Source organism: Musca vetustissima, unplaced genomic scaffold (assembly GCF_032173495.1).
Source record: "Musca vetustissima isolate MV318-11 ecotype Yass unplaced genomic scaffold, APGP_CSIRO_Mvet_v1 utg12995, whole genome shotgun sequence".
NCBI classification, from domain to species: domain Eukaryota; kingdom Metazoa; phylum Arthropoda; class Insecta; order Diptera; family Muscidae; genus Musca; species Musca vetustissima.
The window spans coordinates 245,012-389,190 of NW_026883674.1; the positions used below are offsets into that span (position 1 = coordinate 245,012).

The following is a 144,179-nucleotide window of genomic DNA, read 5'->3' on the forward strand; positions in this document are numbered from 1 at the left end:
AGAGGGGGGAAGTAGAGAAGAAAAATATTCTACATCAAATTCTACTATAAGTCACTGAACAATCGAAATCGATAGATCCGCTATATATATTGAAAAATACCCTTGCAATTTGGCTATAATGACAATAAGTAATAAATTAGTCATTTTAAGAGATATCTACCAAAATGTGTTAAAATCTCTCCTAAGAAGTCACTTTAGGAGCTTGATGTCAATGAGAAATATATTCCTCTTCAAATTTTACTAAAAGTTGCTGAATATATAAAATCAGTAGCTATAGTGTATATTACTAAAATATCGGAAACAATTCGGATATATACAAATAAAATGGTTTTAATATTAGAGATTTCAAAATTGCTCGAAATCTTGCAAAATAATTGCACCTAGAAGAAATTTTTCAAAGAAAAAATTATTCCTCACCAAATTTCACTATGGGTAACCGAACACAAAAAATCTCTATATATAATACTAACCTATAAAATTTAGCTGTGAAATTCGGATATATAAAATATTATTATTTGGTGAGAATTTTTATTAAGTCCATCCAAATACATGCAATTTTGTCCCCGAAAACTTCATTTTAGGAATCCGATGTCAATGAAAAAAACATTCTTCATAAAATTTCACTATGGGTCTCTGAACAATAGAAAGCAGTACCTCTGCTCCGTAACAAAATAAATTCGAATAGAAACGCTTTATAACGACATATCCCTATTTTACTCTTCGCCGTGCGACTATGGTGCGTATAATTAATATTAATTTTTTTTTTTCGGAATCAATATTAATCATACGCCTAAGGTAGTATTTAAGAGATCTAATAATCTTGGAAATTATAATTCATCACGCATTTATCACGAGAAAGTAGAACTTTTCGGAAGCAATCCGAAAAGAACTATTAACTTTTCATGTCCACATAAAGAGGTTTCAAAATTGACCAAAATTTTTCAAAACAGCTGCACCAAGAAGAAAAATTTCAAAGCAAAATATATTCCTCATCGAATTTCACTATGGGTCTCCGAATACAAAAAATCTCTATATATAATACTAACCGATAAAATATCGCTGTGAAATTGGGATAAATAAAAAATTTTTATTTTTTGTAAAATTGGTAGTTCATTCAAATAATTGTCGATTTGTCGTCAAAAATTTCGTTTTAGCGATTCGATGTCAATGAAAAATTTGTTCCTCATAAAATTCTATAATAGGTCTCCGAACAATAAAAATCTCTATATATAATATTAACCGATAAAATATCGCTTTGAAATTGAGATATATAAAAAAGTAATATTATTTGAGAATTTGTATAAATCCATTCAAATAAATGCTATTTTGTCACCCTAAACGCCATTTTAGGGACTAGATATCAATGAAAAAAATATTCTGCATCAAATTTCACTATAGGTCTCTGAACAAAAGAAATCTCTATATATAACACTATTCATTAAAAAAACGCTGGGAAATTGGAATATAAGCTAAATTATAATTTCTCTGAGAATTTTTAAGTTTATCCCAATAAATATTATTTTGTCCCCGAAAATGTAATTTTAGCAAATAGATGTCAATGAAAAAAATATTCCCCATAAAATTTCACTATGGGTCCCTGAACAAAAGAAATCGCTATCTGTAATATTACCCTATAAAATATCGCTTTGAAATTGAGATATATACAAAATGATTACTTTTTGATAAATGTTTTTTAGTTCATCCAAATAAATTCAATTTTGTCCCCGAAAACATCATTTTATCTATTTGATGTCAATGAAAAATATATTCCTCATCGAATTTCACTATGGGTCACCGATCACAAGAAATTTCTATCTATAATACTAACCGATAAAATAACGCTGTGAAATTTGGATATATACGAAATTATTATTCTTTTGACAATTTTTAATGTTTAACCAAATAAATCGAATTTTGTCCCTGAAAACATAATTTTATCGATTCGATGTCAATGAAAGATATATTCCTCATCGAATTTCACTATAGGTCTCCGAACTCAAAAAATCTCTATATATAATACAACCCGATAAAATATAAGTTTGAAATTGGCATATATAAAAAATTATTAATTTTTGAAAAAAATATTTAGTTCATCCAAATAAATGCAATTTTTCCCCACTAAACTTCATTTCAGCGACTCGATGTCAATGGAAAAAATATTCCTTATCAAATTTCACTATAGGTCTCCTCACAAACGAAATCGGTAGCTACTATGTATCCTACTATTTTTTCCGATCCATTTCCGATATATACAAATAAAATTGCTTTAACATTAGTACTTTCAAAATTGCTCGAAATCTACCAAAATAATTGCAGCAAGAAGAACACTTCTAAAGAAAAATATATTCCTCATCGAATTTCACTATGGGTCACCGAACACAAGATGTCTCTATCTATAATTCTACCCGATAAAAAATCGCTCTGATAAAGTAAATGATTATTTTTTGAGAATTTCTAAGTCTATCAAAATAAAGGGAATTTTCTCCCCCTAAACTTCATTTTAGGGACTTGATGTCAATGAAAAAAATATTCCTCATCGAATTTTACTATGGGTCTTCGAACAAAAGAAATTGGTAGTTCTGCTCTGTAACAAAATAATTGCCATTTAATTCGTACACTTTATTTTATTTTTCAACAGTGGCCTATGGTGCGTATAATTAATATTAATTATCATTAATATTAATCATACGCCTTGGGTATTTTTGAATTATTATTAATCATACGCCCATGTGTTCTCTTATTAATTTTGAATTAATATTAATCATACGCCTCTGTTATATTTTAAAGAAAATCGATTTACGAACAAACTCTGCATTTTTCCCTGCCTATTATAAAACCTAAGCCCCATTTGCTTACCTCCGATATTATTTAACAATATTAGCAGATTTTGTAATTATCTTTCCTTTTGAAAACAAAATATTTCCGCAATATTTTTTTGTAATTTTTTTTGTTTTGTCCCACCAGAATAAGTCTTTCCGCCCGCCAAATAATCAACAACTAACCAGCCATGCAATTAGTGACACCCCTTAAAACCCAGGGAAATCAAATAAAAAGGCAGACACCAACAACAAAATCACAAAACTATTATTTTCTAAGAGGATTTAGGTTACAGACGTCACACAAAAATTTGCTGAGGCCTCCTCCTATTTTTTTTACTACAAAAATATTTTTTTCCATTATGCCATGCCACTTAACCTCGAAATTTGCCATTTCCCACACCACCCATAAAAAAAAAACGACAAGAAAAAATTCCAACAAATTTACGCACTCACCTTTCCACACTGAGCGTACGAAAACCCATCGATGCTGATGTAACTTTCAACGTTTGCTTTAACAGCGAACCAATGCCGCGACGTCCCGAACCACTACTGGGCACATCACTATGTGCCTCATAATCATCTTTCCTCTCATAATCATTATCATCATCATGCATCATGGCCTCATCATCGGTGGGTACTTTCAAAATGGGTACGGGATATTTTAGAGGTTTTTTACTATGCTTCAACTCGGAATCGGTATAACAGCGACCCCGCTGTATTTCATTAACTTTTATTTTACGATGTAGCTTTTTGCGATTACGCATGCCAAAGCATAGATTTTCAATTGAGCGAGGGCGTTTTTTCGATAACGAGGGACTGGAGTCTGTGGAACTGCTTTGCTCGGCATGATCAAGGGCTGGAAAATCAAAGAAAAACAAAGAAATTAAAAGTGGCGTTTTTTCCTCATTAAAATGAAGAGTTGGCATCACTGTTATTGTTGTTTATCTTATTTACATAGCATGCCCATCCTCTCTTCTCTTTTTTGACAATACTTACACATCTCACTAACGGAACTCAAATCAGGTGTTGATGCCATTGATGATGTTTCGTATGATGTCGACAGCATGCCGGCCATCGGTGACACCGAACGATCTTTGTGTTTGTGACGATTTGCTGAGAGTTTGCTGGAGGAGGCCTTGTAATAGAAATCCTCATCGTTTACCGTTAAGTAATGCATGTTTTGTTGGGCACTCATTATGTCAAACACACAAAAAAGCGAGAGTGAGGGAGACGGAGATTGTAAGAGAGAGTTATTTACTAAAGCACGTGGAGTTTTGTTTGTTTTTGAATCTCTTCGACACAGAAGGCAAATATATTTAAATTTTTATTAATTTTTTTTAATTTATTTTGGAATGTATTTTTTATTATTATTGTTTACACCGAAATCAAAGGTAGTTGATTCGAATTATTTTTATTTTTTTTTTTTTGTATTTTTTGGAATGTAATTTTTGAGGAAATTTTTTATATATTTTTTTCACTTTTTTTTAGAAATTAATTTTTCATCACTTGGTTGTATATATTTCTGTATAAAAAATTAAAATAATTTTTTGAAAGCAAAAATAAAATTAAAAAAAAAATAGATATTATTTATTGTATTATTTTTAGTTCATTCAAATAACTGCTATTTTGTCCCCATAAACTTCGTTTTAGCGACTTGATGCCAATGAAAAAAATATTCCTCATCGAATTTCACTATAGGTCTCCGAATGCCAAAAATCTCTATATATAATGCTACCAGATAAAATATCGCTTTGAACTTCGGATATTTAAAAAATGATTAATTTTTGAACATTTTTTTAGTTCATCCAAATAAATTCAATTTTGTCCACATAAACATCGTTTTAACGATTCGATGTCAATGGAAAAAATATTCCCCATCAAATTTCACTATAGGTCTTCTCACAAAAGAAATCGGTAGGTACTATATATACTGCTAAATTATCCCACCCATTTCCGATATATACAAATAAAATTGCTTTAACATTAGTACTTTCAAAATTGCTCGAAATCTACCAAAATAAATGCACCAAGAAGAACACTTTCAAAGGAAAATATATTCCTCATCCGATTCCACTATAGGTCTTCGAACGCCAAGAAATTTCTATCTGTGATACCACCCTATAAAATATCGCTTAGAAATTGGAATCTATACAAAATGTTTAGTTCTTAACAATTTTTTTAGTTCACCCAAACAAATGCAATTTTGTACCCCTAAACTTCATTCCAGAGGCTCGATGTCAGTGGAAAAAATATTCCTCATCAAATTTCACTATAGATCTCCTCACAAAAGAAATCGGTAGGTACTATATATACTGCTAAATTATCCCATCCATTTCCTATATATACAAATAAAATTGCTTTAACATTAGTACTTTCAAAATTGCCCGAAATCTACCAAAATAATTGCACCAAGACGAACACTTTCAAAGGAAAATATATTCCTCATCGAATTTCACTATAGGTCACCGAACACAAGAAATCTCTTTCTGTAATACTAACCGATAAATTATAGCTGTGAAATTGGAATATACAAAAAATGATTATTTTTTGTAAAAATTTTAGTTCGTCTAAATAAATGTTATTTTGTCCTCGAAACCCCCATTTTATCAATTTGCTATCAATGAAAAAAATATTCCTCATCGAATTTCACTATTGGTCTCCGAACTCAAGAAATCTCTATCTGTAATACTAACCTATAAAATATCCCATTTGATATATACAAATAAAAATTAACATTATACTTTCAAAATTTTCGAAATCTACCAAAATAATTGCAGCAAGAAGATCACTTCCAAAGGAAAATATATTCCTCATCGGATTCCACTATAGGTCTTCGAACGCCAAAAATCTCTATATATAATACTAACCTATAAAATATCGCTTAGAAATTGGAATCTATACAAAATAATTAGTTCTTAACAATTTTTTTAGTTCACCCAAACAAATGCAATTTTGTACCCCTAAACTTCATTCCAGAGGCTCGATGTCAATGGAAAAAATATTCCTCATCAAATTTCACTGTAGATCTCCTCACAAAAGAAATCGGTAGCTACTATATATACCGCTAAATTAACCCATCCATTTCCGATATATACAAATAAAATTGCTTTAACATAAGTGCTTTCGAAATTGCCCGAAAGCTACCAAAATAATTGCACCAAGACGAACACTTTCAAAGGAAAATATATTCCTCATCCGATTCCACTATAGGTCACCGAACACAAGAAATCTCTATCTGTAATACCAACCGATAAATTGTAGCTGTAAAATTGGGATATATATAAAAACTAATACTTTTTTTGTATTTTTTGAGTTCTTCTCAATAAATTCAATTTTGTCCCCGAAAACATCGTTTTATCGATTTGATGTGAATGAAAAATATATTCCTCATCGAATTTCACTATAGGTCTCCGAACACAAGAAATCTCTATATGCAATACTATCCTATAAAAAATCGCCGTAAAATTGGGATATATACAAAATGATTACTTTTTGATAAATGTTTTTAGTTCATCCAAATAAATTCAATTTTGCCCCCGAAAACATCGTTTTATCGATTCGATGTCATTAGGAAAAATATTCCTCATAAAATTTCACTATAGGCCTCCGAACAAAATAACTCGATAGCTCTATTGCATAACAAACTAAATTCCATTTAAAACACTTTATAATTACATTCCCAAATTTTACTCTTCTCTATAGTGTCTATGGTGCGTATAATTAATATTTATTTATTTTTCGGAATTAATATTAATTATACGCCTAAGGTAGTATTTAAGAGACCTAATTAAATTACAATTTATAATTTATCCACCCCTCATGAGGAAGGAGAATTTTTGTAGTTCATCCAAATAAAAGACAATTTTGCCCCAGAAAACTTCATTTCATCGACTTGATGTCAATGAAAAAAATATTCCTCATCGAATTTCACTATAGGTCTTCAACGACAAGAAATCTCTATCTGTAATACTACCCGATCAAAAATTGCTATGAACATGGGATATACACAATTCGTTAATAAATATTAATTATACGCACCATAGACCCATAGAGAAGAGTAAAACTGGGGAATATTATTATGATGTGTTTATATTCGAATTTATTTTGTTATATAACCGAGCTAACGATTTCTCTTGTTCGGAGACCCATAGTGAAATTTGGTGAGGAATAATTTTTCCAGCGGCATCAAGTCCCTAAAATGAAGTTTAGGGGGACAAAATGACATTTATTTGGATGAACTAACAAATTCTCAAATAATAATAATTTTGTATATATTCCAATTTTCAAAGCCAAATTTTATAGGGTATTATTAGAGATAGTCATTTCCTATGTTCGGAGATCCATAGTGAAATTTTGTGAGGAATAATTTTTCCATTGACATCAAGGTGCAAGAATTAAGTTTTTAAGGACAAAATGACAATTATTTGAATGAACTAAAAAATTGCTGTAATATAAGAGTTTTCAAAATTGCTTGAAATCTCCCAAAAGTATTGCACTTAGAAAAATTATTTCGAAGGAAAATATATTCTACACTAAATTTCACTATAGGCCTCCGAACACAAAAAATCTCTATCTATAGTACTACTCTATAAAATATCGCTGTGAAATTGAGATATATAAAAAATTATTATTTTTTGTAAATTTTTGGAGTTCATCCAAATAAATGTCATTTTGTCCTTGAAAACTTCATTTTATCGATTTGATGTCAATGAAAAAAATATTCCTCATCAAATTTCACTATGGGTCTCCAAACTAAAGAATTCGATAGTACCCCACACACGTATACTTAATATTAGTTCCAAAAAAAATAAATATATATCAATTATACGCACCCTATACCAGTGAAGCAGACATTTGAGAAATATTACAATGCCGTTTTAATGTAATTTATTTTGTTATAGAGCAGAGCTATCGAATTCTGTTGTTCGGAGACCCATAGTGAAATTTGATGAGGAGTAATTTTTCCATTGACATCAAAAATGAAATGAAGTTTAGGGGTACAAAATTAAAATTTTTCTGATAACACTAAAAAATTTTTCAAAAAAAATATTTTTTTTTATATCCCACTTTTGCAGCGATTTTTTATGGGTCAGTATTAAAGATAGAGATTTCTTGTGTTCGGTGACTTATAGTGAAATTTTGTGTAGAATATATTTTCCTTAGAGAGTGATCTTCTAGCTGCAACGTTTTTGGGAGTTTTCGAACAATTTTGAAACCTCTAATATTGGCGTAAATATGTATTTTCAAATATTTTTTTTTTTTTTTTTTAATTTTTAGTATTTTTAATATTTGTTAATTTTTTGTTTATTTCGAAATTATTTATTTTTTTATTATTTATTTATTTTTTTAGTTATTTTTTATTTTCACTTAAAGAACCAGCTGTTATTTACCACTTTCACTATTTTTCCCACTTCCTCTAATGTTAGCGCCTTAGAGTATGCTATAGTTTTGCATACATAACTTGTTTATAAAGGCAACACAACACAGCAGGGTTTCTTTTTTTCGTTGTAAATAAATAATTTATATTATTTCTTTTTTAAAAAAAATGTTTATTTAATTTCTTAATTTTTTTTGTTGTAATTTTTTTAAAACAATTATTTAGCCCGAAAATCACGAAAAAAATTCAACCGTTTCTTTAAATTATAACGCCACCGTACTCAGTTCAGACCACATAAACAAACAAAGCGAAACAAGAAACGACAAAACGAAAACCGAAAACCTTAGCAAGAGAGTCACTCTTGGCGTTGACAGGCACCGTAGACAGCAGAGTCTTTTTGTTGGTCCGATCTCTTGCGGGTTTCTTGGTCTAATGTCAAATAGCAATGGGTGCGAATGAGTGTTGCTCTGCTTTGTTTTGCTGAAACTAAAATTTTGTTGCAACAAAATACGCTGGCCGAGAAGCATTGGATAACCGCAAAAAACATTGTAAAAATGTGAAAATACTTAAAAAAGACGGCGGTCATGGTTTTGTGTTGTTGTTATTTTTAATTTTGTTTGTTTATGTCAGAATCTCTGGTAAACACACCCACCGTGTGTGTAAACGACAAAATGTTATAAAATCGTGTAACAAAAAAAATCAAATAAAATAACAACAACAAAACAACCTTGGCAATTTTTTTATGTAAAAACCCGTAGACACAAAGACCACTAAATAACAAAACACGAGGAAAAAACGGACCAAGCCCAACAAAGGCCTAATAAATAACTAAACGAACAAATTTATTTCCTGCAAAAGGCTATGAAAATTCCAAATATTAATTCCATGGAGTAGTTGGGCGGAGTAGAAGTATTCAAAATAACCAATCATTAAGTTAATGGTTAATACTAAACTAATAAACCATTAATTGATGAGTGGTGGTTTATTTTCACTACATACAACCAATAATAAAAACAACAACAATAACAAAAAAATAACAATTATTCCATACAAATCAATTAATCAAGCAATGGGGCTCAATTACAAAAATTGAATTACCACCTTTGGCAATACAATAGAATTTATTTTTATTTTTCTGTAATTTATTTACTTTTTATACAAAAATAAACAAACCAACAACAACAAATACACATTTATCAATTTATTGCCAAATTTTACTATTTTTTCGTAATAATGCAGTCAATTTCCAATTTTGTTCTTTGCAAATCGATGATTTCAAGGCATTATTCCTTTGTAGCGCCTAAGAGTATGCTTTACTTTTTGGTTGATCTATCATCAATGTGTTTTGCTTGCTTAGGCAATAGGGCATGCTAGCGTTTGTTTACTGTTTATTGAATGACATGTTTTGATGAGAGTTGTTCGTAACGGAGCGAGAGAATGATGGAGATAAGCAATCAGTGTTGTTAATGTTGCGATTTTTCAACAATATTACGATTTTTGAACTATCAACGAAAATTAACTATTTTTAATAGAAAATGATAATTTGGGAATGAAGAAAAATTTTTAAAAATAAATAAAAAATTTGTGTTACCATTTTAGCGATTTTTAACAACTTTGAAGATTTCTAAAAATAAGTAGAAAATTAAAAAGGAATTAATTAAATAGTTTTTATTAAACAATTACAATTTTAAATGGAATGGAGAATAAAAATTTGTGATAAAAATCACCAAAATGACGACATTGACATTTTGGTGATTTTTTTCACAAATTGTCGATTTTTGGAAATTAATGTTTTGCTTGCTGAGGCAATGGGGCATGCTAGCATTTGTTTATTGTTTATACATGACATATTATTTGAGAGTTGTTCATAACGGAGCGAGAGCGAGACTGATGGAGATAAGCAATCAGTGTTGTTATAGATGCGTTTTTTCAACTATTTGACGATTTATGGAAATTCATAGTTCTTGGAAGAAAACAATAACTTGCGTATGGAGAAAAATAGTAAAATAAAAAATTAGTGTTACCATTTTAGCGATTTTTGCAGTAAAAAATATTTCAGAAAAATATATTTGTTAAAAAGTCAACATTAATTAAAAAATAAAAACCAATAATGGGGGGGAGGGGATAAAAAAGCAGTGTTGTCATTGTGGCGTTTTTTGCAAATTAGAGATTTTTGAAAATGAATAATTTTTCTTAGAAAATCATAATTTTGATATGCGGTAGCAATGAAAAATTAATAAGCAACATTGCTTATCATTGTGGCGATTTTTAAAAACCAAAAAATAATATTGGGTATAGGGAAAATTTGTAAAAAAAATAGTGATGTCATTTTAGCGATTTTTAATAACATTGAATATTTTTAAAAATTAATAGTTCTTCTTATATATAATCAAAATGTTAATGGAAAGAGTAAAAATCAATGTTGTCATTGTGGTGATTTTTTTTTTAAATTGGCGATTTTTGGAAATTAAATGTAATTGAAAGGCTATTATAATTTAAATACGTTGAAAAATTATAATGAAGAAATAAACAATCAGTGTTGCCATATTAGCGTTTAACGATTTTTGAAATAAAAAAATGTTTTTTCTACTTTTTTTATGTATAAGAAATCAGTGTTGCCAATGTGGCGATTTTTTTTGACAAATGAACGGTTGTCAAAAATTAATTATTTTAAATAGGAAAAGAGGAAGAGAGGAAATGTGGAAAAAATGTAATGGAGTTGTAATTTATCAATGTTGCCATTTTAGCGATTTTTATCTACTTTACTCTACTACTTTTTTTAAAGTGAAAAAATGTTGGGAAAATGGTTTGTTAAAAAATCAATATTAATTAAATAAATAAAAAATAATCAAGGAGTGGGATAAATAATCAGTGTTGTCATTGTGGTGATTTTTTGTACATTAGCGATTTTTGAAACTGAATAATTTTTATTAGAAACACATAATTTTGATTAGCGGAAGCAATGAAAAATAAATAAGCAATGTTGTCATTGTGGCGATTTTTAAAAACTATACGATTTTTGGAAAGTATCCAACTTTCTATCGATATTTTCTTATTATATACTATATCTGCAGATTTCTTTTGTTCGGTGACTTATAGTGAAATTGTATGTAGAATATTTCATCCATTGATTCCAATTTCGTATAATGAAGTTTAGTGGGTAAAATTTGTGAAAACTTGAAAAAGGTGAAATTTAACCTCACCAAATGTACTTTTTCAAATGTATATCCATATTTTATTGTTATGCATTATAGGTACCGATTTATTTAATTCAGTGACTTATAGTGAAATTTTATGGATAATTTTTCTTTCCTTGACTTTTATCCGATATAATGAAGTTTAGTGGGTGAATTTAATAAAAACTCAAAAAATAAAAATTTTTTACCTCAACAAATTATAAATCCACTTTTGCACCGATATTTCACTATTATATATTATAGCTATCGATTTCATTTGTTCGGCGACTTATAGTGAAATTTTATGGAGAATATTTCTTACCTTGTCTTCCAACCCTTACAATGAAGTTTAGTGGCTGAATTTTGTGAAAACTTGAAAAAGGTGCAACTTAACCTCAAAAAATTATATATCCACTTTTGCGTCGATATTTCTCTGCTATATATTATTGCTACCGATTTCTTTTATTCGTTGACTTATAGTGAAATTTTATGGAGAATATTTGTTACCTTGACATAAATCCGCTACAATGAAATTCAGTGGGAGAATTTGTGAAAACTTGAATAAAGTACAACTTAACCTCAAAAGAAAATATATCCCCTTTTGCATCGATATTTCTCTGCTATATATTATTGCTACCGTTTTCATTAGTTCAGGGACATATAGTGAAATTTTATGGAGAATATTTCTTCCATTGATTGCAATCCCCTACAATGAAGTTTAGTGGTAGAATTATTTAAAAACTCCAAAAGGTTGAGATTTAACCTCAAAAAATTATATATCCACTTTTGCATCGATATTTCTCTGTTATATATTATAGCTACCGATTTCTTTTGTTCGGTGACTTATAGTGAAATTTTTTGGAGAATATTTCTCCCCTTGACTTCAATCACCTCCAATGAGGTTTGGTGGGAGTTTCGGGCATCATAATGGTCTAACTTGTACTTTGTATTATTGATATCATTAGGCTGTCTGAATAGTTTTTTTCTACATTGCAACCATTCAATTGACATATTAATGATATCCCTAATCGCATATTAACCCATCTCCCACCACCACATTTTTTTCATTGTAATACAGATAAAGTGTCATATAATAAATATTTATTTAATTAAATTATCTATGACAATGAAGCCATTTGACCCTGAACTAGTGTCGCAGTTATGGTCTTCTGTCATAAAATGTCATGTCAGCCGCCATGACATTGACATTGTTGGCGTAAAAAACACTACAACCATTTGGCGCCAAAAACAAATAAGTATTTTTCATGTCAGTGACCCCCATTTTACTGGTTGGCTAGTCGATGGCTGGTTGGCTAGGAGGTTCGTGTAAATATATCATTTGTTTTGGACGGCAAATGTGTGACCTAAGTTATTAAATTTAGAAACATTCCGTTGAACAACAAAAAATTAGGTTAGGTTATAATATTTGAGGTTAGGATTTGGAGTTATTTTTGGATTTTTAGTAATTTGTAATAGTAAAATTTTGTAATGAAATGAAAAAAAGATTTCAAAAGATTTCAAACTCCCTTTTCTCTAAATTATTTTATATGAAAAATAAAAAAAAGTTAGGTTAGGTTGAATTTGAGGTTAGGTTATAAAAATGAAGTTTTGTGAGAGATTTTTGCTGAAATTTGAAAAATTAGGAATTTAACCTCAAAAAATTATATATCCAACTTTTTCCCAATATTTACTTATTTCATATTATAGCTATCAATTTATTTTGTTCGGCGACTTAAATGAAATTTTATGGAGAATATTTCTTCCCTTGACTTCAATACCCTACAATAAAGTTTAGTAGTAGAATTTTGTAAAAATCTTGAAAAACTTCAATTTAACCTCAAAAATCATATATTCAATTTTGTACCTATATTTTATCATTATATATCAATGCTACGAATTTCTTTTGTTCGGAGACTCATAGTGAAATTTTATGGAGAATATTTCATCTCTTAATATCAAACACCTAAAACGATGTTTAGTTGGAAAATTTTGTAATAACTAGAAAAAGTTAAAAAAATAACCTCAAAAATAATATATTCAATTTTCTACAGATATTTTCTCGTAATATATTATAGCTAGCGATTTCTTGTGTTCGTTGACCCATAGTGAAATTTCATGGGGAATATTTCTCCCCTTGACTTCAGTACCCTACAATTAATTTTAATGGGTGAATTTTGCCAAAACTTGAAAAAGTTAAGGAATAACCTCAAAAAATAACATATACAATTTTCTTTCAATATTTTCTTATTTCATATTATACTATCGATTTCTTTCGGTCGATGACCTACAGTGAAATTTTATGATGAATATTTTCTACCTTCACTTCAATCCGCTACAATGAAGTTTAAGGGGAGAATTTAGCAAAAACTTTAAAAGATTAAAAACATAACCTCAAAAAATAATATATTCAACTTAGTACTCATGTTTTATCGATAACTATCAATGCTATCGATTTCTTATGTTCGGTGACTTTTATTGAATTTTTTTGGAGAATATTTCTTACCTTCACTCCAATCCTACAATAATTTTTGGGGTGAAAATTTTACAAAAACTTTAAAGAATTTAACCTCACAAAAAATGTTGCATTTTAAAATGGGGTCATTAAGTCCATTCGCAGATGTGTTAGAGGTTTACAATGTTTTATAAAAATCTTCTTCATAGTGACCTTGACAATATTGCTGAACATATCACATACCTAAATTACAAGGATCAAACACAAATTCATACCAAACCATCAAGCAAAATCAGCAAAATAGGGATTTTTGGCAAATTTGACATATTTTAAATGGGACCGTTAAGACCATAATCGGCTGTGTTAGAGGATTACAATGTTCTACAAAAATATTCCTCATAGTGTCCTTGACTATATTGCTGAACATACCCCCTTCCTAAATTACAAGGATCACATGAAAATCCATACTAAACAATTAGACAAAATCAGGATATTTTGCAAATTTGTTATATTTTAAAATGGGGCCATTAAGTCCATACGCGGATGTGTTAGAGGCTTACAATGTTCTACAAACATATTCCTCATAGTGTCCTTGACAATATTGCTGAACACATTCCATGCGTAAAATGTAAGGATCATTTGAAAATTCATACCAAACAATTAGACAAAATCAGCAAAATAGGTATTTTTTGCAAACTCTTTATATTTTAAAATGGGGCCATTAAGTCCATACTCGCAGGTGTTAGAGGTTTTCAATGTTCTACAAAAAAATTCCTCATAGTGTCCTTGACAATATTTCTGAACATACCCCACACCTAAAATATAAGGATCACAAAAAATCAATACTGAACCATTTGACAAATCAACAAAATATTAAGGAAAATTCAAAAAATGGTTATATTTTAAAATCAAGCCATTAATTCCTTACTCGGATGTGCTAGAGGATAACAATGTTCTACAAAAAGTTTCCTCATAGAGTCCGTGACAATGTTGCTGAATACCACAAGCCTAAAATGTAAGGATTACAAGAAAATCCATAAGGATCCTAAGAATTAGTAGGCAAATTTATAAAGAAAAAAATTCAATTTTTTTTTATATTTTAAAATGGGGCCATTAAGTCCATACGCAGATGTGTTAGAGGCCTACAATGTTCTACAAAAAATTTCCTCATAGTGTGCTTGACAATATTGCTGAACACATCACACACCTAAAATATAAGGATCACAAAAATCAATACTGATCCATTTAACAAAGCAACAAAATATTAAGGAAAATCCAGAAATTGGTTATATTTTAAAATGGGGCCATTAAGTCCATATGCGGATGTGTTAGAGGATAATAATGTTCTACAAAAATCTTCCCCATAGTGTTCTTGACAATATTGCTGAACACATTACATACCTAAAATGCTAGTATCACAAGAAAATCTATACCAAACCATTTAACAAATCAACAAAATATGGAATTTTTTTCTAAAGGTAGGTAACCCCGCTGACAAATTTTACAATTTTCGTACTTAAAGGGGTAATTTGTTTTACAAAAATATATTTCTTACATGTTTTCTTTTAATTTACACAATATATTTTATTTTTTATATATAACATCTGTTTATTATTATCTTAACATTTTTTTAAATTTCATTTACTAGAAATATATTGTATTTTAAAAATAAACAATAATTTTTTATTTTATGATTAATAATAATATTTCATTTCATTATTGAATGAAAACATACATACACACACATATTTTAATATTCAGATTCTGTTTATAACAAAAAATTACATATAGAGTGAAATGGCAAAAGTTAAATGAGAAAAAAAAACGAACGAATATAAAATTAATCTAAAAATTTTTAAGAAAGAAAGGGTGAAAGTGATATTTGTTTTGAATTAAGAATAAAATCTCTTTTGTTTTGAAAATGGAAAGCAGAGGGGGAGTCGTTTGAGGTCGCCGATTTCCCCCAACAAAGACAAAAAATTTTAAAAAGGTAGTCTTCATGGGAAGAAAGAAATTAAAAAAATTGTTGAGGAAATGGAAACCTAAACGATGTCCTCTGGCCGGGTTGTACATTTGTTGTAGACAGTGACATTGATCTAGACAATAAAGTTGAACACTGGTATTTTTGTTACTGTGCTAGGAAGACATTAAGCTTTCTAAGAAGAAGCAAGAAAAAAAGATTGGTATTTTTATAAGGCAACTGTCTTAAAAATATTATATTTATATTTAATATTTTCATTATATTCTCAATAAAAAAATATTGAGCCTAAGGACCTGACCAATATAGATTTCTTTTATTATAACTACATAAGGAACAAATGGAGTTCCCAATTCTATTTTATTTATTTTTTTATAATGAAATCAAGGCCAAAGGGCCAGGAAAGAAAACTGAAAAAGGAAATATTTTTTTTCTATGGGACAAAAGACCAAAATAAGTCACCTCATAATTGCAATATCCCTGCACAATATATTCATTATGCTGTGTAGTAAAAGAAAACTTTACAAATCTTAAAGGGGTTTTATGTTTCATGTAAATTTCATGTCACATAACCTCACATTTGTAAACATAACCTCACTTTTGTCAACACCTTCCTCAAAAATCATTACATGCTTCCAGCACTTCAACTGTATTATCTTGGTTTATTCTTTTGTTTTTCTATTACATAAAATTCCCAAAGACATTCAAACTAAGCAGCACCCGATTCATAATCAAAACCCAAAAACAATGAACACCATTTTCGATGCTTCGAACCCAACAGGCTTTCCGACTTCTTCAGGGCCCTCAAAAATTCATATGAATTATAATCGAATTTTCTTAAATGCGTATTGAATTGTTGCTGCTGCACAGGAGTGGTAGGTGGTGAATATATACCCATTAAATCTCCACTCAACAGACGGACACATTGTTCAACAATAAATTTTAATGAAGCACGACGATGCAGCTCAAATGATTCTCGCTCACCGTACATATTCTTTTGTTCATCACACAAACGCATATCATGCGCCGCCAAATTACAACAATAAAGAAATGATTTGAGACGAGCCTCTCCTATGGCCGCCTGATCAACATCTGGCAGCATTATGCTTAATATTTGTGCCGGACACTGGACATCAGCAATTAAATAGTAATTAATTAGTTCTTTTAGATCACGTAATTGTTGTAGTGCCTCGGTGTCATAGTAGGACATTTGATAGGCAAAGGTTATCAATATTTGGCGATAATGATAGCTGCTGTAGTCACTAATGTGTTTGCGCATGAATTTTTCGGAGCGCATTATTTCGGCTCTTATCAGCATGGGTGCATTGTGCAGCACCCATTGGCGGTGAGACCAGGCGTGGTAATTGCTGGAACTGCGATCGGCACAGCGTTCACAGATGCCAATTTCATGGTGCCAGTCAATGGCATCGTTACCTAGAAAAATCAAAACTTCATTTAGAATCTTTTTTCTATCTAGGGAAATTCCCATCCCTTTACTCACTCTGAAATGAATACAGCCACCTCCGGTAGGCAAAGGCCTCATTCGATTTGGGTTTTTTGCTCAGCACCAATGTTGAGAATTTCAATTCCCGATTCATTTTTAGGCGATTCTTTTGCACCAGCTGCCGTCGGATGTGCCAAAATGCCGTGACATCAGGGTTAATGAGCAGCGCCACATTCAGGTACTTCAAGAGATTATCACTTTGTTGGACATAACGCTGTACAGTTTGTTTTTTATAACCCATCAGCATACGATGAGCATGATCATAGACATGTTTGGCACACCACGACTCCAGGCCCAGATTGTGTTCCACATGTATTACAGGGGATTTGTTGCGATTCAACACTGTGGGAATTATTTCAAAGGAGGATCTGGAAGGAAGATAAAAGAAACATAAAAATTAGTCAGATTTATATTGATGATGACTTTCATGTACATTCCACTAATTACGGGATGGTCCAAGGAGTCTTCCTCTATTTAAAATGAGTTAGGAAACTATTAAATTAATAAACCATACCTTATTAACAACAAAATATTAAAATAAATAAATTAACTCCATTACCAAACGCGACCTAGTTAAACCTAACCTCCAAGCCAAAAACGTTACTAGTGAACCCTATCACATGCCAGGGAAATGAATTGCGACAGAAAATCGAGGATTTCTTAGGATCCTTACACTCTAGACATGGAATGTATTCAGCAATATTGCTCCTAACACTACAATGGATATTTTTCTAAAATATATTAACCCTATAAGTAACCAACTTTGGAATCTTGTTTGCTCCTTTATCAGAATCGCCTAATTTTTCGACATTTTATTAATTAAATTACATGATATCCTCGCGATCTTTACATTTTTGGTAAGGAGTATGTTCAGCAATATTACTCCTAACACTACGAGGAGTATTTTTGTAGAACACATTAACCCTCTAAATACTCAATTTAGGGTCATTATGCCACCATTTTCAAAAATAACTCATTCTTATCATTTTATTAATAAAATTTCATGATTTCCTCCCGATCCTTACATTTTTGGTATAGGATATGTTCAGTAATATTACTCCTAGCATTACAAGGATTATTTTTGTATAACATTTTAACCCTTTAACTACTAATTTTAAAGCACTTTTGTGTACATTTCTCAAAAAGAATTATTTTTCAACCACTTTATAAAAGAAGATGCAAGAAATCTACTAGATCCTTTAATTTTTTGTGCAGGATATGTATAGCAAAATTACTGCTAGCACTAAGAAGCGTATTTTTGTAATACATCTTAACCCTCTAAATACTTATTTTTAGGCCTTATGGCATAAGTTTCAAAAATAACCCATTTTCATTTTTAAAAATAAATCATTTTCATCATTTAATTTATGAAATTTAAGGATATCCTCCGGATCCTTGCATTTTTGGCAAAGGATGTGTTCAGCAGCATTACTCCTAACACTGCAAGGAGTATTTTTGTAAAACATCTTAACCCTCTAAATACTCAATTTTAAGCCTTTATGGCACCATTTCCAAAAAATACTTATTTTTCATCACATTATCGAAGAAATTACATGAAATCCTTGTGATCCTTACGTTTTTAGTAAAGGATATGTTCAGCAATATTATTCCTAGTAATACAAGGAACATTTTTGTAAAATATTGTAAATCTGTAGCTTCCGTCTTTAGGGTCCTATTCGGGTCATTTTCCGAAAAATCACTCTTTTGATCAATTTAAAAAGAAAAACGTGATATATCCTTGCTATCCTCACATTTTTTGGATAGGATATGTCTAGCAATATGACTCATAATCCTACATACAACATTTTTGTAGAACATATTAACCCTCTACTCAATTTGGGGACTTTTATACAGCGTTCCCAAAGGAATTCAAATTTTAACATTTTATTAATGAAATCTTATGAAACCCTTGCGATCCTTCCATATTTTGTGCAGGATAAGTTCAGTGGAATTACTTCTAACAGTACAGGGAACCTTTTTGTAGAACATCTTAAACCTCTAACTACCCAATTTAAGGTCTTAAGGCTAGGAAATGGTGCCTTAAGACCTTAAATGACCCATTTTCATTATTTTCATGCTTTTTCATCATAAGGATTCTTTGGTCGATTCATAATAAAATGGTAAAAAATAACATTTAGGAGCTAGAGGTTTAACATGTCCTACAATGATGTTGCACTAAATGTTCTGAATGATATTGCCATGGACATGATATCCCTAAAATGTAAGGATTATAAGGTTTCCTTGCTCGATATATAATAAAATGTTAAAAAATTACGAAATATTGGAAAATGGTACACAAAAGACCTCTTGGTTGAGGAGCTAGAGGGTTAAAATGTCCTACAAAAATGTTGCCATAAATGTTCTGAATAATATTGCCGAGGATATGTTATACCTAAAATGTATGGATCTCAAACATTTCCTGGTCGATTCACAATCAAATGGTTAAAAATAAGAAAATATCGGAAAAAGGCACACAAAAGACCCTTTGGTTGTGGAGCTAGAGGTTTGCAATATTCTACAAAAAGTTTCCTCACAGTGTCCACGACATTATTGTCAAACATGTCTCATACCTAAAATGTAAGGATCACAAGGAAAACTTCCTCGATTTAAAAAATATCCAAAATAAAAAAGTGGTTTCCCCAAAAATCTCCCATTTTTTTTTTTAAATCCAGAGCTTTCAAATATTCTACATATGGCATATTTTTAGCTCCCTCCCAATCCCCTGATTAAATCTCCTTACTTATTTCTATTCCCATTCTTCTATTTATTAGATTTTTTAGTACTTAAGCCTAATGCAAAATGACATTGAAAATTGACGATGATTGTCAACGACGACGCACTTGGTGTGGAATAATAAAATTGAAAATAAAAAAACACAACAACAACAACCCAGCAGCAGATAAAAATATCATAAAAAATTTAAAAAAAAAAACACACAAAAAATATTTAAGTGTGTGTGTGAGTCTGGAGACTTTGTGGGAGGGGTCCTACAGTAATGCTGATTGGTGTTGAGATGCCATGGAAATGTGGAAAAAGGTATGAATTTAAAATAATCAATATTCTATTAAAGTAATGTACTAAGGATGATGGATTAATGGGAGGAGGTGCCGCAATCCCTTGAGAATCAGGTTATGGGTTTAGCAAATGTTATAAAGTTTTAGAAAAAATTGAAAATTAGTTTAAGGTTTTTCGGGAATCTGCATGAATTTGAAATGCATTGTCTTTTGGTGCGGTTTAAAAAACAATGGAAAATTATATTTACTTTATTTTGAGGTTAAGGGCAGATAGTTTCCTTTTTATTTATGAATTTCCAATATTTTTAAAAGTGTATTTAATTTAAGGTTGATTTTATAAACCTCACCTTTCGGTTTTTTTAATTTTATTTTAAAAAAAAATAATAAATTCCAAAACCACAAGATATATGTACTCGCATATGTAGATACATACAAATCTTTGACGATATAAAATGTTGATTGGCTAAAGAAAAAAATATATATGTGTGCCAATAAATTATGATGTGACACGACAGTAACGACGCAGTACAATTGTGTTTTGATTGTGGCGGAGGGTCTTCTGTCTTCTACCTCCCGCTTTCTGCCCCTCCTCCTCCAACAACATTGTTGTGAAACCTATTAAATGACGCGGGGTACACATTTTCAATCTTGATTTGTTCAATTTCAAATGTTTGTTGCAACAAGAAATCCTAATAAATTGTAATAAAACCCCGTCCGAAGTGAGCTTAATTTATTAAATTGTTTGAAACAATTGGTTGAATGTGTGTGTGGACACACTAGGGTGTAACGAAGAAATTATAACTGAAGGAAATGGATCACAGAGATTTCTTGGTCGACTCAAATTGGTAAATGAAGAGATATCTGGCAAAATATACACCCAAGGACCCATTGCAAAAGGATTTAGAGGGTGGATATGTCTCTAAAAATAAATAAAAAATTATGATTTAGATGCTTAATTTTCTTTGGAAAAATATACACAAAAAAAACTATATTAATATGCCAGATCCTAAATAAATAAATAAAAATTAATGATTTAGATGCTTTTCTTTGGAAAAAGTATGCACAAAAAACCTCTATGCCTAATCCTAAATAGAATGTTGGGACACCATATAACAAAAATTCCTCCTTAACATCTTTGAAAATCTGTGTTCAAAAGTTCCTCTTTAACATGTCTCTAAAATATATAAATAACAATATAATTAAATAAATATACCTATAAATAAATTAAAAACCTATTTCCTACAGCTCCCAAATCCTCTTTACATTGATGGGTGGTTCTATTTCCCTTTTCTCCTCTGTAAAAATGCTAATTAACATTAATAATCATCTAATAATTCATCTAAGACATGCCATGTGTTGCTTAGTTCGATGTTTACGCCTCATTTCCTTATTAAAATTCCTAAAAATTATAAATTTATTAATTTAATTCCTCAAAAATCATTTTTTTTCCTTACACCCCATTCTATAATGCCTGTTATTTTGGCGCACTATTACAATAACAACAGCAACTCTGACAACTGTCATTGTCAACAAGCGTCATTGTTGCGCGCCTTAATTTAAATTTATTTACGCTGCTATGCATGTTCAATTTACATTCTACAATTCAATGAAGACGACCCAAAGTTAACCTTGACCTCCCTCTCTGTCATTCCACAGGGAGGGGAGCCATTTCTTTGCAAGATTTTTCCAATTAAAAAATAAATAAAAAAGTGATTATATTACAGGTGATTTATTGGCTTCAAGGAAGAAGAAGAAGAACACGAGAGAGAGAGAGAGAGTGAAAGGTTATGTGACAGTGGGAGCAAATGTGTGAGAGAGAGAGTGTGTGTGTGCAAAATGCAACGAGATTAGGCACCTGTTTTGAAGGGTAGTGTTAATAAAATAACGGTCAAAATAAAACGCGTTTGATAACACAGATGGTGAGGAGGCCTTTCTTTGCGAGATTTTTTCCATTAAAAAATGAATAAAGAATAAAAACATTACTGGTGATTTATTGGCTTCATGAAACAAGAAGAAGAACAAGAGGGAGAGAGAGCGAAAGGTTATGTGACAGTGTGAGCAAATGTGTGAGAGAGAGTGTGTGTGCAAAATACAGCAAGATTGGGCACCTGTTTTGAAGGGTAGTGTTAACAAAATAACGGTGAAAATAAAACGCGTTTGATAACACAGAGTTAATGTCAAAAGTGTGATGGGTAGAAAAAGAGTGAGAGAGAGAGAGAGCGGCTCAGGCAGAGAGTGAAAACAACTTCATAAAGGTTATCATCAATAATATAAATGAAATACAAAATTTATGCAGTAAAAAAACACAACAAAAGCCACCGCAATGTTTTGAAAGTACTATAAACAACAAGAAAAACAAAAACGATAAAATAAAGTACGGAAAAGGGGTTTTTAGAGGGTAGGTGGGTTAAAAGAGAATAAAAACAGGTTACAATTCGATTTACTTACAATTCAGTGTCCTTGAGGAAAACCGTATGCATGTCATTGATGATTTTTTCGCATAGCACCGTATGCTCATTGTCTGAATCGGAATCCATGTTGGACGGTGATTTTTTGTTGTTGTTGTTTTTTTTTTATTTTATTACTTGTTGTTGTTTTCTTTAATTTATGGAATTGTCAACAAAATTTTATGATTGCATTCAAATTATTTGGTTGTTTTTTTTTATATTTTATTTCTGCAAAATTAACATAAAATTTAATACACGTTTTAAAAAACAGCAACAACACACAACAGCAACAAGACACTTGTTTTTCGTTGTTCTTTTTCCCCCGAAAAATAAAAATGAAAACAAAACAACAAAATTGAAAATTCCGCCAGCACCACCAAAAAAAATAAAAAACAAAAAATTGACCACTTCAGCTAAAATTTTTTTCGACGTTTTCGATTTATGCTTGATTTGTTGTTTTTTGTCTTGTATTTTTTCTATACCGAAAAAAATAAATTTATTTTTAACAAACAATAAACTTATCCCATGAAAACAACCCAAAAAATAACTTATCACATCTCACAGAGCAACAATAACAAAAACAAGAACACTACTAACAGCAGCACAACACACAAAACACTGACAACCGACTACGACAGCAATGCGACGACGACCGCTTCAATCGGCATCATCATCGTTCTCGACGAGATGACAACAAAATATTAATTCAATAAAATTTAATTTAAATTTTATTCTTGATATGCCCCAACAACAACAAAATAAACATAACAACACTTCAAATGACTGCGAGACAAGTACCAAAAAATACACTTAAATGGAGAGAGAGAGAGCGCGAGCGAGCAAGCAACTGTCCCAGAGAGACAGAGTTAAGCATGGATTTTTTTCTTCAACAACAGATTGTTTTAAATATTTTCCATTTAATTTATTTATTTTGTTTTTGGAAACTATAAGAAATTATTTAAATTTCACAAACTCTGCTGGTTCTTTTAGAAAAATCGTTCACTTTTTAGTTTTTTTTTTCTTTTAATGAAATGAAAACAATACCCAAAGACACACAGCAATGACAACAATTACATATGGTATGGAGAGTGTTGTCAAGGGATGACAGTTTGGGGGGAAAAAGCGCCAAATTGCCACTTGCGTGGATATTAAAGGAACGAACAGGAAAAAAACGGCTGGTTTAACCCTTTCAAACAGAGTAATGTAATTAAATAAAAAATAAAGTAATTAAAATATAAAATAAATTAAATTATTAAAATAATAAAAATCAAAAGTAATTAATAATTAAAAAGAATGAATTTAATAAATAAATAAAAATTTATTAGTAAAAAATATAGTTTTTTAAAAAATTTTGTCAGTGTATAACAGTTATTTAAAACTGTTATACTGCAGTAATGCATCTCCAAATGTCCCCATATTTATTATCTTTCAAAAATATCATTTTTTCCGAACAAAAAGTTGAGTATAACAGTTTTCTTCAAACTGTTATATTACTGAAATCATGCTCAAAATAACGTCGGTATTCATAAATAACTCACATTTATGTTAATATGTAATTTTCACAACTGATTAACAATTATTTTTAGAATATTACAGTTATTTTGAAGTGTTATAATAACGAAAATTTGTTTAAAATCTATATTTTATTTATTATTATTTTATTATCGATATCTAGCAAAAATATATTTTCGCAATGTATAACACGTTCGTTCAGTGTATAACAGTTTACAAAAATCTATTAAATGTGTATAATTTTTACAACGTTTGTCAATTCCGATGTACAACACTTCACGAAAACTGTTATACTGTGTTTAAAATTGTCTATAAGTGCATTAGAATTAAATATAATTGTATTTTCTGTAATTCCCAATAATTATCACTCATTTCTAATAATTTGTGTTCGTATAACAGTTTTATTTTTAACTGTTATACGCATGAAAATAAGTCATAATTATTTCAAAAAATTGAAAATAACATTTATATTTCCATTAAATCTTATTATTTCAAAAAATTCAAAATAACATTTATATTTCCATTAAATCTGAATCATTTTTACAATTTTTGCAAATTTCAATGTATAACTCTTTTCGAAAACTGTTATACTGCGTTGCTATGCTAAACTGTTATACTACAAAAATTTCCAGAAATGAGCTGTAATTTAATAAAAAATTTAATTTTTATCATTTTTAGGGAAAATTTTTAAATTCAAGCCATTTTATCGTGCATAACAGTTAATTTTCTACAATATTCTACGCTGTTATACAGCAAAAATTTGCAGAAATGAGCTATAATTCAATAAATAAATTAATTTATATTATTTTTAAGTTAAGTTTTCTAATTGGAATATAAAGTATCCAAAATCCCGCCAATCACCCCAACTGTTCGACAACAAAGCTATCAATTTTCATACAAGAGAAGAAGAAGAATTTCATTAATTTAATAAATCAAATAAATTTCTAACGCCCTACGGATAAAACCGCAATAACATAATTAATTAATATATAATATTTATATATTAATCGTCAAGTCAAAAATCGACTTACAAATCCCTATTATGCAGAGAAAAGCCATCAGCTGATTGACATTCTGTTATGTCTCTCTCTCTACACAGTGCTTTGGCAATCACATCATCTGTTCAACAAGCAGGGCTATCAATTCATAGATCTTTCACACGAAAAGAAGAAGAAGCATGTCATTATTATCATAAATTGTTTAATTAGATCCCTAACACCAGACAGATAAAAACAAAAACAGACAATTTTCTCGAAAGGAAAACATCCTTGCTTTGTAAGGAAAACCCAGCTAAATTTAAGTGAATATTTCATTGAATAGAAAAATGGCTACAAAAGTTGTTGCCACAGCCACAGTGAGAGCTTTAAAGGGACGTAAACTTTTGCCCACCAGAGCCGCATTGACATTGGTAAGACGACGACGAAAAATAGAATTGTAAACATTCTGTTGCATTGAGATTTCATAACAAGTCAAATCGGCAGCAGTAGAAGAGGGAATTGAATTGACAAATTGAATATGTAAATAATAAAATTGTTGTTGTTTATTTCTTTTAAAGACTCCCTCGGCTGTACAGCGTATTAAGGATTTGTTAAAGGGACAACCGGAATATGTAAGTTTTGATTTTGTTTTATTCCCCATAAAAACTGATGAAATTAATTGTGTATGAATTCCTTAGACTGGCCTAAAGGTGGGTGTACGGCAACGTGGTTGCAATGGGCTTTCCTATACCTTAAATTATGCCAAAGAAAAGGGTAAGTACAACCATGGAAAATAATCAAGAGAAGTTGTATTTTAATTGTTTTATTTCGTTTTAGATAAGTTAGATGAGGAAGTGGTCCAAGATGGTGTTCGAGTTTATATTGACAAAAAGGCCCAGTTATCATTATTAGGTGAGTTTTTTTTTGGCATCCCACTTGACAATATTTATTTGTCATCTACGCCTCTGTGTGGACAACAATGTCCATTACTTGTGAAATGTTTTTGGGTAAACAAATGACGTAGAAAGCTATGTATAGTCTTTATTATTTTATTACGTTGCATTTATCACGTGGTACAACGCAAGGGATGGGGGCGACGAGGAAGATCTTCGTGGTGATAAGCAGCATTGCGGCAACGTAAAACCGAATTAGCAGATTTTGAACTATATTTTGGAGTCTAATTGGCTGTAAAACCAAAAATTATCTATGTCGGGCAATTTTTGGGAATAGAGCCCATCTAATGGAGCACCCAATTTTCGGTATTTTAAGGGTTTTTTAAAAACATTTTCCAACCAATTTAGCTGCAATTTGACTTTTCGTTGTCTGATTGGATGGCAATTCTCTTCTTACTAAAATTAACCAATGTTGGTCAATCTTTTGGAATAACCCCCAGGTATTGGTACCCCAAATTTGGGATATTTTAAAGATTTCGGTCAAGTTTTCTGATCGAATTTGCTGTAATTTCATATATTGGCACCCCGTTTAAATACAAATCTGTCAATCAAAAATTATAGATATTGGTTCACATTTAGATGTAGCTCCCATATAACGGTGCCCCCAATTTTCGAGGTTTTAAAGTCATTTTCCAACCGAATTGGCTGTAATTTTATATTTTGAAGTATGATTGGTTGGTAAATCTTCCTGCCGAAAATTGTGCATGTCAATCCATCTTTAGGTATAGCCTTCTTTAATCTTAACCTCAAAATTTTCAATAATTTAAGGATTGTGAACATATTTTCCAACCAATTTGGTTGTAATTTAATATCTCAGAGTCTGATGGAGTTGCAAAACCTCTCAACCACAAATTGTCAATATCGATCCACATTTGGGTATAGGCCCCATATAACCATATTCCTATTTTCGGGATTTTGAACACATTTTCCAATCGAATTGGCTGAAATTTGATATCCGGCTTTCTGATTGGCTGACATATCTCCCTACAAAAAATTGTCTATATCGATCCATCTTTAGGTATAGCCCCCATATAATCCAACCTCAAAATTCCGATATTTATAAGAATTTTGAAGGCATTTTTTAAATAAATTGGCTATAATTTAATATGTTGGAGTCTGATGAAGAAGCTAACCTCTCTACCAAAAATTATCCATATCGGTTCATATTTAGGTCGAGCCCCCATATAACCAAACTCCAATTTTCGGGATTTTGAACACATTTTCTACCCAAATTGGCTGTAATTTAATATCTGGCTTTCTTATTGGCTGACAATTCTCTCTACGGATAATTATCTATTTCGGTCCATCTTTAGATATAGTCTCCATGTAACCTAACCTCAAAATTACGATATTTTTAAGGATTTTGAAGGCATTTTCCGACCAAATTGGCTGAAATTTAATATTTTTGGGTTTGATGGACTACCGAATCCACTTACCAAAATTTTTCAATACCGGTCCACATTTAGTTATAGTCCCTATATAAGGGATTCTCAGTTTTCGGCATTTTGAACACATTTTCCAACCGAATTGTTTGAACTTTTATATTTGGCTTAATACTTGGCTGATAAATCTCCGTACTGAAAATTATACATATCGGCCCACCTTTAGGTTTAACCCCCATATAACCTAACCTCAAATTTTTGAATTTCTTTTGCCAAGAGGATGGAGATGGATTTAACTCCCTTTCTATTTGTTTTTACTAATTGTTCTCTATCTTCTTTCCTTTTAGGCACCGAAATGGACTACGTGGAATCTAAACTTGCCAGCGAATTTGTCTTTAACAATCCAAATATTAAGGGCACATGTGGCTGTGGCGAATCGTTTAGTATATAAACTAAAAGAAAATAGTAAAAATTAATAATAAAAAATGAGAATCGTGTGTGATCCTATAGTTTGTTATTTTTAAAGAACAAGAAGAATATATCGAAAGAAATGTAAAAGAAATAAAATCTAAATTTAAGGACGCTAGAGATTTGTATCTTCTAATTAATTACTCATATGCTGTGAACGGAAAAAATTCACAATTGTTGCCTAGGTAATAGAGCTTTTTTGCTTAAGTTTATATTTTTTGTTTTGTTGTCTTTAACTAAATAGTCTCTAAATGTAGTTCAATATTTGCTTATAATTTCGTAAAAAATAAATATACGAAAACTGTAAACAATGCAAAGAATCAAATAAATAAGTGCACCAAAAATATAACTACTCCTTTCCTTTAAATCAAAAATTCTAAAAACAAATATTTTTGTTTTTTCTAATTTTTTTATTATCTTCCATTACTGGCCGTGTAACCATTTTCTTCATATTCATCACGGGTGAGAAGGGTTTCCTTAAATCCATCACTACTGGCCATTTCTTTGCCACCATACCAACCATAACTAATAGGATCATCGGGAAATATCAACGATACCTCCAAATCATCTGGAGCCAAAGCGCGTATTTCACTTTTCAGCCTGGGCACAAAGCCGGGAAACAACGATGAACCACCAATTACCAAAATATTACGCAGCAGTTCATGATGGGCATAGGCAGGGCAATCCTTCAAGGCATCTATAACAGCCTCGGGTATACCAACCTGTTGTATACCCACATCCGAGGGGTTGAACAACAACTCCGGTACAGTAAAACGTTCATTACACAAACGCATCGATTGTTGATCACAATCTTCATCCTCGGTCGGTTGTCCGCCACCACCACCACTACCCTTACGGATATAACCCCTTTTAACAGTGGTAAAATCTGGCAGCATATATTCCACAGTAATCTCGGCACGTTTCTTCGGATCACTATGTACCCGCATATCATCGGCAAAGTTCTGTGATACAAAGCAAACATCTTCCTTTATTTGATTCACCACATAAGATTCATCCATTAGATTTATGTGGCGATAGGAAATAATTTCTTTCATGTGATTGGTCAAGGCTTTACCACCCACCTCAATGCGTCGTATTCCTTTCAGCACCCTTTTACCTCGTACAAATGGCACAACATGGGTAAAACTATAGCCCACATCAACAACAATACAATTTAAGGCCTGCATAGAGGTTTCCTCACCACTATCGGCACAATAATTATATGCCGCCAACTCGGCCGTTGTTGTTTTATGGATACCATTACAATGATATTCCTCAAATAATATCTCCACCATTGTCTCTTGGATGCTGGCGAAATTCAATTGCGGCTCTGTTACCAAAATATTGCGATCTTCCAAATTAATGCCCGTACCTTCATTGCTAAAGAAATAATCCCACACCGTTTTTTGTATGTCCCAGTTTAGGAGATAACCCTTTTGGAAACACAAAATGTAAAATAAACCTAAAAACAATAAATAATTATTTCTATATTCTTCATAAGGAAACACATTCCAAACAAACCTGAGGCATCTCTACACTCATCAATTTGATTGCCAATAAATGCCCGGCGTCTCTCGGCCTTTGCTTTCATTATACAATTCAACAACACCTGGGGATCATCCTGTGAGGCCAAACCCAATTTGGCCGTATAGGCTCCATTGTCCAAGACCACAGTGACTCCATTGTCGTCCATTTTCGAGCATTCGTTTAGATTTGCCAAGGAAATAAATGCGGCAAACCCTACTCTCTCAAGAAAACAAAACCCCTCTTCCTCTTTACATACACTTCATTCACTATGAAATGTTAGCACATTCATAAATACCCGGCGTCACTCGGCCTTTGCTTTCATTATACAATTCAGCAACACTTGGGGATCATCCTGTGAGGCCAAACTCAATTTGGCAGTATAGGCTCCATTGTCCAAGACCACAGTGACTCCAATGTCGTCCATTTTAGCGGATTTGTTTCGGTTTACCAAGGAAATGAATGCGCAAACTTTACTCTCTCTCCTGGGCTCTCTCAAGAAAACAAAAATACTCTTCTTCTTTTTATACATTTCATTCACTATGAAATGTTAGCAATTCTTTGAAATGCATACCCAATGATGTGAGGTGATGCTATTTTGTGCCCTAGTCCACGATCGTCCATGTTAGCGGATTTGTTACAATTTGCCAAAGAAATAAATGCGTCAAACTTTACTGCCTCACCTTGGCTCTCTCAAGAAAACAAAATTACTCTTCTTCTTTATATTCGCTCCATTCACTATGAACTGTTAGCATATTCTTAGAAATGCATAATAGCACATTGTCCGTTAGTTGTCAAACAAATCTTTTTGTCCTCTTTGTATTTTAACCCGACTCCCGGGTAACGAATCATCTATATCCTTAAATAAAACTACGTTTTAACACATTTTTTGGTAACGGAATAGAATGATAAGTTTTTTTAAACTCCTCACGGGAAAAATGTGCCTCATTTTTGGCACTCAAAATGAGACATACTTTTCTTTTTCTTATCAAATGCACTCACAAGAGACTCATTAAAATAATTGCATTTATTAATGAATTCATATATTATGTAGCCATTGATAATGAATTTTATTAATTTAATAACGTATTTCTTTAATTTACTATTCATCATTTCATTTTTTTGTATTTATTGTGGAAATAAAACGACAAACATTTCACTCTCACAACGGTCTCTCAAAAGTAATCTTGTTCTTGACACTTGTTAATGCTCTGTAAACTAATAACACATTGTTTGCTATTCCATACATTCCATTCTTAAAATAATCTAAGAAATAAAAATATTTAAACTTTTTTGGGAAGCGATATTATAAATTTTTTAATTTATTTTTTTAAAGAAGTAGCATCACAAGAAAAATGTGTCTCCTTTTCGGCACCCAAAAAACAGACACACTCTTCTTCTTGTTATCAGATGCACTCAAACACGAGAAGCATTTGATTTTATTAACAAATTAAAATATTATATAGTAACTTTATTATGATTTTTATAACATTTTAACACATATTTTTTATTATTTAATATTCTTTTTAACTTTTATATGAATTCATTATAAAAATAAAACAAAAAGCAGTTGCACTCTCACAATGGCCACTCAAATGTTGTCTTGTTTTGATATCTTGCAATTCACTCTGAATTAATAACATACGGTCTGTTCATTTTTCATTAAATTTAATTTTTTTGGGATATTACATTTATATTAAATACAAAATTTCGTTATTTTAATATTATACAATACTCCACATAAATAACATGCAACGATATGATTTATTTTTGCCTCCTACAAGGCAAAAAACGGCAAACTCTTCTTCTTTTCCTCTCTCAACGGCTTGCTATGCAGTAATGTATAATAGCACACACCCATTGTCACAAAACATATGTTTTGCAGTTTGCAAAATTGACAGTAGACCAACCAATTAGTTTTTTTATGTAATAACTTTTGTTTCGCCCATTGTTCCAAGTTCATTTAGCCCAAAGAAAATGTCCTTGCTGAGGCAAATTGTTCAGGCCACCAAGCACACTCAACACTGGTAACAATTTAAAAATTTTTGCAACAACAAAACATGAATATAGTTACGATTTCCCTTTTGTAGGTCTCCAGTGTTGAGCCGCGGCATGGCCTCAATGCGCGACACCCCCGTCATTGATGTGGATACAGCTTTGGCCAAGCCCGAAGATCTGGAACAAAAAAACAAATTGCAAGGTACCATTACTGTGCCCGTCAAAGTTGACATCAGCCCCATTACCGGTGTACCCGAGGAACATGTTAAGACACGTCGTGTACGCATCTATATGCCACCCAAGAATGCCATGCAAAGTGGCACCAACAATTTGCAAACCTGGCAAATTGATTTCGATAATCGTGAACGTTGGGAAAATCCCTTGATGGGTTGGACTTCAACGTAAGTGGAGCGGGAAATGATTTTGATTACATTTTTGTTTGTGTTAATTATTGTTTTTGTTTTTTTAGTGGCGATCCATTGTCCAATATGCATGTCAACTTTTCTTCACCCGAAGAGGCCATTACCTTCTGTGAAAGAAACGGCTGGCGTTGGTTTATTGAACGTCCCGACAAACCCAAAACTGAACGTGTCAAGAATTATGGCATTAACTTTGCCTGGAACAAACGTACCCGTGTCTCTACTAAGTAAATTGTTGTTAACCGATTTTTTTCTTTAGAATATTTGAAAGAGGGGAATCATCATGTATGTGAACTAGTGAATTTCCAAATGAATAAGAATAAATGAAATGCTTCTTAAGGTTAAAAAAAATGGAAAGGTAAATTAAATTTTCGAAATATTTTTTATTGTCATTTGTGCCTCTTATCATCTTCTCTCTTTATATTTGTCTTTAGATTTCATATCATTTGGGCTTTTACTTCTGCGATGATAGTAGTCTTTTGTTTCTCTTCGATGATATGGACTCCTACTTCTATCACGAGAATAATGTTCCTTGTGGAAATTTTTCAATCTAGCGGATTTTTCATCAGCTTTATGTGCTGTATATCTTTGCCTATTCCTGCTATGATCATGATCGTACATTGAACTACTATGACCCTCATTATGCGAATGGTATTCACGCCTCTGGTAGAGGTCTTCATTTTTGTATTTGTCATATTTTTCTGCCTTTGGACTCCTACGCCTATAGAGGTCATCGGGGTTTTTGGTACTATCCCATCTAGGGCTTTGGTTTCTATTACTTCTTTCATAGTCTCTAGTGGAAGAATCCCTTTTTCTTTCCTCATTTTTATGATAATCTCCATGGAATCCTTTGGTGGCTTCTTCCTGATTATGTCTTCTTTCATCTTTCCTTGCGTAATCTCTTCTCTCCCCTCTTCTGTCACAATTTCTCAGGGAACTTCCCCTTCCTCTATTGGTGTTTTCATTTTCAGCTACATGCATGGTTCTGCTGCTTCCCTTATTACTTGCACAATCACGATTGGGTTCTTTGTATTTTGCATGGGAAGATCTGTGCTCATTTTTATGAGGTTTGTTTTTGGAATCCTGTTCACTCCCTCCTCCTCGATTCCCTTTTTCATAATCTCCTTCCTTGCAATGTTGGGACCTTCTGTGGTCATGATTTCCTCCATCAGCTGTCCTGTTTTTCGATTCACTTTCAGTCTCATTGTTCCCTTTCCCTCCAACTTGATTGCCACGATACTGTTCCAGGGCCTGCATTTGCAATAGAACCAATGCTCGGATTTCCTCTATTAGTGTGGGTTTGGTTTTACGAAATTTACGTTTCTTACGTTTGGCTTCACGTTTCTTCTCGGCCACAATATCCGCCAGGGAAGTAACGCCTTCGGGTCTAAATAGAGAGATAGAAATTAAAACAATATTTAAATAAAGTACTTCCCCAGGTTCCCTAGATTACAAGCGAAGTTCGGATTTTTCCATGCTCTTAGTGTTCCGATCACAACAATAACATCTTTTCTAAGGGAACATATCTTCCAGCGATATGTCTACAAAGTTCGCCGAAGCTCGTATTCCCAACAAAATCCGAACGAATCACCTAATCTAGACTTCATCCCTTCAGACTACTTACACCTCTTCTATTCCATTATTATTAACCTTCTGCGTATTCTCTATTGTATATTCATAGATCGACAATTTTTCATCTCTGGCGAAATTTCCCTGCAATTCATTGAAGTTTTGTGGAGCTTCAATATTCGGGTTGTTCAAAAGATTTTGTAATTCAGGTGTTCCTGGAAAACAAAACGGAAAATATTTACTATAAATTTACATATTTAGAAGGACATTTCGTACTTAGTGTCACAGAATTGTCGCCAATGATGCTATCCGGAAAACTGGCCTTTTTTGGAGGTATAATGGGTTTGGCAGCATTATGCATGTCCTTCGAGTCGTATGCCTCTGAATTTGTATTGAAATTCTGTAATAAAGAATAATATTTTTAAATATTCTTAATTTGTATATTAGGCACCCAAGTGACGTTTGAAATGTAAACAAAAATCCCCAAATCAAATCTAACCTTACTATGGACAAAAAAATCATCTCTAATATAAATTTAGTGCATAATAAATGTTAAAACTCCACTATTTCTAGGCCTGGAGCACATTATGCCCATACTTCCTTTTATGGGGACATTGAGGTATGTAAATCAACCCCCTATTCACACACATCGCTCTGATGGGTAACAAAATTACGACCACTTCTCTCAAAATATCTATTACAAAACCAATATTTTACATTATTTTTGTCATTGTGCGTTGAGCAATCGACGTTTGCTCTATGAAGACCCTTCACATCCACCTTGCGCGCAATTTCCCCCGGCATTTTGTCTTACCTTTAACACTCCCTCTTCGGTCCAATTTAAACGTTGCAGTAATTTTGCCAATCTGACTTTGCACTCCGCGATAAATTGTGTCAGATTTTCATTATTTGCCGTTTGCATTTCCATTTCTCTAATGAAAATTAATTAAATTTCATGATTTTCCTTTAAAAATCTAAAAAACAAAACAATCTGTTCAAATGCTATACGCCAAAATTTAAGTTGCCCCCTTAAGGCGCTCTCTCACACACAACAAAACAAATCACGGTTAAAATCACGCCGCTGAGACCATTTTCCTTATGTCAAAGAATTTATATGAAATGCCATACGCCAAATTTTAAGTTGCACTCTCATCTCCCTCTCTCAAAACAAAACACAGCTGTCAATCAATGAAAACAATGTGTGACAATGGTAGTGTTTACACTGGGCGCTCTATTTATAAGGCAATAAGAAAACGAAAACAGCTGTTTTTCCTTCTGTCAAAATATTTGCCAAAATCGAGCGAAAAAATATACATTTCGCTTTGACAGAGGCAATTTCGTTTTTTTTCATAATAAACAACCACAAAAAAGTAGTAGAAAAATAAAAAAAACGAAATTCCCAATCTCTGGGGATATATAATGTTTAAAAATTGAAGAGAAACGTAAAATAAATAATCTGTGCTAATGTATTGTGTGTGTGCTAGTGGTATATTTCTGAAAATTTTCGAAAATCTTATCTCCAGCTATTCTTAAAAGCAGCAAACAGCTAAGACCCCCCTCCCCCTCACAACAACAAAAAAGAAAATTTTTTAAACCCAAAACAAAAACCTTTCTTCGCCTAAATAACTTCTTATGTTTACCATTATGGATAATCATCGTAAAAGGGCCCGACTGGAGTTGGTGCCCACTGCGTCAAATGATTGTTTACAGGGAGTGGCCACGGCATCTGCAACGGGTACAACATTGGCCATAGGTGGACAAAGGTAAGGATAAGTCGCATAAAATTATAATTTTGTTGTTGTTTACTCCCCCTTTTTTGTTGTTGTTGTTTTGTCTTACAGTTTCATATTGAGCAATGCCTCGGCATCAGCACTTCCCGCCAACATTTTACTTTCTATATGCGATGATAATTCCGATGAATCGGAAGAATATCTAATAGATAGTTCCGTTTTGCAACAAATCAAACAGGAGAATAATGTGGCCGCCACACAATCCATAACAACAACAGCAGCGACAACGTCCGGCCATAACGTACAGCAGCAGCCGCCCCCACAGCAGCCAGCCAACACAACCCAGTTGTTGACCACAGTGCCACAATATCGTATTATTAATCATCATCAATCAGGGAAAACCATAATAAATCACAACAACAACAATTTGACCACCAACAACAACAATAACAACACCACAGCACTCGTAAATACCACATTGTCCGCTAATACCACGACGCTAATCCCAACTAGCATGCAACTGTCCAGTGGCTGTGAAATCTATGTCATCAAAGAGATCCAACAACAACCGCCGAAGCAATTACTTTCGGAGAGTTTGACAACAACAACAACAAATAAATTGGTGAAAAATAATACCACCATTAAATTGGAACCTATGTCACCAACTTCATCTTCCACATCATCATCGACAACGGCTGGGGGTGGTGGTGGTTCAATGGCTCAACAAATATTGCGTAGCAATACCGCAACAACAACCAATCCACAGCAACAACAACAAACTATCATCTCGAATATTAATCCAATTTCTATTAACAACAACACGAATACGAACATTGCTGCCCATACCGAAGATCCCAGTAAACAGCGTAGCCTCATCTTGGAAGCCTACAAGAAGCGGGATGATAAACGTCGTGCCACCCATAATGAAGTCGAACGACGTCGTCGGGATAAAATCAATAGTTGGATATTTAAGTTGAAGGAAATGTTACCCTCGGATATGAATAATGTGGTTAGCAATGGGAGTGGTGGTGGCGGAACAACGCTTATCAAAGAGGCTGTCAATGTTGGCGGTAGCATGCCACCACGTCTATTATTGCAATCCCAGCAGCAACAACAACAACCAGTAGGCTCTACGCGTACACCTCCAAGTGATTCAAAATCTCAGATATTAATCAAAGCATGCGAATATATTAAATCAATGCAAGATGAAATCCAAAGGTAAGTGGGTGGAGGAATTGAAAGGGGCATTAATGGAAATCGATGTTAATAGAATAGTAGATGATCCTATTACAAACATATGGTGTGGTACACAGAGGGTATCTACAGTATAGTAGAGGTTCTCATAGGGTATCTATTGTTCGGTACAGGTCTTCAATGGCTACCTACTGTGTAATAGAGGTTCGACATGGACATCTATATGGGAAGTGAGGTTCTCAAAGGCCATCTACTGTTCGGTAGAAGTACTCAATAGCTATCTACTGTTTAGTAGAGGTTCTCAAAGGACATATACAGGGTAGTAGAGGTTCTCAAAGGACGCCTACTTGGTAGTTGAGGTCCTCGATGGACATCTACTGTATGGTAGAGGTTCTCAATGAACATCTACTGGGTAGTAGAGGTTCTCAAAGGCCATCTACTGTGCAGTAGAGGTTCTCAAGGGACATCTACTGGGTAGTAGAGGTTCTCAAAGGATACATACTGTGCAGTGGAGGTTCTCAATGGACATCTACTGTGTAGTTGAGGTTCCCGATGGACATCTACTGTGTAGTAAACATTTCTCAAAGGCCATCTACTGGGATGTTGAGGTCTTCGATAGACATTTACTGTGCAGTAGAGGTTCTCAATGCACATCCACTGGGTAGTAGAGGTTTTCAAAGGACATGTACTGGGTAGTTTAGGTCCTCGATAGACATCTACTGTGTAATAGAGGCTCTCAAAGGACATTTACAAGGTAATTGAAGTCCTCGATGGACATCTACTGTGCAGTAGATGTTCTTAATGGACTTCTATCGTGTATTAGCGGTTCTCAAAGGCCATCTACTGGGTAGTTGAGATCCCCGATGGAAATTTAGGAACATCTACTGTATAGTACAGTTTCTCAAAGGACATTTACTGGGTAGTTGAGGTCGTCGATGGATATCTACTGGATAGTTGAGGTCCTCGATGAACATTTACTATACAGTAGAGGTATTCAATGAACATCTACTGTGTAGGAGAGGTTCCCAAAGGGCACCTAATGGGTAGTTGAGGTCTTCGATAGACATCTACTGTGCAGTAGTGGTTCTCAAAGAACATCTACTGTGTATTAGAGGTTCTCAAAGGACATCTACTGTGCAGTAGAGGTTCTCAAAGGACATCTACTGTGCAGTAGAGGTTCTCAAAGGATATCTACTAGGTAGTTGAGGTCCTCAAAGGCCATCTACTGGGTATGTGAGATCCTCGATGGACATCTACTGTGTAATATAAGTTCTCAATGAACATCTACTGGGTAGTTGAGGTCCTCAAAGGCCATCTACTGGGTAGGTGGGGTCCTCGATGGACATCTACTGTGCAGTAGAGGTTCTTAATGGACATCTACTGTGCAGTAGAGGTTCTTAATGGACATCTACTGTGCAGTAGAGGTTCTCAAAGGCCATCTACTGGGTAGTTGAGGTCCCCGATAGACATCTACTGTGCAGTAGAGGTTCTCAAAGGGCATATACTGTGTAATAGAGGTCATAATAGGGCAGCAACCCGGTAGTAGAGGTTATCAATAGACATCTACTGTATAGTAGAGTTTCTCAATGGACTTCTACTGTGTGGTAGAGGTCTTCAAAGTACATTTTCCTTTTTTCGGCCTGAATTTTTAAACTAATTCTGTGTGATTTCTTTTTTTTCACCAGCCTCCGCGAGTGCCTTACGGAAAATGAAAATTTACGTTTGAGCAATCAACGTTTACAGGATGAAATCAATGAATTGCGCAGCAAACAACAACAGCTCACAGAACACGACAGCAGCAACAGCAATAATCAACACGAATCGAACAATAATGCCCTGCTACTTAGCCCCAGCGATGATGATGAATGTGAAATAACCTTAAATTCGTTAAATGCAACCTATGCCAATGTTCAACTTTTCTCACCCAATGCTAGGGCCATTATTGGTCCGACAACAAAAACCAATACAACAGGCGGCTCCTCAGTAGCTGCAGCAGCGATCAACACAAATACGGGTATAATCTATACAAAGCGTGAATTAATTATAAGAGATTATGTGGATTAGAAAGGGAGAGGGAAAACGAATGAAAATAATTTTGAAAGTTACTTATAAAGTAATTTACGAACAAGAATAATGTAGGAGAAGAATAAGAAGAATTTTGAAAATGATTTTATTTATTTTTTTAATTTTAATTTAATTTTGTTATGTGATATTTACAAAAAATGTGTGTGTTATATATCACAAAAAACTATATTTTTATTTATTATTTTTTTAAATTATTTGTGCAATTTATTTTTATTTATTAGTTTTATTTAAAAAAATTATTTTAAATATTTTTTAAAAGTTTAAAAAATTGAATATTATTTTATTTAATATTTTTAAGAAAATTAAACAAATTTTCATTAAGTTAGGGATTTTTTAAAAAATCGGAAATTTTTTTTAAATACTTTTATAAAAAAATATAAAAAATGGACATCTACTGTGGTTCTCAATGGACATCTACTGTGTAGTGGAGGTTCTCAAAGGACATCTACTGGGTAGTAGAGGTTCTCAAAGGCCATCTACTGGGTAGTAGAGGTTCACAAAAGCCATCTACTGGGTAGTTGAGGTCCTCGATGGACATCTACTGTGTACTAAAGGTTCTCAAAGAACATCTACAGGGTAGTTGAGGTCCTCCATGGACATCTAATGTGCAGTAGAGGTTCTCAAATGACATCTCCTGCGTAGTGGAGGTTCTCAGAGGACATTTACAATGTAGTAGAGACCATCAATGAACGTCTGCTACGTTGTAGAAGCCCTCAATGGACATCTACTGTACATTAGAGGTTTGTAATGAACATCTACTGTGTAGTAGAGGTTTTCAATGGCCATCTACTGTGTAGTAGAGGTTCCGAAATGACATCTATTGTGTAGAAGAGGTCCTCAATGGTCATCTAGTGGCTAGTAGAGGTTCGCAATGGACATCTACTGTGTAGTAGAGGCGTTCAATGGACATCTACTGGATAGTGGAGGTTCTCAATGGACATCTACTGGGTAGTAGAGGTTCTCAATGGGCATCTACTGTGCAGTAGAGGTTATCAATGGACATCAACTGTGTAGTAGGTGTTCTCAAAGGCTATCTACTGGGAAGCTGAGGTCCTCGATAGACGTCTACTGTGCAGTAGAGGTTCATTAAAGACATCTATTGTGTAGTAGAGGTCCTCAATTGACATCTACTGTGTAGTAGAGGTTCCGAAAGGGCATCTATTGTGTAGTAGAGTTCCTCAATTGACATCTGCTGTATACTAGAAGTCCTCAATGGACATCTACTGTGTAGTAGAAGTCCTCAATGGTCATCTGCTGTATAGTAGAGGTTTTCAAAGGTTTTCTACTGTGTAGTAGAGGTTCCGAAAGGACATCTACTGTGTAGTAGAGATCCTCAATTGACATCTGCTGTATAGTAGAAGTCCTCAATGGACATCTGCTTTGTAATAGAGGTCTTCAATGGACATCTACTGTGTAGTAGACGTTTTTGATGAACATCTACTGTGCAGTAGAGGTTTGTGATGGATATCTACTGTGTTTTTTAGTCTTAGTAACCATAAAGATTTTAATTGTATACCTCATTGTTTGTAGTGATTTTTTATGTAAAATTATTTTCAAAAAATGAATTTAAAAAAAATTCTAACCTCTGAATTTTTTCTATATTTAAAAAAAATATGGTCTTGAATTTTTTATATTAAATGAGAATACATAAATTGATCTTCAATGTTTATTTTAATGGTTTAATTTTAAAAATTAAATTTATTTAAAGTTTCAATTTTGTAAATTTTTATTTATTTTTGTAATTTTAATTATTTAATTTTTTATGTATTTTATATTGTTTTTTATTTTATTTTTCTGTATTTGTTAAATGGTTTAATTTTAAAATTAAATTTGTAATATTTATTTTTGTAATTTTAATTTTTTTTTTAATTTTTCTGTATTTAATATTTATACTATTTTTTAAATTTTTTTTAACAAAGAAAGAAATAGTGCAATAATTCAAATATGAACAAAAACATGTTAACATTGTTATGCCTAAGATATATATAAATAAAAATATATATACATAAATATTAAATACAAAATATATTAATAAAAATAATACAAAAATGTTAAATTTTTAAATTTAAAACAAAACAAAAAAAAATGGAAACATTTTTTTCGCTCTTATGGAAAAATATATATATAAATTCGAATCATAACAACAACACTGTTACAATTTCAATAATTAAAAAAAAAAATAAAATATCTAATGTAGTGCTTCCTATTTCAAATTTTTTTATTTTATTGTTTTAGAAATTAAATTCCTAGCGTTTCAGAATTCCTAATAAAAAAAAAACAAAATCCCCAAAAAACTATTCTTTTCTATATCTAAATGGTTTCTTTGTTCAAAATGATAAGAAAAAAATATGTCCCAAAAATTTTTGAAACTCCTCCACTAGCTTTTCAAAAAATATTGAAATGTTGCTCTCTATAAAAATAATTGATTTTTTAAATATTTTTTAGAATTTAAAAAACAAAGTAATGGAAAACAATAAAAAATCAACTAAACAATGCAATATTACACAAACAAAATAAAATAAATATTTAAAAAATATATATTATTAAATTTAAAAACAAACACATGTTAACAATGAACACTTAATAAAAAAACAACAACAAACAAACACACAAAGCCAAAAAAAAAAATTGAAAAAAATATACCCCCATAAAAGTTGTAAGATTTTTTTTCAACCATTTGTTATAATAAAATTATATAAAATATAGATATTATATATATACATATACAAAACATATATATATATATATATATATACATAAATGTATTTAAAGATAAAAAAAAAACAATCTAGTTAATATTATTATTATATTATATATCATTGTTATAAAGATTTACATAAACAAATTTTTATTATTACAAAGTCAAACAAAAAAATAGTTATTTAAAAAAAACAAACATTTCTTTTATAGACAAAAACTGAAAGAAAAAAATTCAAAATTAAAAAAAAATTTAAAAAAATAAAAATTAACAAAATTAAAAAAAAAAAAATAAAAATTAATAAATTTAAAAAAAAATAAAAATTAATAAAATTAAAAAAATAATAATTAACAAAATATAATAAAAAAAAATTAAAACCTTGGTAATATCAAATAAATTAAATAAAAAATAATGAAAAAAATAAAAAATTATGTTTTTATTTATTATTATTTTCATTTGTTTAAATAATTTTTATATTGACAAAATTAAAAAAAAAATTTTAAAAAAATTAAAAAATAATAATAATTAAAAACATGTTATTATTTAAATAAATTAAAAAAATAATGACAAGAAAAAAATTAAAAAAAAATCTTAAAAAATTTAATAACAATTAAAAAAAAACCTAATATCAAAATTAATAAAAAATAATAATAAAAAAGTTAAATAGTTGAATTTAATAAAAAATAACTGATAATATTTAAATACAAAAAACAAATTAATAACAGGCTTGCAGGGTAATTAATTTTCATTATATATTTTTTCAAGATTAAATCTTGAATTCAATCCTTCCTTAGAAAAAAAAAATAATTTCTCTTATTGTTTTATAATAATAAAAACATTTTTATTTTATTTTTTTAATAATGTTTTATTATATTTTTTATTTATTATTCTTTTATTTTTTTAGATTAATTAATAATAATATTTTTTTAATTAAACTTGTTTTTATATTTCTATAATTAATTTAATTTTATTAATTTATTAATCCTTGCTAGTCTGTTTGCAATAAAAAAAACAAATATTTGTTTTTTTATTTTTACAAAAATACACATTTTAATATATAAACAAAAATCTATATATACATAATTAAACCTTTACACAAATTATTATATATTATAGTATATATTATATATAAACAAAATTCCTAAACATTTAAAATCATATTTAAATCTCTTACAAATCGAAAAAAACATCCAAAAATATACACAAAAAAAGTTTTGAAACAGAAAATAAACAAAAAATGTTATTATAATAAAACAAATTAAAAAAATATAATAACAAAATTAAAAAAAAATATACATAATAAAAATTTAAAAATAAAATAAATAATTAAAAAAGAAGTTCAATTAAATAAACAAACAAATTAATTAATTAAAAAAAACAATACGGATTTTTAATAATTTTTTTTTGGATGGTATGGATTAATTAGAAAAAATTCTCTAGGGTTCTAAAGCCTAGATTAGTTACAAAATATTTTTTTAAGGATTCTGAGGGGCTGGATTAATTTGAAAATATTCTTTCAAGGTCTGTATTAATTAGAAAATATTTTTCCAGGGATTCCGAAGGACTGAATTTATTTGAAAATATTTTTCAAGGCCTCACAAGGCCTGAATAAATTTGAAAATTTATCAGCCTATAGTTCGAACGAGTGAGGAAGAGAAGTTGATAGAAAATACTATAAGCTACCCAAAACAGGTATGGGCGATAAATAATTTTCAACCCTATAAGTCTCCTGGTCCTGAACGAGTATTAGCCTTTCTGTAGGACATTTTTAGGGTTTGTCTATTTCAATCGTACATACCTAGTCTATGGAAAGAGGTAACAGTGATCTTCATCCCGAAAGCCGAGTCATACTTTACCAAAAGACTATAGACCGATTAGTCTCTCTTCCTTTCTACTCAAGACTTTAGAAAGGTTATTAGACTCAGAAATTAGAAACACTCCCAACATGCATACATCAAAGCCTTACATGAGGTGGTTGGATGCATCGAGAAGAATATGGAGTCCTCTGGCTACACTTTGGCATCATTCCTCGACTTTGAGGGAGCTTTTAACAATGTGAAGCTAGAAGCCATCCATTCGGCTCTCGTATACACAGGTTTCGATTCACTACTAACGGAATGGATTGATAGATTGCTGGAAAGCAGAATTATCAACTCATCCTTAGGAGAGAGTTCTGTGAGGAAATCTGTCAACAGAGGCACACCACAGTGAGGAGTACTATCTCCCCTTCTGTGGCTTCTGGTGATTAATGAGATACTGCTGAAGTTCGATCATCTTAGGATAAAGGTTGTAGCCTATGCCGATGATGTAGACCTGCTGGTTGGGGGTAAGTTTCTAATGACAATTGCAGATATTTTGGAGGGCGCCCTTTCAACCCTGTCTAACTGGGCATACGCCAAAGGTCTTGGTGTAAACCCCACTAAGACAGACCTGGGCATACGCCAAAGGTCTTGGTGTAAACCCCACTAAGACAGATTTAGGGCTCTTTACTAGGAAACCTAAGAATCCTAGTTTCCGCCCGCCATCACTGGGAGGAGTGAACCTAACCCGTTAACGCTGGATTTTTTAAATAATATTTTTAGAGCATCCCTAAGTCGTGAAATTTTTAATACGTATTTTTTATAGCATCGCTAAGACGCAGATTTTTGATTAAGTACTTTTTATAGCATCGCTATGACGTATATATTTTTGTTTTTAATTTTTATAGCATCCGAATGGAGTAGATTTTTTAATTTGTGTTTTTTATAGCATCCCTATGGCGTATGTTTTTTAATTACTATTTTTATAGTATCCGTAAGATGCGGATATTTTAAGTTATATTTTTTATAGCATCCCTATGACGCCGATTTTGAATTTGGTACTTTTTACAGCATAAATTTTAAAATATTCAATTTTTATAGCAAACCCTAAGTCGTAGATTTTTTTAATTTTTGTTTTTAAAGCATCCTCTTAGGCGTGGAATTTTAAAATTACATTTTTTATAGCATCCCTTAGGCAGGGAATTGCTTAAATAATATTTATTATAGCATCCTCAAGGCATAATTTTTTTTTAAATTTGTATTTTATATAGCATCCCTTAGGCGTGGAATTTTGTGTGGATTTCTTTAGTTTGTATTTTTATAGCATACCAATATTTTAATTTTTTATTTATTTTCACCTAAGGAATTTAGAAAATCCCAAATTTGGAAAATCCCGGAAAATTCCCTCATAAAGTGAAAGTGGTAATAATGATGTTTTTGACAGCTACTTTATCATGTAAACAACAACAACAACAATCACACAAATAATAAACAAAACTATTTTTCCATGACAGCCGTGCAATTTTTATCAGCGGCCAACAATTTGGAACCAACAATTTTTGGAATTCTTTAGGAAGGAAGGTTTCGCCCTCATTTATATGGACCTGGAAAGGTAAGTAAACAAAAAATGTGGTGGGTTTTATTATTGAATTGTCAAAAAAGAAATGAAAGAAAATGATTTTCCTTTTTATGACATTTCTACCATGACCTTTCTATAAACAGCTGACCGGCAACCATTTGACGATTCAAGACTGAAACCAGAAAATTCAGTACAAACCATAAACTCCAGATGGCTTCGAAATTTTATTATTTTGGTTTTGGCAGCAATCTCTTGGCCAAACGATTACACATACAAAACCCCACAGCCATACGAGTGGGTCCAGGGAAACTAGAGGTAAGTGGTATGTGAAAAAAAAACACAAATCGAATTTATTACGAATTCCCTTTTATTGCAGAATTATAGTTTAGATTTTTATTTCCCCTCCAAAAGATGGATGGGTGCGGCGGCCACAATTGTACCCACCAAAAATGATCATGTTTGGGGTGCCATTTGGGAAATTGATGGCAGTGATTTGGAGCATTTAGACAAGTGGGTATTCGGATTCTTACAAGTTTAAAACATCTTCAAATGTCTCTTTTTTGTTGGCTTCCAGTCAAGAAGGTGTCCACGAAGGCATTTATACACCCATCACGGTCGATGTTTATTGTCCACCTTTTAATAAGCACATTGAATGCCGGGCATATCATTTATGTCGCCAACCGGAGGGCCATTTAAAATTGATACCCAATGAAAAGGTACCCACGGAGAGGCAACCATCATTGACATATCTAAAAACCTTGGTGAAAGGTGCCCAAGAGACGGGCATCCCACTGGATTATGTCCAATGGCTGAAACAGATTCGTCACAATTCCCAGGTGGCTGAATATTTTGAAAAGCAACTGGATTTGGCGGATGTGGTTTTGGAATAAGGAACGGAATGTAGGTTTTTTTTAGTGTTCTATAACACCCACAATGTTGATAAATAAAGTACAAAAGGAAATGTATAAATAAATAAGTAACCAAAAACAAGAATTTGACAAAAAAAATCTATTATTTAAAATCTACGCCGTGGGGGCCTTGAAAAACATATTTCCGAATTACTCTCGACATTTAGAATCTTTAAAACTAGTATTTTCTAATTAATCCAGACCTTCGGAGTTCCTGAAAAAAAAACAATTTCGAACTAATCAAGGCCTTGAAAAAATATTTTGGAAATAATTTCGACCATCAGAAACCTTGAAAAAATATTTCCGATAAATCCAGACCTTTAATCCTCAAAAACATAGTTTATTATTAATACAGGCCCTCAGAGGCCTTGAAAATATATTCCGGGCATAATTTAGACCTTCAGAGACATTGAAATAATATTTCCGAAAAAAATCCAGACCTTCAGAATCCTCAAAAACATAGTTTATTATTAATACAGGCCTTGAAAATATATTTCGGAAATAATTTAGGCTTTTAGAGATCTTGAAAAAAAAAACATTTCCGAACAAATCCGCACCCTCAGGGTCCTTCAGAATATTTAAACAAATAATTTCTAATTAATACAGTCCTCCAGAAGCCTTAAAACAGGCTCTCAGAGGCCTTGAAAAAATATTGCGGACATAATTTAGGCCTTCAGAGACCTTGAAAAAATATTTCCGAAAAAATCGAAACCTTTAGAATTCTCAAAAAACATGTTTTATTATTAATACAGGCCTTCAGAGGGCTTGAAAACTATTTAGGAAATAATTTAGGCTTTTAGAGGGCACCTTCAGGTCCCTCAAAAAATATTTTCTAATTAATCCAGGCCCAGAGAAGTCTTGAAAAAATATTTCCGAACTAATCCAAATTATCCAAGACGTCCTGAATGCTTGAAAACCTATTTCCGATTTACTCCCGACCTTCAGAATCTTAAAAAAAAAAAACATTTTCTAATTAATCCTTGACTCCAGAAACCTTTAAAAAATATTTTCGACCTAATCCGCACCTCCAGGATCCTCAAAAAAATATTGTCTAATTACTCCCGACCTACAGAATCTTTTAAAAAATATTTTCTAATTAATCCAGGCCTCCGGAAGCCTTGAAAAAAATATTTGCCGACTAATCCGCGAAATCAGGATCCTCAAAAACCCGTTTCTAATTAATCCAGGCCTAAAAAAAACTATTTCCTAACTAGATCTTCAAAATATATTTCGGAAATCATCCAAGCCTCTAGAAATCCTGAAAAAAATATTTCCGGAAATCCAAGCTTCCAGGAACCTTCAAAAAGTATTTTCGAAATAATGCTGGCCTCCCGAACCCTTAAATATTTTCAAATTAATCCGCTCCTTCATAAAAAAATATTTTCTAATTAATCCAGGCCTTCAGATGCCTTGAAAAAATATTCCGGAATAAATCCGCACCTCCAAGATCTTCAAAACAATATTTCTTATTCCTCCTGACTTTAAGGATCCTCAAAAAAAATATTTTAGAATCAGCATCCCTAAAAAAACTATTTTTTAATTTATCCAGGCCTTCAGAGACCTTTAAAAATGTTTCCGAAATTGTCCGCAACTTCCGGATCCTCAAAAAAAATTTTTTTCTAATTAATTCAGGCCTCCAGAAACCTTAAAAACAGTATTTCCGAATTAATCCAAATCTTCTGAATACTTGAAAAAATTAATTTCCGAATTACTCCGGACCTTCCGAATTTTTAAAACAAATATTTTCTAATTAATTCAGAGACCTTGAAAAATATTTCCGCATTAATCCGCATCTTCAGGATCCTCAAATTTTTTTTTTCTGTTACTCCCGACCTTCAGAATATTTGAAAAAATTAAATTTTTTTATAAAATATTTATATCCCTTTATTAATTATACAAAAAAAATGTATATACAAACATAGTTGTTGGAATTTAACTTAAAGTTTACTTTGACTTTTCGATTTTTGTAGAAAATCAGCAATGGCTTTCTGATAAACTGGCCCCCGACGTAATTTACCAATTTCCTTGAGTTCGGCCTCCAATGCCTTCAGCAGCTGCTCACGATGATTTAAACGCATTAAATTCTTACTAATTGCCACCGACTCCCATGGTAGTCGTGAATATTCTTCAAGTTTAGGCCACAATCGATTTTCAACATCCTGCAAGTCAACATAAATGCGGGTGACAAAACCCAATTGCTCGGCTTTTTCGGCAGAAAGTTTTTCACCAAACAGCAACAACTTGGAAGCCCATGATTGGCCAAAATGCTGCACGAAAGTATACGATGAACATGCCTCGGCACATAAACCCAACTGGGAAAATGGTGTTTGAAAATATGCCTCCTTGGTGCAGACACAAATGTCACAGAGAGCGGCCAGCGTAAAACCAATACCAATACATGGACCATTTATTAGGGCAACAATGATTTTGGGGCACACAATAATCGTCTTGACCAAAGATCTTAAGATATAATTTGCCCCATAAAAATAATCTTCAGGGTTAGGATAATCCTGCAATTGTTTAAGATCGGTACCCGCACAAAAAACCTGCCCATAGCCGGTTAGTAATATCATTTTTACATCTTGATTATGGGTGGCTTCACCAATGGCAGCAATTAAATCGTAAACAGCATTACGATTTAAGGCATTCCTGCTGGCCGGGCGATTGATTTTCAATATCAAAATATTGCCACGAAGTTCTTTAATTATTTCACTTTTGCGCAATTTATCAGAGGTGCGTAAATGTTTTTCACGTTCAACGATTTCTTTCAGGGACAAGGTGGTGGCGTTGGAGCTTGTCATCTTCGTGGAGTAGATAGTTCACAACTGACTGGTAGGCTGGCTGGAACAAAACCCCACAACCAGCTAATTGAGACTATCTTATGTATACTTGTTTATTTTGTCTTTTCTTGTCTGTGTAGCGAAAAAAAGAAAGAAAAAGAGAATAACAACAAATAATTAACATAATAAACTGATATATGTATATTTTGTTTACTGATAACAAACCTGGATCACTGCACCAACAACAACTAGTAGTAGTCTTTGTACCATGGAATCCGACAAATAGGGGACGGCTATAAGTAATATGCATACACACTGTCACACATTGAGGAGATACCATAACACTTCACTCTCACTTTAATGATCATTATATGTGGATTTGTTTTCAAAACAAATGTTTTTTTATTTTGTATTTCAATTTTATTTTTTTAATAAAACTATTTTTCTTTAATTTGTATTCTTGGGTTCAAACGACAACAAAGCAGCTGTTATAGCGACTGCTGTCAAGAGATTGTTGTCATTCAAGGCAGAGAATAACATTGGGGCTCTCTCATTATCAAAGTGCATTGGAGCTCACTCTCACTATGAAAGTGCATTGTCAGCGCACTCACACACAACACAACGGGGCATGCCTGCCGCCACTTTAATGCTCATTATATGATTTTATACTGTTATTGTTGTTGTTTGTTTTATCTACAAAAACAATTGTTATTTTGTTTTCTATATTTAACTTTAATTCTTTTGGTAAAATTCCATTCTTCAATTTAATATTAATGGCTTCACTAAAAAAATGACAACAAAGCAGAAGCAACGGTTGCTCTCAAGAGATTGTGGCCATTCAAGGCAGAGCATGACATTGGAGCACTCTCACAGAGTGCATTGACATGCCTCCCACCATTTGAATGATCATGATGTATGCTTGTTGTTGTTTTTGCGCTTTTCATTAAACATATGGGAGACAAACAGTTGACAATTGCTCATTATATGATTTTATATTGTTGTTGTTTTAATTAAAAAAACACACAATTATTAGGTTCGTTCGTTTACTCAATAATTTGTACGAATTTGTACAAATTATTACAAAATGTTGTTCGTTTACCCAAAAGTCCAGTAAAAGAGAGTGAATTGAGAGAGCAGATTTGACAGTTGTGTTACTGAGTATTTGCAAATTCTTACAAGGAAAATTAGGTGTGTCTGGTTACCCTAAAGTTTGTAACAATTGTTACAAATTGTTACTGGAAGTCGTCTGTTAACCCAAAAGTTCTGCAAAAGAGAGCGGTTGGAGAGAGAAATTTTGACAGTTCTTTCAGTGAGAGTTTGCAAATTCTTGCTGGAAAAATTTCTTCTTGCAATCTCTTGCAACTCTTCTTCTTCTCATACATCGACATTCAATCAGATGTTTTCTATTGTTTGTTTATTTATTTTTGTGCTTTCAATTTGAAAATAATTTTTTTTGGAATTAGCAAGACTAATTGTTTTTGTTTTTGTTAAACTGGTTGTGTTTTCTTTCTTTTAATTCTTTATAATGGCGGACAAATTGGTTTGTTTTGACAAATCAGCTGATTAGTTGCAAGCTTCTGCAGGGATGCCGTCTGTTTACTTTTCGCATTTTTCTTGCAAAAGAGAATAAAACTACCTTACTCTCTCAGAAAGAAGTTACTGGACAATTCCTGCAGGGAAAGTAACCAGACACACCTATTTACTCAGTAAGAATTTTCTTGTACCATCAGCTGATATTTAATCAGCTGTTTTGTTATGTTTTGTAAACAAACAAAAAATTGTTCTCAAGAAAATTGATTGTTTTGTGAATTTTATTTTGATTTTGTATCATTAAATACCAAAATGGATGAAGAAAACGCAAGTATTTAAAAATAAGAGTAATAAGAGTAATTGGCGAACGATTTTTTAGGTTCCAAATCGAAACAAAAAAGTGTGCATCCCTAACATGTCTGGAACACCATCGGTTATGTCCACCCCCATATCAATTGCAGATACAGGAATAACATGTCACAACCCTTTTAAATGTTTATGGGTAACAAACAACATCAATTTTCCGCTTGTTATCCATTTTTCTAATAAAAATGCTGTTTTATAGTTTGCGCCAATTTGTTTGTTGTTTTAATCAGCTGTGTCGAAACAATCTTTTTACTGGATGTTGTTCGTTTACTTTTTGCAGTTTTCTCTCTTGAAAAGGAAAAATTCGTATTTACTCTCTGCAAATTCTTACTGAGTAAATGTTACTGGGAAAGTAAACGAACGAACCTATTATTTTGTTTTGTATTTATCTTTAATTTTAATAAAATTCCAGTCCTTTAATTTGTATTCATGGCTTCACAATAAGAAAAGTGACAACAAAGCAGCAGTAGTAGCGACTGCTGTCAAGAGATTGTCATCCAAGCCTGAGAATAACATTGGAGCTCTCTCATTATCAAAGTGTATTGGAGCTCTCTTTCACCATCCAAGTGCACTGTCAACTCAGCCACACACAACACAACAACATAACTGCCGCCACTTTAATAATACATAATTATTGTTTTTTTATATTGTTATTGTTGTTTGTTTTATCTTCAAAAAACAATTCTTATTTTGTTTTCTTTATTTAACTTTAATTCGTTTGATTAGATTCCATTCTTTAATTGAATATTCATGGCTTCACAATAAAAATAAATGACAACAAAGCAGCAACAACGGTTGCTCTCAAGAGATTGTTGTCATTCAAGGCAGAGCATGACTGCAGCACTCTCACAAACAAAGTGCATTGACAAATCACCCACATACACAACGCATTAACATGCCTCCCACCATTTGAATGATCATGATGTATGATTGTTGTTGTTTTTGCGCTTTTCATAAAACATATGGGGGGGCAAACAGTTGACAATTGATTGAAATCTATAGCAGACGTTGGGGGAGTAATTTGATTTTAATTAAAATTAAATAGAAATTTTAAAGAAATTTATTTAAAAAATGGTATGCAAATCACAAAAAAACCTGTAAATGAGGAAAGAGAACAACATACAGTCTATTTTATAAGCATTAAGAAGCGAACAATTACTTTGCAAAGCAATTTTTTATGGATTTCAAAAGGAATCTATTTTTGGTGGGAATTATCAGAAGCAAAGATGGATTAAAAAGGATAAAGATTTTTGAAAGGATTAAAAAAGGTATGCAAAATTAATTAGAAAATATTTGTTTAAGAATCCTAGAGAATTGGTTTAATTAGAACATTTTTTTAAGGTTTCTAAAGGGCTGGAAAAAATATTTTTTCCAGGGACTCATTTTTCGAGAATTCTGAAGGCCTAGGCTAATGCAAAATGTTTCAAGGACTCTGACTAACAGGTTTAATTACAAAACCTAAAGGCCTAAATTAATAAAAATATTTTTTCCAGGGACTGACCACACCTGGATTAATTAGATAATACATTTTCAAGCCCTCTGTAGCAACATGGACCTGTTTTGCTTAGAAAAAATCAAGAAATATAACGGCCTAAGGATTCGGAGAAGGATTGTGATGGCCAAAATATGCTACTATGGTCTAAGTAGCAGTTTAGAAACAAGGTCTCCTTCCGCCAGACCAAACTCACACTTTACAAGACGCTGAAACTACCCGTGCTGTTATATGGATCTGAAGCATGGGTACTTGCGCAAGCAGATGAGGCAGCTCTTGGGGTGTTTGAAAGAAAAATTCTCCGAAAGATCTACGGGCCGATCTGCGTCGACGGTGAATATCAGCGTCGAATGAACCACGAGCTTTACAATTTATACGCGGACATCGACACAGTCAGTCGTATTGAGCTGCAGCGACTTCGATGGCTAGGCCATGTTCCAGCTCAAAAGGCTGTAAAAACGAAACAACTGATGGTTCCCGTAGAAGGGGAAGGCCACGAATCAGATGGAAATACCAAGTAGAAAACAACATTTTGGTCTTTCAAATTTGCGCACAAGAAAGATCTTTTTTAAGCTCGGCTTAACTCGGCTTCTGTAACAAGCTATGTAAGCAAGTATCTGATTGGGAAATATTTTGGGAAAGGATTTTGAAGGCCTGGGTTTGATTTTGAAGGTGAGGATTAATTCGAGAACTCTGGAGGCCTGAATTAATTAGAAAATATTTGTTTAAAGATTCTATAGGTCGGGATTAATTCGAATTTTAAAGTCTCCGTAGGCCTGGATTCAATAGAAAATATTTTTTAGAAGGTCTGTAATAATTAGAAATTATTTTTTGAGGGTCCTAAAGGTGCGGATTAATTCGGAAATATTTTTGTTTTAAATTTTCTGAAAAATATTTTTTTTAATGATTCTGAAGTTCGAGATAAATTCGAAAAAAAAAATTAAAGGTTTCTGAAGGCCTGAATTAATAAGAAAATATTTTTTAATGATTCTGAAGATTAGAAAACAATTGTTGAGGATCCCGAAGGTGCGGATTAATTCGAAAATATTTTTCAATGTCTCTGAAGACCTGAATTAATTAGAAAATATTTTTTTATGGATTCTTAAGGCCTGGATTAATTAGAAAATGTTTTTTTTATGAATTCTGAAAATCGGGATTAATTCGAAAATATTTTTTTCAAGGCCTGGAATAATTAGAAAATATTTTCTAAGGGTTCTGAAGGTCTCTGAAAATATTTTTAGGGATTCTGAAGGTCGGGATTGATTCGGAAATATTTGTTCAAGGTTTCTAGAGGCCTGGGTTAATTAGAAAATATTTTGTTATGGATTCTGAAGGTCGAAGTTAATTCGGAAATATTTTTTCAAGGCCTGGAATAATTAGAAAAACACTTTTTTAGGGATTCTGAAGTTTGGGATTAATTCAATAATATGTTTTCAAGTCCTGGAATAATTAGAAAATAGTTGTTTAAGGGTTCTGAAGTTCGAAATTAATTCTAAATTGTTTTTTAAATGTTTCTGAAGGCCTGTATTAATTAGAAAATATTTTTTGAAGGTGCGGATTAATTCGGAAATACTTTTTTCAAGGCCTGCAATAATTAGCAAATTTTTTTAAGGATTCTGAAGTTCGGGATTAAGTCGAAAATATTTTTTTAAAGGTTTCTGATGGCGCAGATTAATTCGGAAATATTTTTTTAAGGCTTCTGAATGTCTGCAGTGCCTCTGAAATATTTTTTAAGGATTCTGAAGGACCTTCAATTTTCTCATCTTATCATCACCTGAGGCTTCCCTTTTGTAAATAAAACACCAATTTGTTTTTTTTTCGGTTAGATGAAATTATTATTCGTTATTTATTTCATCCAATATTTTTTTGTGGTTTATGATTTTTTTCTTTAGCTTTCAATTTTGAGGGGGCGGGTAAATACCTTCTTCATTCATAGAGGTTGCAGTATTTTGTTCTTTTCTAAAGAAAATATACAATTTTATAAAAATAAAAAATTGGGCCAAATTGTTAATGAAAAAGTTAATAACAGAAAATTAAAACAAAATAGGAAAAAACTTAAAAAAGAAAGACATTTTTGAAATAGAAAGTAAAAGGATTGGGTTTTGAAAAAATAGCATCTATTGGTTTTTAGTTTTTTTTTTTCAAAAATACTTTTTTGGGGGCATTTGAAAACCACTGGATTGAAGGAGTTGTTGATGGTGGCTAAGTGATTGTTGTTGGTTTCCAGAAAGTAGGCAAAGTTGGGTTAGGGTAGGGTTTTCGTTTTTGTTTTTTTAATATAACTTAATATTGTGAGAGTTTTTATTAATTCTTTGTTTTAACATATAAAATCACATTGAAATTTGTGTAGATTTGTTGAACGTCATATCATCATCTCTATATATTTTGTTTTTTATAAATTTCTAAATTTGATATATTTATGTTATATGTGTGTGTGGTACACATGCTTGTTTTTGTTTTTAAGTGTTATATAATTTGTCTATTTTTTGTTTTTAATATTTTAATAAACACCTTTATAGTTCTATCTATGTTGTTGTTGTTTGCTTGTTATTCTTAAAGAGTTTCAAAATAAACATAAAATAAAAAATAGAGTTTCAAAATCAATAAAATAAAAATAGGGGCGGGTTGAAAAAAAAATTCGATCACTTCAAGAATATAGCAGGGTTCTAGTAATATAGTATATATTTTTGTTGTTGTTGTTGTGTGTTTGAAACCAAAACAAAAATTTACGTTTGAAACATAAATCAAAGCATTTCTAGTTTCAATTTTTTATTATAATTATTGTGTGTTGTTATCGTGGTTGGGATTTTGTGTTGAATGATTCTATTTCTTTTTGCCCTTGCTTTCATTTTCGTTGACAATTTTCTTTTTCAAGGCATCCTTGTAGTCCAGAATATTGCCATTCCATTTGGTGACTGTTTCATTTTCACAAATCCAAATTTCTTCGGCGACCTGGAAACAGCAACAAAACAAATTGATAAAAAAAATTAAAATCATAAAAATAATTATCTCCCTTACCTGATTAATCAATCGGAAATCGTGAGAAACCAACACCATACCACCATCAAAATCATTAATGGCATCAGCCAATGCATCAATCGTTTCCATATCCAAATGATTGGTAGGTTCATCAAGCAACAGCAAGTGAGGCACCTGCCATGCCAACCAGGCAAATACAACACGACAACGTTGACCATCGGACAGTTGGCGAATGGGGCATACCTGTTGACGGCCCGTCAAACCATAACGACCGATGATTTTACGCATTTCTTCTTTTTCTTTAACATCGGGGAAGGCACGCATCATATATTCCAATGGACTGGCATCCAAATCCAATAGTTCATGCAAATGCTGATGATAGCGGGCAATACGTAAATGGGAATTTTTACGAATCATACCGGATGTGGGCACAAGATCGCCATAGAGCAATTTCAACAGGGTTGATTTGCCAGCACCTGAAAGAAAAAAACACAACAACAAAATTAGAAACAATTTCCTAAGATTCAGAGGGGCTGAAATAATTAGAAAATAAATTATCAAGGTTTCGGAAGGGCTGGATTAATAAGAAAATAATTTTTCAAGGATCTTTGAGATGAATTAGAAAAAAAAAAACAAGGATCCTGAAAGTCTGTAATATTTTAAAAACATTTTTTTTCAAGGTTTCTGGAGGTCTCAATTAATTAGACAATATTCTTTTAAAGATTCCGAAGTTCGGAAACAATTCGGAAATTTTCTAAGGATACTGAATGCCTGTAATATTTTGAAAATATTTTTTTCAAGGCCTCAATTAATTCGAAAATATTTTTTTTAGAATTCGAAGTTCGGAATCAATTCGGAAATATTTTTTCAAGGTTCCTGAAAGACTGGATTATATTGATAATATTTGTTAAAGATTTCTGGAGGCCTCAATTAATTAGAAAATAGATTTTTTTAAGATTTCAAAGATCGGAATCAAATCGGAAATATTTTTTCAAGGTTCATAAAGGCCTGTATTTTTCCGGCAATATTTTTTCAAGATTTCTTAAGAACTGGGTTAATTCAGAATATTTTTTTTAAGATATCGAAGATCGGTTAAGGTTTCTGAAGGCCATGATTAGAAAATATATTTTTTTAAAAATTCGCAATTTTTTTAAGATTGCGAAAGCCGGAATCAATTCGGAAATATTTTTTAAGGAATCTGAAGGTCGAAATAAATTCAGAAATATTTGTTTAAGGATTCTGAAGGTCGGGATCAATTCGGAAATGTTTTTTTGGATTAATTAGAAAATATATTTTAAAGATTCCAAAGGTCGGGATGATCAACTCGGAAATATATTTTTAACGTTTCTGGAGACCTGGATTATTAGCAAATATTTTTTTTTAAGATTCCGAAGGTCGGAATAAATTCGGAAATATTTTTTCAAAGTTCCTAAAGGCCTGGATGGTTTCCGGAAGGTTTCTGAAGGCCAGGATTGATTAGAATATATTTTTTTTTGGATTCTTAAGGCCTGATTTTTTTTCGGGAATATTTTTTCAAGGTTTCTGAAGGCCTAGATCAATTAAAAAATATTTTTTTAAAGATTCTGAAGGTCGAAATCAATTCGGAAAAAAATTGTTCAAGGATCCTTAAACCCTGATTTTTTTTGGAAATATTTTTCTCACGGTTTCGGGAGGTCTGTATTAATTAGAAAATATTTTTTTTAATATTTGGAAAGTCGGAATCATTTCGGAAATATTTTTTTAAGGATTCTGAAGGCCTGGATTTTTTTCGGGAATATTTTTCCAAGGTTTCTAAATGCTAGAGTTGATTAGAAAATATATATTTTTGTAAATTCCGAAAGTCGGAATCAATTCGGAAATATTTTTTCAAGAATTCTGAAAGACTGTATTATTCCGGGAAAGTTTTTCTGGATTTCTTAGGGGCCTGAATTAATTAAAAAATATATTTTTTAAAGATTCCGAAGGTCGGAATCAATTCGTCAACATTTTTTAAGGATTCTGAAGGCCTGGATTAATTAGATAATATTTTATAAAGATTCTGATCAGTTCGGAAATATTTTTTTAAAGATTCTGAAGGCCTAGATTATTTTGGAAATATCGGAATAGATTAGGAAATATTTTGTAAAGGTTCCTGCTGGCCTAAATTATATTTAAAATGTTTTTTAAGGTTTCTTGAGGTCTGGATTAATTAGAAAATATAAGTTTTTAGGATCCCGATGGTCAGGATTAAGGTTCCCGAAGGCCTGGTTTTAGGTTCCCGAAAGCCTGGATTATTTTGGATTTTTTTCAAGGTTTCTGGAGGCCAAGATTAATTAGAAAATTTTTTTTTAAGATTCCGAAGTTCGGAATACTTTTGGAAATATTTTTTCAAGGATTCCAAAGGTATGGATTATTTCGGGAATATTTTTCAAGGATTCGGAAGGCCTCAATTTTCAATTTCAATTTATTTCATAAACGAGAATCTAGCCCAAAGGGCCAAGAGCGATTCATAAAACATTAAATTAAAAAAATATTTTTCAAAGATTCTAAAAGCCAGGATTAATTCGAAAATATTTTTACAAGGACTCTGAAGGAATCATTAATTAAAAATATATTTGTTTTAAAGATTCTGAAGCCTTGCAATAGTCAGAAAAATTGTTTAAAAATTCTCTTAAAGGACTCTGAAAACTTTTTGAAAGAACTCTGAACTTACCATTAGGTCCCACCAAAGCCAAACGTGTATCCAAATCAATACCGAATTCCAAATTTTTATAAATCCATGGGGTATTCTCATTGTAACGGAAACTGACATTCTGTACCATAATCACCGGCGGTGGTATGGTGCCACACGATGGGAAATAGAAATTCAATACCTTGTCATCCGAGACCTTTTCCGTCAAACCTTGCGCCACCATTTTGGCCAATGTCTTTTCCTTGGATTGGGCTTGTCGGGCCAATTTCGCAGAACCGTGACCGAAACGAGCAATATAATTTTTCATATGGGCAATTTGATCCTGTTCCCAGGCATATTGTTTCGCTTGATTTTCCAATTGTTCCATGCGTGTACGTACGAAAGCTTCATAGTTGCCACCATAGTATTTCAAACGTTTCTGGGTCATATGGATAATGTTGGTACACACACCGTTAAGGAAATCCTGGGAATGCGATATAATGACTAGAATACGTTTGTATTCTTTAAGTTCTTCTTCCAACCAGACACAAGCATCCAAATCCAAGTGATTGGTCGGTTCATCGAGTAGCAACAGATGGGGTTTGACGAAAAGGGCACGGGCCAAAGCGATACGCATACGCCAACCACCTGTAATGCGAAAAAATAAATTAATTATCTTTGGATTAGGGTAATGTAAAGTATTCCCCACTTACCAGAAAAATCTTTAGCCTGCTTCTGTTGCATTTGTTTGTCAAAACCCAAACCATGGAGAATACGGGCAGCCTTTACCTCAGCCAAATCGGCAGCCATATCATCCAAACGTTCATAGATATCAATCAATTGTTCCTGATCATTGTCGTCTTCGCTCATGGCCAATTCTTCGGCCAGTTTTTCCAATTTAACACGCTCCTCATCGACCTCCATGACACATTGCAGGGCGGTCTTGGAACTGGCAGGAATTTCACGTGACAAATAGAAAATATCCATGTGTTCGGGTATGGGTACTTCACGATTACCCAACACAGCCAGCAGCGACGACTTGCCACAACCGTTTAGGCCAATAACACCATAACGACGGCCACAATTCAATTCCAACATGGTGTCCTGCAGCAATTCACTGCCAAAGAATGTTATGGAGAAATTTTCTATTTTAATATCACGTGAACGGGGATGAGAGGCCAGGGAACCGGTACAGGCTCTAGCTTCGGCCGAAATGCGTGCCTCCTCTTCCAATTTGGCACACAATTTCTCTTCTTCGGTCATTTCGCGGGGAGGTTCAGCATTGCCATTAGTGACACCATTGGTTTTCTTGGACGACGAAACGGTGGTGATTTTTTTGTTGCGTGCATCCTTTTTGCGTTGGGCATCGCGTTTTTTCGAATCCGAAGGCATTGTGGCTTAGTTTTTGTTCGGTTTTCTTTCCTGGGGGGAGCGTGACACTGATCTCTTACGAAGAAATGTGGAAAAAGTTTAGCTAAAAAGAGATGAAAGAAGCACAAAAATTAGCAAAATAATTCAAATAGTTGCTTCATGGCATAGTCTTGAGCAAAACAGAACAAAGTTGAACAGGTGTCTCGAGCAATGGATGGACATATAAAAACACACAGAACACCACGAAAATTGTTGAAACACCTAGCCAATATTTTTTCCAATGGACCTGTATTATTTTTCCTTTCCATTTCTGTCAGCATTTCCCGCAAAATAATAAAGAAATTAACGTATTTTTCTATTTCTTGCAATAAATTGATGAACATGCTCCTCTTTGCTTGTGTGCCTGCAACAGCATACTAAAAATGACAGCACTTCATGATGGCACACACTGAACATACCCCCTACATTGTTGACAATAAAAAAAAACGTTTTTCTCCCCCAACTCATTCTCTCTCACAAAAATTAAATGTGAGGAAACCCCCACAAGAGAACGATGTAAAAAAAGAACAGACACAGAGAGAGAGACGAAATTGACGAATCGCACATGTCTGCGAAATGATGGAACAAAGAAATGGATAATTATAAAAAAGAAATATTACAAATTTTTTTTATAAAATATTAAATTCATCATAGGGAATTGAGAAAAAGCATTAACGTTAATAAAACCCCAATGATATTTAATGCCCTCAACACTTCCACCATGATTGACCCTGAAAAATGAAAAATCCAATAAACACCAAAACGAAATCGGTACGCCAGCCCATACCCATAATCGAAATCATCTATTGTTACAAACACCATCATTTTGCCATAAAAAGCATGAATACCTGATACCTTTCCAATCAAAGGCAATGCGATGAAGAAAAAAATGATTATATACGACCAAAAAAATCACAAAATTTTCCGCATGCAGGCACACACACATTCACAACACCATAATACTTTTTTCCCCTTTTACTACTCACAAAGCTCAATTATTAATTTCAACGAAAAAAAAAATGGTATGATTCAACTTTTTTCTTTGTGACCAATTTCCTTTTAAATCTTTTTGTCGTTTTTTTTGTTTTCAGCTTTGTTCTGTTTCACTTTTTCTGGATTTCTTCGTAAAAAATAAACGAAACGAAGAAAATTTCAGAATTAAAAATTCTTATATTTTCTTCACGTGTTTGCTTTCGTACCGAGACCGACGAGCCAACCACCACACACAACGACGATTGGCTTTGAAGTGAGAGAGAAATGTTCTGCGTTCGTTTTTTGACTGGCTGTCTTACCTTTTGCAATGTAATTGTTTTTAAATAGATACTAACAAATTAAATAATAATATATGAATTTGTAATGAAAATTTAATAAAGTTAATTATTTAAAATTTAATTTTTTGTAATTTACATTATTTTCACAAATAAAATAGAATTTTGTGCACAATTTTAATGCGACTGGCGCGACAAATGTCAATATGAGGTATGTTCAGTTAATGACACAGATGTGTTGATAAGGAGCAACCAACAATTGAACGTAACATTGTGGCAAAATATAAGAAGAGTACATTTCCTCAAATTAAGTCATAAAAATGAATAAACAGCAAGAAAATAATTAAAATAATGTAATTAATTTCGAAAATGGATTTAATAATCAATATATTAACAAATTAAGTGTTATTTTGAATGCATTGCAGTATGTTCAGTTAAGGCCACAGATGTATTTTGAACGGGTGCTACTTAAAAGTGAACGTAAAATGGTGGCAAATTGAAAGCTGAGCGTATTAACTCAAAATCTTCACAACAAATTATAAATTCATAATGAAAAACAATATAATGATTTATTTAAAGCATAAAATCCATATAACTTTTATTATTTTTACAAATAAAGTGTTAATTTAAATGCGGGAAAAAATTGCATTGGAGTATGTTCAGTTAATGCCGCTGATGTATTTTAAATGGGAGCTACACATAATCGAACGTAACGTTGTGACACAAAAATGGAGTACGCTACAATAAATTGAATTAAATGTGAATGTGTAATCCGAATATGAACAATATACATTAAATACCATTCAAATTCTCACGTCATTGTTTTTACCAAATCAACATTGCACAATTTTACAATGTGGTATGTTCAGTTAATATCATGGGTATGTTGCAATGGGATGATACCTAACATTGAACGTAAGCATTGATAATGTGAATCTTAAAGAAATGGGTCCAATTTCTATAAATGGAGTAAAATATGATTTTTGTCAATAAAAAATGTATAATTTAGATTGAAGAAAACCAAATTCCAATAAAAAAGTTATTATTTTCACAAAATAATATAGATTATTGCTCACAATCGTAAAATGTGGTACGTTCAGTTAATGCAATGGGTACGTTTTAATAGTGGGCTACCTAAAATTGAACGTAGATATTCATAATGTAAAACGTGATAATTTTGCATTTTTAATAAAAATCAATTAAATTCATCGAATAAAAATAAAATTAAATGAAATATTTATTATTTTAACTGTGTGCATTGATTTCTTTCTGCATTTTCTTATAAATGGCAAACATGTTAGAATGGGGTATGTTCAGTTCTTGAGATAAATATGATAGAGATAGTGACTGGCGTCTTAAAATTAAACATATTACAAATTAAACAATTATTTTTAATTTAACATTAATGAAACTGTTTATTTAGAGTTTATTTTTCAATGTTTATAAATGTTTTACTCAATAAAATATATATTTTGCCTAATACTACATTGTGCTGGATTTCGTTGACCTAGTGTGTTTAAATTCTCAAATCCATTACATATATGTGTAGGTTAATCCGATAAATATTTCTAGTGTACATGCCGTTGGGACTGTAACAACAGCAATTATTTCAAATAATGAATTGAAATCATAAAAAATGGACAACCAAAAATTGTCTTTTATTATTTATTCATTTATTAATTGCAAGGTTTAATCCATTATATTTATTGATGACTAATTTATCCAAAAATTAAAAAGGCAATAAAGAATACACGAGCTGAAAACTTTGTTGTCCCCTTTTGTTGTGTTAACAGTGTTATTAACACCATGGTACTTGGCTATCATTCAATTCTAATAACATTTAAAGAATGTAATTGTCCATAAAACCCATAATTGTCTCCTCGTTTTTTTACACATCAAAGAAGAAAAAAATGTTGCCTAATGAAAACATTTTGGAGGGAAAATAGATATATGTAAACCAAAATTAATATGGCCAATTATAAAGAGTATGGTAAAAGCAATAAATATTTACCATATATGCTACCCAGCAAACATTCTTATATACCCCGAATTTGGCATATTTTAATTGTTTCCGCATAATAAATACCGTACCTTGAACTCGTGCCGTATATGGATGGCGCGCACAACACACACAAAAAATACAACTCTACCACATAAGGGATTACACTGAACATACTCCGGCTGCTATGAATTGCCAATAAGAAGAAACTTCATTTATACGAGAGAGAGAGAGAGTAAGAAATCAGCTGGCTTGATTGGGTTTTATAAATTTTTGTATAAAATTGTGGTTAAATAATGTTAAATTAAACTTAAATTAATTAAATTATGCTATTTTATTTAATTATTTCCAAAAAAATTGAAGTTTATTAGTTATTTTTATGGGTTTCATTTAAACTGAGAGTGCCAGAGAGAGAGGGAGTTGCTGACAACCATAACGCCGTTAGCGCTAAAGCCATGGGCCTATGACTTTCAACGGCTCTTGCATTTGCCTGAGTCAGTTTTATTATTGTGTGGGGGCGGAAAGTTAGTGCTTCGTGTTTTATAGCGGAAAAAAATTTGTCGAAAAAAAGTAAAGAAAGTTTTATTTAATAAAAGAAAAAAAAAAAGAATAGAGAAAAATAAGATAAATTATAACTGAAAAGAAAATATATTGGAAATTAAATGAAATCTGTGTACCATTTAAAACAGGAAATTGCAAGGATTATCAAAAGGCAAGTTCGCTCTTGTCGTTGTCTCTATGTGTGTGCGTGTTGTTGGTGTTGTAATGTGTAGCCAGCAGTAGTGAAATAGCAAGAAGAAGCAGAAACGTTTACTCTGTGTCTTGTGTGGTTGGGGTTCCAGTAAGATTTTTTGTTGTTTGTTTGTGCGTACGTGTGTTTGTGTGTGTATGTGTTTAACAAACCGAAAGAGGGAAATGCAGTTTGATTAAGCGCACCAGGCAACGACAGCACAGCAACAAAACAAAGCCTGTTTAAACATTAGTTGATGTTAAGCCGCCGTCGCTGCCGCCTTGTGCTGGGGTTAATTTTAATGGAATTGTGAATAATTTAATGCAAACAAAAAAATATTTATTTAAATTAAATTCAAATGCAAAATAATTTGAAATGAAGTGGAAAAATATAAAATGAGAGTGTTTTTGTGAGATTTTGTGAAAATGAAGATATAATTGTGAACGCCGTTAACTCCATTTACCCACAATTGACTTGGTTCTTTCTCTCTACATGGTGGCTGACTGACTGTGGCTACACCCAAAAACCCAAAAAAACGAAGTATATGAATTTTTTTGTGTTAACAAAAAAAAAAAAATTGTTGTGTATTTTTTAACACTTCTTTATCTTGAAATTTTGAAATTAAAAAAAAAATCGAATCGGTTGTGTGTTTTTATCGCTTGTAAATGTCTTTGTTGTTGCATTGGTGGAAATAATCTTCAATTTTTTGTGGTGTTCCATCAGAGTTTGTGTGCTGCGTGGGAGTAAGGAACCATTTGGAGCTCCATAAAATGTTATGTGCAACAACAATAGAAGAAAATTAAGTTATTTTCTTTAAAAGAAATGTAAAGAAAAAATTACAAAAAAATAGTAATAAAAAATCCAATTTAGGATTTTCAAACCGCCTACTCAAATCCATAAAAAAGAAGAAACAAAAAGGAAGAAAAGAAAAAAAAAATATTTTAATACCCGTTTTGATGGTGTTACAACAACAAGTAATAATAAATACATAAAAATTAGTCAGTTAAGCCCACCATCGATCGGCTCAATACTACTTCCTTTCCTGAGGAGTTATTAAAATGTGATTTTTATTTCGTTGTATTCTTTTTTCAGAAGAAGGAGTTTTTTTAATAACAGTTGAAAAAAAAAAAAATACAAAACAAACTTGGCAAGAAAAATCTTGTTTTTTTTTAGTGCGTGTGTGTGTGTTTTAAAAATATTTTGTGGTGCTACATTCCCCACCTATATAATTTTTTTTTTGAGCCATCATCATCAATGTGCCGCTTATTTGCATACAGCTGAGATACGGCCACGAAGACCAAGAGTGTATGCCTGTAAGTGTGACTTTACCCACCAAAAAAATAAAAAAAATCGAAGTAACATCCATTGTCATCATCCACACACAGCGTGTAAACGTTGCTGTTGTTGTCACTGTTTTTTCTTTTACAACTCACGTTTTGTAAATTTTACAACAAAAAGAAGCAAAACAAAACAAAGCTTTACTTGTGTGCCATATCCACAAAAGCCAAAAAATCATCATCTGCAGCTGTCGAACTTCTTGTTTTTCCACGTCCATTAAGTCCAAGTAGTTTGTATTTGTCAAGTAGTTTGTTGTTGTTGTTGTCGCCTACACCCAGCAAGCCAGGCGGCTAACCCAAAAACCAAAAAAAACATCACATACACGACTTTTGATGTCCCAACTCTGTGTATTTGTGTCTGTTGTGTTGGCTTAAAGCAAAAATCAAATGTAATATGGATTGCAGTCTTGCAGATCGACAGCCATCAACATCGACGCCGTCACAATCTTCAGCAGCAGGAGCAACAGCCAACAATCATTATCAACAACAACAATCAGTTCATTATCTGGACGAAACTGTAAGTACCCCCCAAAAAAATCTAAAATCTATTTTGTTTATTTAAATAATTTCCATTAATTAACCAGAAACCGAAAGAAGAGTCTATAAATTAATGACAACCTCATTTTCAAAATGCATTTTTTTGTTTACTTTTCCCAAAAAAAATAAACATTTGCCCCAAAAATACAACAACTTTCCTCAATTCCAGGAAATTTTTTTTCTCCAATATCTTTCAACAAAAAATTGATGTAAACACTTTCTTTTAAGTACATGCACAGACACTTTCGTGCATTTGCTGCTGCATGCATCTTGCCGTAAGGTGTGAATGCTCTCTGTTCAATATTTTGTTTTGTTTACATTTTGCCCCAAAGGCGCTAAAAGGTTTTTTTTTTTCAGCGTCTCTTTACCTGAAACGGTACATGATCATCAATTGATTTCCTTTTGTAAAAACAGTGTTGCCAACCGATTTGCATTTCTTCTTTCTTTACTCCATTAAGTTCAATTTGTCACTATCAAATCAAATTAAAATACCGTTAGGTAGTAGATGTTCAGTGTTTTTTTCCTTAACTCCTTTCAATGAACCCACATCAATTTACCGCAATGTTGGTGTTCAGTGTTTTTATTTACATTTGCCAATATATGCAGACATTTCACATCCCAGTTACAGTGAATTGTCATCATTTTTCCTTTATTATCAACTCCTTTTAGTAAATATGATCAATTTACCGCAAGGTAGGTGTTCAGTGTTTTTTATTTACATTTGTTTACAAATGGAGCCATCTTTCTCTTGCTCTCTCATTTCTATAATGGCGTACTGTCATCTGAGCTTTCTTTCAAATGTCAGTGTTGCCAACACCAGAACAATTTACCGTATGCAGTGTTTTGTTTACATTTGCTTACCTTCTCTCTCTCCCTCTCTCTTCTTTCTATACAAAAACGGTCAGCTCCTATCAGAATAAATCAGTGCCACTTAATGCAAAGTAGGTGTTCAGTGTGCCGGTTTTTACTTTGTTTACATATCCTTGCCTTCTCTGCCGCTCTCTCTACTCAATAACGGTGAATTGCTTTTCTCAGATCTTATCAGAAAAAATCACTGCCACTTTAATGCAAGGCTGGTGTTCAGTGTGCCGGTGTTTTCTTTGTTTACATTTGTTTTCTTGTTAAGTCTGTTCCCACTGGCTCATAACGGCAAACGGTGATAATCACACATTCCTTTCGAATAAACAAGTGTTGCCAACATATGAAATGTGAGAGATCATTATAGGATGGAACGTAACGCAACATATGGTTGACGCAAATGCTAATAAGAAAATTGTATTCGTAATGAATTTTAATATTGGTAAATACTAATTTTATTAGGATTTCATTGTGGATAATAATTTACAGATATTTTCTAAAAATATAAAAACCTCGTAGAAAGTGTTGCCAACATGTGAACTGTGAGTGATCATTGTGGGATGTAACGTATGGTAGACGTAAGTGATCATTCTAATTAAAAAAATGGTATGCGTTATGGAATTTTAGTGGAAAAAATGCGATTTTATTAGAATTTCTTTTAAAAATTAAAAATGAAGAGAAAAATAAATAAAAAACTCGTAGAAAATGCATGGGAAATATCTTTCCTTTTAAAAATAAGTGTTGCCAACACGTGAACTGTGAGTGACCGTTATTGGATCCAACGTAATGTAACGTATGGTAGACGTAAGTGATCATTCTAATTAGAAAATTTAATGCGTAATGGATTTTTAGTTGGAAAAATGCGATTTTATTAGGATTGCATTCTGGTTAATAATGCACAGATATATTTAAAATATAAATCTTTCTATATATACATCTTTTTTAATAAAGAAATCATTTGAACAATATATTCTTTAAAAATATATACGAACAAGATTTAATAGAAAATAGTGACTATATTTTTGTTAATAGAATAGAATTAATTTATTTGGGAAATTAATTTTTTTAATTAAAAATAAGTTCGAGTAATTTTCCATTGCCTAAAAAAAAAACCAAACATTTTTTTTAAATAAATATTTTTATAAAAAAATATTATCCTGCCGAGACAGACAAATCCTTTGCGATAATTTTTTTGTTACAAAAAAAAAAAACTACGGATGAATTTTTTTGTTGAAAATTCGGCTAATATTCAGCTATAGAAAATATTATACGAATATTTTTTGCCTATTGAAAAGGTGGAAAATGTTTTCCTTTGGAAAATTTGTATCCACATAATTTTTTTCGATGGCTTTTTTCCAAACAAAAATGAATGCGGATTTTTTTTCTATAAATAAAAACAATTATTCGTATATTTTATTTGCACGATTTCTTCTTAATTCAAATTTATCCGTTTTTTTTTTTCAATGTTTAAAATATATACATATATATTTTTTTTTGAAAACATAGTTTTCCAAAATTTTTCAATTGTTAACATTATCCTGATCCTTTTTTCTCTCTTTTTTTAATGTACATATTTTTCTGGATAATTTTTCTTATTGAAAACATGGTCCTTAAATATTTTTTTCCCCAAAGGAATATTTTTTCCATAAAAAAGGCAATTTTTTTCTGCATACTTTATATAATTTTTTCTTAAACATTTGTTTATAAATTTTATCATTTCAAAAAATGTGTCTAGAATTTTTTTCTAATAGAAAGTATTAATTTTCTTTGGAAAACATTTATCTGGATATTTTTCCCAATAGAATATATTATTTCTAAATATTTACCAGTTGATCCACTGTTTATCAATACCCCACACCTGACAACCACACAAATTGTCCTGCTATTGTTTTAATTACATTTATTTAGCCTCAAAATTGTCTTTGATATCCTATTCTCCATTACTTGTAATTTATTAAACTACGATCTTATCTTTTCATTTGTTTTAATCCCCAAATGAACACTGATTGACAGCTACTTTTGATAATAACTATTTTATCAAAACAAAAGGATTTTTCAAAAAATTTATCACATTTATTCCATCAGCAGTAGTGGTGACCTTTTTTAATTCCTTTGAAAAAAGGATCTCCAGTTTTTCACAAGAAATTGTTTCATATTTAGTACCTGTTTGCACTGTGATAACAACGACGGTGTAACACGGTCCTTTGATCGTGTTGTTGAAGTGTTTGTTTTGCTCTCCTTTTGACATTTACACACACACACACACACTCACTTCTACGATTTTTTTTTAAATTGCACTTGCTATCTGGCGTTTCATCCAAGTGCTGATTCATTTCATTGTGGTTTTGTTTTTTTTTTTTTTTTAAATGAATTGCTTCTTTTGTTTTTCATATGAGAAATGCACTATCTTTCTCTTTTTATCAATCTCCCTCTCTCTGCCTCTGTTATTCCAAACGTTGTGATATTTCTCCATTGACCGTTAAGTATTGTTTGTTTTCCAATGGATTTCTCGTTTTATTTCATTGGAGACAAGCACTCTCTCTTTTTATCAATCTCCCTCTCTCTCATATTCCCATGTTGTGATATTTCTCCATTGGCCGTTAAGTTTTGTTTCATCATGGCTTTGTTTTGCTTTATTATTTGTTTTTAATACAGACTCCTTTTCTTGTTTCACTATCTCCATCTCTCTCTCTCTCTGTTTTACACACTCATTGTGATATTTAGTCATCTGGGGCCGTGTTTCATTTCATTGTGGCTTTGTTTTGTTTTGCACGTTTTTGCACTGTGTTTTCTTATTTGTTTGGAGATAGACTCCCGCTCTCTCACACCCACCCACCCACTCTCTCTCGCTCTTCTTCTTCTTACTGTAATCATAACATTACAGTGTAATGGGTATTTATTCACCGCAAACTGGAATCCAATTGGAATTTAAATTTTGTTTTGCTTTCCCCACCATTGTGTTTGCTGTTACTCAGAGATCTCTGCCGCTCGCTACGCTCAGTGTTTATTTCTGTGATATTTAACCGCAATGTGTCATTTTTTTAATATGGCCGAGTTGCCATACATCATTTATACGTTGCCAATTGATTTATGAGTGTGTTTACATTTAAAGCAATTTTATGACCCTTTAAAGCAATTTTATTTATTTTTTTGGGGGGAAATAATTAAAAATTAAATTTTAAATTATTTTTTAAGGAGAATACAGGTGGATTAAGGGGGGAAAGGAAACAAGTGTTGGTAATAATAAATTTCATCCCTTAAAATTTTTTCAGGTAGTAATTCCTCATTTCCATGACTCAGAATAAATAAAAAAGAAACTGTTGATATGAAATAAATAACAAAGAAACATTTTCATTTCTTCTTCATCCTTTAAATGGGGGTGTGTGTGCGCGCCCTTGTTAAAATTCCTTACTGCTGCTGCACTACTACTGTCCTTGACTGACAGTTCGTTTCGTTAGTGCAGAAAATTATTCTTATAAGGCAAAGAAGTGTGGCATAACCGAGTAGTGGTGGTGGGTATGTGTGTGTGTGCAAGTTCGTGCGGGATTATCTTGGGGGATTTGATTGGTGTTGCTGTTGTTGTTTACTTTTCTGATGACTCATAGTTTTCGTTTCGTTATTTAGCAAATGATTTTTTTCCCTTGGTTGTTCATCTTATTTTAGTTTTTTTCCTCCGATGATGAATTGCTGGCACACGACACACATGTATGGAATAAATTTTTGTGGGAATTTCACAATAAGCTTTCCCGCTTCTTTTTATACTATTTCTATACATAAATATATGTGTGTGTATGTTTGTCTATTTGTTTGTATGTATCCAGGGAAGGCAAAACTTCGAATTCATTTCGGAAAATGACAATTTCAGTTTTGTCTAATGACGTTTTATTTTTTTTGTTTTCCTATTTATGTGTGCAATCCAATCAACCACCACCCCCCTTTGGAATGATAGACAAATTCAGGAAATCTCAATAATCATTGAATGGTTAATAATAAGGGTTTTTATATCGATTGTTCTTTTTGCTGTTCTTTGCGATTGAGAGAGATTTTTGTCTATTCGAAGCCAGAGTAACAACAAAAGATAAAGAGTTAATTAGTCATGGTTAATTAGAAACCGGGTTAGATGAGTCATCTCAAAAGCAGAAAAAAAAACAAAAACAAAACGGCAAAAATAACTCGAAAAAGTAAAAAAAACACCTGCAAGTTAATGACGGTTTCTAATAGAGACTTTGTTCTGCTCGATATCCGGCAGAGCGAACATCCATTTGGGAATAATAATAATCGGCATATTATCAAGGGAAATTTACATTGCAAATATTGCAGAATCTTCATTTCACGGAAAAATTAGTTTCCTCAACAATTTTATTGCATTTTAAAAACGGTTACTTGCATTTGGTAACAGGTTACTTGGAAAGTAATCATGGTAATTTTACTCAGGAGGTGTGTATTTTACATGATTCTAGTAATTTTAATAATTTTCATGCATTTTAAACATGGTTACTCACATTTGGTAACCGGTTACTTTGAATTGAAAAATGAATAATGTAAAATAAACACCTGGGGAGTGTTTATTTTACATTATATTAGTAATTTGGCACATTTCGAAGCATTTTAAACATGGTTAATCATATTTGGTAATCGGTTACTTTGAAAGTAATCGTGGATATTTTGTGTACCAGAGGTATTTTATTTCACCATATGCAAAATTTGGTTCATTCTACAATTTTGGTTAGCTTTAAGAATGGTTACTCCATTTAGTAACCGGTTACTTTGTATGTAATCATGTGAATTTGGTTTTCCAGATGTTGTTTTGCAATTCTTCAACTCGAAAGAGATTATTTAAGTTATTTTAACAATTTTTGTGAATTTTAAACATGGTTACTCACATTTGATAACCGGTTGCTTTGTAAGTAATTATGGGTATTTCATGTCCCAGAGATATTTTATATCACCTTTAGCAAAATGTAGTCCATTCTACAATTTTGGTTAACTTTAAAAATGGTTACTTGCATTTGGTAACCGGTTACTTTGAAAGTAATCATGAAAATTTGACTCCCGAAATGTAGTTTGGATTGCTCCAACGCAAAAGTGATTATTTTTGACATTTATGCCTCACTATAGAAACGGTTACTTGCATTTCGTAACCGGTTACTTTTGAAAATTATGATGTTTACGTTGGTCTTCGGTAGGCATTTTACATTCCACTAACACAAATGATGATATTTTGTATTTATTTAGAAATTTTAGGTTATGTGGACCATATTCGATTTCGGTTACTTGCATTTGGTAACCGTTAACCATAAATGTAATCGTGATTTTTATATTCTCCAAGTTTTTACGCAGTATAGGTAATGATCTGTAGACGAAATTTGTCTCTTCTATGATTTTGGTGCATTTTTTAAATGGTTACTCATATTCGGTAACCGGTTACTATGCAAAATTTTATAAATATTTTGTTTTCTAGAAGTTATTTGAGAGTATTTTAAGACTAATTGAGAAATATTTAACATTTGAAAGATTTGTAGAGTGGTTATTTAAATTTGGCGCACTTTTAAAATGGTTACTCATATTTGATAACCGGTTACTATGCAAGATTTTATAAATATTTTTATATCTAGAAGTTATTTCACATTATTTTAAGATTAATTGAAAAAATTTTAACATTTCGAAGATTTTTTAAAGAGGTTACTTAAATTTGGTAACCGGTTACTATGTAAGATTTTATGGTTATTTTGTTTTCTATAAGTTATTTTTCATTACTTAAAGACAAATTTTTTAAATTTTCGGAACTATTAAAAATGGTTTCTTCTATTTGGTAACCGGTTACTATGAACGAAATCGCTATTATTTTGACACGCAACACTCGTCTACTATACAAATCGCGATTTTTATTACATTTAAGCTTTTTAAGAATGGTTACTTATGTTTGGTAACCGGTTACTTGGTAAACAAATTTTGGCTATATGGAAATTTTTTATCTATTCAGTATTTATTTTTACAATTTTAGCCATAATTTGTGTTACCAAGAAATTGTTTTACAATTTTCTGGGTTTATGATCCCAGAAATACCCTCCTCGGAAAATTTCCCGCCGAGGTAGACTTCCCCATTTCTTCAGATAATTTATTTATCTGTTTGCAAATACAAAAATAAAACCTCGATTTTTATTTTTAAACATCCGCTTTCGCAAGAATTTAAATAAGTCATTAATCGTGTGCGGCGCCAATGCAACGATGTTTACACACACTCGCACACACACACACCATTTTATTACATATTTACATTACATGGATGTGTGTGTGTGGATTCCGGAAAAAAGTGACTGTGATTACATTTATCATGGCTTTAAGGTTCCCTCTCCATAAAAAAATATACGCAACATGCGTGGAATTTCTTTGCCACAGCCTCTTATCTTCGAAAAACTAAAACAACAACAACGAAATGCTGTTGCTGCTATGTTCTTGACATATTTTGACAGATGTAATCATGACTGTTTTTATTTGTCTTTTGTTTCTTTTCAAGTATTTTATTTTCAAAAGACGGATGTTCAATTGCTTGGCAAGGTCACCAACAAATTTTGTCACATTTTTTTTTGGGAAAAGCCCAGACATTGTCATCAGATTTCATTTTCAATAATGTTATATTCATTTTGGCTTTAAAATTGTAATTTTTAGGATTTTTTAAAACCGGTTATTCGGTTTTTTGTGAACCGGTTATTCGGTTACACATCGGGTTTTACGCGAAAATTTTATTTCATGTTAACTATAAAGAGTTTGGCTTTAAAATGTAATTTTTAGGATTTTTTTAAACCGGTTATACGGGTTTTTTGTGAACCGGTTATTCGGTTACCCATCGGGTTTTATAGGAAAATTTTATTTAGTTTTATTATAAAGAGTTCTTTGGGTTCGTAAACCCCATTTTTTTGTTTTTTATCCGGTTATTGGATAATTTTTTAAACGGGTACTCGGTTCACAAACTTGAATTTCATGGGAAAAAGTTTAGATTCTTGGAGAATTTTTAACGCTGTTGATATTATTTTCGACTTTATAAGGTACAACAAATCAATACCCATGCTTTTAGAAATGGTTACCGGGCTCTTGTGAAACGGGTATCCGGTTCCATAATTGATTTCTGTGGATAATTTTATTTTTTAATATTATAATAAATTTGTAACAATAAAAGCGGCAAAATTTTCTGGTTTTTTAGAGGTGACTACATGATTTCAGAAACGATTACTCGTTATATTTCAACGGGTACTCGGTTCTACTATTGATTTTCTTGTAGAATTTTACCTGCTTTTGATAGTATATTACAGTTTTGAAGTAGAAAATCGATGTATTGAGCTTTTAGAAACGGTTACTCGGTATTTTTGCAGCGGGTACTCGGTTCCTAACTTGATTTTTCAAGTTAATATTAATTATTCTTCACATTTAAGTACATATTTTTACAATAAAATCTAAAATTCTACTTTTTTAGAAGTGACTACATAATTTTAGAAATGGTTACTCAATGTATTTGAACGAGTACTCGGTTCTACAATTGAATTTCTTGGAGAAATTTCTTTGCTTTTGATATTTTATTACTTTTTTGAAGTAGAAAATCTATGTATTGATCTTTTAGAAACAGTTATTCGGTATTTTTGCAGCGGGTACTCGGTTCCTTACTTGATTTTTCTAGTGTATATTAATTATTTTTAACATTGAAGTACATATTTTCACAAAAACATTGAAAATTCCGTTTTTTAGAAGATGCCAAATGTTTTTGTAACGGTTACTCGTTACATTTGAACGGTTACTCGGTTCTACAATTGAATTTTTTGAAGGATATTAGCAACTTTTGATATTATTATAGATTATTAAAGAAAAAAAAAATCAATATCTCGGTTTTTAGAAATGGTTACTCGTTATATTGGACCGGGTACTCGATTCCATAACTGATTTTTCTAGAGAATTACAATTATTTTTAATGTTATTATAAACTTCTTTAACAATAAAATCCAAACTTCTGCTTTTTTAAAGTGTCTACATGATTTTTTTCGACGGGTACCCGGTTACTCACTTGGCTGTAGTGAGAGATTTACTTGATTTTCCCTCATTTCTATAGCTTTTTATTATTCACAAACAATTTCATGGTTATAGCATTGATATTTTATCGATTTTTGTAATGGTTACTTGTGTTTTGGTAACCGGTTATTAAATTTAATTTGTGGTTATTTCTTTGGTTTTGGATATTTTTCATATTAATAATGGTAAAATAATTGCTTTTACAATTTTTTATGTTTTGCAACCGGTTTTTCATAAATTTTGGTAACCGGTTTTCCGGATAAAATTGAAATTATAGAGAAAAAAGTCATAGTTTTTGTTTCAATGCAAGAAAAAAATTATTTGTAACGGTTTTTCAGAAATTTTGGTAACCGGTTTTTCGGATAAAATTGAAATTATGGGGAAAAAAGTCATATTTTTTGTTTCAATGCAAGGAAATATTTTCGGAAGGGTTTATTTTCCTCCTCCGTTTTTTTATATTATTATATCTTCCAATTATTATTGTTTTATGTGTCGGGTAATCGGTTCATTAACCCGTTTTATTTTCCTTATTTCGGTGTTAAATATTTTCATTATATTTTATAAGGTCAAGGACAGCCGGATCTTATCAACAAAATAAAAAAGAAACGAGTTTACAAAAAATATGAAATCCGATCTTCTTAAGCCCCTCAACACCAACTCAAAGTTTTAAGAGGATTTCGAAAAACAAAATTAAAAAAACCTACAAATATTTCAAAACTTTGTATCAGATATCGTTGACATGTAAGTAACAAAACATTCACGTCTGAGAGTTCACGATCAACCAACTCAACCCCAAAAAAGGTGACTCACATCGAAACCAGTTTGGCGATCAAGTTTCTGCTGGCGCGTGAAGTGCATACAAAAAAACCTTACCACGAAGTTATGCTGGGAAGGCATGCGCTGGCTGGCTGGTCTGGCCATCATCAAAAAAGGGCAAGCTGCTGCATGCATGCTTATGTGAGCCACCAGTCCAGTGGACTCTTCTTGATGGGAAATTCTTTGGACTTCTTCATTTTTCTTGATAAATTTCAATAAATTATTTTCCTACATTTGAATTTATTTATAGAAAATACCAGAGACATTTCTAGATTTTCTTCTTCTTCTCCCTCTCCCCCTTCCCCCTTGGAAAAAATTCCCTTGGCCATTTTTATTTCCAGTGTCTGCATTTTGTCTCGGCAGAGCATCCATCCATCCAGCCAATCCATCTATTTCAAATGCTTGACATATGGCCTAATCCCCCTAATGTGTGTAGGGGGAGACAAGAGCGAGAGAGAGCCAAAGTGTGTGTCAGTGTGTGTGTGAGAGAGAGGAAGACAAATGAAATGTGGGGAAACAATTAATGTTTTGTTGTGTGACCCAATGATTTGGATCAACCTATTTTTTTTTAAATGTTTTTCTTTTTTGTTGTTGTATTTTTGGTGTTGTTGTAATTTATTGTTGTTGTTATTTTTGTTGCTTTGTCTTTTTTCTGTATTTTAGTTATAACCATAAAACGTTTTCTTTTTTAATATAATCAATCAAGTGATAAGCAACAATGGCCCAATCTACTTACATTTTATTAACTGATCTTGATCTGTTGTGTTTTTTCTTGTTGTTCTGTTTCATTATATTCTCGGAAGTGAAAACCCAGAAACATTTATAGATCTTTTTTCCTAATTTGGTAGACAGCAGTGATCAACTTGTTATCTTGTCTTGTTTTTATCATCATTGCATACAAATTGATTCGTTTTGAGTTGTTTTTTTTTTCTGAGGAAAAATTATTGAATCAATCAAGATGAGACATGTTTTACATAGATATTACAAGGGGGAACCAAAAAAATCGAATTGATAAATAAAAAATGATATTTACTACGTAAAAATGTAAGCTGAATTGTGATTTTTTAACGAAAACTTGTATTCAGCTTTGCTGAATTGTAATTTATTGGGTAAAAAAATAATTCAGCTAAGCTGAATTGGATTTTTTTCATTTAAATTAAAATTTTACATAGCTGAATTGTTGTTTTCTACATAAAATTTAAATTCAGCTCAGCTGAATTGTAATTTAGTGCCTAAAATTGTAATTCAGCTAATCTGAATTTAATTTTTTAACATAAAATTTAAATTCAGCTTAGCTGAATTACACTTTATCAACAAAAATTTGTATTCAGCTTTGCTGAATTGCGATTTTCTATATAAAAATGTTATTCAGCACAGCTGAATTGCAATTTTTTATATAAAATTGAAATTCAGCTTAGCTGAATTTTAAATTATTGTCGAAACATCGTATTCAGCTTTGCTGAATGGCAGTTTTCTGCATAAAATTGAAATTCAGCTTTGCTGAATCGCAGTTCTCCACATAAAATTAAAATTCAGCTTAGCTGAATTGTAATTTATAGACAGAAAATTGTATTTAGTATTGCTGAATTCCAGTTTTCTGCATAAAATTTAAATTCAGCCTTGCTGAATTGCAGTTCTCTACATAAAATTTAAATTCAGCTATCCTAAATAGCAGATTTTTGTATAAAATTGAAATTCAGCCTTGCTGAATTGCAGTTTTTTTTATATAAAAATAAAATTTAGCTTTGCTGAATTGCTGTTTTCTACATAGAATTGAAATTCAGCGTTGCTGAATTATAGTTTTATACATTAAATTGAAATCGAGCATTGCTGAATTGCAGTTTACTGACTGAATATGTAATTCAGCTGGGTTAGATTGCAATTTATTGATGAAAAATCGTATTCAGCTTTGCGGAATTGCAGTTTTCTACATAAAATTAAAATTCAGCGTTGCCGAATTTACAGTTTTATAAGGTAAATTATCATTTATTACTGATAAATTATATTCAGCTTAGCCGAATTGCAATTTCTGGCATAAATGTAGAATTCAGCTATGCTGAATTGCAATTGAAGCCATAAATTTTAAATTCAGCTATGCTGAATTGCATTTCAATCTCTGAAAATACAATTCAGCTGACCTAAATTTGATTTTTGTGTGCAAATATTGTATTCAGCTTTATAGAATTGCTGTTTATTGCAAAAAAATTATATTCCGCATTGCTGAATTGCAGATTAATACATAAAATGTTCATTTCAGCTATTCTTTGTTGCAAATTAGGACAAAAATATTTAATTCTAATTAGCTGAATTACATTTTAATCCCTACAATATAATTCAGCAACGCTGAATTCTATTTTTGTGTGAAAATGTTCAATTTAGCAATACTAAATTGTTATTTATTTGTTGAAAAATTAAATTCTGCTTTCCTGAATTGTAGATTAATGCATAACATTTTCAATTCAGCTAAGCTGAATTACAATTTGAAGGGTAATTATTAAATTTAACGTAGCTTGTAGTTTAAGACACAATTTTTCAATTTTACTTAGCTGAATTCCGTTTTAAGATCAAATTATTCAATTTTACATAGCTGAATTGCGATAAACGACAAAATTCTTCAATTTTACTTAGCTGAATTGCAGATTAGGACAAAATTCTTCAATTTTACATAGCTGAATTGCGTTTTAGGGCAAAATTATTAAATTTTACTTAGCTGAATTGCGATTTATGACAAAATTATCAAATTTTGCTTAACTGAATTGCAGTTTAAGACAAAATTATTCAACTTTACTTCGCTGAATTGCGGTTTATGGCATAATTCTCCAATTTAACTTAGCTGAATTGCGTTTTAAGACAAAATTATTCAATTTTACTTAGCTGAATTGCATTTTAAGCATTATTTTTAAATTCAGCTTAGCTGAATTGTCATTTTCTTTGCTAAATTTCATTTTTCCTTTACAAAATTCCCAATTAAGCTAAGCTGAAGTTTGGTTTTGTTTAAAAATACCCAAATTCAGCTAAGCTGAATTGCACATTTTGCATATGAAATTGTAATTTTTTGCTTTTCCCAATTTTTCTTCTATCCCCGCCTGCTGAGTTAATTGTTTTTTTTTCCTTAGATTAGTAGAGTTACCTTTGTGTGTTACCCTGTGCGTAATTGCTAATTACCACACATTAATCGCTCACTCACATACCAGACAAAATTAATCTACAACTAAATACCAATGAATTTGGTTTTGTTTTTGTTGTTGTATTTTTTTGTGATTTTCTCTTTTTGGTTTTCTTTGCCTTTGTCTTCTCCGTGTTTCGGATTACTTTACAAATCCATTGTTTAAGTATCATAAAGAAGAAGCATGCATGCAATGAAATCAATGGAGTTACCAATGGCTGGCTAACTGACTAGCCGACTGGCTGACGTACTGGCGGCTGTTGCTGCTTGCCCGTACGTGCTGTAAGCCCAATATAACTCCCAAATGGCAATTTAAGCAACACGCGCAGGCGGTTGGTGGCGGCCTAAAAAAGAAGAATTGAAAAACAACAAAGAAAAGCAACAGCAGTGATTGGTGACAACATTATTCATTCGATCCGTCATTTCAATCATAGAATAAAAATAAAAAAACACACAACTTTAAAAATAAAAGCAACAACAGCGTAATTTAAATACGTGACTTTTTGTCATCGTAGTAGTTGTTTGTAGTAGTTTGTTTCTTTTTTCAATTTTGATTTTGCCTTTCTTTTATTCTCTGAAGTTGTTCCTTTTTTCCGAATTGATGTCTGTCCAACAATTTATTTATTTTTTTTTTTTCATTTACATTTAAATTTAGCACCCACTTCTATAATGTGTGTATGGTTTATTTTTTTATGACCCATGGACTTTGTTCCGTCCACTCGAATAGTGTGTGTGCGGCAATATTTTTTGTCATATCCTTTTTTGCCTTTTGTTTTTTCCGCTCACCTTTTTCATTGTTGTTATTACGCCGTTGCATTGTGACTATGCGCGCATAACACCTTCACAGTTTAATTTCCCTTTGTCAGAGAAAAAAAAACGTTTTATTAACGTAAATACCAATACAGTAAAAACTCGCTAATCCGGATAATTGATTGCAGACCCCAATCCGGATTACCGAGAGGAAAAAATAAATTTACATTAATTTGGTGATAATTTAATTATTTTTATGTTTTTATTAAAAATGAAAATTATACCACTATTTTCAATTAAATTTCTTCTCTACAAAAAGGTCTCCCTCAATGGGTTGTGAAATCCCGGATTCCGAATAATCCCCTATCTGTATTGGCTCTACTCTACATCTCCCTCTCTCTCCCTATCACTACTATCACAATATCCCTCTCTGTTGTTATTTATGGCCGTAGCGCACAGCAGTTGCTTCTCGGGTTTCAAGGTTGTTAAACATGCATGCGTGCATGCTCACCCACCCACATATAACTATCGGTAAGACGACAACAACGACAACAACAACAGTAGTAAAAGAAACCCCGAGAGCCAATTAAGGAATCTTCTTCTTAATTGTCTTCATTGATAACAAGGCGTGACATTTTGTAACTGTGCTTGCCTGCCATGGCATGACATGATCATGATTACTGTTATGGTCGTCTCTGTCTTTCCCTCTCTCTGTAATGATAACACAAGTGATGCTGTGTTTGATAAACAAATCAACACAACAGTTAACCACTGTGAAGGGGGAATGCAATATGAGAGCCAAAGGAGAATGAAACCCACAGAGGGAGAGAGAGAACAAAACACAGAGAATTAATTTGTAATGGGTTGTAAAGACTTTAAAAGGCAAAATGACAATTTTTAAAGGAAACAAGGTTAGAATTATTAAAAAATATTTATTAATGGAAAATCAAGGCCAATAAAATTTAATAAAATTATTTATAATAAAATCCAGAATTTAAAAAATATATTTCTCAAAGAAAAGAAAGAGCTTAGATTTAAAAAAATATTTTCCAAAGAAAATAATTTTCCTAATTTTGAAAAAAAAAATTTTTTTTGAAATGCGGTTTAAGACAAAATTTTTAAATTTTGCTTAGCTGAATTGCAGTTTAGATCAAATTTATTCAATTTTATTTAGCTGAATTGCAGATTAAGAAAAAATTATTCAATTTCACTTAGCTGAATTGCGGTTTAAGACAAAATTGTTAAATTTAGCTTAGCTGAATTGCAGTTTAGACAAAAGTTATTCAATTTTACTAAGCTGAATTGCAATTTAAGACAAATCTTTTAAATTTTACTTAGCTGAATTGCAGTTTAAGAAAAAAAATTTAAATTTTCCTTAGCTGAATTGCAGTTTAGGACAAAATTATTCAGTATTATGTAGCTGAATTGTGATTTGGACAAAATTCTTCAATTTTACTTAGCTGAATTGTGATTTAAGACAAACGTATTCAATTTTATTTAGCTGAATTGCGGTTTAAAACAAAATTCTTCAATTTTACTTAGCTGAATTGAGGTTTATGACAAAATTATTTAATTTTACTTAGCTGAAATGTGGTTTATGTCAACATTTTTTAATTTTATTTAGCTGAATTGCAATTTAAGACAAATTTCTCCAATTTTACTTAGCTGAATTGGAATTTAAGACAAAATTATTAAATTTTACTTAGCTGAAATGTGGTTTATGTCAACATTTTTAAATTTTGCTTAGCTGAATTGCAGTATAGGACAAAATTATTCAGTTTTATGCAGTTTAAGAAAAAAATTCTTAAATTTTACTTAGCTGAATTGGAGATTAAGACAAAACTATTCAATTTTAATTAGCTGAATTGCAGTTTAAGAAAAAATTATTTAATTTTACTTAGCTGAATTGCAATTTAAGAAGAAATTCTCCAATTTTACTTAGCTGAATTGCGGTTGAAGACAAAATTATTAAATTTTACTTCGCTGAATTGCTGTTTAAGGCAAAATTCTCCAATTTTATATAGCTGAATTGCGGTTTAGGACAAATTTCTTAAATTTTACTTAGCTGAATTGCGATTTAAGACAAAATTATTCTATTTTACTTAGCTGAATTGGAATTTAAGAAAAAATTGTTCAATCTAACAATCTTAAAAACTGTTTTTTTAATATTTTTCAATGAATTCATGTGACAATTTTTTTTTTCTCAAAAAAAAATCCTTAGAAAATGTCCTTTTAATCAAATATGTGTACATATTTTCCATTTAGTCACGGAAGTGACTAAACAACATCTCACTACTTGAACGTGTCATTTCCCAAGTGATGGCGATTCTCCGTGCATTTTCCACGAAAAACTCTTTGGTGGCAAGTCATGTGTGTGTGCAAGCCAGCAATGACATTGTCACTATGATGACTATTAGCCGAACAAAGTTGCCGAGCAATTGAAGTAGAATTTCGACATGAAAACAAAAAAACCAGCTGCCTTGCTGTTAAGTCGCCGTCTATATTTGACGACATGTGGGTTGCTGGTGGCATAGCAGCCTTGGTCAAGGTCATTACCAAAAACATGTTTTTAAGGACACTTGAGAGGGTTGCTTTGAGAGGAGTGGTGAAGGGTTTTTAGGAGGTCTACCATTCTCTAGAAGGACTTTTGCCATGCTGAGGACCATTCGAAGGGTTTCAATCCTCTTCAGGACATTTAAGAGGCCTTCGGTAGTCTAGAAAAATGTTTTCGAAAAATATTTTTTTAAAAATTCTAAAAATTTTGTGGGGTAATTAAAAATATTTTTCTAAAAATTCTAACTTTTCTAAGAATATTGAAAAATATTTTTAAAAATGCCTTGTATTTTCTTGAAAAATATTTTTAATTTGTATTTTCTTATTACATATTTTTTAAGAAAATATATTTTTGAATTTTTTGTTTGTTTTTTTTCTATTTACGATTTTTTTAATAAAATTATTTTTATTTATTTTTTTAATTTTTATAAAAAGTATTTTTTATTTAAATTTGTTATTAAAAATATATTTTTTCTCATTAATTTTTTTTTAATTTAAAGTATTTTTATATACAGACATTATACAAAAAATAGTATTTTTATTAAAAATATTTTTCTCAATTTTTATTTAATTTTTTGGTCGTTTGATTTTTATTTATATTAAAAATATATTTTTTATTTAAAATTTTATTTTTAATTAAAAATATATTTTTTATTAAAAATATATTTTTTTTTATAAAATATATTTTTTTATTAAAAATATATTTTTTAATTTTTTTTTCATTTTTTTATTTAAAAATATTTCTTTTAATTTTTTTTAAAAGAAAATTTTTATTTTTATTAAAAAAATTTTTAATTTTTAAATTTTTTTTAATAATTTTTTTTTTGAATTTAAAAATATTTTTTTATATATTTTATAAATATATTCTTCATTTAATATAGCCTAGAATTATGTTTTTGACCCCACACTGTGCGACCGGAAATAATTTACATGGCAATCAATAGTCAATAATTTTTTGCCCATAATACACACTAATTCTCTCACACCTCAACTCAACTCTTCCTCCCACCACCAACAATCACGAATTACAACTTCCGTTTTAGAAACAAAAAAATAGACAAATTTACAATAATTATAGCATTTCAATTTACTAAATATGCACATTCATACATACTTACATACTAGAGAAGCGTCTCCACAGCTATCAATGACAATTTTATTATTGTATTTCATCATAAGTTTTGCCCGCCAGCAAGCCGAGCCATCCATACCAAACTCGTGAGCATTTATAACAGCCATTAGATAGACAGACCGACATGTTTAAGCAAACTATTATCATGATTATCATCGTCATCATCATACATGATAATCATGATCAAGCAACAACGACAACAACAACAACAACTTGATTATTGTCACCGAATGACAACGACGACGATTTATTTCTCCAAGTGACCGACCATATGTCACATCAACATCATCATCATCGTTTGTGTTTACTACCACTACGTTTGTTGTGTGTGTGTGTGACTGTGTTCGTGTTCTTTCATTTTGACACTAATTTATGTAGACGCCGCCGCCGTCGTCATTCCCTCGTGCACTAATGGAGACGACGACCGATAGCTAAAGTGCAATAAAAAAAATCCAATAGCCATCCCCGTCGGTTTTGACAACAGCACCAACGACAGACAGTGACGACAAACATTTTTGGTTTGAACGGCCAAAAGTCCCCACTTCCCCCAAAGAATCCCTAGGGCATTTTTGGTTTGAACGGCCAATAGTCCCCACTTCCCCCAAAGAATCCCCAGGGCAATCTTGCAGCCTGCCCCCAACCATTAGTTGGCCATATTGCTGTGTTGTGCACACATTTGGCAGAAATATCAACAGTCTCCGTCTGCTGCGCTGCAACGCCAACAGCAGCAGCAGTGCCTCCACATATTTCTACATACTATTTTACTACAGACCCAACCAGCCGGCCAGCCAGCCTGCAATTCTCATAAAGTGTACAATGACACGTTTGTGCAAGCCAAGCGGAAGATACGACGACAACAAAAATACCCTCAGTGCAAAAAAGGGTTGGTGGGGCGAGAGAGATGTGAGTTTACTCCATCCATCCATACCGCAAACAATGTAGAAAACTAAAAGAATTTCTGCAAATCAGTAAAGTACACACACACACACACGAACAACAACAAATGCACAACTGCACTTTGAAACATTCCTTTGTTGCAGTTTCTGTTGTTGTTGTTGCTCTTCTTACTGTTGTGAATGATTGAAGACTGCTTGCCTTGCCTGCCTGCCAGCATTGACTGACTGTTGCTTTTTTTTCTGTTCTTCATCTCCTCGTGGTTTTGTTGTTGTTGTTGTGTGCTTCGTACTGATGATCTTGATAACTCTGTTTCAAGTACTATCATGTTTTTTATTTGCTTTACTCCAGCAATTTTTCATGCCATTTTCTTTTACTCGTGTTATTTGGTACACAAAATGAACAACAAGAACAACAACAGCAGCAACGAGAACACACAGACGACACATGCAGTTTTCGTCATGCATGCACAAACACACACACTCTCATGCGGCACATGCAGTTTTCGGCATGAACACACACTCTCATGCGGCACTATTCCGTTGTGTTTGCTTGGTTTTCGTTGGGGAGTTAACAGCTCTTGCTCTCTCATGCAATATTCACCGTTGGAGGGGCTCTCTTCGGGTTTTTAGTACAAAAGTAATACAAAGAGTTGGGTAACCCAACTTGGGTTGATGAGTAGGAGAAAAAAAGAGAGAGATAGTAAGGTAGCCGTTATAATGATAAGAGAGTTGCGACAAAAACTAAATAACAGGGTTACCAGGAATTGTAAGGGGATTTTAAGAATATTTTTGAACGGAAAAAATATATTTAAAAAATATAAATAAAAAATAATAACTAAAAAAATAGTACTTTTAATATAAAATAATAAATAAAAAATATTTTTTTTAATAAAAAATAGAAAAAAAAATTATGTTAATAAAAAATAATAAATAAAAAATTATTTAATAAAAAAAAATAAATAAAAATATTTTTTTAATAAAAATAATAAATAAAAAATATTATTTAAAAAAATATTAAATAAAAAATATTGTTTTAATAAAAAATAAAAAAATATTACTTTTAATAAAAAATAAATAAAAATTATTTTAATAAAAATTATAAATAAAAAATATCATTTTATTAATAAAGAATAATAAATACAAAATAATAATGAATATAAAAACAAATCGAAAAAAATATATAACAAATAAAAATATATCATTAATAAATAAAATAATAAATAAAAATATATTTAAAAACAAACTAAATAAATAAAAAAATAATAATTTAAGATAAAATATATAAAAAATGTAAATAATAAATCAAAAAAAAAATATTTTAAAAATAATAATAAATATTAAAAAATTTCGAAAAAAATAAATACGAAATACGACCATACGAGCCCCTGGGCAATATTTCGTGATAGTTGCACCCTCTTGCCCGATTTGAGGTCAACAACGCCTCTTCCTTACACTGACATATTTTCCGAATATTACCAATATTCAGTACAGCCCTTCTAATTATTTGTCCATATTCCCTTCACCGAGCCTTTAGATCGACTCGAAAAAAATAAGTTTTCGGTCTACTTCATCCCAAAATTAATATCTGATCATCACCGAACATTATAGGCGTTGTCCTAACTGTGACCATAACTGGAACCTCATGGAACATTTCAAAGCGATGAGGGCTATATTTCCGCCCTCCAGTGTGATAATGGGTTACTAAATAATTTCTGAACACGTAAGCACCTGTATTTACGTGTAATTCCCCACATCCGAACACATGTGGGCTATAATTGCGGCCTCTAGAGCGATCAGAAAAACCGACAAAAATTAAGTATTTCGTCCATTTCATCCCCTAAATATTAACCGATCTTTACTAAAAACAATAGGGGTCTTCATTGGCCAGAACCCATCCTACATGCAAAATTTCGTGAAGATCGGTCCATAACTGTGGCATTTATCGTGTTTAAAATTTTTAATGGACAGACGGACGGACACACATGTCTAGATCGACTCAGCAAGTCGAGATATGGCGATCAGTATAACTAAAAGGTGGGTCTAGGACCAATATTTCGCGGTGTTACAAACTCTTATGGCTGCACAAAGCTATAATACCCTGTCAACATAGTTGTGTAGGATATAATTAATTTAAAAAATAAATAATGTGTGCCTAAAATTAATGGATTTTCAAAGGAATATTTTTCTCAATAAGTTATCGATGCATTTTCATAGAATCATCGTCACTGGACGTGAAATTTATCGAATCATGGTGATTTCCGTGATCTTTCGCAGAAAATTCTACTAACTGGCAAATCATGCCCAGTCACGTACATTTGATTTTTTTCATTCAAGGCGGAAAATTGCACTCGATGTGTGGAAAAAGATGTGCAAAGTGACTGATAATTGAAAATTTAAAAAAAAATGCTTTGGTCAAGGACATTGTAGACTTATTTGAGGATTATAATTTTCTTTTATTTTATATTTTTTCTTATTTCAATATTTATTATTTTTATATTAATTTAAATATTTATGAATTTTACTTTTTTAATTTTTTTTATTTATTTAAATATTATTTAAAAATTATTACTAAAAAATTTTCCTTTTTTTGATTTTATGTTTATTTAGGTATGTATTAATTAACAATTTTATTTTTTATATTTTTTATTACATATATATATTTTTTTATTATATTTTCTATTATTTTATTATTTTTATAAAAAAAAATAACCAATTGTAATTCATTGCATAGTTGGCAACCCCCCTTACCATTCATTATGAATTCTCTTGCATTGCTACAACTCTTTTACAATGCACTCTCGCTCTTCCCCTTGTTTTTCCCAATCACACACACGCACTTGCACGACCGCCGTATGTTGGCATTATTTTTCTTTTCATAACATATGGCTGCTTGTTCTCACATTTCATCTCTTTGGTACACTGCACACTGTGCTGCTTGCTTGCCTGCCTTGCATGTGTGTTGTTTACCTTTGCGTACGAACGAACGAACACACACAGGCACGAACGTCGTATACACGGCAAGCACACACACGATGTTCATAAGGGCCGATGTTACACAAAGAGAGAGCTAACTCGTTTTGAGTGATGCAGAGGAGAAGTGTGTTGTTTACCTTTACGAACGAACACACACAGGCACGAACGTCATATACACGGCGAGCACACACACACGATGTTTGCAAGGGCCGACTGTTACACACAGAGAGCTAATTCGTTTTGTGTGATGGAGAGGAGAAGTGCTGACATTGCGAAGAGAGTCGGTTACTGTATTTTCCATCTGTCTCTCGCTCTCTGTGTACTAACATGAAAACACACACATGCACACATACTCACTGTTTTACTGTTTGTACTTTTGTGGGGTATTATGCTGGGACCTTGCGCACAAGAACCTCATACATCAGTTTGACTCCGTTGTACGCGTGACGTTCGTTAACTTTGCCGCATATATTTTTAATTCACGCCGCCATACGGCGTTAATTTTTTTTGTTTTTCGACGACGGGATTTTTAGTTTCCAACGCGTTACCAAATTAAATTCAACAACATTGTCGGGGTTGTGAATTCTTCTATTTTACACGGGATTTTATTTTTGTTTACATTTTTCTTCATACTGGAGTGGAGTTAGAAAAAAATTATTTTTAAAGGAAAAATCGAAAAGAAAATACTCTTCGTTCGTTCGTTGAATTGTTTTTCGTCAAATGTAAGTGGCCCCAAAAGGGAATTAGAAAATAGAATTTAATAAAAAAATAAAAATTATAATCTTGTCATAAAATAAAAAAAAATTCTAATGATAATGCGTAAAAATGTGCGTGAATGTGTGCCAGTGTGTGTTTGAATGTGTTTTGTGTGTGCATGAGTGTAACAAGATTAATTGTGCTTGACTGTATTTGAATATATAGAGATTTTATTAAACAAAAAATAAAACTACAAAAAGAAATACCGACCAGAAAACAACAATAATAATAAAATTTTTATAAACAAATTAAATGGGAAACATAACGAAAAAAATTAACACGAATAAACAAGAATTATTGTGAAGTAATTTGAATTTTTAAAGCAATAAAATTTTGCCATACCAAAAACAACAAAGAAAATATGAAATACATAATAACAACAACAACATCACCACCAACAAATTACAGTTGCCGAAACAAATTGTGGATAATCATCAAATGACGAAAACGAGAAGTAGTTAAGCCACACACAAAATTTGTGAATGGAAAACAAATGACAAACGAAACAAAACAAAACTAAACATGAAACAGCAAACAGAGTAAAGTAAAAGAATTACTTGAAATTTTGAAAAAAAAAACATTAAATTAATAAAAAAAAAAAATTAAAAATTATGTTCAAAGCTGACTCTCCCCTCTGCTACCACTCCTCCTTATTCTCCCACTTTAAGATAATCCAATTTAATTTATTAAATGGATTTGCCCATTCATGCTCGCTCGCTCTATGACGTGATGGCCGGCCGTTTGAAGTGTGTGTGTGTGCGTTTTATGCTTTATTACTGTCAGTCGGTCAAAGCTACTTTTTTTGCAGTTATGCTGGTTGGCCGACTGGCTGGCATTACAACATGATTACTGAACAAGGGGAATCAATAGTGGCAATTTGGCGTTAAAAAAACGCCAAAATAAAAATAATTGAAATTGTGGAAAATTTTAATTAGGAAAAAATTAATGAATTTGAGAGGAATAAAAAATTACCAAATTTGCTAAAAATCGGTAAAAACGCCAAAAGTAAAAATTAGCCAAAATTGTGGAAAACTAAAAAAATATGGAATTGAAATTTGATTTAAACACGAAAAAAAATATTGATTAAAGGTGAATTTGCAAGAAATGACAAAACAGGCTAAAAATTAGAAAAAAACGCCAACATGAAAAGTAGCCAAAATTTGAAGTAATAGCGAAATAGGGGAAAAAATTTTGATTTTAACATGAAAATAAATATTTATTGGAGCTGTAAAGGCAAAAATTGGCCAGAAAAACCAAAAATTAGTAAAAACGCCAAAATGAAAAGTAACAAAAATTTAAAGAAATAGGTAAAGAAAATTTTATTTAAACACAAAAAGATATTTAATGAAAGAAAGAAATATTTAAGAAAGCTGTAAGGCAAACAATTTCAAAAAATACCAAAAATTAGTAAAAACGCCAAAATAAAAAGTAGGCAAACATTTTCGAAAAAAGGAAATAAATACCAGTAATTTTTATTTCAACACAAAATAGGTGTTTCATGAAGTTCGAAAGGCCAAATAATACGATATGGGCTAAAAGTCGGTAAAAACGCTAAAATAAAAAGTAGCCAAGTATTATAGAAATATAATAATATAGAAATGAAATTTGATTTAAACACGAAAATAAATATTTTATAAAGCTGTAAAGGCAAACAATTCCAAGAAATATCAAAAATTAGAAAAAAACGTAGCCAAAATTTGAAGAAATAGTGAAAGAAAATTTTATTACAAAAAACGTGGTTTCATGAAGTTCGAAAGGCGAAAAATATTATATGGGCTAAAATCAGTAAAAACGGTCAAAATCTGTAAAAAACGCCAAAATGGAAATTCTCGTAAAAAGGAAATATGGAACCACAATTTGATTTATACATCAATAGCCGCCTTTTAGGGCCCCTAAATAGGAACTAACTCTATATAAACAATAAACGCCAAAATGAAAAATTAAAAAAAAAGAACACCAACAATGTTATTAAATTGTGGGAAAATATTTTATAAAGGCGTAAAGGAACAAAAATTAGGAAATGGTCTAAAAATCAGTAAAAACGCTAAAATGAACTTTATTCAAAAATTCTCTAAGAAGGGAAATATGAAACTGATATTTAATTTTAAATCAAAATCATTGTATAGAGAATAATATTTAACCCCGTAAAAGGAAAAAAATCTGTTCTTAACAAAAAAAGCGCCAAAATGAAAAAACATGAAGTACCAAAAAACTTAGAAAATGTGATTAAAATTCAATTTAAAATAAAATATTCACAATTTGAACCAATATTTAATAATTTATACGACAAATTTTGAGGAAATTTTAAAAAACGCCAAAATGAATATACAAGATAGTTGTAGTATTTTCAGTTTTATGAAGATCAAATGTGAGCACACACACACATAAAAGCAAATTTTTCTACTTGCTTTGAAAATTTCCAATGAAAACTGAAAAAGCGTCAATACGGAAAATATTAGACGAAATATCACTTACACTTATTTAAAGGTGTTCAAACTTGTCTTTATTGTTTTTTTAATTGGACTATTACTGGGAATAACGTGGTATAAAAATTTCAATTTTAAATATCAATAATAATATCATAAGTCATCAAAAAAATTCGCCACATTGCAAAACATTTTTTGGGAGTTCCTCTCTATATAAATATAGCTTTCTTTTTCTAAATTTTACTTTTTTATTTGATTTTTTTGTACAAATTCAAAAACAAGTTAAAAAAACGCTACAGTGATAACACTTACTTCAAATCTCTCTCCATATATAAAAGCCGTTGCATTAAGTCTTTTATTCCAAATACAAGTTATTTTTGAAATATTCCATGTGAAATTTTCCGCGCCCCACAGTCTTTAACGAAAAAAGAAAAAAACGCCACATTGACAACACTGTTTTATTTGTGTGATTAATTTTATTGCCTCTTATCAATTATTAATTAATTTCCCTTTAATTTACATTTTAGTTATTTTTTCTATTTGACAACACCACATTGACAACATTGTTTTTTTGTTTGTCCTTTATTATTTTTATTTTCCATTATTAATAATTATAATTAATATTTCCTTTTAATATTTTTCTTATTAAAAAAACGCCACATTGACAACATTGTTTTTTGTTATGTCGCCTCCACCACCATTTAGCGCTCCCGCCTTTGATTAACAATCCCCAAAACATGTTTTTTCAATTGTAGGCTACTCTTTGCGTTCTATAACCTAGTCCCCTTTGTTATGATGCTCTCGCTCTCTCATTCACATTCACGAAAAGCACCGTTTTGTTACAAGAGAGCCGCCGGACTTTGACTCTCTTGTTTCATATGCTCTTCAATGTCGTTGTTGGGGCTCATTGGCCGACTGCCTGCCTTTTTTCTTTGCCATTAATTAAGGCAAAAAGGCAAGTTATTTTTATTGAAAAGCGGAAATGTTTGAAACAGCAATAAGAACAAAAACAACAACAACTTTAATTAAAAAAAGACAAGTCGTTCACCTTAAATCTCCCCCCTCTCCCTTCACTGACATAATAATTACAAAGCCAAGCCAACCACCACCCTCTCTCTTTGCTTTGCCCCACTACCCCCCATTTAAAGGGAAGTTATAATTTGGGTAACTTGTTTTTTATTTGTTTTTTTTGTTGTTTTTTTATTATTGAAAGGTTTTATTGTTGTTAAGAAGAAGAAAAACAAGAAACGGAAATTTATTCTAAAATTATTTATTTTCTTTTATTGCTTGCCGAATAAGAGAGTCGGAATATTTAATGAGAAACAAAAATAGGTAATGCCCAATTTATTGACATATTGACTCTAAGGCGTATGGGGAGGTTAGGATTTTTTAAGGTAATAAAAATTGACAGCTAAGGCGAGGCTTTAGCCAGTCATGCCAAGTCATGTCAAATATTCAATTGAAGCTAAATAAACACAAATAAAAATGTCCTGATTTGTTTTTTTTGGCGATTTGTATGTCTATGACTTGGCTTCTCTTTATCTCCATTGCAGACACACACACACATACACCCACACACTTACACCTAGAATCACTTATCTAGGCTTGTCTACTACTAAGTAGTCCATTAAGACCCAATTTATTTAGCCCCAATTTTTTCCCAGGCTGGCGGCTGGATGGGTGGGTGACTGTCTGGTCAGTAAGTCCCCCGCCTCTCTTTGTTTTTCTCTCTCCTCTCCACACCCTCTATTAAATATTTGTTTTTGTAAACAAACATTTCATTTTAATGCCATATTTGCGTGTCAATATTTAGTTGAACGAAAACAATTTTTGGAGGTTTTGTTGTTGTTGTTGTTGGGTTTTCAGTTTTATTTGCCATTATTTTAATGGCAAAAATTTTGAAAATTTTTGAAGCTTCAAAAAAACAAAAAAAAAAATAGTTCACATTGAAGGCAAACACTCCCATAGTCTCTCCCTTTCCCTCGATACCAAAAAAAAAAAAAAAAAAATTAGGCCCGAGGTGGGGGGAAATAGGTGTGTCCTAGGACAAGGATTTTTTCGAGGGTGCACCTCACCAAAAAAAAAAAAAAATAAATAAATAAATAAAAACATTGAGAAGTGCCAGCCAACCTCAAGGGAGTGTTGCTATGACCCACGACAAAAAAGCGCCAAAAATCTAGGGGAGTGGGGGAAAGAATATTTCTTAAAGTTGACATTTATTTTTCAAAATGACATGAAAAAAATTTATTTGCCAAACAAAAATTTAATTTTGGGTGATTTTTGTTTGCTTGTCACTCAAAAATCAGGTCTTTGTTGTCAACACACCACCTGCAATCAAAAGAAAGATGACAAAAAAATCATCGAAAAAAAAACTTGGTCAAAGAAAACCAGCCAACAAAATTGATTTTCTATGTCATAATGCCGATGACAGTAATTATAACCGTTTTTTGATCGGTTTTGTATTTTTTTTTTGTTGATTTTCGTTATTTTTATTTTTTCTTTATTTTTTTTATTATTTTTTAATGATGTGACACTAAAATGCCACTCAATACAAATGGTCGAAAGCAAATAAAGATAATTTGCGGAAGTTTTTTTTTGTTTAATTGGGCAATATTATGTCACCAAAAATATAGAGGGAGAGAGAGAGGCAAGAAAAAATTAAAAATTTCATGAAAGTGACTGGTCACTTTATCCCAAAATTGCATTTTTTTGAAAATTTTCGTTCATTTAGTGAATTTTTTTCTTCATAGGAATCATGGAAAATAAAAAAAAATAAATAAAAATTTTCAATTTTTTCTTGAAAGTGACTGGTCACTTTACCCCAAAAATAAACATTTTTGAAAAATTTCGTTCATTTAGTGATTTTTTTTTCTTCATAGTGACCATAGAAACCGTAAAAATTAAAAATTTGTAAATTTTTTCTAGAAAGTGACTTGTCACTTTGCTCTAAAATTCGAATTTTGGAAAATTTTCGTTTATTTAGTGAATTTTGTTCATATCATAGAAACATAGAAACATAAAAAAAATAAAAAAAGTTCTATTTTTTCTCGAAAGTGACGGGTCACTTTACCCCAAAAATGCACATTTTTCAAAATTTTCTTTGATTTCGAGCAATTTGATCGTTGATCAATAAACAAATTGAAAAAATCGATCTTTTTCTTGAAAGTGATGGGTCACTTTACCCCAAAAATTCAATTTTTTGCGAAATTTTCTTTGATTTGGTGCACCTTTTCTTCAAAGTGATCACTAAAAAATACAAAAAATAAAATTTCGACATTTTTTTCCTGAATGTGACCTGTCACTTTTGCCCCGAAAATGCAAAATTTGCAAATTTTTGTAAATTTTCTTTGATTTAGTGAACTTTTTTCTTCATAGTGACCATAGAAACCTTAAAAAATTAAAAATTTTTAATTTTTTCTTGAAAGTGAACAATCACTTTGCCCAAAAAATTCAAATTTTTTTAAATTTTCTTTGATTTTGAGCACGTTTGTCTCCTAAACGATCATTAAAAAATTAGAAAAAATTAAGAAAATAGAATTTTTTCCTGAAAGTGACTGGTCACTTTTGGCACAATAGTCGAAATTTTCGAAAAATTTTGTCTAAATTTTGAATTTTTACATTAAGTAATCTCAGAAAAAGATAAAAATTCCAATTTTTGTCATGAAAGTGACCAGTCACTTTCGACACAAAGTGGTAAATTTTGGTGATTTTTGTCTCATTTTTGTATTTTTATTTACTGTGATATCAGGAAAAAGAAAAAAATTAATTTTTAATAAAATTTTAATTTTTTCTTGAAAGTGACTGGTCACTTTATCGCAAAAATTCACATTTTTGGTAAATTTTCTATTATTCTGTGCTCCTCTTCTTCAAAGTGATCACTAAAAAATACATAAAAAAAATATTTCAAAATTTTTTTCTGAAAGTGACTCGTCACTTTTGCCCCAAAAATGCAAGTGTGCCAATTTTCATTGATATTTGAATATTTTTCCTTCATATTGATCACAAAGAAATTTAAAAAATTTAAATTTGTCTTTTTTTTCATCAAAGTGACTTGTCACTTTTGTATATTTTAGTCTCTCGTGTCAAAAATATACATTTTGTTTCAATTATTTTCTGAAAATGATTGTCACTTCCCATGCTGTTGAAGAATTTAAGTCAAAAAATCCTTAAATTTTGATATTAGGTCACCTTCGTGATCGGTCACTTTGGATTTTTTTTTTAATTTCATTTCAATCAATATTGAATCATATCTAAAATTTAAACACTTTTTTTGCAGCAATTTCATGAAAGTGCGTTAGAGTCACGCGTGACAAAAACCAACATATTTTTTGATAATTTTCGACAATTAATTATAATTTCCCATATTTTTTATGGATTTCAACCTGAAAACCCTAAAATTGTATTTTAAGTCACTTTCGTGAGTGGTCACTTTGGAAAATTTCCCTGGAATTTGGCCTCTTCCCATCAATACTTGATCATATTTTACATTTATACACGATTTTTTTTTGCAGTAATTTCCTGAAAGTGACCAAAATTGTATTTTAGGTCACTTTCGTGAGTGATCACTTTGTGAAAAAATTTTGTATATTTGTTCTCTGTCCATTAATATTTGATCATATCTAACCTTTAGAATTAATTTTCTGGCATGAAATTTCGTCGAAGTGACCATCACATTATAGAGTCACGCGTGAGTGATTTTTTTGTACATTTTTTAGGTCTTTAAAGTTCTCCCCGGTGCCGCCCCCTCCCCCTTAAAATATGGTTTGGTGTGTGCTTTTATTGCCCTATATCTTGTTATGCATTCCCCGAAGTCTCTATTACTCCTACTCCCACACTCCCTGTTTAATTCTCTCTCCTTCACCCACTCCCCAAATTCTCCCTCTTTTTTTCTTCTTCTATTTTTTGTCTTCCAAATAATTGACTTAACAACATTCTCATAAACTTATCAATCTGCCATCATTTGAAATTGTTTTTAATTTCGTATTTTTTATTTTGATGGTTTTCCACACCAGCCATCCCTCCCACTCTCCCTTTTATTACTCCCTCCCCACGACCACGAATAAAAACCCGCCAACAACAACAACAAACCCTAGCAACACTTCAAAGACCTTACTTACACAACCGAGAGGAATTCTCAAGATGATGGAAAATAAAAGGCGAGGAGGGCATAGAGAAACCACTGATGAGGGGGGGGGGGGGGGGGGGGGGGAGGTGTAGTCGCAAAGATTGTTGCTCTGTTTTGAAAGGAAGTTGTTCTGCTTTTGGTCTTCTTTACAAGAACAATCAAGTTTTGTGTGTGTGCCTGTTTGTTTCTGCTTCTTTTTGGAGGCTTTTCTGCTTGTTACTTTTGCCATATTTTTGTTCTTGTTCTTGTTGTTTTTGTTCTTATTTCTTGTTTCTTCTATATTTTCGTAAATATTTTTTTATTGTCACTCATTTCCGTTTTTTTGTTGTTGCTGTTTTTTTTTTGTTTTTGGGAATTTATTTGTTCGCATATGTTTATGCTTGCTTTGTCGTGTCCCCCCTTTGTAATGCTGTAATGCTGCTTCTTTACATGAACTTTCATGCATGTGAGTGCGTGTGTGTGAATGTGTAGCCAACATAATATAGGTCTATTTGTCTGTCTGTTGTTCTGTCATTCAGTCAGTCCAATTGTCAGTTATTTTGGCATTTAATTTTGGCTTGCCTAGTTTTGTTGTTGTTGTGTTTCTTCTTAAAGGCCACAGAAACATCCAGAGATGGATGCTCTCTCTCTCTCGTTCTCGTTATTACTGTGCTGTTGTTGTTTTTTACTGTCGTCGTCGTCGGGGTTGTGTTGTTGTTGCTATAAAAGAAAGAAAATACATTTGCCATCTAATAATTGTAAGTGAGCTACTATACATTTGTTTGTAAGTGAGGTGATGTTGTTGTTGTTGTATGGTGTGTTTGTTGGTGTTTTTCTTGTTGTTCTTGTAATTTGAGGGCCCTTTTTTGATTAATCAAGAACAAATTCTTGATTTTTTTTTCGTTCTTTTCTTGATTTTATTTTGTTTTTTCGTGTTTTTTTTTTGTTTTTTCTTCTAAACATAAATCAATTGGTGAATTATTTTTTAAGGTGACTCGACGACATGTGATTTTGAATATTTAATTTACCCTGAAATCGATGGGTATCTCTTTGTAGATGAAGGTGATATTTGTTCTACTCTAATGGATGCTATCTCCCCGCTACTTTATCAGTGACGGAGGGCATTTTTTAATTTCATAGAGAAGAAGAAGACAAATTTATTAATATGATTATGATGTTGTGATAGGACCGATTGATTAGCCGGGGAATTAGCAAAAATATAAATAAATAATAAAATATGTAAATTATTTTTTTAAAGGGAAAAATATTTGTATAAAGGAGATTATTTTTTCTAGGAAAAAATTATTTTTTTTTTTAAGAAAAAACAATTTTTTAAAGAAAAAATATTTTTTTAAGAAAATATATTTTTTAAGAAAAAAAAATAATTTTTTTAGGAAAAAAATATTATTTTTAAGAAGAAATTATTTTTTTAAAGGAAAAATTATTTTTTAAGAAAAAAATATTTTTTAAGTAAAAAATATTTTTTTTCAAGAAAACATTATTTTTTTTAAGAAAAAATTATTTAAAAAAATATTTTTTTTAAGAAAAAATTATTTTAAAGAATATTTTTTTTAAGAAAAAATTATTAAAAAAAAACATTTTTTTTAAGAAAAAAATATTTTTTTTAAGAATAAACAATTTTTTTAAGGAAAAAATATTTTTTTAAGAAAAAATTATTTAAAAAAAATTTTTTTAGTAATAATTTTTTTTTAATTATTTTTTCTTAAAAGAAAAAATTATTTTTTTAAGAAAAAAATTTTATTTTTAAGAAAAAATATTTTTTTTTTAAATTTATTTTTTTTTAAGAAAAAATTATTTTTTTAAGAAAAAATTATTTTTGTTAAGAAAAATGTTTGTTTTAAGCAAACATTATTTTTTTTAGAAAACATTATTAAAAAAATATATTTTTTAACAAAAAATTATTAAAAAAATATATATATTTTTTACGAAAAAATTATTTAAAAAAAAACAATTTTTTTACGAAAAAATATTTTTTTAAGAAAAAATTATTTAAAAAAATATTTTTTTAAGGAAAAATTATAAAGATTATTTTTTTGAGGTTCACAAGCCCTTGGCAGCAATTAAGAAGTTCCCACAAAAATCTGCGGAAATTATAAGAGGCCCCAACAGGTGGTCTTCTACACGGAATGGGGCCTTTAAAATGTTTTTTACAGCCAAAGACCGCTAGAGGCTCTTGCGGGGTATATAAGGCCCTAAAAATATCTTCTCCAGGTACTAGAAAATTTTTTAAAGAAAAAAGAAAAATTTTGGAATTTTAATTTTCAATTGTTTTTCCAATACGAATGCAAGCAACCCAATCAACAAATTTTTTCTTTCTTCTTCCAAAATAATGAAAGGGAAAATTGAAAAGGAAAATATTTGTCGAACAAGACAAAGGCAGATGATGGAGAAAATGCATGAATAGTTTTGTTTGTGCTCAGTGAAAGAAAAAAGGGGGTCATTCCACGATGTGAATGGGAATAATATAACCCTTATTCGGAGCGGGGAAAAAAACTCAGAAACTCTTTGGTGCATTGAAATGTAAATAAACGCAATGACAAATTAAACGTACAGATAGGAACACAATAGGGCGGCGGGGAGGAGAAGGAGATAGAGGGTGGGAGAAAATTGGGTGGGAAAACAATGAAACCAACTATTCCATCGAGGAGATAAGATTTTTGTTTGACTGCAGTGTTCTGGATTTTGTTTCGTTTGGTGTTTTTTTTTTTTTTTTTTTTTTTTTTGGGAAAATTCATGTTTGCTTGACCCCATTTTAATACGACAGAGAAAATTGAAAATCGAGGAAATAAAAAGAAAAGTTTTTGTTAAGGCAAATAATGAGAAAAGGAAAAATGAAGTACGGAATGGCATGATTTTAGGGGGAATCGGAGAACAAATTTAAATATTTTGTTGGGTTTAAAAAATTAAGGCCTATTATTATTATTCTGCAATTTATTAATTTTTCTGATATCTTGAGAATTTTTATAGCTATGTGAACACACCTAATAACAATTTTGAAGCTATAATATTCCATTTTCAAAATCCAATTGATTTTACGGTAGACAAATAGCAATTTCACAAGTTATGGTCCTCCGAACATGATTACTGAAAAAAATCATCAAAGTTGAAAAATTGGGTACACGTCTACTTTTGCCAATATCTCATTAATTTTGGTCAGATACCTCAGAAACACCAATAGCAATTTTGTAGAAGAGATATGTTTCCTCCAATATGGTCCTTCGAATATGTGAAAGCAAAAAATTTCCAACACTGGAAAATTGGGCAATTTCGTCAATTTTTTAGATATCGCGAGAATTTAAATAGCTACGTGAACACACCTAATAACAATTTTGAAGCTAAGATATTGCTCTTTCAAAATCCAATTGATTTTATGGTAGACAAATAACAATTTCACAAGTTACGATCCTCCGAGCATGATTACTCAAAAAAATCCACAAAGGTGAAAAATTAAGTACACATCAAATTTTGCCGTTAACTCAAAAATTTTGGTTGTATACCTCAGAAACCCCAATAGCAATTTTGTAGAAGAGTTACTCCTCCTTCAAAATCAATTTATTTCATCAAAATCTATCCACTATTTCAAAAGTTATTGTCCTTCGAAAACATGAACGCAAAAAAATTCCAACACTGGAAAATTGGGAAATTTTGTCATTTTTTCGATATCGCGAGAATTTAAATAGCTACGTGAACACACCTAATAACAATTTTGAAGCTAAGATATTCCACTTTCAAAATCCAATCGATTTTTTGGCAGACAAAAAACAATTTCACAAGTTATGGTCCTCCGAACATGATTACTCAAAAAATTGCACAAAGTTGAAAAATTGAGTGCACATTTAATTTTGCCGATAACTCAAAAATTTTGATCAGATACCTAAGAAACCCCAATAGCAATTCCATAGAAGAAACATTCCTCCTTCAATATCAATTTATTTCACCAAAATCTATCCACTATTTCAAAAGTTATGGTCCTTCGAATATGTGAACACAAAATATTTTCAACATTGGAAAATTGGTAGGTTTATTCATTTTCCCGATATCTCATGAATTTTAATAGCTACGTGAACACACCTCAACAATTTTGAAGCTAAGATAGCACTCTTTAAAAATCCAATTGATTTTATGGTAGACAAATAACAATTTCAGAAGTTATGGTCCTCCGAACATGATTACTCAAAAAAATTCCACAGAGTTCAAAAATTAAGTACACATCAAATTTTGCCGATAACTCAAAAATTTTGGTTGTATACCTCAGAAACCCCAATAGCAATTTTGTAGAAGAGATATTCCTTCTTCGTAATCAATTCATTTTAGCAAAATATAGCCACTATTTCAAAAGTTATGTTCCGTCGAACACATGAACGCAAAAAAATTCCAACACTGGAAAATTGGGAAATTTATTAATTTTCCCGATATCTCGAGAATTTTAATAGCTACGTGAACACACCTAATAACAATTTTGAAGCTAAGATATTCCACTTTCAAAATCCAATTGATTTTATGACAGACAAATAACAATTTCACAAGTTATGGTCCTCCGAACATGATTACTCAAAAAATTGCACAAAGGTGAAAAATGGAGTACACAACTAATTTTATCGATAACTCAAGAATTTTGGTCGGATACCTCAAAAATCCCAATAGCAATTCTATAGAAGAGATATTCCTCCTTCAAAATCATTTTATTTTAACAAAATCTATCCACTATTTCAAAAGTTATGGTCCCTCGAACACATGAACGCAAAAAAATTCCAACACTGGAAAATTGGTTAATTTATTCATTTTTCCGATATCTCGAGAATTTTAATAGGTACGTGAACACACCTAATAAAAATTTTGAAGCTAAGATAATCCTCTTTCCAAATCCAAGTTATTTAATGGTAGACAAATAACAATTTCAGAAGTTATGGTCCTCCGAACATGATTACTCAAAAAAATTCCACAGAGTTCAAAAATTAAGTACACATCAAATTTTGCCGATAACTCAAAAATTTTGGTTGTATACTTCAGAAACCCCAATAGCAATTCTATAGAAGAGATATTTCTCCTCCATAATCAATTTATTTCATCACAATCTACCCAATATTTCAAAAGTTATGGTCGCTCGAACACATGAACGCAAAAAATGTCCAACTCGGCAAAATTTGGCAATTTATTAATTTTCCCAATATCTCGAGAATTTTAATAGGTACGTGAACACACCTAATAATAATTTTGAAGCTAAGATATTCCTCTTTCAATATCCAATTGATTTTATGGCAGACAAATAACGAGTTTACATGTTATGGGGGTCGGAACATGATTACTGAAGAAAAATTCACAAAGTTCAAAAATTCCCGATATTTCAAAAATTCCCAATGTGTTACAAAATTCACATTTTTTGGCAACCAAAAAAATTTCAATTTTTTTCTGGCATTTCCTCAATGACGGTGAGTGTGTCTCTAATAAAAAAATTGGCCCAGACAGAAATGCCACAGGGGAGCTATTTACGTTGTGTGTTGTTGTTGCTGTTTTTATTTATTTTTTCGAAAAGAGTTGGTTGGGAACTCTCTTGTGTGCCAATATAGTTAACAGGATAGTGGTAGAGAGTTCCGCAGGCATATGCTTTAATGTGTCTGGCTAGCGACTTAACACTCCCCATTGCTTCACCTCCCCACCAATTCTCCTCCCATTCATATCTTCTCCCTTCACCTCTCCTCCCCGCATATTTCCTTCCTTTTGCCGCCACTCTAGCCCCATTCCCCCAAAATGACATAATGTATATTTTTTCACACATCTAAGCAGGTTTTTATGGCCATGTCAAGCCATGTGACTGCTACTGGAAGTATTTTGTTGTATTTTTTTCTTTGGGAAGTAGACTTCTCGGCAATGTTTGCCTATCTCTATGTGTGTTTGAGTGTGTCTCTTTGTAATTTAGCACCAAAAATAATGTTACTTTGTCTATGTTTACACACATTTGTCGTTTATGTGTTTGTGTTTATGTCTATGTGTATATGTGACAATTTTGTATGTAATTAAAACTAATTAAAAAAATTATGATACTTGAAAGACTGAAGCAACAACAACAAGAAAAAATTGCTCAAGTCGTTTGCAACATACCCATTTTTTTCGTACACACATGCCTAAGACTGAAAGGAAAAAGGGGACATGATTAGGGAGGTGGAGCATGAAATCCAATGTGGCAGAACCTTCGAATACCTCTTTGAGGGCTTAAGAGTGTCTCTAAAAAAATTCAGGGCTGTAGCTCTACAAATTTTCGAGATATGGCCAAATTAGATGTTTACTCAATTTTTCAACTTTGAGGAATTTTTTCTGAGTAATCATGTTCCGAGGTCCATAACTTGTGAACTTGATATTTGTCTGCCATAAAATTCATTGGATTTTGAAAGAGGAATATCTTAGCTTCAAAATTGTTATTAGGTGTGTTCACGTAGCTATTGAAATTCTCAAGATATCGCGAAAATGAATAAATTACCCAATTTTCCAGTGTTGGCAATTTTTTGCGTTCACATAATCGAAGGACCATAACTTTTGAAAAAGTGGATCGATTTCGATGAAATAAATTGTTTATGATGGAGTAATATCTCTTCTGCAAAATTGGTATTGGGTTTTCTGAGGTATCCAAACAAAATTCTTGAGTTATCGGCAAAATTAGATGTTCACCCAATTTTTCAACTTTGAGGAATTTTTTTAAGTAACCATGTTCGGAGGCCCATAACTTGTGAAAATGGTTTTTGTCTGCCATAAAATCAATTGTATTTTGAAAGAGGAATATCTCGGCTACAAAATTGTTATTAGGTGCGTTCACGTTGCTAACAAAATTCTCGAGATATCGGCAAAATAAATAAATTGCCCAATTTTCCAGTGTTGGAAATTTTTTGCGGTCACATAATCGAAGGACCATAACATTCGAAAAAGTGGATCGATTTTGGTGAAACAAATTTTTTTTCGGAGGACGAACATCTCTTCTACAAAATTGCTACTGGGTTTTCAGAGGTATCTAACCAAAATTCTTGAGTTATAGGCAAAAATAGTTGTGTACCCAATTTGTAGACTTTTTGAATTTTTTTGAGTAATCATGTTCGGAGGTCCATAACTTGTTAAGTCGTTATTTTTCTGCCATAAAATCAATTGGATTTTGCAAGAGTAATATCTTAGCTTCAAAATTTTTATTAGGTGTGTTCATGTAGCCATTAAAATTCTCGAGATATCGGGAAAATGAATTACTTGACCGATTTTTCAGAGTTGGTAATTTTTTGCTTTCACATAATCGAAGGACCATAACTTTTGAAATAGTGGATAGATTTTGCTAAAATAAATTGATTTTAAAGGAGGAATATCTCTTCTACAGATTTCCCATTAGGTGTTTTGATGTACCTACCGAAGTTCTCTAGATATCTGCCAAAAATATTGTATACTCAAAACTTGAGTGGCGGGGTACCCGCATAATACACACATGTATGTATGCATATGAAATGGAGAGGAACGAAAGCAAAAACAACAACAACAACACGAAATGAAAATGGCTTATTGGGCAAATATTTAAAGTACGTGATCCAGCAATTTAATGGGAATTTCATTTTTCTTGCCTTTGTTGGTTGTGGTGGTGGATGGATAGCTTCAGAAAGAATATTTTCGCTTTGCTCGATGGCTGGGTGTTCTGTTTAAAGGGAAATTTATGCAATCGCTACCTACACACATAGCTACATATATATTTACATATGTAGATATATATGTACAAAAAATTGAAATTGAAACAGAAACAAAGAATGACGTTGCTCTTTTGCTTGGCTGAGCGCTATGACGGAATGGAGGAGGAAATGCATAAACATTGTTGTGGCCATTACTTTGAAAGAACTTTTTTGTTTTTGTTGTTGGTATTTTCCATAAAAAATACAACACCCACCTCCAAGAGAAACCGAGAAAAGCAAGAAACGTAAACAAAGAGCAGCAGGGCCATGTGTTGGCGCTGATTGGAATAATGACGGACGGGACTGACTGGCTGGCTGATATATTCACGTCTTCTGAGTCAAGACTTTGACGACTGTGGCTGGCCAGGGACAGGAAATTAAAAACAATTTGCAAAAAAACACAACAACTTTTTAATAAAAGCAACTGTTTTTGTTGTAGACTTTTTTGTTCTGCAACAAAAAAATAATAAACAAACCTCAAAATTTCCAAAATCGAAAAACGAAAACAAATCAGGATTGATTTTTTCTCCCTTTGTAATTTCTCGATGACGAATTGCTATCTTCTGTTATTTATTTTGCCAAAAAAAAAATCGAGCGAAGAAAGGTAAATAAACATCTGAAAATCGAAATTCTTGAAATTTCATTCAATTCGATTTTTTGCGATCAAAAAAAAAAAAAAAATAAACACAGGAATGTTTATTTACTTCCTAATTTGGGCTAAGAAAATGATAAACATTTCAGTCGCCTGACAAATATTTACATAAATGCATTCAAGAAATCCCATTCCAATGACAGTAAATCTTGCACAATTTCATATGATGTAAGGTTCGCCCCTATAGCTCTTCAAATAACTGAGTTATGCAAAAATATCAAAGATATCCAATTTTCCAGAATTTTGATATTTTTTGCGTAAGCATGTTCGAGGGGCCATAACTTGTGCAAACTTTGTTTTATTCCCATCAAATCTGTTGGATTTTGAAAGAGTAACATCTTAGCTTCAAAATCGTTATTAGGTGTGGTCACGTAGCTCTAAAAAATTTGGAGATATCGGCAAAATAAAAATTTTCTCAAATTTTCCTGTAAGGGGAATTTTTTGCGTTCACATATTCGAGAGACCCTAACTTTTGAAATTGTGGGTTGATTTTGCTGAAATAAATTGATTCTGGAAGAGGAATATATTACCTACAGAATAGCCATTGGGTGTTCTAAGGTATCTAACCCAAATTCTTGAGATATCGGCAATGTTAGATGTGCACCCAATTTTTCAACTTTGAGGAAAATTTTTGCGTATTCACTTTCCGATGCCCATAACTTGTCAAATCGTTATAATTTTGCCTTAAAATGTATTATATTCTTAAAAAGAAACTTCTTAGCTCCATAAATGTTATTAGTTGTGTTCATGTAGCTATTAAAATTCTCGAGATATCGGCAAAATGAATAAATTGCCGAATTTTACAGTGTTGGAAATTTTTTGCGTTCACGTATTCGATGGACCCTAACTTTTGAAATAGTTGGTAGATTTTGATGAAATAAATTGATTCTGGAAGAGAAATATATTATCTACAAAATTGCTATTGGGTGTACTGAGGTATCTAAACCAAATTCTTGAGATATCGGCAAAAATAAGTGTTTACTCAATGTTTCAACTTAGTTGATTTTTTTTTTGGGTAATCATGTTCGGAGGCCCATAACTTGTCAATTCGTTATAATTCTTTATTAAAATCTATTATATTCTTAAAGAGGAATATCTTAGCTCCATTAATGTTATTAGGTGTGTTCATGTATCTATTAAAATTCTCGAGATATCGGGAAAATAAATACATTGCCCGATTTTACAGTGTTGGAAATTTTTTGCGTTCACATATTCGTGCGACCATAACTTTTGAAAAAGTTGGTAGATTTGGATGAAATAAATTGATTTTGAAAGAATAGTTTGTCTTCTAGAGAATTACTATTGGATGTTCAAAGGTATCTAACCAAAATTCTAGAGATATCGGCAAAAAATAAGTGTTAACTCAAATGTTCTACTTTGCGGAAATTTTTGTGTAATCATGTTTCGGGGTGGCATAACTTTGGAACTAGTTGGTTTATCTTCCTAAAACCATTTGATTTTTGAAGAACAATGCCTCTAGTTCCCATTTCATATATAATATCCCGATATGTCTACAAAAATATCCAAGATATGTCCCAAAATATACCAATATCCAAAATTTACAATATTTGAACATTTTTGCAAGCATGTTTCGGAGACCATAACTTTGGAACTAGTCGGCATATCTTCTTAAAATAACTTAATTATTAATGAGAAACCTCTTTAGATTAGGACTGAGCTATAAAATATTGTTATGGCTGCAGAATTTTCGGAGATATAGCCAAAAATATACAAATACCCAAAATTCCCTATGTTAGAATTTTTTTGCGTAATCATGCTTCGGGGGGCATAACTTTGGAACTAGTCGGTATATCCACCTGAAATCATCAGATTATTAATGAGAAACATCTTTAGATTAGGACTGAGGTATAAAATATGGTTATGGCTACAAAATTTTCGGAGATATAGCCAAAAATAAACAAATACCCAAAATGCTCAACGTTATGAATTTTTTGCGTAAGCATGTTTTGGAGGTCATAACTTTGGAACTAGTCGCTATATCCATCTGAAATCATCAGATTATTAATGAGAAACATCTTTGGATTAGGACTGAGGTATAAAATATTGTTGTGGCTGCAGAATTTTCGGAGATATAGCCAAAAATAAACAAATACCCAAAATTTCCAATGTAAGAAATTTTTTGCGTAATCATGCTTCGGAGAGCATAAAGTTGGAACTAGTCGGTATATCCACCTGAAATCATCAGATTATTAATGAGAAAAATCTTTAGATTAGGACTGATGTATAAAATACGGTTATGGATACAAAATTTTCTGAGATATAGCCAAAAATAAACAAATACCCAAAATGTTCAACGTTATGAATTTTTTGCGTAAGCATGTTTTGGAGGTCATAACTTTGGAACTAGTCGGTATATCTTCTTAAAATAACTTGATTATTAATGAGAAACATCTTAAGATTAGGACTGAGCTATAAAATATTGTTGTGGCTGCAGAATTTTCGGAGATATAGCCAAAAATACACAAATACCCAAAATTCCCTATGTTAGAATTTTTTGCGTAATCATGTTTCGGGGGTCATAACTTTGGAATCATTCTGTATATCTTCCTAAAATAACTTGGCTATTAATGAGAAACATCTTTAGATTAGGTCTGAACTATAAAATATGGTTGTGGCTTCATAATTTTCGGAGATATACCCAAAAATATACAAATACACAAAATGTTCAATGGTCGAAATTTTTTAGGTAATCATGTTTCGGAGGTCATAACTTTGGAATTAACCGCGATATCTTTCTAAAATGACTTGATTATTAAAGATAAATATCTCTAGTTAAGAATTGATGTATAAAATCAGGTTATAGCTTGAGAATTTTCTGAGATATCACCAAAAATATACAAATACCCACAATGTTCAATGTTTGAAAATTTTTGCGCATGCATGTTTCATGGGTCATAACTTTGGAACTAGTCCCCATATCTTCGTGAAATAACTTGATTATGAAAGAAAAGCATCTGAAGTTAATAATATATATAAAAAATGAATATATTTCCTGACATTTTTTTTAAATATTACCAAAAATATCCATATACCCATGTTTTCCACTTTGAGATATTTTTTTTAACAACGGTTTTTCGGAGCCCATAACTTGTGAACTAGGGGCCATAGCGTTATAATTTAACTTGATTATAAACAAGGAACATCTAAACTCACGAAATAATATATAATTTTTAAATGTCGCTTTTGAAAATTCCGAGATATCGTCAAAAATACTTTGTTGCTTAAGTAGTGTGCCATATGTTTTATGGCAACCTCTGTGACCTCTCTCCAATCCAGCTGAATTTCTTCAATGCATTTCATTTTATAATCACATGCAGAACTTTATAATGGCATTGCTTTGTTCCCCCTTCCCTTTCGCTACTCTTCCCCTTCTCTTCCCCCCTCCCCTCATTACTCAGACACTCGTTATTGTATCATTTATGAACTAAATTTAATTTATAAATGACTTCATTTACTTTTTGCTCTGCTGTGGCAACACTGCTGCATTTTGTTGTATGCACTTCCTTTAAAGCGAAGCTGTCGCCGCCGCCGTCAAGCATAATGCAGCATTTGTCGTAGTGTGGACGGTGGGCGGACGGTAGGTACTAAAGTTTTCCCATAGTTTTTTTCATGCTGTATTCTTTATTCTGCCTTTGGCATCATTCAACTTTTGCCTGGTTCCTCCGAACTTTTCCTCTCCCCGCCAAACCTCCGTGATCTCCATATTCTATTGAAGTTTTTAGCAGAGGATGAACTGCCTCTTTTTGCTTTGCATCATTTAAAACTTGGCACAATAATTGTATTTTGTGTATGTGCGGATTTCTCGCTCTCTCTCTCTCTCTCTCTCTCCATATGCAACTTTCAAATCTCTGTGATGCCCTTTTTTCAGTGCCTCCCTGTATGAGTGAGTTTTCTTTTTTTGGTATGTGTGCTGCTGCCTGGTTTCTTTTGATATTAAATTATTTTTATAACTTGCATGGCCTATAGAATGATATTTATATATAGATGAAGAAAATTGCGGTTATTTCGGGGGACTTTAAAGCAGCGTAGGGTAATATGAGAAATTCCAGGGGAAATTTGGCATAACTTGGAATTTGTTGAGTAACCATTTTTTGTGGGTCATAACTTTGAAAATAGGGGATATATTTTTTCAAAATAAAGCTATTTTTAGAGAGAAATATCTGTGCTTTATATTGATGTTCAATATTAGTGATGTATCTGTTCAAATACCCGAGTTATCGCGAAAAAATCCAAAATTGCCAAATTATTCAATTGAAATTTTTTTTGAGTAACCACATTCCGTGGGTCATAACTTCAAAAGCAATCATCGTATCCATATAAAATAACTTGATTTGGAAAGATGAATATCTCCTCTTTATGTATCCATTAAGTTATTTTAATGTATCTTAAGAAATTTCAGAGATATGACTAAAAATATAAAAATTACCAAAATTTTCTCATACACAAAATTTTTGAGTAACCATATTTCAGAGGCCATAACTTTTAAAGTAATCGGTATAATTAAATGTTTACTATTTGGATAGAGAATATTCCAAGCTTTAAATCCGTGGTATATTTGATGGATGTAACCAACCAAATTTTTGGAGTTATGGCCAAAAATAAAGAATTACCCAAATTTGCCGCCTAGTCAAATTTTTTGAGTAACCATATTCTTGTGGCCATAACTTGGTCAGTAACCGGTCATATCTTATTAAATCGTACAGATTTAGAAAGAGTATAATCTAAGCTTTAGATCGATGCTAATATTATTTGAGGTAACCGACCAAATTATTGCAATTATGGCCAAAAATAAAGAATTACCCAAATTTGCCACATAGTCAACTTTTTTGAGTAACCGTATTCCAGAGGCCATAACTTGAGAACTAACCGACAATATCTTATTAAATCGTACAGATTTGGAAAGATAATAATCTAAGCTATAAATCGATGCTAATATTGTTTGAGATAACTGACCAAATTATTGGAGTTTTTCGCCAAAAAATGAAGAAATACCCAATTTTGCCACTTACACAACTTTTTTGAGTAACCATGTTCCGGAGGCCATAACTTGGGAACTAACCCACGTATCTTATAACATTATGCAGATTTGGAAAAAGAATATTCTAGGCTTCATATCGATGCTAATATTGTTTGAGGTAATCGACCAAATTATTGGAGTTTTTCCACAAAAAATAAAGAAATACCCAATTTTGCCACTTACTCAATTTTTTTGAGTAATCATGTTCCGGAGGGCATAACTTTTCAAGTAATCGGTTTATATTACTGAAAAAAGCATCATTAGAAAGGAGAACATCTCAGCTTTATGTTTCCAATAAATTATTTTGAAGTAACCGACTAAATTATTGGAGTTTTTACCAAAAATAATGAAATACCCAAAATTGTCACATGTTCGAAATGTTTGAGTAATCATTTTCTATAGGCCATAACTTTCAAAGTAATTGGTTTACATTACTGAACTAAGCTTCATTAGAAAGGAGAACATCTAATCTTTACGATTCCAATAAATTATTTTGATCTAACTGACCAAATTTTTGAGTTTTTGTCAAAAATTAGAAAAAACTTAAAATTTACACATAGTGAACTTTTTTGAGTAACCATGTTTCCGAGGTCATAACTTTTAAAGTAATCGATTTATATTAATAAAATAAACAGATTTGGAGAGGAGAACATCTCCGCTTTATATTTCCCATTAGCGGTTTTGGTACATCCAACCAAAATTTGGGAGTATCGACCAAAAATTAAAAATACCCAAAAATCTCACTTTCTGAAATTTTTTGGTAATCCTATTCCGGAGATCATAATTTGGGAAATAGTGGGTGTATGTGCCTAAAATAAATTTATTTTGATAGGAAAGTTTCTCAGCTTTATATCGGCTTCACATTATTTTATTATAGTCGACCAAAATTTTTGAGTTATCGACCAAAAATTAAAAATACCCAAAAAATCCCACTTTCTAAAATTTTTTGGTAATCATTTTGTGGAGGCCATAACTTGGGAACTAATGGGTGTATCTGACTAAAATAAACTGATTTGGAAAGAAAAACATGTTAGTTTTACATTGCCATATAACTATTTTGGTACATCCGAACAAAATTTGGGAGTTATCGACCAAAAATTAAAAATACCAAAAAATTCCACTTTCTGAAATTTTTTGGTAATCATATTCCCGAGGTCATAATTTGGGAACTAATGGGTGTATCTGACTAAAATAACCTGATTTGAAAAGAAGAACATGTTAGCTTTAAATTGTCATATAATTATTTTGGTACATCCGAACAAAATTTGGAATTTATCGGACAAAAATTAAAAATACCCAAAAATCTTACTTTCTGATTTTTTTTGGTAATCATTTTCTCGAGGCCATAATTTCGGACCTGATGGCTATATTTAAATAAAATAACTTGTTTTGGGAAGAAGGACATCTCAGCTTTCAGCTTCACCTTCATAATTTTTTTTGTACCCGCCCAAAATTTGGGAGTCTTGGCCAAAAATATCAAAATTCCCAAAATTTTCAATATAAAATATTTTTTGGTAATCATGTTCCCAAGGCCATAACTTGGGAACTAGTGGGTGTATCTGACTAAAATAACCTGATTTAGAAGGAGGAACATCTTAGCTTTATATGACCCATTAGTCATTTTTGTATAACCGACCAAAATTTGTAAGTTATACCCAAAAATATCAAAATATGCAAAATTATTACCGATAAATATTTTATGGTATTGATTTTTTAGAGGCCATAACTTCGGAACCAGTGGTTATATCTGACTAAAATAACCTGATTTGGGAAGAAGAATATCTCAGCTATACATTTCCCTTTAATTATTTTCTAATAGCCGACCAAAATTTGCAAGTTATGCCCAAAAATAACAAAATACCCAAAAAATCCCCAAAAATAAAAAAAAATGGTAATCGTTTTCCAGAGCCCATAACTTCTAATGTAATCGGTATTTCTTCATAAAAATTTATTTATTTTTTAAATTTAGTTCTTTCTCTATGGAATTGTCCATATTTTGTTTAGCTCGAAATTATATTTTGCTCTATTTTTTTTTTATTACTGCACATATTTATGCTCTGTTTATGTTTAAGTTTATTTTTTGTTGCTTTTTTTCTTTTGAGCCGTTTGGCTTATTTTTGTAATCTTGTTGATTTTGAACTTTGCACATCTTATTTGCCGTTTAGCCATCTATCCGACCATCCAGCCATTCCTCCGCCTGCCCATCCGTCCGTCCAAAATGCAATGGATGATAGTATGCCGGTCTTGTTTTGTGTGTGGTGAATGATCGGCATCGCCATTTATAAAAAAAATCCAATGCGTTTATTATCATCATGTGGAGTAGATTTTGCGAAATTCTCGATCTCCCTTCTTCCCTCTAATGACGACAGCTATTGTAAATGTCAATTAAATGTGTTTTGCGTGGCATAATATAAAGCGCAGAAAATGTTCACCGAGAGTGCCATTATGGGACTAAATAAAAATAAACATAGCCGACAAATCTTCCCTTCCTTACTTCACGAAGTTCGGAAAGAAGGAGGAGGCTCTGCGTTCCTTTTTTATTTATTATGGTGACAGTTGAAAATGTCAATGAATTGTTAAGTACTTACTTCCCCACATGTGCTGGTTTCCATTCCGCACAGTCACTTCCCTTCTTGTGGGACCTCTTTAGAGTTTGGCGGCGTATTTCTACGCAGTTTTTTTTCCTGCATTTGGCTTTCTTCTTCGCATTTCATTCTCCAATTGAATTAAAAAGCTTGATAATAATAATGCCCCGTTATTATCCATGTCAGTGAATTCCTTTCTTCTTTCATCTAACAATTGAATATGTCAATGAGGTAAGCAAAACAAAGAGAAAGATTTGGTTTTGCGGTTGCGTAGGTAGTTAATCGCTACAATTAATCTACATTTTTTAGCGAAAGCGTAAAACGGTATCAAATGATGATCACAATCTCTTCATCATCTTGCATGCTTACCGCAAATTATTTTACATTTATTCCAACAAAGAAACCGCAAATCTTTTTTCATGTCACACACTAACCAATATTTGAAGTCAATGTCATCTCATCTCTTATTTCAAATGGGGTTTAATTGCAAGAAAATTCCTTAAACTATATGAAATAATTTATATAAATGAATATTTTATTGTTTTAGATATAAAATCCACTTATTTCATTAAGATACATCGATTACTTTCAATGTTATGGCCTCCAGAAAACGATTACCGAAAAATTAAATCAAGTGTCAAATTTTGGGTACTTTGTAATTTTGGGCATATCTTTGAAATTTATGGAGATATAACAAATTTTACTGTGGCAAATACACAGATAAAACCTTAATCTTTCAAAATCAGTTTATTTGATGAAAATATACCGACTACTTTAGAAGTTATGGCCTCCAGAAAACGATTACCAAAAAATTAGTTTATATGTCAAAATTTGGGTACTTAGCAATTTTGGGCATATCATAGGCATTTGCGGATATATAATGAAATTTACTGTTGCAAATATGTAGATAAGTCTTTAATCTATCAAAATCAATTTATTTTTTGAAAATATACCGATTACTTTAGAAGTTATGGCCTCCAGAACATGATTACCAAAAAATTATTTTATGTGCTACATATTGCGTACCCTGCAAATTTTGGTATATCTTTTTATTTGCGGAGATTTAAGAAAATTTACAATAAGAAATACACAGCTAAGTCCCTAACGAACCTAGATCATTTTATTTTTCGAAAATATACCGATTACTTTAGAAGTTATGGCCTCCAGAAAACGATTACCGAAAATTGTTGGTAACTATCAAATTTTGGAAAATTTTGTATTTTGGCCATATCTTTGTAAATTTGCAAAGATATATTTAAACCTAATGTAGCAACTACGTAGATAAGTCCTTGATCTTCCAAAATCAATTTGTTTTCCCAAAATATACCGATTACTTTAGAAGTTATGACCTCCAGAAAATGATTACCAAAAAATAATTCATGAGTCAATTTTTGGGTATTTTGCAATTGTGAACATATCTTAGGAATTTATGTATATATAATAAAATTTACTGTGGCAACTATGAAGACAATACCTCAACCAACCAAATACAGTTTATTTAATGCAAATATACCGACTACTTTAGAAGTTATGGCCTCTAGAATTTGGTTACCGAAAAATATTTTAAATTGGTCAATTTTTGATACTTTTAATATACTTTTTAATATTGGGATAGTTTTGTAATTTGTGGATATATATTAATGAATACTTTAGAAATTATAAAGATAAGTTCTGTCCGATCCGTAATTAATTTATTTTATGGGAAAATACCGATTACTTTAAAAGTTATGGCCACTAGAAAGTGGTTACGGAAAAATATTTAAGGTTGACAACTTTTGGGTAATTTTTATTTTAGGAGATATCTTTAATATTTACTTAGATATCAGAAAATTATTCAGTGGGAATTATGTGGATAAGGCAAAACTCTTTTTAAATCAATTTATTTTTTGGAAATATACCGATTACTTTAAAAGTTATGGCTGTTGGAAAACGATTACTCAAAAAATATTGAAAGTAGGAATATTAGGGTTTCCTTTCATTTTGATTGTAGCTCGGGTATTTGATGAGATATAATGAAATGGTTAATGGAAACACTATGGATTAGGTCCTTACCGTCCATAATCAAGTTATTTCGGGAAAATATACCGATTACTTTAAAAGTTATGGCCTCTGGAAAACGATTACTCAATAAATGTTGAAAATAAGAATTTTGGGGGGTTCCTTTCATTTTGAAAGCTATATTGAATTTTGAGGTTTCCTTTCAGGTCCTTACATTCCATAATCAAGTAATTTGAGGAAAATATACCGATTACTTGAAAAGTTATGGCCTTTGGAAAACGATTACTCAAATATATTGAAGTTAATGAATTTTGAGGTTTTCCTTTCGGATATTTGATGAGATATAATGAAATGATTAATGGAAACACTATAGTTTAGGTTCTCACCTTTCATAATCAAGTTATTTGAGGAAAATATACCGATTACTTAAAAAGTTATGCCCATTGGAAAACGATTACTTAAAAAATATTAAAAGCGAGAATTTTGGCGTTTAATTTCATTTTGTTCGTAGCTCAGGTATTGCTTGAGATATAATGAAATGATAAATGGAAACACTATGGATTAGGACCTTACCTTCCATAATCAAGTTATTTCAGGAAAATATACCGACTACTTTAATAGTTCTGGCCTCAAGAAAGTCATTACTCAAAAAATATTCAAAGTAAGAATTTTGGGCATTCCTTTCATTTTGGTCGTAGCTCGGGTATTTGATGAGCTGTAATGAAGTGATTAATGGAAACATGATAGATGAGGTCCTAACCTTCCATAGTCGAGTTATTTTATAAAAATATACCGACTACTTTAAAAGTTATTCCATCCAAAAAGTGATTACTCAAAAATTTTTAAATGTGGTAATTTTTGGGTATTTTTTAATTTTGGTCATATCTTTAGCATTTGATGAGACATCGGTTTATAACTTATTGAAATTGTAAATAGGACTTTCTACTACCAATATGAGCTAGTTTTAAGAAAATATACCGATTACTTGAGAAATTATGGTCTTTTAAATATGGTTACCAAAAATATTTTGCATTTGGGAATTTTGGGTATTTTTGAATTTTTGGTCATAACTTTGGTATTTGATGAAATATATTAAAATGATGTATAGAAACAATTTAGTTTAGAACCTAACCTCTAATAATATACCAATTTTATGAAAATGTGTTGGTTACTTTAATACTTATGACCTCCGGAAAGTGATTACTTAAAAATGTTTAAAAGTGGGTATTTGGGTATATTTGGGTATTTTTTCATTTTGATCGTATCTCGGGTATTTGTTGTGATATCTTTTTATAACCTATTGGAATTGTAAATAAGAGTTTATACTACCAATAGGGGCTAGTTTTCTGAAAATATACCGATTACTTTAGAAATTATGGATTTTTGAATATGGTTACCAAAAAAAGGTTGCTCTTGGGAATTTTGGGTATTTTTGAATTTTTGGCCATAACTTTGGTATTTGATGAAATATATTAAAATGATGTATAGCAACAATTTAGTTTAGGACCTAACCTCTCATAATATATCTGTTTTATGAAAATATGTTGATTACTTAAAAAGTTATGGCCTCCGAAAAGCGATTACTCAAAAATTATTAAAAGTGGGCATTTTGGGGAAGTTTTTCATTTTGGTCATATCTCGGCTATTTGATGAGATATCTTTTTATAACTTATTGAAATTATAAATAGTAGTTTCTACTATCGGTTGGAGCCAGTTTGAAGAAAAATTACCGATTACTTTAGTAATTATGGTCTTTTAAATATGGTTACCAAAAAAAGTTTGCAGTTGAGGATTTTGGGTAATTTTGAATTTTTGCCCATAACTTTGGTATTTGATGAGATGTATCAAAATTATGCATAGAAACATTTTAGTTTAGGACCTAACCTTTCATAATATACTTATTTTATGAAAATGTACCGGTTACTTTAAAAGTTATGACCACCGGAAAGTGATTACTCAAAAATGTTTAAAAGTGGACATTTTGGGGAGTTTTTTTTTTCTTTTTGATCATATCTCGGTTAATTGATGAGGTACATTATTAAAACTTATTGGAATAGTAGATACGATGTTCTGCTATCAAAATCAATTGATTTTAAAAAAATAAGTCCATTACTTTTGTAATTATGGACCTCGGAAAAATGGTTACCCAATAAATCCCAAAATTGGAGATTTTGCTTAATTTCGATTTTTTGCCCATAACTTGGGTATTTTTTGAGATACTTTAAAAATTATTTGTATTCACTTAAATATTAGTTAGTCCTCTTTGCATTTAAGTGATTTTTTCATAACCTAAAAAATATATTTTTTTTCGTTTTTTTTTCTGCCTTTGCTAAAAACCAGGCAATTTAAACGGAAATCTTGTGTTTCCGTTTCATCTTGAGAATGAGGTTGAAGTGCACTTTGACATCTACAAGGAAAAAGTGTATTATTGGGAAATGGAAATGTCAATGCAGTTAGTTGCATGGCATGGTTGGGCTGGCTGGCTTGACATGCCTGCACCTTATGGTGCTCGCATCGTTTTACTAACAACTCCACTTATGTTTATTTGAATTTCAAGTGCCCTAGCTGGCTGGTTGGCTGTCTGCCCTGATGGGTACCAAACAAATGACACAAATTTAATTGTCAAAATATTGAAATGTCCCGCAGAGGGAGGAACAACATTTTTTTCTTCTTCTTCCAATATGTACATGTGGCTAACAGTTGTCGTGGGTACTCCTTGAGGGATATTAGAAAATCAACCACCCTCCTTTTTTTTCCAAAAAAAAACTTGTTAGAATAATTGTGGGTATTCAAAAGACAAATGTGTTTGAAAAAAAAAACTCATGGGAATTTATTTTAAAAGAATTGCTATAATTTCTATTATCGGATCGTAATTTATCACAAGAACATTTGATATTTAAATTTCAGAATATTTAAATAAATGTTGTATAAATCAATCAACAGTTGTTTGTTTGGGGCAATAGAATTGAAATTCAAATTTGTGTGCTATTCTGCTGTCAAATAAATTCCAAAAATTCGAAACTTTTTCTTTTCAAAAAGGTGTGAAATTTCTTTTTTTCTAAATTTATGTAAAAGAAGAACAACAATTCCAAAACAATGACTAATTGCTACAAAAAAATATTACTTCACCAAAAAATTATTACTCCACAACAAAAATATTATTTCCGGAATACATCATTCACCCCAAACACACACGTTTCCAAATTTAGAATCACAAGAAGTGTGAACACATGTAATAAAAATATCGAATGATATGCTAATCATTTTTTTTTGTTTTGGACAATACTACGTGTTCATTTCTATATTTGTTTATCATTTTTCATCTAACATCTCCGATAAATATTTCAAAAAAATTTTTAATGATAATTTTAAATTGGCTTCATTTATCTTTGTTGGTTGTGTAAAAAAATATTACATAAATAATTTATGGAAATATTTTCAGATAAAAATCATAATCAGAATTTTCTGATATCAAAAATATTGAAATATAATATTTTATTCAATTGTTACAATTTCACTTAATTGCAAAAAGGAACAATTCTGAAAAATGTAGAAATCTCTAAAACTTTGGTATTTTTCTCCTAGCTCTGAAACTTGCATTGTAATGCTCAAATATTTTGTTGTTAATTGAAAGATGATTTTTATATATAACTTTATTTGTCCTTATATATCAATTAGTTTAAAAGTTATGGCCTCCAGAACATGAGTACTCAAAAATATCCAAAATTTGTATTTTTTGGGTAATTGCACATTTTTGGTCATAATTTGGAAATTTTATTAGCCACAATCAAATATTAGGTAGTCATTTTAATGTTTAGATGTTGCTTATTATAACTCAAGTTATTTCACCCTGATATACCGATTACTTTAAAAGTTATGGCCTCTAGAATATGATTACGCAAAAAATATCAAATATTGATTTTTTTGGGTAATTTATTATTTTTGGTCATAACTCTAAATTGTTGGTAGGTACAACCAAATATTTTGCGGTTATTGTCATGTTCACATATTACTAATTATATATCAAGTTATTTCACCCCAATATTCCGATTACTTTAAAATTTATGTCCTGTAGAACATGATTACGCAAAATGTATCAAATATTGGATTTTTTGGGTAATATTTTACTTTTGGCCATAACTCTAGAATTTTGTTAGCTACAACCAAATATTTTACGGTCAAATTGTAGTTTAGTGTTTACTTATTATTAATCAATTTATTTTACCCCAAAATACCGATTACTTTAGAAGTTATGGCCTCCAGAAAGTGATTACGCAAAATATACCAACTATTTGAATTTTTGGGTAATCGTTAATTTTTGATCATAACTTAAATTTTTTGGTTAGCTACAACCAAATATTTTATTGTCAATTTGTAGATTAGAGTTTTCTTATTAATAGACAATTTATTTTACCCCAAAATACCAATTACTTTAAAAGTTATGGCCTCCAGAAAATGATTACGCAAAATATACCAAATGTTGGTAATTTTGGGTAATTGGTTTCTTTTGATCATAACACTGATATTTATGTAGCTATATCTGAATAATTTACTCTTAATATATAGCTTAGAGTTCCCTTAATGTAAATCAACTTGATTTACATCGATATACCGATTACTTTAAAAGTTATAGCCTCCAGAAAGTGATTACGCAAAGAATACCCAAAGTTGGTAATTTTGGGTAATTGGTTTCTTTTGACCATAACTCTGATATTTGTATAGATATATCGAAATAATTTTTTTTTAATTTAGATTAGAGTTTTTCCCTTAATAAACAATTTATTTTATCCCAATATACCGATTACTTTAGAAGTTATGACCTCCAGAAAGTGATTACGCAAAATATACAAAATGTTGACATTTTTGGGTAACTACATATTTTTGGTCATAACACTGATATTTGTTTAGATATATCCCAATATTTAGGATTTAGTATATGCTAGAGAGTTTCCTTAATGTAAGTTGACTTATTTTATCGCGATATACCGATTACTTTAGAAATTATGATTCCAAGAAATTGATTACGCAAAAAATACCAACTATTGGAATTTTTAGGTAAGTGAGTATTTTTGGTCATTACTCCGAAATTTTGGTAGTTATTTCCGAATAATTGATTTATAATTTTTAGATGAGAGTTCCCTTGGTGTAAATCAAGTTATTTTCCCCAGAAATACCGATTACTTTTATTAGTTATGGCCTCACGAAAATGATTACCGAACAAAAATCTCAAAGTTGCAATTTTTAGCTACTTGTTATATTTTTTGTCATAACTTGGCTATTTGATTAGCTATATGCAAATATTTGGTAGCCAAAATATAGTTTAAAGATTCCTCATTCCAAATCTAGTTATTTTTTTCTGCAAAATACCGATTACTTGTGCAGTTACGACCTCTAGAAAGAGATTACTTAAAAAATGTTGTAAATAGGAAATATTGAGTACTGGTATATTTTTGTTTATAATTTTATTATTTGTTGAGATATATAGAAAAAATGTATAGTGATTATAGATTCAATCTTCTTCTTGCAAAATCAGTTTGTTTTGTGAAAATATACCGCCTGGTTCAAAAGTTATGGGCCTCAGAATGTGATTACTCAAAAACTACCCACAGTTGGGAGATTTGTGTATAAGTAATTTTTTGCTCATAACTTTGGTATTTGATGAGATAAATTAAAATAATTTATAGTGATTGTGGATGAGAGCCTCCTCTTATGAAATTTACATAATTTGTAAAAAATATCCCGCTTGGTTCAAAAGTTATCGGTTGCAGAAAATGGTTACTCAAAAAATATCCAAAGTGAATACATGTGAGTACTTGTAATTTTTGGCTCATAACTTTGGAATTTGATGAGATATAATAAAATAATTTACAGTGATTGTAGATGAGAGCTTCCTCTCTCATAATTGGTATATTTTATAAAAATTGGCCGCTACGTTCGAAAGTTATGGGCCCCAGAACGTGATTACTCAAAAAATACCCAATGATGGAAAATTTGGGTATGGGTAATTTTTTGCTCATAACTTTGGTGTTTGATGAGATAAATTTAAATAATTTACAGTGATTTTAGATGAGGACCTCCTCTTATGAAATTTACATAATTTGTAAAAAATATCCCGCTTGGTTCAAAAGTTATCGGTTGCTGAAAATAGTTACTCAAAAAGTACCCAAAGTTGGGAAATTTGGGTACTTGTCATTTTTTGCTCATAACTTTGGTATTTGATGAGATATAATAAAATAATTTACAGTGATGGTAGATGAGAGCCTCCTCATTCTTAATTGGTATATTTTATAGAAATATGCCACCCGGTTCGAAAGTTATCGGTTCTAGAATGTGATTACTCAAAAAATAACCAAAGTCGGGAAATTTGGGTATTTGTAATATTTTGCTCATAACTTTGGTATTTGGTGAGATATATGAAAATAGTTTATAGTGATTGTAGATGAGAGCCTCCTCTTTCAAAATTGGTATAAATTTTAAGAAATATAGTGGCTACTTTCAAAGTTATGGGTTCCGTAAAGTGATTACTCAAAAAAATACCCAAAGTTGACAAATTTGGGAGCATGCTCTTTTTTGCACATAACTTTGGTATTTGATGAGATAAATTAAAATAATTTACAGTGATTATAGATTGGACCCTCCTCTTTCATTTACTATTGGAAATTAGGGTCCTTAGACACAAATTATTTGTTGTGTGAACCCCCCTAATACCACACCAGCTGTTTATGTCATTGCTCTTGGAATTATTGGAATTTGTTTGTATTCTTGTGGAACAAATTCATTTTCATTAATAATAATTTTGCATGAATGGTGATTGTACAATTTTTCTAATATATTTTAGCTTTGGCTTTTTAAATTGTTAAGCATTTCATTTTCTGATTAACGCTATAAAGCTGCCGCATATCAATTTGTTATTGACACAATTATTCGAACAATAGATGGGTGATGATGATGACGGAGAGAGAGGGAGAAAGAGAGCGAGAAAAAAACTTCAATTATTTTTTCATAAAAATAATGAAAAAAAAAAAAATTGCCAGATAAATAAATATTCATGCAATAATAATTGTGTCATGTGTGAGTGAGTGAGTGAATGGCCTTTTCAGAATTTCAGAGCGGCGGAAGGGGGAGGGGTCGCAAACCTAACCAAACAATTAAAAAAGTAAATACTCCAATAACCTTCATAAAAAATAAACACATAGACACTTTGTCAAATGACTGAATATGAGATGAATTGTTGTTGGCCATATTTTTTTCAAACTTGGCTGAAATCGAAAGAAAATAAATTACACTTGAGAATAGATATTCAAAATTTTGTTTGAAAAAAATATTCTTTGGAAGAGTTTAATTTTTTTTTTTCAAAAAAAAAATTTTTTTTAATTTTTTAGTTTGAATTTTGAAAACTATCATAGAAATCATCAGCAGCACGCAAAGTTTTATTGTTGTTTTGTCTTTGTCGTCGTCGATGTTGTTGTTGTTGTTCGCTTTGTAGTTTTTGGAGCGGAAAAGCAGTCACGTTCCATGACAGTGACGCTACCTACCCAGCAACCATCAGAGACAATGTTTTGGTATACGTTTTCTATAACACCACGGTGGAGTGTGACCAATGGCCCTACCCCTTGCTTCCTCCTCACACCCTTAGTCATCGATCCGACCGTCCACAACACTTCCTTCGTATGCAAATCCACACACACTTTTAATGGCTTTGTAATGAGTCCGACACATACAGGTAGTTGGCTGGCTGGCCATTGGCCCGAGAGATGAATACCCAACAAAGCCGGGAGGAGGGACTGGAGGGGGGTAACCTGTAGCTAGCCCCGCACAAAAGTGTTATACATAATTTCCAAAGTGGCGCTTTTGCCTGTCTAATTTTTTGTGAATGTGTGTTTTTTCTGACAACAAAAATTATGGGTTTTCAGAAAAAACCGGCTTCGAAATCTCAACTATCAATCAATTTGGTATGGGGGGATTTGGATATGAAATTGCTATGGACTTTGACTTTTGATGTGTAATACAAGATAATGACGACGACAACGACAAACTCTAACAAGATGGCATGCCATGCATATTTGAATAGAATTGTTGGACTCACTCACTCCTCGAGCATGTCAACAGGTTGTAATAAAACACACAATTAAATGTGTTATATTTTAAATAAAAAAAAATAAACTACGTTACTTTGACGATACGTCACGTTACATTTACGATACGTCACGTTACATTGTTCACTAATCTAAGAGAGGAGGATCTCCCCTATAATCCCTACAAGTTATTTTTATTTATTTCAGCAGATAGCAAAGTTATGACCCAAAATAGGGCAAGTGCCAAAAATTTGCCAACTTTGGGTATTTTTTTGAGTAATCACTTTCCAGGACCCATAACTTTTGAACTAAGCGGCATATTTTTATAAAATTAAAAGATTATGGGACAGTGCGGTCTCATCTAAAATCACTGTAAGCTATTTTAATTTATCTCCTCAAATACCCGAGTTATGGGCAAAAAATTACAAATACCCAAATTTGTCAACATCGGGTATTTTTTGCGTCAACATATTTTGGGACCCATAACTTTTGAACCAAGCAGTATAATTTCATATTATCTTCAGATTCTGAAAGAAGAAGGTCTTATCGAAAAACACTTTAAACTGTTTCAAATTATCTCTTCAAATTCCCAAGTTATGGGCAAAAAATTACAAACACCCAAATCTATCACCTTTGGGTATTTTTTGCTTCAACATATTCTGGGATCGATAACTCTTGAACTAAGTGGTATAACTTTTATAATCGATACCAATTTTGAAAGAAGAGGGTATAATCTATAATCACTATCAATTATTTTAATATAACTCATCAAATACCAAAGTTATGGCCCAAAAATAACACTTACTCAAAATTGTCAACCTTGGGTATTTTTTGCGTAATCTCTTTCTGGGACCAATAACTTTGAAACTAGCAGGGATATTTTCATAAACTATTCAGATTTTGGAAGAGGAGAGTCTCATCTATAAACACTGTAAGCTGTTTTAATTTATCTCCACAAATACCGGAGTTATGACCAAAAAATGACGAATACTTAAATTTTTCCACTTTGGTTAATTTTTGTGCAATAACTTTCTGTGACCCCTAACTTTGGAACCAGTCGGTATATTTTCAATAACTATACATATTTGGAAAGAGGAGACTCTCATCTATAAACACTGTAAGTTATTTTAATTTATCTCCACAAATAGCGGAGTTATGGCCAAAAAATTACACTTACTCAAATTTTTCCACTTTGGTAAATTTTTGTGCAATCACAATCTGGGACCAATTACTTTGGAACTAGCAGGGATATTTTCATAAATATTTCAGATTTTGAAAGAGGAGGGCCTCATCTATAAACACTGTAAGTTAAATTATTTAAATTTATCTCATCAAATATAAAAGTTATGAGCAAAAAATCAGACATACCCAAATTTAGCAAATATGACTATTTTTTGAGTAATCACTTTCTGCTGCGCATAACTTCTAAAGTAATCGGTATATCGGCGTGAAATAAACTGATTCACATTTAGGGAATTCAATACTATAATATTGAAATTGCTATTGGGATATTGCTAAACAAATAACAGTTATGACCAAAAAATGAACAAATATCCAAAATCTCCAACTAGTGGTATTTTTTTGAGTAACCACTTTCTGGAGTCGATAACTTGTAAAGTAATCGGTATTTCATGAAAATACAAATGGATTATTATCAAGGAAACTCTCAACTATAAATTTACAATAACATTTTAGGTTGTAGCTAAACAATTACTAGAGTTATGGACCAAAAATTACAAATGCCCAAGTTTGTCGACTTTGAGAATTTTTTGTGTATTCACTTCCAGAGGTCATAATTTCTAAAGTAATCGGTATATCGGCGAAAAATCAACTTGATTTATAAAAAGAAAACTCTTAGCTTTAAATTAGCGACATAATATTTGAATGTATGTAAACAAATTTCCGTGTTATGGACAAAAAAATGTCAAATACCCAAACTTATCTACTTTGGGAATTTTTTGAGTAATCATTTCCCAGAGTACATAACTTCTAAAGTAATCGGTATATCGGTAAGAAATCAACATGATTTATAAAAAGGAAAGTCTCAGCTTTAAATTAACAACAAAATATTTGGATATAGCTAAAGAAATATCCGAGTTATGACCAAAAAATGACAAATACCCATTTTTTTAACTTTGGTAATTTTTGGAGTAATCACTTTCTGGAGGTTATAACTTCTAAAGTAATCGGTATATCGGAACAATTTAAATTGATTAATAGTAACAGCTTCCTAAACTATAAACTAATAACAACATATTTGCATATAACTAAATAAATATCAAAGTTATGACCAAAAAATTACAAATACCCAACATTTCCTACGTTTGAAAATTTTTGGGTAACCTCCTTCGGGAGATCATAACTTTAGAAATTGTTTATAGATCTTCATGAAATAACTTGCAATGGATTAAGGAAGGTCTTAGCAATAAATCAAAATTATTTTATAGACCTACCTAATAAAATTCCTGAGTTATCGCCAAAAATATTTGGGTGCCACAATTTTTCAACTTTGAGATTTTTTTGCGTCATGGGTTTCTGGTGGCCATAACTTCGGATAGAGTTGGTATATTTTCCTGAAATTACTTGCAATAGATTATGGAAGGTCTGAACTCAAAATCAAAATTATTTTGAGGACATTCTTAACAAAATTTTCGAGTTATCGTCAAATATATTTGGGTGCCACAATTTTTCAACTTTGTGGTATTTTTGGGTCAAGGGTTTCTGGAGGCTATAACTTTGGATAAATAATGTACAACTTTATGAAATAACTTGCAATAGATTATAGAAAGTCTGAAATAAAAATAAAAATTATCTCATGGGCATTCCTATCAACATTTTCGAGTTATCGCTAAAAATATAAGGGTGCCACAATTTTCCGATTTTCTGAATTTTTTGCGTCATGTGTTTCTGGTGGCCATAACTTGGGAAATACTTGGCATATTTTGTTGATATATCCTGTGATGGATTAAGGAAGATCTCAACAATAAATCAAAATTATTTTATGTACGACCTACCTAATAAAATTCCTGAGTTATCCCCTAAAATATTTAGGTTGTACAATTTTTCAAATTTACGATTTTTTGCGTCGTGGGTTTCGGGAGGCCATAACTTTGAAAATAGTTTGCAGATCTTCATGAAGTAACTTACAGTAGATTAAGGAAGGTCTAGACTATAAACTTAAATTATTTTATAGACATTCCTAAATAAATTTTCGAGTTATCGCCAAAAATATTTGGGTGCCGCAATTTTTCAACATTGTGATTTTCTTGCGACATGAGTTTCTGGAAGCCATAACTTGGGAAATACTTGGCATATTTTCATGAAATATCCTGCGATGGTTTAAGAAAGGTCTTAACAATAAATCGAAATTAATTTTTGGACCTACTTAATAAAATTTCTGAGTTATCGCCAAAAATACTTAGGTGACACAAATTTCCGATTTTCTGAATTTTTTTGCCTCATGAGTTTCTGGCGGCCATACCTTGGGAAATACTTGGCATATTTTCATGAAATATTCTGCGATGGGTTAAGGAAGATCTCAACAATAAAATAAAATTATTTTATGTACGACCTACCTAATAAAATTCCTGAGTTATCGCCAAAAATACTTAAGTGACACAATTTTCAGATTTTCTGAATTTTTTGCGTAATGGGTTTCTGGTGGCCATAACTTGACATGTTTTCTTGAAATATCGTGCGATGGTTTAGGCAAGGTCTTAACAATAAATCAACATTATTGTATGTACGATCTACCTAATAAAATTCCTGAGTTATCGCCAAAAATACTTGGTTGACACAATTTTCCGATTTTCTGAATTTTTTTGCGTCATGGGTTTCTGGTGGCCATAATTTGGGAAATTGTTGGTGTATCTTGATGAAATAAATTGCAATGGAATGCGGAAGATCTCAACAATAAATGTGGACCTAGCTTATAAAATTTCCGAGTTATGACCAAAAATTCTGAGTTACCAAACTTTTTCGACTTTATGAATTTTTGGGTTACGGATATTCTGGAGGTCATAACATACGAAATAATAGGGTTAGCTTGGAGAAATAAATTGTTTATGAATTAGGAAGGTCCTGACTAAAAACCAAAATTAAGAAAATCTACTCTTCCAGATATAATATATCGTCTAAAAATAATAAAACACTCAATGCTTCCTTTACTAAAAAGGTAATTTAGAATGCGGTCAATATTTTGACATTGTATTCGCTTTTTTGTTTCAAAAACATTTTTAATGATTTATTATCGAAAAGAAAACCCACCTGCTCCATACCAGATGTCCTCTCTGGTGCAGCCTATGTGTCATTAACTGGAATAACGGCTTAGGGCTAATAACATTGATTTAATCATCATCACAGGTTTTCTGAGGGGGCTCAAAAAAAAAAACTGTATTCTTTCGCATTTTTGTTTTATGATCTCTTCTCCTGTATAGTAAGTGGTTGTATCCTTTTTTTGAGGAGATTAAAAAACGCATCTGTATTCTTGATCCTGGCACAAAAAAAAATAAATAACCTGACTTAAAATTAACCCTTCTTAAGGAAAGAAGATTGGTCTTATTAAGGAATGAAGATTGAGAAAGGACGATGACAACACCACTGTATTCCAAATCCTCACTTTTGTTCCGCTTCTTTGTTTTTGTGACCACAAAAAATCGGGTTTTCATCTCATCCATCCATCATTTGAAATTCAATATTTACCCAATTGTGTGTGAGTGAGGAGTACTCACTTTGAGATTATTTGGGCGTTTTTTTCGTCTTCTTCTTCTTCATTTGAAGAGCGTAATTTTCAGGATGCCAGCTGTGTTTTAAATTATTTGCCGGCTGGGCTGGCCAGCCTCTTAACAACAAAAAAGGGGAATTAAAAATCTCTACATGCTGCTTCGTCTTCTTCTTTTTCTTTTGGGTTATTGTTCCAAAGAAGCAATGAAAAACAGATGCAATTCCGAACAACAACAACAACAACGCTTCGTGCACATAAATTAAACAGTGAAATAAATATCTTTTTAAGGGTTGGTTTCCAGCAACAAGTCTTAAAGATCAATTTGGGCCACCAAGAACAACAACCACACGTGGAGTGCCGCCGACATCGTCATCCACACGATTGTTGTTATTGCGCCCTGGTTTATATTGAAGTGAAGTGGTGTATATGGTGAGAGAGGTGGAGGAGGAACACCATTAACCACCACCACCACCATCATCATTCACCAGCCACCACGACCAAAACTTCCCGTGAACAGATGGCCTCATTCGATGACTGGATGAGGAGTTCAAGTTGCTTTCGTTTTTTCTTTAATATTCTTCCTGGTGATGACGATTATATGCTGGTTGCTGCTTGATGATTAATTTAGCGCGTGTATAAACAGGCAAAAGCTCACTTTATCAGCAGAAGAATATTTATAAAAAAAAAAATCGAGAGGGAAGAAAAACAAATGCACCTGCTTTATAAATACAAAGCACGGGAAGACACACCAGGGTGACAGATGGACATATGACGATACACCATTGCAAATCGTCAATGGAATCGGAAAAAATGATAGATGGAAACAGGTGTGAAATTGCAAAAAATCACTCGCGAATCCTTAAAATCCTATGCAGGAACCTAAAACTTAAAGAAATTAAAAAATTATGACTCCCAGATAATTTTAAAAGAAAAATGAAAAATCCCGAATTTTGGGGTACCTACATATTTTTAGGCATAACTTTGGATTTTTTGTGGGATAGATTACACAAATGTACATCGAAATTAAAGTCTGGACTTTAATCTAACAATTACAGTTTATTTTACGATGATATCAGAATCTCCTCAAAAGTTATGACCCATAGAAGACCGAGAAGAAAATAATTTTGAAAGTGACAATTTTGTAGTACCGTGAATTTTTTGGCCATACCTTTAATATTTCATCAGCAACCTGTATAAAATATTGAAAATATCGATAGTATGGATTGTCCTCTATTAAACCCCATTTTATTTTATCCCGATATCTTGATTATTTCAAAAGTTATGGCCAACGGAAGTTGATTACGCAAAAAATGTAGAAAATTGAAAAATTTGTGCACATGATTATTTTTGGTCATAACTTTGGTATTTAGTCGATTAGATCAGAAAATTGTACACCATAATAATATTTTTTTCCAAAGTTATGACCCTTGGAAGATCGAGACGAAAATAATTTTGAAAGTGGGAAATTTTCAGTACTTGCACATTTTTGGTTATAACCTTATTATTTGTTTAGCATCACCTAAAAAATATTATAAATATCAATACTGTAGATGTTCTCCATTAAATCCCACTTTATTTCATCCTGATATCTCAATTATTTCAAAAGTTATGGCCATCGGAAGATGGTTTCGCAAAAAATGCTGTAAATTGCCAAATTATGTGCACTTCATTATTTTTGGCAATAACTTGGGTGTTTTTCCAAATTTGTGGATATAGTCTATGTCTAAAGGAGGCTTGGATGTTCCTCATTAAATCCGATTTTATTTTATCCGGATATCTCAATTATTTCCAATGTTATGGACTTCCGAAGAAAGTTACGCAAAAAATTTAGAAAATTGGAAAATTTGTGCACGCGATTATTTTTGGCCACAACTTGCGAATTTGAGTAGATAATTCAATATAAATAGTGTCTGTGTATAGCTTAGAATGTTCTCCATAAAATATCGGTTTATTGCATTTGAAAATACCGAATACTTCAAAAGTTATGACCTCTGGAACATGATTACTCAAAATATGTTGAAAGCTGAAAACTTGCAACACTTATTTACTTTGGGCGATAACTTGGTACTTTCCCTGATAATGCTAAATAATGTGCATCTATGGATAGCTGAGTTGTTTTCCATCAAATACCAGTTTATTTTATTTCAAAATACCGAATACTTCAAAAGTTATGGACTCTGGAACATGGTTACTCAAAATATAGAGAAAACTGAAAAATCTCAGTACTTGGACATTTTTGGTCATAACTCAGCTATTTGCATCAATATCTCAAAATAATTGATAGCAATGGCTAACTTAAATATCCTCCATGAAATACCAGGTTATTTCATTCGATTATATCGATTAATTTTAATGTTATGGCTTCCCGAACATGGTTATTCAAAAAATGTTGAAATAAGGAATATTGTATCTCTCTTATATTTTGGGTCATAACTCGACAATTTCGCTTCAATATCATACAATTCATTTATTCTAGTGTAGAGCTAAGATATTCTTTATTACAATACCAGTTATTTCACTGCAAAATACCGATTACTTTAAAAGTTATGGCCTTCGGAATATGATTACTCAAAAAAATGTTGAGTATGGGAAAATTGTGCTACATTTACATTTTGGTCCATAACTCTAGTAATTGCTTTAGTATTTCAAAATAATTAATAGCAATGATAAACTAAGATGCCTTCTATGAAATACCAGTTTATTTAATTCGAAAATACCGATTACTTTCAAATTTATGGCCTCCGGAACATGGTTACTCAAAAAATGTTGAGAATATAAAAATTTCGGGTACCTGTAACTTTTTTGCGATAACTTTGGTGTTTCGTGAGCTACCTTGAAATAAATTATAGCAATTGATTGCTGAGGGATTCATCTATCAAATATAAATCTTTTTCATCAAAATATTTCAACATTTTGTGAAGTTATGTCCCACGGAACATGGTTACTTGAAAAATGTTGAGTATAGAAAAATAGCCGCACTTTTAGATTTGTGGCCATAACTCGGGTATTTGCTTAGCTATATCCAAATATTTTATAACTATGGATAGCTCAGATGTCTCGCAATAAATATAAATTATTTTTTTGATTTGAGCCGATTAATTTTGAAAATTTGGTCCTTCGACTTGCATTACGCAAAAAATTTTGAAAAACGGAAATTTAAAGTAACTTTAATTTTTTGCTGATAGCTCGGTGAGATACATCGAAATATTTCATATGGATTTGAAGAATAGACATTCTTATAAAAATAAAAATTTATCTTCTTGGAAAAATTTCCAAAATTGGGAAAAATATGGCCCTTAGAAGTCTTGACGCAAAAATTTTTGATTTTGAAAAATTTGGGTACTTGTGATGTTTTGCTTATATCATAGTTATTTGGTTACCTATAATGAAATATCTAATATGGATTTATAGTTTAGGTATTCTTCCAGAAATAAACATTATTTTTTCGTGGGAAATTGGGAAAATTTCTAATAGTTATGGCCCCTAGAAGTTGGTGACGCAAAAATTTTTGAATGCTGAGAAATTGGGGTTATGTTAATATTTTAATCATAACTCTGGTACTTGATTAGCTATATTGCAATATCGTATATGAATTTAAAGCTGAGTTGTTCCTCTAAAAATAGAAATTAATTTTCTTGGGAAATTTTGAAAATTTGGATAAGTTATGGCCCTTAGAAGTTGGTGACGCAAAAAATTTTGAATGCTGAGAAATTGAGGTTATGTTAATATTTTAATCATAACATGGGTATTTGATTAGCTATATTGTAATATAGTGTATTAATTTAAAGCTGAGTTGTTCTTCGAAAAATAGAAATTATTTTTTCTCGGAAATTTGGAAAATTTGGATAAATTTTGGCCCTTCGAAGTTGGTGACGCAAAAAATTTTGAATGCTGAAAAAATGAGGTTATGTTAATATTTTAATCATAACTCGGCTATTTGATTAGCTATATTTAACTATCTTATATGGATTTATAGTTTAGGTATTCTTCTAAAAATAGAAATTAATTTTCTTAGGAAATTTTGAAAATTTGAATAAGTTATGGCCCTTAGAAATTGGTGACGCAAAACATTTTGAATGCTGAGAAATTGAGGTTATGTTAATATTTTAATCATATCTCGGCTATTTGATTAGCTATATTGTAATATCCTATATGAATTTAAAGCTGAGTTGTTCTATTAAAAATAGAAATTAATTTTATTGGAAAAAATTTAATATTTGTGGAAGTTATGGCTCCTATAATTTGGTGACGCAAAAAATCGGACATTTTTGAAAATTGGAAAATTTTTTATTTTATTTTTATAGCATGGTTATTTTGTTGGCTATTTCAAAACAATTGTTAGTTATTTCAAATGTGGGTGTTGTTGATTCAAAATAAAATTTAAAAATATTTTTTTTTAATCGGTGGTGTTAGAAAACAAATCTTTGAAGGTGGCTGTTGCTTTTGTGGCCTATCAATTTCTTGTGGGTGGCACACAGACACATAAATCCTTGTAGTCTTTAGCAAATAAAAAAAGAAGCTACAATTTTATTGTAGCCATAAGTAGGTAAATAGTAATATGAGATCTTGAAAACTGATTAGAGCACTCCGCTTCTTCTTCTGACACAAAATACAAAAGAAGGCAGCCAGGCAGCTGGAATTTCATTTCTGTGCTGCCTACCACGCACAATGATTTCTTTTGTTTGCCCGATCTGCAGTTATCATCATCATGGCTGCGCGGATTACTTTTGTCATTGACAAACATTTATATTTGCTACCTAAGACCACAACTGAACTGCACGCCATCCCATACTCTGTGCAGAGTGTGTGTAAATCGGAACAGATGTAATTTTTTATTTTCTTTTCATTTAAGACCCCTTTTAAATATTTATTTTAAAATAAAGATACACTGTTGCTTGCTGTAGCCAAGAAAGCGAGAGATAACCACAATTGAAATGCAATCTTTTTATTTATTTTTTTCTTTTTTTTTTTTTTGAAAGTTGTAGAGTCAAGACCAGAAGTTTGATGAAAATTGCAGCTGCACAAGCTAACCGAACATTTCAATTTTTTGAAACATAAAAATAATTTTTATTTCTTCCATTTTTTTCGAAAGAGTGTGGGGGGTTCAACAAATTATGCCAAATAAAACCGAATTGTTTGAACAAATTAACCACGGCCAGGCAGATGTAAAGTCAATTTCATGCCCTATAATAATCATCATATGCTTGTGGTTTTAAATTTTGAAATGGATTTAAAAAAAATATATAAAAATTACCCCATGTCTGGCTGACTGACTTCGACGGCCTGCATTAATTTTTTAATGGTCAGCAGAAGCAAGAAACCGAGAAAAAACAGCAACCTCATCATTATCCGATGGATTTACACGAAGTAATACACAAATTGCAGGTTCCATTTTTTTCCACACCCGAATAGCTCATATATGAGACCCACATACGAAAAGAGCAATAAAAATATATTAATTTTTCATTTTAATACATGTTTGAACATTTTAATTAAATTTTCAAAATTATTTCCCATATAACCCCTATTTTATGAGAAAACGTGAGATTTCCCCAGTTAACGGTATTATGATAAGCCATATTTTACTTTTTAATTAAAATGTCTAGTCATAAATTTTCAACCCCCCTAATTTAAGATGTGAACCTCATTAAGCATTATTTACAGTCGAATTTTGCGTTGCCAACTATGTAATTAAAGAACGAACGCGTTGCCAACTTTCTTATTAAAAAGAACGACAAAAAAATTCCACAAGGTTCACAGGGTGTGATAGAGAATATGCCACAAATAGCTAAGCAACATTTTGATGATCTACTTTGAATTTATTATGAGAAAGTTTTGTTAAAATCGGAATTTTTCACCAGGAGTTTCCCTTTGACCCTAAAAAGTTTAGTACATCATTATAAAGAGCAAGAGTCATCCTTTCACAATCCATTTGTTTAATCAAAATCCATTAATTATTTCCGAAGTTATGGCGTCTTAAAGTAGCGTACCAAAAAATTCCGAAAAAAGTGTAAATTTTGCGTAACTTTGAATTTTTCAACATAACTTCGGATTTTGAAGAGATACATGGATATATTTATGCATTGACTTAAAGTTTAGAACCTTCTCTTCTATTTCCTCTTGAATATCATTAATGTAAAACCAATATTTAAGAAGTTATGGGCCTTCGAAATACTCTTTAATTTTATAGATATAAAACGATTACTTCAAAAGTTATGGGCCTTAGAATGTGATTACCAAAAAATTTCGAAGAACTGCGCATTCTGCGTAACTCTGATTTTTTCTCATAACTTTGGTTTTTCAAGTGCTACATGGAAATATGTGTGCATAGATTTAAAGCTTAGATCTTTCTCTTCAAATTACTCTTCAATTTTATAGATATAAAACGATTACTTTAGAAGTTATGGGTCTTAGAATGTGATTACCAAAAAATGTCGAAGAACTGTACATTCTGCGTAACTCTAAATTTTTGGGCATAACTTTGGTTTTTGAAAAGTTACATGGGAAGTTTTATGCATAGATTTAAAGCTTAGATCTTTCACTTCAAATTACTTTTTAATTTTATAGATATAAAACGATTACTTCAAAAGTTATGGGTCTTAGAATGTGATTACCAAAAAATTTCGAAGCTCTAAATATTTTGCGTAACTCTGAATTTTTGACCATAACTTTGGCTTTTGAAGAGCTACAATGAAATAATTGGCCTAAGATATAAAGCTAAGATCGTGCTTTTCAAATTACTTCCAATTTTTATAAGTGTAAACCGAATATTTCGTAAGTTATATAACTTACAATATGATTACTTAGATAATTGGGCTTAAAGAAATTTTTGGGTAATTATGTAATTTGGTCCAATATTTAGAAATTTCACTTGGAACCATAAATATTTTATACCTTTTATTAAAGAGCAGGTGTCATTCTATGCAGATCCCTTTATTTCATAAAATTCCATTAAACCGTCACACTTGTTAATTTTTTTTTGAAATGTAACCACCACCAACTTGTTGCTTCTGTCTGTTCGGCTCTCCCTAAGTGCTAATTAAACTCAAACTCAGAGCGGCGCTGAAATTGAAGGGAAAACGAAACGGGACGACATGTCAAGTGTTAATGATCCGATTCTTCGTCTTCTTGGTCTGTAACTTGTTCGTAATGGTGACCTTTTCGTTTTTAACATTTTTAAATTGGAGGGTTACAATAAATTAGGGAAGAAATATATTCATGTGGATATGTCACGCAAACCGGAGCAGATGTTTTTTCCCTTTTCATCTTGATGATGAATAGAGAATGGTGGAAAAATGGACGAAGGGTCCAAAAAATTCCTTTTTGTAACTATTACATGATCCAAAAAAATCCAGAAGATATTCCCTGAAAATATTCTAAATTATTTCCCCAAAACCTAGATTGTTCATCTCAAGACACCTCAGGAGAAAAAATCAAGTTTTCGGATCTGATAGCCTTTTAAAAAATGTTCTCCAAAATTTCAGAATTCTAAAGGAAATATTTTTGTAAACTCCGATACCCCAATGAAAATATTAAAACCCACTTTTCTTCTAGATCTTCTAAAAATATTTATAGAGGACCTTAAAACTCGTCTCTATTAGCCCCACAGTTTTTGGAACGATTTTGAAATCCATTTCTAAATGAAAAAAAAAATACTTAATATTTTATTTCAATATTTTGATTGCTTCAATTAGCAGGCACTTGAAAAACAAAAATACTGGAAAAAACATTTCTCCGCCTCCAAAAGACCATTGACCTCTCTTGAAATAAAATTCTTCATTTAACAGCCTTCTAAAGAGGGGAGAGGGAGGTTGTTGGTGGTTGGGGGAGCCAGACTGATATTTTAAATGAAGAATAACTTTTATATTGTATCTGTCATGCACAGCGGATCTGCATCTTCATCGCCATCACCATCATCATGGAGATTGCCTTTTATTATATCTTGTCTTGTCCATTGTCAACACCAAACGGCAAAGAACATCATAATCAAGAGCAAGCAGCAGCCAGCACCACATCCCATCTCATATAACACACCCATAATCGTTAAAAAGTATTTCACACATTATTCATAATTATGTCAACACACATGCATACATATCGAACGGAGCTACACAAATTCTCCAATTGGAAAAGAGGAAAAAGAACCACATTCTTCCCCTTAAGTTGTTTGCCAGAAATGTCGCATGTCGATATTGTGGTGTCTTCTTAAGTTTCAGTATTAGTTTCAAAATGGCAGCAAGCCATTACTAAATGCATTTTGAAATATCAATATTCTTGGTCTACATATTCGAAATGAAAAGAAACTTTTTCGAATTATTGAAATAGCCGAAAAAAACCCGGAGATATAGGCAATACAATTTTCTATTTTTTATGACAACAATTTTCCACATTTTTCATTTTCAAGTTAGCATAACTTTTATAAAAATCCAAATATTTTAATAAAATAAAATACACTCCGGATAACAATCTTCTAATCTTCAAAATAAATCTCAATTTTTAAAAATATCTTATCAACTTTCATAGATATTGCCAAAATACTGAATTACGCAAATTTCCAAAATTTCCTCATCATTTTGCGTAATCATACTCGAAGGACCATAACTTTTTAAGTAGATATGGCAACTCTTTAAAATGATTTGATATTGAAAGCTAAATATATTCTCTTCTGAAATGAGTTACATTTTATTATTATAAACCAAGAAATAGTAGAGATATCGGTAAAAATATCAAATAACCCAAAAATCTCCAATATACAACATTTTTCCGTCATCACCTTCGGAGGGTCATAACTTTAAAAATATTGAGTCTATTTAAAAGAATGTCATTTTATTTGGAAAAAGGAATACCTAAGTTTTAAATTGATACCAAAGTTAGTCCTGGTTGCCAAGCAAATTTCAGAGATATCACCAAAAATGTGCAATTACCCAAAAATGCTCCATATTCAAATATTTTGCGTCATCAACTTCGAAGGACCATAATTTTGAAAATAATGGTTCCAGTTTGAAGAAAGTTTGTTTATTTTGAAAGCGAAACATGTAAGCTTTAAGTTTATGTAAAACTTAGCTCTGTTAGCTACACAAATTTTGGAGATATCACCAAAAATGTGCAATTACCCAAAAATGCCCAATAATGACAAATATCCAACAATTTTGGGACATCAACTTCGAAGGGTCATAACTTTGAAAATATTGAGTCTATATGAAGGAAAGTTATTTTATTTTGAAGGAAAAATATCTAAGCTTTAAATGTATACCAAATTTAGACCTAGTTGCTAAACAAATTTTGGAGATATCGCCAAAAATATGCAACAACCCAAAACTATTCCATATTCAAATATTTTGCGTCATCAATTTGTATGGGCCATAACTTTAGAAGCGATGGGTCTATTTTAAGTAGAGTGCATTTATTTTGAATGCGGAACATCAGTGCTTTAAATTGATACCAAATTTAGTCCTATCTGCTAAGAAATTTGCAAAGATATCGCCAAAAATGTGCAATTACCCAAAAATTACCATTGTTCAAAAATTTTCCGTCATCAACTTTGAGAGGCCATAACTTTCAACCGATTCGATGTAGCTTCACAAAATTATATGATTTTGAAAGATCAAATTCTATTCAAATTCTGTATTTAAATTAGAAATTAAATTTAATTAAACGTATCTTGACAAATTCTCGAGATATCACCCAAAATACAGACGAACCCAAAATGTGAACTTCTTTGAAAATTTTGCGTAATCATTCCGCAAGCCATAACTTTTAAAGTATTTATTGTATCTTTATAAAATACATGGTTTATGGAAGTATGGACCTGCAGCTTTAATAATCATATGGAAAATAATGTGGCTTCTCCTAAAATGCACCAAAAATTGAGAAAAAATAATGAAAATGGGATTTAGTACAGAAAAACGTCATCAAGGGGTATATCATTGCTGATGATCGGTTTATGGCGGAAATTCAGCTTGATTTTATAAGAAATATATCTCTACTTTATATTCAAGATAAATTATAGGGTTGTGTTGGATCAAATTCGAAAGATATGGACAAAATTGTGCATGCGCAAAATATTGGAAATTTTAGTAACTTTTGCGTACTCACTTCGGAGGCCATAACTTTTGAAGTAGTTATGGGATCTACATAAAATAAGTTGTTTATGGTAGTAGAGGCTTCGAAGTAAATTTCTGGGACACAAAATATGGCACTTCTCCTAAAAGTATGCACCAAAAATTGAAAAAACATAAATAAGTTATGATTTAGTAGAGACAAATGTTTCCTGGGGTCACATCTTTGATTATGATCGGATTTTCGCAGGTATTACGCTTGATTTAGAAAGAAGAACATCTCTTATTTATCTTCCAGAGGGATTATAGGGTTATATTTGACAAAATTTTAAAGTTATGGGGAAAGGTTTGCATGCGCAAAATAATGGAAATTATTAACTAATTTTGCGTAATCACTTCAGAGTCCATAACTTCTGAAGTTCTTGATGGATCTTCATGAAATAAATGTTTTATGGAAGCAGATGCTTGGGACTTTAATAATCGTATTGTTAATATGGGTACTTCTCCTAAAAGTATGCACCAAAAATTTAATGAAAGCTAAATTGCACCAAAAACTCTAAAGCTTTGGGCTTATGATAAAGAAACCCTCTTCTGGCAGATTTTTTCAAGATTCCCATTATTTCTCTTTATGATTTTCTTCTCTCCCCAAACTTGTTGTTGCCAACTGCATCGTATTTTTGTACTGCAAAAGTAAATTAAATTGTTTTGCAGTAATTTAAAAATTAGCATTTCTCTGCGGCCGCCACATTCTTCCGCCTGTTTTGTTTTGATTTTCTTTCTTTGTTTCAATTTTTTTTTTTGCCATAAAAATAAATTTTTCTTGAGAATTTATAATGAATCACACAAAACAAAAAAATAATAATAATCAGGCACAATTGTGGAGGCATTTCACTCACACAACCTTGAACTACTGTAATTGGGTGGGAAGTAAACAAGGCAGGCAGGCCGCCAGCCAGCCAGCCGGTCATATAAATAATCTTCTCATTACAATATTATTGATGTAATATTCCGAGACTGGAGGTTCCCTTCTCCCCTCTTACACAAATTATTACAAAATGGTGATAATTTGCTATAATTTCTTTGTAGACTATTATAGCACCCTGCGTATTTACTGAAATACATTTGAGGAAAGCGATTTTATAATTTAAAACGGAAGTTCAAACGGTAATTCTTTAATAGGGCCATGATTTCCAAAAGGAAACCAACAAAAACTTTTTGGGGAAATAAAAACCCCATCATCATTTACCCTGCAAAGTCACCAGCCCTCTTCCCTAAAAACAAAAACCATTAGCACCATATTTTTGTTGATAGTCTACTGCACCATGAGCCTCTAAATGAAAGAGGTCGGCCAGTCTGCCGGCAGCTTAGCCTAGAACTTCCATATAAAATATAAAACAACAACAGCAACAATCAACTATCATAACCAAATCATTCATGGTCCTCCCCAAACCATAAAAATTAGTGAAATATGAAAACTTCCTCCTTTTGTGTGTTGATGGCTGAGTTCATACCTACTCCTCCTCCTCCACGTTCTCCAACGTTTATTTTCCATTGAAATTTTCGCATTGTTATTATTACTACTATTACTAAACGTTTACTGGCTGGCACGATAAGAACCTGGTATAGCTTTTTGTGTGCTTAATCTAAGGTTTAACAAAAAATGCAATGTGGTTCGGAAGGACAAAAAAGTTAAACACAACTTCAAAGAGCAGTTGCATAGTAAGACCAAAAACTAGGATTGGGAGAGGAAATTTCGTTCCATAATTGGAAGCAATATGGAAGCGAAAAGTCTTACCTATAAATAGATACCAGATTTATAGATCTAGTCCAAAAAATATCGAAGTTATCGGCAAAAGTTGAGAAACGCAAAATTTGTCATTTTTTTGGTATGTTTTGCGCAATCATTTTTGGAGGTCATAACTTTGGAAGTTAGGGTCACACCTTCAAAAAGTTTTTTGTTTGTAAAAGCAGAGACCTTAAGCTTTACAATGATGCCCATTCCTTCTGAAAAACCCTAAAAAAAATCCGACAAAAATAACTTTAAATTGTAAAAAACGTAAAATTTGGTTTCTATTTTTTGCATTCCGCTTCGAAGCCCATATCTCTAGATATAATTGGGTTTTTGTCTTCAAATGTGTTTTACTTAGGGAAATAAAAGTCCTACCTTCAAATAGATACCAGATTTATAGATCTAGTCAAAGAAATATCGAATTTATGGGCAAAAGTTGAGAAACGCAAAATTTGGCCATTTTTTGGTATGTTTTGCGTAATGTGTTCTGGAGGTCATAACTTTGGAAGTTGGTACCATAGCTTCAAAGAGATTTTTGTTTGTAAAAGTAGAAACTTTTAGCTTTACAATCATGCCCATTTTACGATATGTTCCTTTTGAAAAAATCCGAAAAAAATAACTTTAAATTGTAAAAAACCTAAAATTTTTGCAATTGGTTTCTAATTTTTTGCATTCTGCTTCGAAGCCCATAACTTTGGATAGAAACGGCGTAGCTTCCAAAATTAAATTATTTTGGAATGCAGGGACCTTACACTTTACAATGATGCCCAAATAGGGATATATTCTCTCCTAAAATGTTTCTACAGAAATACTTGAAAAAATTCATAAATTTAAAATATTTTAAATTTCAAAATAATTTTGAACATCCCGTTCCGAAGCCCATAACTTTCGATATAGCTTACCTATCTTGGAAAACTAAATTGTATTTTACAGTCGAGACCTTCCACTTAACATTCATACCCTAAAACTATGTATAGTTCTGCAAAATCCCCTAAAAGTATGCATTAACATTTGGGAAATGGAAGAAATTTCTAGATTCCCCCCAAAATGTGTTCTCAGGGCATATCTTTGCCCACATTTGGATTTTCGGGGTTATATCACATGATTTGGAATGATGGACACCTCTATTAAATACTTTCGATGAATTGTAGAATTTTATGTTATAAAATAAAAAAGTTTTATGCAAAACTTTGCATGCGAAAATTTTTTTGTAATTTCTACCCACTTTTGCGTAATCCTTCCGATGGCCATAACTTTTGAAATAATTGTTATATCTTCATAAAATAAACTATTGTTTGGAAGTATGGATTTGGAACTTTTAATATCGTATACAAAATAATCCGATATCGCCTAAAAGTATGCACCAAAAATTGCAAAATGTGCCGAAATTATAATTTGGTAAAGAAAAATATTTTGTGTCGACATATCTTTGTTTATGGTTCTTAAAGTTGTCACTTGATTTTGAAAGAAGTACATCTCTATTCAATATTTGAGGTAAATTTTGGGGTTATATCTCATAAAATTTCACAGTTATCGGCAAATCTTTGCATGCGCAAAAGTGTTGAAATTTTATGAAATTTTTTTGTAATCGTTCGGAAGGCCATAACTTTGAAAGTACTTATTATATCAGCATAAAATAAATTTCTTAGGAATGTGTAAACCTTGAACTGTAACCTTCATATTGAAAATAATCCGACTTTGCCTAAAAGTATGCACCACAAATTGAAATTTGTTAATATAAATACATTTTTGCATTTTCTTTTGAAGAGGGACAAATTTCTGCTCTAAAACATTATTTTAGGCGGTTAGTTTAAATGGGAGAAATATTCTCCATTAAAATTCATTATAGGTCACCGAACATGAGAAATCGCTAGGTCTACTATTTATCATGGAAATGTACGCTCAAATGCGACCAAATTAAAAAGTATATGCTTCTTCAAACATTCTTCAAATGGACCCGATTTCTCCCGTTAGGTACCACTTTAGGGATTGGGTCTGAATGGAAAAAATATTCTCCATCGAATTTCACTATAGGTCACCGAACCAGAAATATCGATAGGTCTGCTCTACATTATAGAAAATTCGGTAAAAAAGCTATATGGCTATATGAAACATAGTTATTTTTTATAAATTTAATTTTATTTTTGAATTGTGCCCAATATTTCCTACTGGACTTCACTTTAGGGGGTTGGTCTGAATGAAAAAAACTATTCTCCATCAAATTTCGCTATGGATCACCACGGAAGAGAAATCGCTAGGTCCACTAGATATCATGGAAATGTCAGCTCAATTGTAACCAAATAAAAAAGTCATGTTTTTGTCGTTAAAATTTTGAAATAGGTCCGATTTCTTCTATTGGAGACCAATTTAGGGGGTTGGTCTGAGTGGAACAAATATTCTCTATCAAATTTCACTATAGGTCACCGAAGAAGAGGAATTTCTAGGTCTATTATATATCATGGAAATATTACCTCCCATGTGATGAATGTAGAAAAGTGCGGTTTTTTCCATACATCTTTGAAATGAGTCCGATTTCTTCTATTGGAGACCCATTTAGGGGGTAGGTCTTAATGGAAAAAATATTCTCCATTAAATTCCACTATGGGTCACCAAACAATAGAAATTTGTAGGTCCACTAAGTATCATGGAAATGTCAGCTCAATTGTGACCAAATGAAAACGTCATGTTTTTTCATTATAAATTTGAAATTGGTCCGATTTCTTCTATTGGAGACCCATTTGGGGGGTTGGTCCGAATGGAAAAAATTTTCTCCATTGAATTTCACTATGGGTCATCGAACAAAAGAAATCGCTTGGTCCACTATATATCATAGAAAAATCCGACCAAAAATGCAATATATAGAGAAAAATTTTTTTCGTTCATTTTATATTTTTTTAATGGACCCGATTTCTACACCTGGCCTTCAGTTTGGAGGGTTGGTCTGCTATTCTCCATCGAATTTCACTATGGGTTACCACAGAAGAGAAATCTCTAGGTCTACTATTTATCATGGAAATATTAACTCAAAAGTGCCTGCCTCTTAGCAATATTTTTCTATTGTTCCGCATTAAGACCTCTCTTAGCCCCCTGAAAATTATTTCGAAAGTCGGCTTTGACTTTCCACTTAAAAATGGGTCACCGGTTTCATGTGTCAAGGTTCCATCTTGCATATTTTGTTTTCTCCCCCCGTTTGTAACCTGAAACCACTGTATCGTATTTGAGGTTTAGAAAATAAGGCACACATTCACATTCAGCGTGTCATGGCAATGTTTACTTCGTCTTCACTCTCTCCCCCCATCAAAATTTTCCCATTGGAAGACCAGGAAAAAAAACCAAAAACTTTAACCGCAATGGGGAAAATTAAGTGTGAGAGTAGCGACAGAGCGAGGAGCGAACGTTTTGAATAATAAAACAAACAAACAAATGAATAGAAAGTTGAAAGTGCAAAGCGCGAGAACGGGGAGGAGGAGGGAGGAGGGGGTAGATCAACTTTTTCCAGAACTATTATAACAGCAGTAACTACAGGAAACATTTGTTATATATATGGGGTCGAAGGGGGAAAGGGAGACTAGAGACCATCTATTACAGGCAGCTTGGGGTTGTAGGTCATTGACTCGTCGGTGTTGTTCTCCCTGGACTCCAGTAAATTTTATAGCCATTTACTCTGTGGTATGGGAGGAGCTGTGCTTGCTTACCTTGCCTTGGCCATGGTAATGGTTTTCTATTTATTTAAATTCTTATTCTTCAATTTCCACTTTATCGCAATGGTGACCTTCCAATGCACCACCATCGCCACCACCCTTGAAGGTTATGGTTCGGTGTGTGGTTATTTTTTCTTAAATGCTCTTGAATTTTGGGTGATTAATGATGTTGTTGTTGTTCTGCTTATTTTATTATCACATACCTTGAACCCCCCGCACTCAGGGGAAATCATGCATGCATATTTTTGATTAATGATTTTTAATTCTTTTCGATTTTTTTCTTTCTTTGCAGATTAAAAATCTTACAAATCTAGCCGATACTTGTCCAAGTATTGGCAAAAGTGCCATTGCAACTGCCACAGCCGGTGGTAGTAATACTTGCAGCAACAGTTGCTATACAAGTCCCTCCAAGCAAAGTCTGGGCAGCGGCTGTGGTGTCGATTATCAATATCTATTATCCTCCTCACCGGGTGGTAGTGCCATAGCTGGTGGAGGTGGCGTTGGCGGTGTAAAACTACGCAAATTTTCCGATCGTTGTCTAACATCCTCACCAGGTGGTAGTGCATCGGCTGCTGCTGGTGGTTTACCCACTGAGGCTGGAGCTTCCTCCTCACATTCATATCGCATTTCAATGGCCAATCTCGAGGAAACACAAGAGTCCGAACTTGATGTCATTTTGGGAGAGCTGAGCCTCTTGGAGGCCCAAATTGCCGCTGGCGATGCCAATTTCCTACCAGCTGCCGGCGCCCCGGGGGCCATGTGCACGCCCTCCTCAACTCGAACACATTCACGCACAAATTCCACCATATCCGGAGCCACCTCGATATCGGGAGCCTCGGAGGCTGGTAGCAGCAACAGCAGCAGTACTTCACATTCATTATGTTCCTCATCGGGTGTATCGGAAAACGGTAGCCATGTCAGCAGCAGCAACACTCATCAGCATCATCATCTGATGCAACAACATCATCATCAGCATCCTTCGACAACAACAACAAATAATAATGGTCCTACAACAACACAACTAAGAGAACCACGTACTGAATCTCCGGACAATGATTCGGCATTTAGTGACACGGTATCACTGCTCTCCAGTGAATCTTCCGCTTCATCGGGTATGAGTTCGGCACTGCAGCATCATAAACGACTCAACCAACATCAACCTGTCTTACCCTTATCGGGCAATACGAAGGCGGCCAAAATCCAATTGGCCCTCCACAAACTGGAAACGGCACCCATACGCCGCCTCTTTGTCAAGGCATTTACCTCGGATGGAGCCTCGAAATCACTGCTAGTTGATGAACGTATGACATGCGGGCATGTAACACGTTTATTGGCCGATAAAAATCATGTACAAATGCAACCGAATTGGGCTTTAGTTGAGAATTTAGGCGATTTACAAATGGGTAAGTTTGGGGAGAACATGAAATTAACAAAAAGCAAAGAGATGGGGGAGAGAGAGAGGAAGAAATACTAATTTTTCATTTATTTTTAAGGTAAATTGTTCTTCCAAGGATTGAGGAGGAGCTCGAAATGTCCATGAGGTCCAAGGGAAACATTTTTAAGGAGTCCACACCATGGAGATTTTTTGGAAAATATAATTTTGTTCAAGGCCCCCAAGGCAATAATTTGTAAAACTAGGTCCCAAAAGTTCTAAACAAGGCCGAGATTTTCTAAATACAGGACAAAACAAGTTTTGTCGGATCTAGAAAAATTTTCAAATATCATACTCCGATTTGTCGCACAATATGGTTTTGTTGTACGATTTGGTTGGATGCTTAGCAAATTTTCAAACCAATTCAATTTAGTTCTCCACTTGCCCGTTCGAAGTGGTGGTGCGCTAATCAGTAAATTGTGGACTTATCAATTAATATATACAGTACTTTATTCGAATACATTTTCGTTCTAGTTATACAGTTACATTTTAGCAATGAACAGAACCTTTTATTTCGAAAACCGAACTTCGAATTCTCCAAAATAAGGAGAAATTAAATTGTTCCATTTTGGAGAGTCATTTTTCTCCGTATGTAGTAATTCTATTAATTTCTTGTGTATGGAGACCCATAGTGGAGAATATTTTTTCCTTTGGAAGCAACCCTCTCCAATAAGTTTTTTGGGCGAATTTTTAGACCAAATTGAAAAAAAGGTCTAAAAAGCGGACTTCGATTTTATAAAATAATTCCATAGGGCTATTTTAGGTGGTATGCTTTAAAGCTGCAGATTTCTTTTGTTTGGAGACCCATAGTGGAATTTAATGGAGAATATATTTCTCTTTGGCAGCAATTCCCTCCAATAAGTTTTTGGGCGAAATTTTGGCTCCAACGAAAAAATATACCCAACATTTTCAGTTTTTGAGATGCCACTATTCCAGACCCTTATTTTTGATGGTATGGTATATAGCTGCACATTTCTTTTGTTCGGTGACCCCTAGTGGAATTTGGCGGAGAGTATTTTTTCCTTTGGAGGCAATGCCCTCCAATTAGTTTTTGGGCAAAATTTAGGCCCAAATGAAAAAATACCCAAAATATCCAATTATTTAAATACCGCAATTGTATACCCCCATTTTTAATGGTATGTACTATAGCTGCACATTTCTTTAGTTCTGGGACCCATACTGAAATTCGATGGAGAATATTTTTCTCTTTGGAAGCAATCATCTCCAATACGTTTTTGGGCGAAATTTTGGCCCAAATTGAAAAAAGGTCTAAAAACATCAATTACTTGTATAACATACTTCTATAAGGCTATTTTTGTCGAATGCTGTATAGCTGCAGATTTATTTTGTTCGGTGACCTATAGAGAAATTTTATGGAGAATATTTTTCCCGTTCATAAGATTACCCTCAAATTAAATTTTGGGCAAAAATTTGGCCTAAATGAAAAAATATCCAAAATATGCATTTTTTTTAGATACCACAATTCGATACCTTTATTTTAAATGGTATGCACTATAGCGGCACATTTATTTTATTCGGTGGCCTCTAGTGGAATTTGATGGAGAATATTTTTCCCTTTGGAAACAAACCCCTCCAATTGGGTTTTGGGCGAAATTTTGGCCCAAATGGCAAAATACCCACAATTTACATTTCTTCGATACCACAATTCGATGCCTTTATTTTTAATGGTATATACTATAGCTGCACATTTCTTTTGTTCTGTGACCCATACTGAAATTCGATGGAGAATATTTTTCCCCTTGATAGCAAACCCCTCCCATTTGTTTTTGGGTTTATCAAATTTGCATACCGAAAATTTAGCTGCAAAATGTGGCAAAAACGCCTAAAAAAACCAGATTTATTTTGTTCGGTGACCTATAGAGAAATTTTATGGAGAATATTTTTCCCGTTCATAAGATTACCCTCAAATTAAATTTTGGGCAAAAATTTGGCCTAAATGAAAAAATATCCAAAATATGCATTTTTTTAGATACTACAATTCGATACCTTTATTTTAAATGGTATGCACCATCCAGTATATCAAATTTGCATACCGTTATTTTAGCAGTATGGACTATAGCTGCAGATTTCTTTTGTTCGGTGATTCCTAGTAGAATTTGATGGAGAGTATTTTTTCCTTTGGAGTCAATCCCTTCCAATTAGTTTTTGGGCAAAATTTTGGCCCAAATGAAAAAAATACCCAAAATTTTAAATTTTTTAGATACCACACCTTTCTATACCCTTAATATTTATGGTATGTTGTATAGCTACAGCTTTCTCTTGTTTGG

At 31.7% G+C, this 144,179-nt stretch overlaps 9 protein-coding genes across 9 annotated transcripts in view; 5 read left to right on the plus strand and 4 right to left on the minus strand.

Annotated features, from left to right (window-relative positions):
• Window positions 1-16,511: 16,511 nt before the first annotated feature.
• On the minus strand, window positions 16,512-22,887 carry LOC133330599 (protein prenyltransferase alpha subunit repeat-containing protein 1). Its single transcript, XM_061539039.1, has 3 exons — window positions 22,769-22,887; window positions 17,304-17,674; window positions 16,512-17,236 (listed from the first exon to the last, which is right to left on the minus strand). The coding sequence occupies exons 1-3, from the start codon at window positions 22,855-22,857 to the stop codon at window positions 16,512-16,514; spliced, it is 1,185 nt and encodes a 394-aa protein (XP_061395023.1). The 5' UTR covers window positions 22,858-22,887.
• Window positions 22,888-25,603: 2,716 nt separating this feature from the next.
• LOC133330595 (iron-sulfur cluster assembly 1 homolog, mitochondrial) lies at window positions 25,604-28,048 on the plus strand. The gene is made up of 5 exons (XM_061539034.1): window positions 25,604-25,687; window positions 25,835-25,888; window positions 25,955-26,030; window positions 26,094-26,168; window positions 27,939-28,048. The coding sequence occupies exons 1-5, from the start codon at window positions 25,604-25,606 to the stop codon at window positions 28,040-28,042; spliced, it is 393 nt and encodes a 130-aa protein (XP_061395018.1). The 3' UTR covers window positions 28,043-28,048.
• A 400-nt stretch (window positions 28,049-28,448) lies between these two features.
• On the minus strand, window positions 28,449-29,762 carry LOC133330593 (actin-related protein 6). Its single transcript, XM_061539031.1, has 2 exons — window positions 29,581-29,762; window positions 28,449-29,521 (listed from the first exon to the last, which is right to left on the minus strand). Exons 1-2 carry the CDS (start codon window positions 29,750-29,752, stop codon window positions 28,473-28,475), a joined length of 1,221 nt encoding a protein of 406 aa, XP_061395015.1. The 5' UTR covers window positions 29,753-29,762; the 3' UTR covers window positions 28,449-28,472.
• Window positions 29,763-31,506: 1,744 nt separating this feature from the next.
• On the plus strand, window positions 31,507-32,236 carry LOC133330592 (NADH dehydrogenase [ubiquinone] iron-sulfur protein 4, mitochondrial). The gene is made up of 3 exons (XM_061539030.1): window positions 31,507-31,610; window positions 31,674-31,982; window positions 32,051-32,236. The coding sequence occupies exons 1-3, from the start codon at window positions 31,561-31,563 to the stop codon at window positions 32,229-32,231; spliced, it is 540 nt and encodes a 179-aa protein (XP_061395014.1). The 5' UTR covers window positions 31,507-31,560; the 3' UTR covers window positions 32,232-32,236.
• Window positions 32,237-35,213: 2,977 nt separating this feature from the next.
• Window positions 35,214-38,557, plus strand: LOC133330600 (upstream stimulatory factor 1). The gene is made up of 4 exons (XM_061539040.1): window positions 35,214-35,332; window positions 35,411-35,659; window positions 35,813-36,517; window positions 38,179-38,557. The coding sequence occupies exons 1-4, from the start codon at window positions 35,214-35,216 to the stop codon at window positions 38,555-38,557; spliced, it is 1,452 nt and encodes a 483-aa protein (XP_061395024.1).
• A 6,307-nt stretch (window positions 38,558-44,864) lies between these two features.
• On the plus strand, window positions 44,865-45,544 carry LOC133330602 (gamma-glutamylcyclotransferase-like). Its single transcript, XM_061539043.1, has 3 exons — window positions 44,865-44,969; window positions 45,031-45,164; window positions 45,229-45,544. The coding sequence occupies exons 1-3, from the start codon at window positions 44,865-44,867 to the stop codon at window positions 45,542-45,544; spliced, it is 555 nt and encodes a 184-aa protein (XP_061395027.1).
• A 1,955-nt stretch (window positions 45,545-47,499) lies between these two features.
• LOC133330603 (enoyl-CoA delta isomerase 2-like) lies at window positions 47,500-48,363 on the minus strand. The gene has a single exon (XM_061539044.1). The coding sequence runs from the start codon at window positions 48,361-48,363 to the stop codon at window positions 47,500-47,502; it is 864 nt and encodes a 287-aa protein (XP_061395028.1).
• A 6,188-nt stretch (window positions 48,364-54,551) lies between these two features.
• On the minus strand, window positions 54,552-58,767 carry LOC133330597 (ATP-binding cassette sub-family F member 2). Its single transcript, XM_061539036.1, has 4 exons — window positions 58,073-58,767; window positions 57,402-58,007; window positions 54,749-55,185; window positions 54,552-54,682 (listed from the first exon to the last, which is right to left on the minus strand). Exons 1-4 carry the CDS (start codon window positions 58,749-58,751, stop codon window positions 54,554-54,556), a joined length of 1,851 nt encoding a protein of 616 aa, XP_061395020.1. The 5' UTR covers window positions 58,752-58,767; the 3' UTR covers window positions 54,552-54,553.
• An 82,308-nt stretch (window positions 58,768-141,075) lies between these two features.
• LOC133330594 (ras-associated and pleckstrin homology domains-containing protein 1) overlaps window positions 141,076-144,179 on the plus strand; it is a 6,922-nt gene continuing 3,818 nt past the window's right edge. Inside the window, exon 1 of the mRNA XM_061539032.1 lies at window positions 141,076-141,862. Within this exon, the coding sequence (XP_061395016.1) occupies window positions 141,091-141,862 (772 nt within the window). The 5' untranslated portion in view covers window positions 141,076-141,090. The remainder of the gene's footprint in view (window positions 141,863-144,179) is intronic.

Coding starts and splice junctions, on each gene's coding strand:
- LOC133330593 (XM_061539031.1), bottom strand. CDS start 29,752: ATGGACGACAATGGAGTCACTGTGGTCTTGGACAATGGAGCCTATACG. Junction 29,522..29,580: donor TGAGTGTAGAGATGCCTCAG/GTTTGTTTGGAA, acceptor TATTGTTTTTAG/GTTTATTTTACATTTTGTGT.
- LOC133330603 (XM_061539044.1), bottom strand. CDS start 48,363: ATGACAAGCTCCAACGCCACCACCTTGTCCCTGAAAGAAATCGTTGAA.
- LOC133330592 (XM_061539030.1), top strand. CDS start 31,561: ATGTCCTTGCTGAGGCAAATTGTTCAGGCCACCAAGCACACTCAACAC. Junction 31,611..31,673: donor ACCAAGCACACTCAACACTG/GTAACAATTTAA, acceptor TCCCTTTTGTAG/GTCTCCAGTGTTGAGCCGCG. Junction 31,983..32,050: donor TTGATGGGTTGGACTTCAAC/GTAAGTGGAGCG, acceptor TTGTTTTTTTAG/TGGCGATCCATTGTCCAATA.
- LOC133330599 (XM_061539039.1), bottom strand. CDS start 22,857: ATGGATTCCGATTCAGACAATGAGCATACGGTGCTATGCGAAAAAATC. Junction 17,675..22,768: donor TTCCTCAAGGACACTGAATT/GTAAGTAAATCG, acceptor TCTTCCTTCCAG/ATCCTCCTTTGAAATAATTC. Junction 17,237..17,303: donor GTGGCTGTATTCATTTCAGA/GTGAGTAAAGGG, acceptor TGATTTTTCTAG/GTAACGATGCCATTGACTGG.
- LOC133330600 (XM_061539040.1), top strand. CDS start 35,214: ATGGATAATCATCGTAAAAGGGCCCGACTGGAGTTGGTGCCCACTGCG. Junction 35,660..35,812: donor ACCCAGTTGTTGACCACAGT/GCCACAATATCG, acceptor AATCCCAACTAG/CATGCAACTGTCCAGTGGCT. Junction 36,518..38,178: donor ATGCAAGATGAAATCCAAAG/GTAAGTGGGTGG, acceptor TTTTTTCACCAG/CCTCCGCGAGTGCCTTACGG.
- LOC133330602 (XM_061539043.1), top strand. CDS start 44,865: ATGGCTTCGAAATTTTATTATTTTGGTTTTGGCAGCAATCTCTTGGCC. Junction 44,970..45,030: donor TGGGTCCAGGGAAACTAGAG/GTAAGTGGTATG, acceptor CTTTTATTGCAG/AATTATAGTTTAGATTTTTA. Junction 45,165..45,228: donor GATTTGGAGCATTTAGACAA/GTGGGTATTCGG, acceptor GTTGGCTTCCAG/TCAAGAAGGTGTCCACGAAG.
- LOC133330597 (XM_061539036.1), bottom strand. CDS start 58,751: ATGCCTTCGGATTCGAAAAAACGCGATGCCCAACGCAAAAAGGATGCA. Junction 58,008..58,072: donor GCAGGCTAAAGATTTTTCTG/GTAAGTGGGGAA, acceptor TTCGCATTACAG/GTGGTTGGCGTATGCGTATC. Junction 55,186..57,401: donor GGCTTTGGTGGGACCTAATG/GTAAGTTCAGAG, acceptor TTTTTCTTTCAG/GTGCTGGCAAATCAACCCTG.
- LOC133330595 (XM_061539034.1), top strand. CDS start 25,604: ATGGCTACAAAAGTTGTTGCCACAGCCACAGTGAGAGCTTTAAAGGGA. Junction 25,688..25,834: donor CCAGAGCCGCATTGACATTG/GTAAGACGACGA, acceptor TTTCTTTTAAAG/ACTCCCTCGGCTGTACAGCG. Junction 26,169..27,938: donor GGCCCAGTTATCATTATTAG/GTGAGTTTTTTT, acceptor CTTTCCTTTTAG/GCACCGAAATGGACTACGTG.